Here is a 111,386-nt window from a genome sequence, read left to right on the forward strand (position 1 = left end):
ATTGAACCCATGTCTCTTGCATCTCCTGCATTAGCAGGCAAAATTTTTTACCACTGCACAACCTGGGAAGCCCTCCTTGGCAATATACCAGAACAGTCCTTTTTTCCCTTTCTTTTGATTTTACTTTTTTAATTGAAGTATTAATATAATTTATTTACAATTAGTGTGTTCAGCGGAACAGCAAAGTGATTCAGCTATACATTTGTGTATTTCCAGATTCTTTTCCCTTAGAGTAGGTTATTGTAAAATATTGTGTAGTTCTCTGTGCTATACAGTAGGTCCTTATTGGTCATCCATTTTAAATGTAGTAATGTGTATATGATGGGCTTCCTTGGTGGCTTAATAGTAAAGAATCCGCCTGCAATGCAGAAGACACAGGAGATGCAGGTTTGATCTCTGGGTCGGGAAGATCCCCTGGAGGAGGTCATGGCAACCCACTCTAGCATTCTCGCCGGGGTAATCGCATGGACAGAGGAGCCCGATGAGCTGCAGTCCATGGGGTCGCAAAGAGTCAGACATGACTGAAGCAACTGAGCATGCATGTACACAGTGTGTGTATGTTAATAGCAGCCTGTTAATTTATCTCTCCCCTCACCAGGACAATTCCTAATAGTAAATTGCATTTCCCAAGGTGAGGGGTGTTAGTCGATATTATGAGGGGAAAATAGGTCACTTGGTTTAATAGGTTTGGAAAATACCAGTTAGATAGAATTAACCTTTTTACTAATGTTTCTGTTTGTTTTGTGTGGTTTTTTTTTGTTGTTTTCTTTTTTTTCTAATAATAATGAAAGCTCTTGTGCACATTCAGGATCCCTAGCACTTTCCAGAGCTCATCCCACTGAATCCTCATGACACTCTCACGACGTAGGTCTTCATTGGAAATCTTTCTCTACAAAAGAGCAAACTAGGGTTTACAGAGCTATGTGATTTGCCCTCGAGCATGCAGCTAATGTCCAGAACTTTGAATGGTTCCAAAGATTGGAATCATAACTAGGATGCAGTTGCAGGACTTCTCAGGGCCTTTAGTAAGCTGCTGGACCCTGGGCTCTTTTGACCACAGAGCCCGTTCTTCACAGCAGATATGTCTATAGCAAGACTCCTTCAGGACAGGGTAGCGGGCACTCAATATCAGCCCATCTGCACCCCAGCCTACACCTACAACAGCTAGAGTGACCAACCGTCCAATTTGTTCAGGGTCGAGGTGGTCCTTGCCATGTAGAACTTTCAGGTTTAAAAAGTTGTTTTTTAATTATTATTCAGATGTAATTCACATGTCATGAAATTCATCATAGTAAAATGGATAACTCACTGATTTCCAGCATATTCAAAATGTGGTGCAAGCATCCCCTTTGTTTAATTCAAGAACGTTTCTGCCTGCCACCATGAAACCCGCACGGGGGGTGGGGGAGTGGGGGGGGTCTCAAGAGGGAGGGGATATGTGTATACATATAGTTGATGCATGATGTTCAGCAGAAACTCACAACATTGTAAAACAATTATACTCCAATAATTAAAAAATTAAACATTTTATTTTTTTGTGGAAAACAGAGCCTGTTTATTGGGGGCAGCATCACTCCTTGAGGGAGAAATGCATCTTGTCGTTGATCATCTTGCCCTCAGGGTTCAGGCGCTTCAGGATCTGAGCCAGCACATTCACTGTCTGCTCGCTGCTCAGCCCCGTCTTCTTGGTCTGGAACTTTTTCCGCAGGTCCTTGGTGGTCATGGGCTTCCGAGTCAGGTAGCGGCGCACAGCGTTTTCGGTCACTTGAACGTCGATGCTGCTGGGGGTTGACTTCCCAGACTGGGGCTGAGGAGTGGATTTCCCGGACAAGCTCTGGGGCCCAGTGTCCAGTCGTAGCCGCTTGGCTGCTGGTGTTTCGCTGGGGCGCTTCCCCTGCTCCAGCTTGCTGGCAGCTGCCCGGAGGGTGGAAGAAGCACTGCCCGCCTCAGTGCTGGGCGTGCCTGGTCGGCTGTTACCCCGGGAACTGCCCCCTGATGGCTTCCGCTCCCTTTTGGGGGGCGTCTTCTTTTTCTGTGGAGATTGGGGCTGAGCACGCATGTTGGGAGAGGGCCCCCACACCGTCCGCCCTGGCCGGCCCTGCCTCGGCGGGGCCTTACCCCCCTGAAGAGTGCCGAGGAGGCTTCGCTGTCAATGTCACTCTCCTCCGAGCTGTCGGACTCCTCGCTGCTGTCTGCAAGGGGCCAGAGGAGGGGGCGTCAGGACTGGAGACCCCTGAGCCAGCCCTCGGCCCTGTCCCAGACCAGGGGCTCAGAGGGGCCAACCCACCTTTCCTCCGCTTCTTCTCCTGCGGCCTGGGCGCCTTCTTCTCCTCCTCCTCCTCCTTGTCCTCCTCGGGCGGCTTTTCCTCCTCTCTCTCTTCACTGCTCTCACTCTGCTCCTCCACGCCCTTGGGACCCTCCTCCTGCTGGGTGACCTTGGGCTTGCCCTCCAGCTCATCCTGGGAGCTGCTGTAAGACAGAGAGCGGGCAGAGGGTGAGTGAGCGCGTCCGCAGGCCGGCCCAGGGTCTCACACCTGCCTCCCGCCTGCCTCACCTGGAGCCGTCGGACATGTAGTCCAGCTCCTGGCCCTCGAAGTCCCCGTCATCACTGTCCTCAAAGGCCTCATCATCTGAGCCCTTCTTCTTCTTCTTTTTCCGGCCCCCCTTGCTGGGCGGTGCCTTCTTCTTGGCCTTGGGGGCTCTGCCACCCTCCTCGCCGCTGGCCTCGCTGTCATCGGACGACATCTCCAGGTCGTCCTCCAGGTCGTGGATGCGCAGCTCGCTGGCCTTCTTGCGGCTGCGCTTCTCCTTCTCCTCATCCTCCTCATCCTGGTCCTGGTCTTTCAGTCGCCGCTGCTGCATGATGCTGAAGTGGTTCAGGACCTTGTTTCTCCTGTGGGGCGGGGGGCAGTGTTACAGCAGGGGCTGGCAGCGGGCCTGGCTCGGGAGACCCCCTCCGGGAGTGGGCCTCATCCACTGGTGCCTCCCTGCACTTCCACCACGTGTGCCCCGGAGGAGAGCCACAGACACAACTTAGGTGATGAGAGGGACGACCTGACCCTACACGTGGGGACACAGGCACGTGGCAGAAAGACCCTGAGCTCACACAGGGAGAGCTGGCCCTCCTTTGGTTCCCTGTCTTCCCAGAGTCCCTCAGGAGAAGGTCTCATGTGATGCTGACGCCCTAGCACTGGATCCACCTCCCTGCTGTCTCCAGTCCATCTGCCCCCTGGACTGGGTGCTCCTGAGCGGTGGAGAGATCTGGCTTGCTCACCGCTGAGTCCCCAGCTCCCAGCCAGGCACAACGTCAGGGGTTGCAGCCCTTTTCCAGGCATGGCCCCGTCACTCACCTCTCCCACTCCTCCTCGGCCTCCTCGGCCGTGAGCGTGCGGTGCTTGGCCAGCGGCGTGAAGTTATACCAGTTGTGCACAGGGAAGGCCTCAAAAGCCCCATCAGGGCACTGGGTAAAGATGTAGTAGGAGGTGTTTTCTGTCACGCCGCCCTTCTTTATGCCCTTGAACCTGCGGCCCGATTTGCCGTTGACCCGCAGCAGCCAGGGCTGGCCCTCTGGCCGGAACTCCTCGAGGACGATGCCATACTTCTTCCTCCGCGCCTCCTCCCGGAGCTTGCTGTTGAACTCGCTGCCGGCGCCCGACTCAGGCATCTCCTCCTCTTGGTAAATCTTCTTGTTGCTCAGGTCTCGTTCCAGCCGGGCCTGATTCCAAGTAGAAAAGAGGTTGACTTTATCGGCTGCATTGAAAGCCATGATATTGTATTTTTTGGTGGTATTTTTGGGAACTCGGACGACATACTCAGTGACATTCTGGCTGCTGGGGCCGAGGGCCGCCATGGGCGATGGGCGATGGGCGATGGGCGATTGACCCGGGTCCGGCCAGAGCCTCTTTCTTTACGCCTCCCACGGGGTGCGCGTCCCTTGGTCCCGCGGAGGCTGCCCTCGAAGTGTCGGGTCTCTGGCCTCGATCGCGGATCCTAAGCCCGGGATACAATCGATCCTGGGAAAAGCTATCCCGAGGCCGAGCTGGGTCGGCGATCAGCTTGAGACCGCCTGTGCCAAGTCTGCGCCTGCGCAGCCGCCTAAACCGGAATCGAAATCCTCCTGCAGGCCTAGTCGAAGTAACCTACTCCGAACTGAAGGCAGCGCCTTCTCATATATAGTGCCTGCTAGATATATATATATATATGGCACGATAATCCCATCAAGCCGATAACCCCATCATGTGGATAACCCAATCGGGTGGTGTGGGGACGCCCCCAGTGACCAAACTTAATTTATTTTAAAGGCTACGCATGAATCCTAGAGGAACCCTTCCAGGTTCATTGTTCAGTTGCTAAGTTGTGTCTGAGTCTTTGAGACCCCATGGACTGCAGCATGCAATGCTTCCCTGTCCTTCACCATCTCCCGACGTTTGTTCAAACTCATGTCCATTGAGTCAGTGATGCCATCCAACCATTTCATCCTCTGTGGCCCCCTTCTCCTCTTGCCCTCAATCTTTCCCAGCATCGGGGTCTTTTCCAATGAGTTGGTTCTTCGCAACAGGTGACCGAAGTATTGGAGCTTCAGCTTCAGCATCAGTCCTTCCAGTGAATATTCAAAGTTGATTTCCTTTAGGATTGACTGGTTTAATCTCCCTTCTATATCTTTCCTGGATTAGAATCAGAGGCTTAAACGCCTTCATACATGCACAGAATTGCATTCTTTTTTTCACCTGCGTTTTCCTAATGGAAGCATTCTGTGAGGTTTCTGCCCATCTTGCCTCAAGAGATTTCAGGCAACAAAGGAATTGAAAGCAGGGTCTTGATGAGATATTTGCACATCCTTGCTCATTAGCAGGCCTGAGTCATAGGTGGAAGACACTCAAGTGTTTGTTGATGGATGAAAGGATAAAATGTTCCACACAATGGAACATTATTCAGCCTTTAAAAGGAAGGAGATTCTGACACACACTGCAGCATGGATAAACCTCAAGGACATGATGCTCAGTGAAATGAGCCAGTTACCAAACGAGATATACTGTCTGATTCCACTTATGCGAGGTCCCTGAGGGAGTCAGATCCACAGAGACAGGAAGTAGATGAAGGTTCTTAAAGTTATGGAGATGGGTGGTGGAGAATTGCATAAAAATATGAACTTCATTCTTACAAGTGGTTTATGTATATTTTTTCTCAAACTAAAAAAAGAAAAATTTGAGATAGATTGGGCAAGAAATTGTCACCTATAGGCCTGGTATTCCACCATCCATGTATTCAACAGTGATTTACTGAGGAACAGCTGTGTTCCAAGCCCAATTCTAGACCAAGGTTTCTCAACCTCGGCGCTGCTGCCTTTGGGACCAGATCATTCTCTGTGGTGCCACCCTGCGCATTGTAGGGGTGCAGCTTGCCCTGCTTCTACCCGCCAAATGCCCGTCGCGCTCCCTCCCCCAGTTGTGACATCGTAAATGTCTCCAGTGTCCCATGGGGGGCAGAATCATCCCAGATGAGGACCCCTGGGTTAGGGAGTTCCATGGACCTTCCCCCACAAGATAATCTGTGTTCTGTGACCATCTGACCTCTGGATGTCCTAGAATGCTGCACGCATTTCAGTACACAAACTGAATGGAGAGGGAGAGAGGAGGTAATTCACAGATGCTGGGAGTGGGTGGTGGGTGGCACCCAGGTTTACAGGGTTTAACCCATTGAGAGTTCATTCTGCTGCACGGTGCAGACCAGGATCAGACTCAGTCCTTTCCCCTCGTACTTAATGGCAGGTTTCTTAGTCGGGCCGTTGATGGCATCTGAGGCCAGATAAATTCTCTCTTGTGGGGGCCTTTCTGCGCACTGTTTGGGTTGTTGAGCCGCCTTCCTCCTCTCTTCTCTATATACTCGATGCCAACGGCACCCCCTAGCGGTGACCGCCAAAATGTCCCCGGACATTGCCAAAAGTCCCCTGTGGGGCAGTCACTGTTGATTAAAAAAAAATCTATGCTTTAAAAAAATATATATATATATGTTTATTTACTTATCGGGTCTTATCTGAAGCACGCAGGATCTTTCATATTTTGGGGGGTGTGCCGGATCTTCGTTGCTGTGCACGAGCTTCCTCTAGTTGGAGCGCGCGGGCGCCACTCTCTAGCTGTGGAGTGCAGGCTTCTCCTGTTGCAGAGCACGGGCTCTAGGCGTGCGGGCTTCAGTAGTTGTGGCGCACCCAGTCGGTTACTCCGGGTCATGTGTTAGTTCATCGACCAGGGATGGAACCTGGGCCCCCTGCATTGGGAGCTCGTAGTCTTAGCCACTGGACCGCCAGGAAAGAGCCCCCACCCCCACCCCACCCCCCCCAAGCTCTGATTTAGAGGACAGGATTGAGAGTAGATAGAAGAGGTCCCTGATCTAAGGGAATTCATTTAGACTAGAGGACGCAGGGAGAGGCAACACATGGACAAGCAAATCAAACAGGGCTGGAAACTGCAGTTTCAGCTGCAGCCCCAAGACACGAAGGTTCTGGAATTCTCCAGGGAGGCGCCAGCCCAACGGGCATGTTTTCAGAGGAAATAACTGAGAAAGAGGATCCCAACTCTACAGGCTGGTCACCAACCCAGAGGGTACAGAAGGGCAAGAGCAGACGCTGGAAGAGAACTTTTATTTATTTTTAATTTCTATTTTATATTGGAGATCCCCTGGAGGAGGAAATGGCAGCCCGCTCCAGTATTCTTGCCTGAAAATTTCCATAGACAGAGGAGCCTGGCGGGCCACAGTCCATAGGGTCGCAAAGAATCAGACACAACCGGGGGGGCTGCGCACACACATACACAGAGGAGATTAACAATGTGATGACCGCTTCAGGGGTACAGCAAAGTGAGTCAGTGATACATACACATGCATCTATTCTTTTTCAAATTATTCTCCTATTTAGGTTATTACAGGATGTTGAGCAGAGTTCGCTGTGCTCTACAGTAGGTGGCAGAGGATAAGATGGTTAGGTAGCATCACTGATTCAATGGACGTGAATTTGAGCAAACTCGGGGAGATAGTGGAGGGCAGAGAAGCAGTCCCTGGAGTTGCAAAGAGTCGGACAAGGCTTAGCAACGGAACAACAGCCACAACAATAAGTCCTTGTTGGCTATTATTTCAAACGCAGTAGTGTGTACTTGACATCTGAAACTCCCAATCTGTCCCTCTCCCGCTTCACCCTTGGTAAGCATAAGTTCATTCTCTAAGTCTGAGTCTCTTTTTGTTTTGTAAATGAATTCATTTTTATCATTATTTTTAGATTCCACATATAAGGGATATCATACAATATTTGACTTGATTCCCTTAGTTTGACTCTTTCCAGGTCCATTGATGTTGCTGCAAATGGCATTACTTAACTTTTTAAAAGGATGTCTTGGGCAAAAAATATCCAGGTGCCGAGGGCTGGGTGCGCAGAGGGCTCTGGTTACCCCTCTCTGGTATGGAGAATGGTGGTCAGTGGGCGTGCTTGAAGGGCATGTCTGGGCTCCAGGGAGAACCCCTGGGAGCAGGGAGTGGGTGATGCTGCTCTGCCAGGGAGGCGTGCTGGACCGGTGTCCGCTTCCTGGCAGAAGCTGCAGGGCAAGAGGTGGGCTGGTTATTTTGGCAGCTGAGCCAAGGCAACTTGCTGCTAAATCAGGATGGGCTAGCAAACAGCGGGTTTGTTTGGGAAGAGGTGTGCATTTCTCAGGAACTAGATGAGCTCAAAGAGCTGGCATGGGGGAACGTTAGATCTTGTCCCGGAGGCTTCCCTCCACGGAGTTTCAGCAGGCTATGGGGCCTGAATTCCTAGGGACCAGGGAAAGAGGAAGGGGAGGTCAGTGTTGCGAGTTTGGTGGGGTAAAGGGAAAGATAGGTGGCAGCCCACCCACCAAGATGGGGCAGGGTCGGTGGCTTGTATCCAGGGGAACTTGACAAGATCTCTTGTACCTGATTTATTGCTGTGCTGTTGCCATCTTGAAGTTCGTAGTAACTTTCGAACAAGCAGCCTTTTACAGGCTGACAGGGGCTGGTGGAGCTCAGTTATTTTATCTCCAGAGACTTTAGACTTCTCCCAGGAGCTAATAAGCCAACCAGTGCCATTTGTTGGTGAGACCTATTCTTTCCCTATTAATCTTGGCATGCTTGTCAAAAGATCAATTGATCATAAGTGTGCAAGTTTATTTCTGGACTCTCAGTACAGTTCCACTTATCTACATGTTTAGCTTTATGCCAATACCACAACTGTAGCTTTGTAGTAAGTTTTAAAATTTGGAAGTGTAAGTCTTCTTTGTTCTTCTTTTTCAAGACTGTTTGGGTTATTCTGGGTTTCTTGCATTGCTTTATGAAATTTAGATGAGCTTCTAAATTTCTACAACAACAACAAAACCCAGCTGGATTTTGAGAGAGATTACATTCAGTGTGTAGATCAGTTTGGAGCATGGTACCATCTTAACATGAAATCTTCTGATCCATGAACATGGGATATCCTTTATGTGGTTCTTTAATTTCTTTCAATGCTGTTGTGTTTTTTGGATTTTGGTTTTTGTTTTGTTTTTAGTTATCATTGTATAAGTCTTGGCTTCTTTGGTTAAATTCATTCCTAAGTCTTTTGTTCTTTTTGGTGTTATTATAAATCAAATTCTTATGCAGGAGATGCGAATTCGATCCCTGGGTCAGAAAGATCCCCTGGAGGAGGGCACAGCAACCCACTCCAGTATTCTTGCTGGGAAATCCTATGGACGGAGGGGCCTGGCAGGCTACAGTCTGTAGGGTCACCAAGAGTCGGACAAACTGAAGCGACTGAGCATGCACACACAATGGGCTCCTGGGGATTTCTACATACAAGATTGTGTCATCTGCAAAAAGGGATAGTTTTCTTGCTTTGTTTCCAATCTGGGTGCCTTTTATATTTTTTTTTTCTTGCCTAATTTACCCTGGCTATCTCATCCAGCACAATGTTGAATAGAAATGTTGAGAGAAGATATCCTTGTCTTGTTCCTGATGTTATGGGGAAAGCATTTGACTTTTCACCATTAAGTATTATTATCTGTGGCATTTTTTGCATGTCTTTTATCAGCTTGAGGGTCTCCTCTATTTCTAGTTTGTCATGAAAAAGTGTTGGATTTTGTGAAATGCTTTTTCTGAAGCTGTTGGGATGATCATATCATTTTTGTCCTTTATTCTACTAAAATGAATGGTGTTTTTTTTTTTTTTTTTTAATATTAGGCCAACCAAGCTTGCATTCTTGGGGCAGATTCCACTTGATCATGGTATTATAAATCTTTTTAATATGTTGCCAGATTTGGTTTGCCAGTAGTTTGTTGGGGATTTTTGCATCTGTGTTCATAAGAAATCTTGGTCATGAGTTTTCTTTTCTTGTGGTGTCTTTGTCTGGTTTTGGTATCAGGATAATACTGGCCTCAGAGAATGTTAGAATGGCCTCATGGAGTTTTCTCTCCTCTCATAGTTTTAAGAAAAGTCTGTGAAGGTTAAATGTTTAAATCTTTAGACATTTCGTAGAATTCATCAGTGGAGCCATTGGGCCTGGGTTTTTCTTTGTTTTTGTTTTTTTATTACTAATTCAATTTCTTTACTTGTTCAAGATTCGTTCAGTCTTCTGTTTCTTCTTGAATCAGTTTGGGTAATTTGCATCTTTCTAAGAATATCCCCCATTTCATCCAGGGTATCTATAATTTGTTGACATGCAATTTTTTCATTTTTGTATTTCTGTAATGTTGCTTGTAATGTCCCCTTTTTCATTCCTGATTTTAGTAATTTGAATCTTCTTTTTATCTTGATCAGTCTAGTTAAAGTTTTATCAACCTATTTGATCTTTTCCAAGAAGCTACTTGTGGTTTTAATAATTCTGTCTTGATTTTCTATTCTCAACTTCATTTACTCCCACTCTAATCTTTATTATTTCATTCTTTTGGCTAGCTTTAGTTTCAATTTACTCTTATTTTCCAGTTTCTTAGGGTGGATAGCTAGATTATTGACTGAGGTCCTTCTCTCTCTCTTTTTTTTCTTTAGCATAGATGATTACAGCTATCAATTTTCCTCTACTTTAACTGGATCTCATAAATTTTTGTATGTTGTGTTTCATTTTCAGTCATCTCAAAGTATTTTCTAAGTTCCCTTATGATTTCTTCTTTGAGATAGCAGAGTTTTGCAGCTATTAATTGGGGGAAGAAATACATAAACAGTGCTATAAATATGGCGCCATGTTGAGACAAGTTCAAATTCCCAAAACAAGAGTTATAGCAGAATGAACTGTACAGTGTGTCTCCAGAGCACTGCTGTCCCACTCTAAAACCTTTCCCCTAACCTCCTCACATCCATCAGAATGTTCTCCAAAATGTACACTGAATCCACTGACCCATCTCCACCTCTGCTACCAGGTTCCTAATCCAAGCCACCATGCTTTTAAGTCCAGGGGGACGGTAACAGACCCCCAGGTTCTGTGTCTGTCTTGTCTCCTACAGTCTATTCCCCATGCAGTGAGGTTTTAAAATCACAAACCACAAATTGGAGTAGAGTTAAGTGCCCTGCATACAAACGCAGTCCATTCCAAAAGCGCATTTGCAAGTCCAGTTGTTTCCTATATCCAACAAAGTTAGCCTAGGTACCCAGCTAACACAATTGGCTACATAGTACTGTGCTGTCATAGATTTATAACACGTTTCACACAAATACATAAAAACAAACACAAAAAGTAAAGAAAATATTTTAAATCTTATGGTACAGTACCTTGAAAAGTACAGTCGTACAGTTCAACAGGCATTGAGTGAACAGGCAAGAAGAGTTACTGACTGGAGGAGGTGGGAGATGGGAGAGCTGAAGGATCGTCGTCAACAGGAGATGGAGGGCAGGCTGCGATTTCACGCTTGCCTGATGTTGATGACACAGGTTTTGGTTCCTTGTTGGTTCCACGTTTGCATCTCTGAAAGTTCACAATTTGAATGTTTGTATGTAGAGAACTGACTGTACATCTGCCCCACCCCCACTTAAAACCCTCTGATGGCTTCCAAGTCTGACGAGGGCCATTTTCCATATTCAAAGGTCCGTATAGTCAAAGTTATGATTTTCCAGTCATGTACTGATGTGAGAGTTGAACCATAAAGAAGGCTGAGCACCGAAGAACTGATATTTTCAAATTGTGGTGCTGGAGAAGACTCTTGAGAGTCCCTTGGACAAAGGAGATCAAACCAGCCAATTGTAAAGGAAATCAACCCTGAATATTCAGTGGAAGGACTAAAGCTGAAGCTCCAGTACTTTGGCTACCTGATGCAAAGAGCCGACTCATTGGAAAAGACCCTGATGCTGGGAAAGATGAAGGCAGGAGAATAAGGGACTGGCAGAGGATAAGATGGTTGGATGGCATCACTGACTTAATGGACATGAGTTTGAGCAAACTCTGGGAGATAGTGAAGCACAGGGAAGCCTGGTGTGCTACAGTCCATGGGGTGGCAAAGAGTAGGACACGACTTAGCAACTCAACAACAAAATGAAATCTTAAGTGAGGTGACCCCCTCCATCCCCTGACTCACCACTCCCACCCACTCGCACCCTCCCCATTTACCCTGCTCCAGCCACACCCAGGGACCTGCTTTTTGTTTCTTCCACCCAAGTTTCCATCCCAGGGATCTTGAATTCCTGAAATGTTCCTTTACTCTTCCTCATTATTCTGACCTGGGCTGAAATGTCACCCCCTCAGAGAGGCTGAGAGTGGCCAACTCTTTCCGCTTTGTCTGGGAATTCCCAAAATTTAGCACTGAAAGCCCCATGTTGTGGGAAACCCCGTAATCATACTATCCTGGTTTGGCCACACTTGAGAGGCCATCCCTGGCTGTTCCATCCAAAACAAGCCCCACCTACTCACCCTGCAAGCTACTACCCTATTGTTTTTTCTGTAAGTGTGGGACTTGTGTCCTTAGAACCTGTAGCCATGCCTGGCAAATAGTAAGCACTTAAGAAATATTTTTGATTAATCATTGAAGGACAGAAATTGATTCCTACAGTCTTAGGTTTAAAATTCCATCATATGGGCTTCCCTGGTGGTCCAGTGGTTAAGAATCTGCTTTGTAATGAAAGGGACACCAGTTTGATCTCTGGTCCGAGACAATCCCACATGCCTCAGAACAACTAAGCCTGTGCACCACAACTGCTGAGCCTGCGCTCTAGAGCCCACGAGCCACAACTACTGTGCTCACGTGCTGCAACTACTGAAGCCTGCGGACCTAGAGCCCATACTTCCCAACAAGAGAGGCCACCACAATGAGAAGCCTCTGCACTGCAAGTAGAGAAAGCCTGAATACAGCAATGAAGATGCAGCATAGCCAAAAAAAAAAAAAAAATTCCATCATATGAAACACTGCAAAGAGCAACCCATTAGAACTTGGCGAAATCATCTTATCAAGTCCCCACCAGCATTTTCATTAAAACAAAGTAGAAAAAAAATCAGCATTAACTAAAGCATCATGTCATGAAAATGTTGTTTTCATGATATATGTGTTGGTGTGGACTTGGCCTCTGAGTAAAATATATTTCCTGCTATGCTTTGTGGTCAAAAATGTTTGAAAACTACTCATCTAGTGGTCAAGACTGTGGGATTGGGCATCAGACTGCTGGCGTTGGAAGCTCTTATAAGCTGCTTCATGCAAATTTACTCATTTTTCCCCCGGCCTGTGTTCTCTGATCTGTAAAATGAAGACAGTGCAGTCTCTCTCTCAGGATGAGATTGTGAGTTTTAACTGATGATTGTTTTGTTGATTAGTCATGTCTTACTCTTTTCGACCCCACGGACTGCAGCACCCTAGGCCTCCCTGTCTTTCACTGTCTCCCAAAGTTTGTTCAAATTCATGTCCATTGAGTCAGTGATGCAATGCAACCACCTCATCCTCTGCCACCCTCTTCTCCTTTTGCCTTCAATCTTTCCTAGCATTAGGGTCTTTTCCAATGAGTCGACTCTTCATATCAGATGGCCAAAGTAGTGGAGCTTCAGCTTCAGCTTCAGCATCAGTCCTGCCAATGAATATTCAGGGTTGATTTCCTTTAAGGTTCACTGGTTTGATCTCCTTGCAGTCCAACAGACTCTCAAGATTCTTCTCCAGCACCACAACTTGAAAGCATTGATTTTTCTTTGTGGTCAAACTGTCACATCCATACATGACTCCTGGAAAAACCATAGCTTTGACTGTAGACTTTTGTTGGCAAAATGATGTCTCTGCTTTTTAATACACTGTCTTAACTGAGTTAGTATATGAACAATGCTTAAGGGTACTTTCTGGCATATAAGGACAGTTTAGTCAGTATTGACTAATATGATTGTCCAATGAATGAATGAAATCTAACCTTCCCTTAAATTGCCCTGCCTGCCTTTTCTCAAAACAAGCTTTTTCTCCTAGAATTCCAGCCCCTTCTTCCAAATAACTATTTATGTTTACCTTTTTTTAGTGTCAATCACCCCCCCAAAAAAAACCCGAAACTCTACCAGGGTGTCTTGTTTGTCCCATTCAAAAGTTGAACCTCCTGGGACTTCCTAGCAGTCCAGTGGTTAAGTTTTCGCACTCCCAAGGCGGGTGGGGGGCATGGGTTCAATCTGTGGTTGCGGATCTAGTATCTCTTATGCCAAGCAGCGATGCCAAAAAAAATTGAACCTACTACCTGGGGGTAGGGAGAAGGGGGAAAGGTTGGCAAACATTTTCTGTGAAGTTATCAAATAGCAAATATTTTAGACTTTGCTTATGTCATCCCATCTTAGTGCAAATACTCAAGTGTCTGGTACCCAACTCTGTGGGACAACTTTCCGTGTCCTGAGGACAGGTTTCATGGAAGACAATTTTTTCCTCAGACTGGGAGGGGAGGGATGGTTTCCGGATGATTCAAGCGCACTACATTCATGGTGCACTTTATTTCTATTATTATTAGGCCAGCTCCACCTCAGATCATCAGGGGATAGATCCCCAAGGTTGGGGACCCCTCGCTTAAGCAAATAGGGAAGCTGTGTACTGATAAAACTTTATAGACACGGGGCTGGTGGAGTTTGCCCTACAGGTCTTAATCTGTTAACCCTTAAAGGAGTTGAAAATACTGGATTCAGTAAAATAAAATAGACTTTCATATAGTTTCCACGTGCTACCAAAGATCCTTTTAATTTTTTTTACCACTTCAGTTCAGTCACTCAGTTGTGTCCGACTCTTTGCGACCCCATGAATCGCAGCACGCCAGGCCTCCCTGTCCATCACAAACTCCCGGAGTTTACTCAAACTCATGCCCATCGAGTCGGTGATGCCATCCAGCCATCTCATCCTCTGTCGTCCCCTTCACCTCCTGCCCCCAATCCCTCCCAGCATCAGGGTCTTTTCCAATGAGTCAACTCTTCGCATGAGGTGGCCAAAGTATTGGGAGTTTCAGCTTCAGCATCAGTCCTTCCAATGAACACCCAGGACTGATCTCCTTCAGGATGGACTGGTTGAATCTCCTTGCAGTCCAAGGGACTCTCAACAGTCTTCTCCAACACCATAGTTCAAAAGCATCAATTTTTCGGCGCTCAGCTTTCTTCACAGCCCAGCTCTCACATCCATACATGACCACTGGAAAAACCATAGTCTTGACCAGACGGACCTTTGTTGGCAAAGTAATGTCTCTGCTTTTTAATATGCTATCTAGGTTGGTCATAACTTTCCTTCCAAGGAGTAAGCGTCTTTTAATTTCATGGCTGCAGTCATCATCTGCAGTGATTTTTACCACTTAAATGTATATTAAAATTCCCAGCTCGTGGGCCATGAATATAAGTCATCTGGCTTGCGGATCGGATTCTGCTGACATACTGTACCAGGACGCCCGGCAGTAGGCGTCTGGGTCCCCAAAATTCGGCCTTCCGGGAGCTGCGCCACCAGCACCGCGCCCGCGCGCGCCTCCGGCTTTCCAACCCTCCTTCGCAGCGCGCGCCTCCCGCCAAGCCCCGCCCCTCTTCTCGGCGGTTGGTCGAGCTGCGCCCTCTTCATGCCCGCTGACAGGCACTGCACACAGCCAATGGTGAGCCTCAAAGTCTTGCGCCCCGCCCTCATTGCGCCCGTTGGAGGCGGCCGTGGGCGGGCCGTTGAGGGGGTGGGGCGCGGAGCCTGGTAACCGTTGCCGATAACAACGCCCCGCCCCGTCGCGGCAGGAGGGCAGGCGGCGCGAGGCAGGCAGGCGGGCGGGCGCCGGGAGCCGGAGGAGGAGCGGCCGCCGCCGCCACCGCCGCCGCCATAGAGACTGTAGCCGTGGAGACTGTTACTTACCAACGGGGACCAACACGCAGCAGCCGCCACCGCCGCCGCGGGAGCCGTTGCCCGAACTCCCGGCCCGAACTCCAGGTGACCGATGCGACCGCCCCGGGCTCTGCCCGGCCAGAGAGTGCGGGGGGCGGCGGGGATCCCGATCGGGGGTAGAGGGGCGGGCAGCGCAGTCCCTGCCGTTCACCCCAAACGTCCGAGATGGCGCGCCCGCGGGACCTCCCTCCTCACCCCCAATCCCGAAGTCGCAGCCGAGTTTGGGGTGCCTGGGGGGGTCCCCTTTTTCCTTTTAACCAAAGTCAGGGAGAGGTGAGGACCCATCGTCTCACTTTTTTCAAAACTTTCTGAGTTGGGGGCTCCAGGGGAGCTGTCTTTGACTGTCACCCTCAAACTCCCCGAGTTGGGGGCGCCCTGAGAACCCCTCTCAAACTTTTACCTTCAAACCCCCTGAATGTGGGACTCGTGGGGAACTCCTTCTCACTCTGACCCCAAATCTTTAAGCTGGGGAGGACCCTTGTCTCACTCTTTCCCTCAAACCCCGAATTGGGGGACGCCTCGGCAACGCCTGTCGAACTCTGACATTTAAACTCCTTGAACTGAAGGCGCCTGGGAGCTCTTCCTGTTAATTCCCCAAATTTTTGAAATTGGGGCGCCCGGAGTCACTTCTCTCACTCCTAAACTCAAATCGCTGAATTGAGAAGGTCTAAAGCATTCGTTCTCACCTCGTTTCGACCTCGCCTCCAAATTCTGAATTTGAGGGTTCTCTGTAACCCTATCCTCACTTTTAAAACCCGAAGTCGGTGCACTGGTCTAGAGGAAGGACCGCTCCCCTCTTCGCTTTTTGACCACAAACTCCCGAGAATCGGGCTTCCCGGAGACCCGTTTCTCACCTTTTCACCAGAAAGTTTCTCGGGTTTAGGGCTCCTCGGACACTTCTCGGCTCTCTCTCCTGGTAACCCCGCATTCCACAGTTTGGGGGATCCTGGATCCGCTGGTCCCTCCTCGCCCCTCAGGACACCCCTGTGCACAGCCGCAGCTCCCATGTTAGGACTGATCGAGAAGCAAGAAAAGTTTCACCGAAAGGATTGTTTTTTAAATAATTATTTTGTAAAGGGTTTGTGGCCCAAACTGCTCGGTGGCATTTTCTCCGGGGGTTGTTCGAGTGCTTGGGTGTGTGTGTGTGTCTGTGATAATCCATCCCCCACCCCGACCCCCCTCCCCCGAGTCTCTTCCCCAATCCCGACCTCCCAACCCCCGCCGCCAAATGCTCTTTGATTCTTTTTTCCTCCCCTCCGGGACATGCCAGCGGCGCTCCCTCCAGCTTCGTCCCCGTTGGTTTTTCTAGCTGCCGTGCTCGGAAAAGTTGGGTTTCCGATCCTAGTGGCTATTTACAGGGCCCCCGGGGCCCAACAGCCCCTGCCATTCTGGCGGCGGCGGCGGCGGCGGGGGTGGTTCATCGTCCTAATTTTAACCTCCTGGTTGCCCCGCAGGAATGAGGGAGAAGGGCAGCGTGCCGCACGCAAGTCCAGGGCTGCCTTTCCGCAGAGAGCTCATTCCTCGGCTTCTGGGTGTTTTAATTATGCGCCGCCCTCCGCCTCCCCGATCCCCCCCACCCCCACCCCGCAGTCCCCACCATACAGTTATTTTCTTACTCTATGCCTCTGTGCATTTAACTGTCAGTGCAGGCTGTCATGAGATTCCCCCCCTCCCAATCAGCTTTATCTCTGCAGATCCAAAATATCAAACCTTATGCAAGGCTCTCCATGTCAACGAAGACTTATCCAACATTATAGTCCAATAATAATAGTAATAACAACAACAGAAAACATTAGCAATAACAATTTTCTTTGTTGCCCACAGGTATTGGCAACACATTTTTATCTTGTTGCTTCATAATCTGAAACATTTATTTATTTGCTTATATGAAGACCCTTACCCTCTGTGCTTGGGAGTACCAGGGGCTGGTTACCTGTTCTCTCTCCCACTCCAGTTTAAAGTCTTGGACTGACTCTAAAATAATCTTAGAAATGGCTACTCATCTACTCTGGCCAGAGAAAAAGTGCATATGGGACCCCCACCCCAGGAAAGGAATTTGATTTCCTTAATTACTGCTGCTAATTTTGCCAACAGGCTAAGTAGAGTATGGGAGGGGACTGGGTAGTCTTTTTTTTTTTTTTTAATTTTCATAATATATGATGGAAAAGATAACTGATTCCCAGATCCTGTGATATTGCAACTGATTTGGGTCAGGAAATGAGTTCAGAAACACTTTGCCCCTGTGATCCAAGCCATGACTTATTTAACCCTGAAGGTATGTTCCTTTCATCTCAGATAAACCTCTGAGATGCTGAGAAGGAGAGTTCAGGAGGAGAGGGACAGAGTTACTGGTGACACCCAGTAAGAGAACAATTCCTTTGAAATTCAGCTGATACGTGCTTTCTGAGGGCTGGATACATATCACCTTAATATTTTTCTTTTAACCATGTTGATCACTGAAGCACTGCCAGGATGGAGCTAGTCACCAGAAATAACACACGCCAGGGTCTTATCTGGCTCTCATTCTTTAGATCTAATTTGTAAATTCAGATTTGAATTAAAATTAATTAATATGAATTTATATTTGATGAATTGAACTTTCATTAATCATAGAATTGAGTCAACATTTTAAATGTACAGTTTTGGTAGTCGCATGTGGTGGTTTTGCTCATAAAATTCCAGGGCCAGGAGGAACCATATCTTATGGTACATTTGGCTCTTTTTAGTTAATGCAGGTTGTTCACTGATTTATTTATTTTTAAAATATTTATTTATTTTTCTGGCTGTGTCAGGTCTTGGTTGTGGCATGCGGGATCTTAGTTCCCTGACCAGGGATCGAACCCAGGTGCCCTGCATTGGGAGTGTGAAGTCTTAGCCACCAGACTGCCAGGGAAGTCCCAACCACTTATTTAATCCCAACCACTTATTTAAATGACGTGCTGCCCGCTACACACCTACATATTTGTAAAATGTAAATGTTTTTTCAAAGCATGGGATGTTCTCAGAGAAACTCTCCCTCATCAGATCCTCACTGAACCCAAGATGAGCCAAGGAATTCTTATCAGAAAAGGCAAACAAAGAGGGAGAATTTGAGAGGAAGACCCAGAATTAAGGGGATAAGGAGTGGGGGCAGAGGATGACGGGAAGGGCTGGGGAGAGCCCACCAAGTGGGTTGGCTGCTAGGGCTGGTAAAATTGGCGACCCTGAGAGGCAGTTTAAGGGCAAGGGCTTATAGTCCCCCAATCTGTTCCTCTGAAGACTCCCAGCTCCCTTAGTGAGTATCAGCCAGCTTCTCCCGGCTGCTCAGGCTAATACTTAGAAGTCATCCTCCAGCCCTCTGTGTGTGTGTGTGTGTCTCTGTCTTTCTATCTCTCTCTCCCTCAAGCCATCAGCAAAAGACCTAAAATCTGACCCCGCCTTGCTACCTCCACCATCAGCCCCTGGTCTAAACCTCCAGCACCTCATGCCCAGATGCTTCCAGCCGTTCACCAAGGGTTGTAACATGTCCTGTTGTGTATTCCTCAGCTCAGAACCCACCCACGGCTCCAATCTCACTTGGAGCAAAAACAGAAGTCCATCCCCCAACTGGGGCCCCCAGCCCAGTCCCCCTTTAGACTAATCTCCAATCCCATGTGCCTGCCTTCAACGTCACTGGCCTTCCCAGAGTACCTCAAACCCTTTGCCTGGAAAGTTCTTGGTCCAGGCATCTGTGGACTTCCTCCCTCACAGCCTTCAAGCCTTTTCTCAAACTCACCTTCCTAGGCCATTGACTTGCAAGTGATGGTATCCTTGTCCCCTCCCTCCCGGACTTTCTCTCTCCTTCACATTTATCACTAACACCCCATATATTACATAGATTGATTTTATGATTGCTGTTCCCTCGTTAGAACGTCAGCTCCATGCCAAGATGCTCTGGGTGTTTTATGAACTTCTGTATCTCCCGGGCTGAGAATCATTCTGGCACTGAGTGGGCGCTTGATAAATATTTGTTAAGTGAATAAGTAAATGATCTCCCATGCACCTAATGGGAAAGCTGATGTGAAAATGAAGAGCTGCTCTGTAACTACTGTGTCTTGCCTTCTATGTGACTCAGTACAGCTCAGACTGGATGAATGAAGTTGGTGGGAAGAGGGAAGGAAAAGTATGAGTCCCAACCCTGGGTGCTGCACATGTGGGCTCTGGGCCTGGCAGAGAAGGGGGTTAGCATTTATTAGCTGAGTGACTTCAGGTAAGGTTTGGCATAGGTGAAAGAGGTAATCACTTACATATTTTTTAAAAATATTTTTGTAATGTAGACTGTTTTTAAAGTCTTTGTTGAATTTGTTACAAAATTGCTTCTGTTTTATGTTTTGGTCTTTTGACCCCGTGCAGCGTGTGGGATCTTAGCTCCCCAACCAGGAATCGAACCCACACCCCCTGTATTGCAAGGCAAAATCTCAACCACTGGTCCACCAGGGAAGTCCCCACTTTATGGTTTTGATATTAGAAATAATATAACTGTGTAGCCCAAGGCCTGGCACAGAATAGTGTATGACAGAGTAGCTATTATTATTGCTGTTGTTATTTTTATTATTAGAACAAAACAAAGAAGCAGTGTGGCCTGCCTGGGATGGATTTTTCAGTTTGGTTTCCTGACCACCAAGTGCTGAGGAGACATTCAGTAAATACATCTTGCTCTATTGAGTGGGTGAGCTTTACACGGTCTGTTTTAAGTTGGGAAATACCCTTCAATTGCGTAGAAATTCTCTGGTACAGATATGGCGTCTGCAAGCGTGAAGCTCTAGGCAAAACTAAATGTCACCAGAAAAGTAGCTCACATCTTGGTTGGGGTATCGGTTCATCTGAAATTACTCCCCAAACATCACACTTTTGGATGGGTTTTGCCAAGCAGCCAGCTCAGCCGGCAGAACCTCCAGATGAGAATGTTTAAAAACTGGTTTCCCCTCTCTGTTATCGCTGGCGCTTAGGTGCCAATCAGGTCGAAATCTGGAAATCAGCTGCTCAGTGGTAAGAACCGGCCTGGTGTTCGTGCCAGGACTTGAGTTGGGCCCTCAGGAGCAGACTGCCTGGCCTTACTCCTTGTTACGCCTTGCTTCTTTTTTTCCTGAAATGCATTCCTATTTTATGATACATAGGTTTTGTATGTTTCAAAGCAGGGTTTTGTGCCCTGGCAACCTCATTTTTAATTCTGGTCAATTCTATGACTTTCCAAGAAATATAGTTGACTTCCCAAGCCTATCGATGATATATATAGCAACTGGATTTCAGACCCTGTGAATTAGATTATACCTGCCACATGCCGTGTTTAAAAATGGAAAGAAAAAAAAAAAAAAACCTTATAAAGCCATTAAAAGCCTAGAACTTACTTGTTATGGCCAAATATAGTGATGATTTGTCATTTACTGTGTAATGAAGCCCAAAATATGCTATATAATGTGAGCCTGTTTCTACTAAGATCTCTGCAGTTACTTTGAGTAACTGAGTGAGTGAGTGTGTGTGTGTGTGTGTGCATGTGCATGTGTGTGTGTGTGTGTGTGTGTGTAAGAACTGGGCTATGGTATCCAGGGAAGCTCTTCAGGAGATGATGGTTGAGCTGAGACTGAACTATAAGAGGGAGCAGCCCTGTGCAGTTCACAGGGAGAGCCTTTGGGGGGGGAGCAGCAGGTGCAAAGGTCCTGTGGCAGGGGGAACGTGAGGGCAGAGAAACGTGGCTGTGTGGCTAATGACTGGTGAGCAAAAGGAGGAGACACAGAGGGCTTCAGGGGCCATAGGGAGCAGTCTGGCTGCTATTCTAAGTATAAATTAGGTCTCAGGAGATTTAACCTCCTCCTGTAGCTGTCAGAGCCTTGGTGTCTAGTCGTTCACTGGAAGACCTCCTTTCTAGACCTCTGCCATTTCTTCATCTCTCATTCATTTGTTGCATTTGTTCATTGCTCTCTGAGTCAAACACTATCCTGTGAGGTTACAGAGACTAAGACCAACTAGGAGAGGGCAACAGCTTCAGAGCAAGGATGGGCTGGAGGTCTCTCCAGGGCCCAGCAGGTACACAGAGGAGGCAGGCACTCACTTGGAGGGGCCACAAAAGGTGTCCAGGAGAAGGTGGGCTGGAGTGGAGCTTTAATGTGCAGGCAGACAGGTGGGGAGAGCTGTGGCGCAACTGTGTTTTCTGGGAGCTGAACACAGGGAATGGGGGAGACCAGGCTGGAGAGGAAAGCAGGTGTCGGCAACCATGGCCTGTTTCTGGAAGTGAAGGCTCGCTGCGACACGGCCACACTCATCCACCTACGTAGTCTCTGGTTGCCCTTTAGAGGCCACGGCGGGTTGGACTATTTGCGATGGGCACAGAATGTGAAACTCAAAGCCTAACATATTTACTGTCTGGGCTTTTACGGGACAATTTGCCTACTTCTGACTGGATGAGTGGGACTTGTCTGATGCCAGGCCGAGAGGTTTACTGGGGAAGCTCTTTGCGATCCATTGGGATTTTGGCAGGTGGAGTGGAAGGTGTGGCCTCTGGAGGCTGGTGATGGAGAATTATGGCCGGTGTGGTCCAAGCCCAGGGTGACAGGGGCCTGGCCGACTATACCAGCCAGGGATGCTTGGGGAGACAGGGGTGCAGGGTTCTGGGGGCTCCGAGGGCCCAGTGACTTCTTGTGGGACAAAGAACTGGGAGAAGTCCAGTCTGACTTTGGGGATCAGACAGAACAGCCCACTTCAGTGAGTCAGGGGTCCCAGGAAATGCTAGTGGGGAGGAGGGTAAGGAGTTGAGGCACGGGCGTGGCTGGCTTGAGACTCATGGGGCCATCGGAAAGCAGGCAGTTTTCCACCAGGCTACTGGATTTTGGGGTCCAGAGATGGAGAGGGAGGCAGTCCAGGCTGGAGGTCAGGATCTGGGTGCTGTCAGCACGTCACTGGTCATTTCAGTCATGAAAACAGATGTGCTTACTCAGGGAGAAGCCAGAGAGTGAGAAGAGAAGGCCAGAGGCAGAACCATCCAAATTCCATGAGCAGGAAACCAACCAAGAGTCAGAGGAAAGCAGTTTTTAAAAAATGATAGGAAAACACAATGACATAAAATTGATCATTTTAACCCATGTTATGTGCACAGCTCAGTGGCACTAGGCACATTCACATTGTTGGGCAACCATCCCCGCCACCCATCCCCAGAACTTTCTCATCTGCCAAACTGAAACTCCCCATGGAACACTGACTTCCCACCCCGTCCCCCAGCCCCAAGCCCCAGCATCTACTTCCTGTCTCTATGGCTTTGACTGCTTGAGAGACCTTCTATGGGTGGAATCAGACAGCATTTGTCCTTTTGTGTTGGTTTCTCTCTCAGAGTTTTATGTCCTCATGGTTCATCCAAGGTGTAGCAGGTGTCAGAGTCTCCTTCATCTTCAGGGCTGAATAATATTCCACTGTGTGGATGGACCACAATTTGTATATCCATTCGTCTGTCGATGGACACTTGGGCTGCTTCCACATTTGGCTCCTTGAATCATGCTGGACAGAGGAGGTTTGGCAGGCACAGGGGGAACCAGGCAAAGAGCTCTGAAGACAGAGGAGGAAGCAACTCAAGGTCTGAGCACCAGAGGGTGAGATTTGACAGAAACCAGAGAGATGATCCAACGGGGATAGCCCCCCAGCAAAAGGGGGAAGGATATGTCTCCAGAGAAGGACAAGAGGTTTGGCTCACGCGTGCCTGTCTCCTCGGCAAACTGTTGAAATCACACTAATGATATAGAAGCAGCCCATTCCTAAAGTCACAGCAACACTTAATTATGCTTGTATTTTTAAAATGTGAACTGTTTATCTTTTGGAGACAGCGCCATGTTTCCAGGATACATTTCTGTCCAAAGGGTGACCTGCAGGGTAAGGCCTGGGAAGCAATTTCCCCCCAAAATCAACAGCCCACAAAAATGTGTTCCAGCTCCACCCGTCTAGGAAGCACCCAAAGAAAACACCACGCGGAGGTTCCCCACCTCGCCTGTCCTTCTCAGAATACGCACAGATGGAGCCTGCTAGAGAAAAAATAAATTCGGAATTCCAGACCCACAGAAAAGAGCCTGAAGCATGTGCTTGGATTTTTAAAAGAATTATTCATCTTCTGGAAGAGTTCACCTTCCTGGGGACTTCTCTGTGTTTAGTGCTCTCTAGGGTCTCTACCTGTTCAGCCAGTACTATGGACCCCAAATATCAAACATCTGAGTCACTTATAGTCAAACACTTAAGTGTATTCACATATCATCATGTGGGGAGTTATAAGGGGGGAAGGTGATAGAGAAATTTTAAATTGCTAGCAGCCATTTGCCATTGACATTCTGACTAGAAGTTAAAACGTGAAGTGGGTATAATTCCAGAGCTCCTCAATTGTGTAAATCAAGGCATGGTGATAAGGCCGACTCTTAAAATGACAGGCAGGCATGAATAGGAGTTATTTCTGGAGACTTCCCTGGTAGTCCAGGGGCTAAGACTCTGAGCTCCCAATGAAGGGGTCCCAGGTTCCATCCCTGGTCAGGGAACTAGACCCCACAGGGCGCAGTAAGATCCCACCTGCATTCTGCAGCTAAGACCTGGGGCAGCCAAATAGAGTTTTTTGTTTTTTTTTTTTTTAAAGAAGAAGGTATTTCTGGAAGCCCTGTAAAAAACAAATTCATCGCTGGCCTTGGTCCATGCCTGACCGAGCCTTTATCACTGGAACTGGACCGTGCTCCTTGGGGAAACTGCAGGGACCGAAGGAGACTCACCAATGAGCGATTTTCTAGCTGAACAAACCGCAGGATGGCAAAGTAAGACGTGGAGACCCCGCCTAGATTCTGATTGGGAAGCTTCTCCCTCCCTCCAGCGTGTGGGGTCTGCAAGGCCTCGCTTCTCCGGGCCTTGTAGCTCTAATGACCACAGGAGCCCCACCTTCCTCTCCCCTCCTGTTCTGGAAGGAGGGTTTTTGTGGTCTTAGCTCTGCAGCAGTGAGCACACTCAGAATCACTCCCACATCCTGCACGTAGACTGTGTGCCTTGGGCTCCCAGGCCTCACCTACCTCCATCCCCTCGCAGTCCACCGCGCCGTGGCTCTCCTGGGCTCCGTCAGCAGGAGGGGTTGGGCACATTCTCTCTGCTTTCTGTAACCAAACAGATGGACTGGCCCCTCCCCGTCATTGTAACCACGTGGCACTTAGCTCGGTGTTCAAGGTTTGCCTCCATCCAATCCCGCTTCTCTTCATCACCCATCTTTCACGACTTCTCTGGATGGGCTTGCGATGCCTTAAAACAGGTCTTATACTTGGGTCTCCCCTGTCTCTGAAATGTCATTTCTGCTGATGAAAACTTACCTCTTCTCTGATGCGCTCTCGCCTGGGACCCTTGAGATGGTCATTGGTGAATTAAGTGGGAAAACAGAAGAGTAGGCCAGGTTTCTCCAACAGGTTTCTCACCATTGACTTTGGGGTCCGATTGTTCTTGGTGGGACAGTGGGGAGGCCATTCTGGGCCTCGTAGGATGTTGAAGAGCATTCCTGGCCTCCAGCTGACAAGAGCGCCCACCCCAGTCCCCAAATCCTGATGACAACTTTGTCCTCGGTACGTGGCAAATGCCTCCTGGGGGGTAGAACCAGTCCCTAGCTAGGTACCCCTGGATCGATCAGTCAGAAGTACCAGGGCATGTAGATTTCACATCCTGTGCTACATGAACGTGCCATCATGGCTTATGTGTCTCATTTCCTGTTCTCAGTTGTGAGCCCCCAGGGACAGGGACAGCTGTCCCTGCCACACTTCCCACACATCTTTGTACTTCACACGTGAGTGACTCAAACACTTGAGCCAGAGAGCTCTTCAGGCCTACATTGAGTAGCGAGCAAAAATCCTGAAATCCTTGCCTGCGATTTGGTAACCCTCAAAACTCCATGTTTTTCAGTTTGGCAATTCCTCAGAAAGTTAAACATAGAGCTACCATATGGCTCAGCATTTCCATTCCAAGTGTGTACCCCAAACAATCTATGTCTACACCAAAACGTGTACACAATGTTCATAACAACATTACTCATTATGGCCAAATGTGAAAATGACCCAAACATCTGTTTGTAGAAGAATGGATACACAAATGGCATGTACCCACATACTTGAATACTAGTTGCCAATTGAAGCAAATGAAATACTGATAATACTACAACATGAATGACTCTTGAAAACACTATGCTAATTGAAAGAGGCCAGACCAAAAAAAAGGTCACATATTATATGATTCCATTTATATGAACCATCCAGCATAGCAAATCCACAGAGACAAAAAGTCAGTTAGTGGTCACTGGAGGTTTTGAAGGTGGGGATGTGGAATGGGGAGTGATTTGTAATATATGAAAGGTTTCTTTGGGAGATGATAAAAATATTCAGGAATTAAATAATAGTGACGGTTTTACACATTTGAGAATCAGTAAACTTTATATTTAAAGAAATAACAACAACCTGTGTTTTAGATTCAGCTTAGATTGACATTCCAGCCCCTTCAGTATGTAGTTTTTTGTTTTGTTTTGTTTTGTACCAAATCCCCAGAGAAATTTTAATCAAAGACCCTTGCTGCTAACTGACTCTCCTTTTGGCCCAGCCAAAATCGCAGGTCCCGTTCTTCTCCAGAAAGCAGGGCTCTTCCTGGAGACACGAAGGCTTACCACCCAACTGCTGCTGGGTCCTAAAGCCGGGAGCCACGTACACAGTTGCTGCTGTTGTTGTTTAGTCGCTCAGCCGTGTCCGACTCTTTTGCGACCTTGTGGACTGTAGCCCACCAGGCTCCTCTGTCCATGGGATTCTCCAGGCAAGAACACTGGAGTGGGGTGCCATTTCCTCCCCCAGGGGATCTTCCCAACAGGAAATGAACCCGTGTCTCCTGCATTGCAGGCAGATTCTTCACCGCTGAGCCACCACGGAAGCCCATGCCATACACCATGGAGGATGTTTAAATGCCTAATTTTACATCAAGCCTACTGCAATGGCTTGATTCATATTTGTTTGCTTTGGAGCTTTTCAAAGATTTCACTCCATTAAAAAGTCGATTTGAAACAAACATACTTACATCAGTTAGATTTATTTCCTCCACAAGACATGGCACTCAAAATTTGTGAAAGAACTCTTCTTTCTGCAGTGGGATAGGGCCATTCATCACTGTTTGGAACCAGATTTTATTTATGGCGGTTCTGGTCATTTTCGAAGGATGCCAAGTGCCAATAAAACTTCACTTATGGGCGCTGAAATGTAAATTTCACGTCATTTCCATATGCCACAAAATATTTTGACTCTGACCTTTTTTTAAATTTTTTGGACCATTAAATAATGTAAAGGGACTTTACTCATGGTCCAGTGGTTAAGATTCTGGGCTCCCATTGCAGGGGTGACACAGGTTCAATCCTTGGTTGGAAAACTAAGATCCCACATCTCTCGATGCAGCCAAAAAGTAAACAATAAATTTAAAAAAATTTTTTTAAGTAAAAATCATTCTTAGTTTGTGGACTGTACAAAACTAGGCAGCCAACTGGACTGGACTTGGCCTTGGGCGTGAGCCATGGTTTTCTGACCTCTGCCCTGTGATAAAGGATGGAGTCCAAGTGCATTCACAGCCTGTTTTCCCCAATAGCCCCCAGCCCACATCCTCTGCTCCAACCAGCCCAGTCTCTCTGCCCTTTTCCTGGTCCCCACCCCCAGGACACACACACTTGCCTGCACAAGGTTCCTGCTCTTGAGCTGCCCCACCCTCCCCATCTCCCCCACCCTCACCCCGCCACCCGCATGGGAAGGTCCCACTAGTCCCGCAGCGTCTAGTATGGGACAGCTCAGGTTCCCCACCCCAGGGTTTATCGTCCCAAGTTCTGCCTGGAGTCAGCACCTGTCACCTTTGGCTCCGATGGAGTTATTTGTGTGTTTCCTTTTCTCTCTTCCCTGGTGTCTCAGATGGTAAAGAATCTGCCTGCAATGCAAGAGACCTTCAATCCCTGGGTCAGGAAGATCCCCTGGAGGAAGGAATGGAAACCCACTCTAGTATCTTTGCCCAGAGAATCCCGTGGACAGAGGAGCCTAGTGGGCTACAGTCTATGAGGTCCCAAAGAATCGGACACGGCTGAGCTGCTAACACTTTTCTCTCTCACACAGTATAAGAGCCCTGAGGACAGAGACCAGGTATGTCTCTGTGGAGCAGCAAATAATTCGTTGAATTGACTCTAGTTCTTACTAGATCAAAATCTATTTTCTGAAATCATTTTGCTTATTACTTTCTAGTAACATAGGGAGGGCCTGGTGAGAGATTTGTGATTTCACAGTTGGGTGACTTACCCCAGGAGTCCCCTGGATCACGATTGTCCAACAGAGACATAATGTGAGCTGTGTGTAATTTAAAATTTTCTAGTAGCCATGGTCTCAAAAGTAAAACCAGGTGAAATTAATTTGAATAACATTTTTTATTTAACCCAGTATCTCCAAAATATTATTTTTTAAACCACAGCATCTATATGAAACCATTTTTATTGAGGTAGTTCACATCCTTATTGGGGGGCTAAGCCTCAGAAATCCAGTGTGTGATTTACACCCAGCATGCGTCTCAGTTCAGGTGGGCCACACTTCAAGACCTCAGTAGTAACGTGTGGCCAGCATGGACATATTGGACAGTGTGGGTAAAAGTGTCAAATGAGGTCAGGCACAACCTTTAGGTCATCCCTACTCCTTTTATTTATTGATTGGCTGAGCAAGCTTCTCTAATTTTGGTGCGAGGGCTTGGTTGCCCCACAGCAGGTGGGATCTTAGGTCTCTGACCAGGGATCGAATACACGTTCTCTGTGTTGAATCTTAACCAGAATCTTAACCGTTGGATCACCAGGGAAGTCCCCATCCCAACTCTTTTTAAAAGACAACCACTAAAAGCGATAATAATAATGATAAAAGGTGACCAGTCTTTGAGCTCTTGACCGTCTTCAGTCCGTCCTAGTCTCTCAGTTTGAGGTCACTCACAAGATCTGAGAAGCACAGGTTCCCCCACATCAAATGTCTAAAGTGATCACGGTTGAACTTTGTGAACAGGTGTCCATGCCTGGCTTCTGGGCAGTTGGATCCCAGAATTCCCGAGGGACAATCTGGGGACTTTGGGATCCTTGTGGGCAGTTCCTGGAAATCTGTTTACTTCCCCTTTTCCATTATGGAAGTCATATCTTTTCACTGTAGAAAAAATCCAATTCATATTAAAAAATAAAGAGGGGAAAGAGAGCCTCTGGCTTCCTCCTCTTCTCTCCTCCTGCCGTTCCCACCAATGATAAGTTCAGTGTGGTTGCTTTCCAATTTTGTATGCAGATAAAACATCCTCACTGATACTTTCTTATTCTTTCATCGAAATGTAACTGATAAAAATTCACCCCTATGTAAAGTGTACAATTTCATGGCTTTTAGTATCATCGCAGGATTATGCAGTCATCACTGATATTTCTAGAACATTCCATCACCCCAAAAAGAAACCCCATGACCCTCCCCCAGCCCCTGGCAAACATTAGTCCACTCTGACTCAGTGGATTTGCCTGTCCTGCACGTTTCACATCAATGGAATCTTTTGTGACTGGCTTCTCTTACTGTCACGTTTTCAAGGTCCATCCACGTTGTGGCGTGTGTCAGCACTCCATTCCTTTTTCATAGGCATATTATGCCCACTTCTTTGCACGTGCTCTTTTCATCTGATATTTAGCCTGGGTCTTTCTTTATCACACTGTGTGTCTGCTGCATCTTTTTATGTTGACTGCCTGAGATTCCTCTGTACAGATGTGTCCTGAGGCATTTACTTAGCTCCTTATTAGGGGCATTTCATTCGTCCTTTTTCACTTTCATCAGCAATGTTGCAGTGAATGTCCTCATCCAAATATATTTATGCATTTGATGAGATGTTTGCAGAGTCCCAGAAGGGGAATCGCTGGGTGGAAGGGAACTGCCTTTCTTTTGCATTAGCTTGTTCTCATGTTCTCACTTCAGTCTTGGAGCGGTGGTCACTTTCGACCTTGTCCTTGCCTGAAACTACGCCCTCTTCTCCCACCCCACCCCCAGCACCATCACACTCCTTCACAATCTGCCTGTCCTTTACCCTTAACTTCCGGTCTCGTTCATAGCATAGCAGGTTACAGACCTCTGGACAATCAGGTGAACTTGTGTGTCCCTGCCTGACCACCAGGAAAATGCACAGTGATCGCCCCTCTTTGATCTGCCCGGGATTTCAAATATTCTGGGGCTCCTCGCCCCCTCTCCCTGGACCAGCCCATTTCACAGCCCACATGCGGCTGACTCAACCCCGTCCATCACCACCAGCTGCACCGCTGGTGCCTCTGGGGGAGGCCCAGCCATTCGGCAGGTTTGTGCTGACACACGTTCATGCTTGTTGCCTTGACTCTGAGCCGAGGCTTGCGTGGCAGCAGCACTTCCCCACTCCCATCCCTTCCAATTCCCTGTTGCTACGTGGTTTCCAGCTGTTGCCTCGAATCCCCATCAAAGCATTTGCTCAGCTGCGGGGAAACCAGATGACCAGTCCCTTGGGGTCATCATCCTCCAGTGCTGGATGGGGGACCCGCTCCTGCTGGGGTGTCTCCTCCCAAGTGGGACCCCGTTTCTCATGCAGCCTCTAGATGCTGCTCTCCAACCTGTCTCTCCACGTCATTTGACTTCTCATAGAATATACACTGTGACTCTACACAAATGACATGAAACCAGGGTCCAGACCAAGTGGAATAAAGTTCTTCACCCCTAATCAAAGCTGTCCCCCCACTGTAAACGTAACAGATCATATGTTTCTTTTTAACATCCTTGAAGACTTCTGAGACACCTAATTTGATTTCCCTTTATTAGTGTTTCATGAATATGAAATCTTCTAGAAACTGCCTGCCCCTTTATCCTCCAGTGGTGAGGTTCACTTGGAAGGAGGGGCACAGGGCAGGAAGTGTTCATTTCTCTCAACTCCCAAACTAGGACATATTCTCCTTTCAGAGTCCTGACGGTGGGAAGCCCGCCCTAGCTATCCCCTCCTCCCTCCTTTCCCGAAATCGGTTATGTTTACGGGACACATCTGACCAAACATTGTGGCATTTTAAAAGCAGCCTTTCTTACACCTTCCCCCACGTCACTGAGGTTTTCGAACAGAAGGTCTCTTAGGAATAGTGTGTGAGAAGGATTTTTGTCCCTTAACCAAGTTTACTTCTGAAAATGGTGCAAAGAATTCCAACTGAGTTAGCGCTCAGGCCTAACTTCATCACGGTTGGGAGTGGTGCTGTATTTCACTTCTTTCCAGGTAAAGAACAAAGGGACAGGAACTTCTCTGGGAGTCCAGTGGTTAAGACTCCACACTGCCAATGCACAAGGTTCAATCCCTGGTCAGTGAACTAAGATCCTGCATTCTGTGGAGCAGCCAAAAAACTAAAAATAAAAAAGAATATGGGAACAAGTTCGTTTATAGTGCATCTTTTTTGCTACTTGTCTGGCATCTGCCCATACCTGCTGGGTCATTTTCTTTGAATTGAGATAAATTCACCATGTTAAGGTACAATGCAGTGATTTTTAGGATATTTACAGTGTTGTGTATCCTTCATCACTATCTAATTCTGGAAGTTTTTCATCGCCCCCAAAACAAACCCTGTGCCTGTTACGAGCCCCTCCGTGTTCCCTCTCCCCCAACCCCTGGTAACCGCTAATCTACCTCCTGTCTCAGTGGATTGGCCTGTTCTGGATGTTTCCTATAGTGGCATCCTATAATCAGAGGCCCTTTGCGACTGACTTCTTCCACTGAGCATCATGTGCCGAAGTTAATGGACATTGAAGCAAGTGTCAGTGCTTCCGTCCCTTTTATGGCCGAATTATATTCCATTGTATGCATGGACCACAATTTGTTTATCCGTTCATCCGGAGATGGACATTTGGGTTGTTTCTGCCTTGGGGTTATTCCAAGTGATGCTGCTGTGAATGTTTGTGGACAAGTTTTTGCGTAAACATCGATTTCCATCTCTCCTGGGTGACTACCTAGGAGTGGAGTTGCTGGGTCATATGGTGACCAACTTCTAAAGGAGCTGCCAAATGTTTTCCACAGCAGCCACGCCATTTTCCATCCCCGCCAGCTGCGTAGGAGGGCTCCAATTTCTCCTCGTCCTCGCCAACACGGTCTTCTTTTCCCTTGTTTTTATTATAGCCAACCTAGTAGGTGTGAAGCAGTATCTTGTGGTTTTTAATTTCATTTTCCAAATGAGTGGTGATGTTTGAGCAAAATTTTTTCATTGCCCATTTGTATACCTCCTTTGGAGAAATGTCACCTCACAAGTGTGAGCTTCTACAATTTTCTTGCATCCACAAATTCTTTTCCTTTGTGAGATGCCCAAAGACCCTGAATCATGAAGATGGGGGAGATGCGCATCAGAGCCATGTGGAGGGGGTTGGGGGGGAGTGGGGGTCAGAGGCCACAGGGCAAGAGCGCTGTCCTCTCTCTCCCTCGTGACCCAGCTCTTGCTCCAGTTTGTGCGCACGTCCTTTTCAGAGACGTCCTGACATCCTGCATCCTCCTGCTTGAGGAGGGAAACTGGACGGGGATGTAGGCGATCTCCCTCAGAGTGTCCGTGATCTCTGGATGCTCAGATTTCCAACACGCAATTTGTCATGACAGGGCCTGTTGGACACCTATCCATTTATCTGCCCTCAGTTGTTTTAGGCTCTCTCTTAGAGATAAGCATCATGATGATGATGATGATTTTACATTTTAAAGGGGTAGGAAAAAACAAAACGAACAGTAATTTAGAAACACATGAAATCCCATGAAATTGACATTTCAGGGGCCATAAGTAAAGTTTTATTGGTGCATGGCCAGGCTCATCCATGTACATATCAACTGTGGCAGCTTCCACCCTACATCAGAGGGGCTGAGTAGTCTCCAAAATGAGCATCTAACCCTAAAACATTCACTGTGGGGCCTTTTACGGGAAAAGTTGGCCAAGGGTTGGCCACCCAGTTCTTCTGGTTATATTTGACCCGCATTGGGTTCAGCATCATGCGTGTATGAACATGATGCTGGCTTGGAGGTGTGTGAACATTTAGACATGCCAGCACTGTTTAACATTATTTTTCACTTCCTTTAAGACAAAAGGGATAATATTTACTGGACTATCTTCTCCCGGTTGCTATAATTAAAGCGTCTTGGTCTGGCCACACCCATGCCTGCAGGCCACGTCCCCTTTCTTCCTGTGTCTATGAGGCTGGGCCTTTCCCTGTCCCCAGCACCCTGGCCGTTCTCTCTGAGCAGCCTCCCCATCTTTCAGGCCCGGTGAGCCGGGCTGAGTTTAGACCAACACGTGGAGTGGGCAGGTCCTCTGCTGTCAGGAAGCTCCAGCTCTTCTTCCTTCGGATCTCCTGCTCACCAACACTCGGCCCTGGTGGCAGTCCTCCGTCAACAGGTCCCTCTCGGACGGTCACACTGCTCAGGAATTTGGTGCCCGAATCATGGCACCCAAGAGTGACTTCTGAAATGAATCACTGCTCATGTGGGAAATCCAGCATCTAGAACCATTATGTTCATGTTGGAACAGATGCGTAAGAAGTCAAAATGTGGGGACTTCCCTGGAGGTCCATCCATTGGTTGAGACTTCATCTTCCAGTGCAGAAGGTGGTGTTTGATGCCTGGTCGGAGATCTAAGATCCTGTCTGCCATTTGGGGCGGTCAAAAAAATGAAAGAAAGACAAGAAATAGACAAATATCTGAATAAACGTTTTTCCAAAGATGATATTTAAAGTGCTAGTAAGCACATGGAAAGATGCTTAATATTACTCATCATTAAGAAATATATGAATCAAAATAACAATGAGATACAACTTCACACCATTAGGATGACTAGTGCTGAAAAAAAAAATAACAACAACAGAAAATAACAAGTATTGGCAACAGGGTATAGGAGTTGGAAACCTTGTGCATAACCAGCAAAATGAAAAATTGTGCAGCTGCTGTGGAAAACAGTATGGTGGGTCCTAAAAAAATTGAACATGGAAATTACCCTATGGTCCTGCAGTTCCTCCTTCGGATAAATACCTAGAGACTTGGACAAATACTTGTACACCTGTGTTCACGGCAACACTAGTCACAGTAGCCCAAAGATGGAAGTAACCCAAGAGGTCATTGAAAGATGAATGGATAAACAAAATATAGTCCATCTGTACTATGGACTATTATTCAGATCTAAAAGAGAAGGAGATTCTGACACCTGCTACAACATGGATGAGCCTGGAGGACGTGATGCTCAGGGAGAGAAGCAGACACGGAAGGACACACACTGTCTGATCCCACTCACAGGAGGTCCCTGGAGGAGTCAGATCCACAGAGACAGGAAGTAGATGGTGGGGCCAGGGGCTGGGAAAGGGGAGGGGAGTGAGTGTTTCATGGGGACAGAGTTTCAGTTTGGGAAGTTGAGAAAGTTCTGGAGATGGATGGTAGGAATGGTTTCACAACGGTGTGAACGTGCTGAATGCCACAGAGCTGTGCACTCAAAATATGGTTAAACTGGTAAATTGTGTTATATATATTTACCACAATTTAAAAATAATAGTACATCTTTTACTCCACTTGCATTTTCCCATGTTGCGCTAGAGGAGGCATATTCTTTCATAGTTCAGATCTTGTTAAGTCCCACCTCTCCTGCCAAACCTTAGGATCACAGTTTTAGTAAGGGCCCTGAGAACTTATCTTGTAAGTGGTCATTTACTAGTTGAGTGATGTGTCATTAACTCACTTCACTTCCACACCCTCCTTGGGAAGTTTATACTTTTGGGTTGACGGTCCTTCCTAGATAGGAAAGCAGGGGCAGGAGGGGAGACTGAGGACCAGTCTGGGCGGGTGCCCTGCACTTGGGAACCTGGGTGCAAGAAGGAATATCACAAAGGAAAAAAAGTAGTATTGATGTGTTCAGAGTCATTTGAATGCCTGTATGATAGCAGGAATTTTTATGCCAGAGATTCCCTGGGAGCTCAGTCATAAAGAATCTGGTTGCCAAGCAGGAGATTTGAGTTTGATCCCTGAGTCTGAGAGATCCCCGGGAGAAGGAAATGGCAACCCATTCCAGTATTCTTTCCAGGGAAATCCCATGGATAGAGGAGCCTGGTGGGCTACAGCCTCTGAGATCACAAAAAAGTTGGACACAACTGAGTGACTAACACAAAATCATTTTTATGTGAATGTAAAGATGAGTAAAAATTTTTAAAAATTTTTTAATTAAACATTTAAAATTTTGTTACGTTGTTTAAGACATGAGTCTTAAATGAGCATCAGAAACAGTGCAGCATGCCACACGCAGGGGCCCAATCTGGCATGCCACCTGTTTTTCAACAGGTCCCACAAGCTGAGAATATTTTCTGTGTGTTCCAGTGGTTCAAAAAAGGAAATCAAAAGAATAATATTTTGTGACACGTGAAAATCATATGAAAAGCAAATTTCAATGTTCATAAATTAAGTTTATTAGAAGAGAGTCAGGAGTAGGGTGAGGCCAGTAAGACAGTCACCTTGGACACAAAATGTAAGGAGAGACCAAAGAAAACTCAGCCATCAGCACAAATTGTATCCTTTTTAAAAAATTTTATTTATTTTTTAATTGAAGGATAATCGCTTTACAGAATTTTGCTGTTTTCTGTCAAACCTCAATATGAATCAGCCACAGGTACACATATATCCCCTCCCTTTTGAACCTCCCTCCCGTCTCCCTCCCCATCCCGCCCCTCTAGAGTAGTTAATACAGGGCCCCTGTTTGAGTTTCCTGAGCTACACAGCAAATTCCCCTTGGCTATCTATTTTACATATGGTAGTGGAAGTTTCCATGTTACTCTTTCCGTAGATCTCACAGAAATTTTATCTTGATGCAGTATTGGAAAAAAAGCAAAATCACGGAATTCCCTGGTAGTCCAGTGGCTAAGGACCCGCTTTGCAATGCTGGGGACACTGGTTCAATCCCTGGTTGGAGAACGAAGATCCCACAAGCCATGGAGCAACTAAGCCTGCGCACTGCCCGCTTCTGGAGGCCGTGCACCGCAGTGAAGATCCTTCGGCCATAACTAAGACCCAATGCAACCAAAGAAATACATATAAATACATATTTTAAAAAATTAAAATCAATGCCAGAAAAATCCATGATGAGCACTATATCAAAATCTCAAAGACAGGATCAGTATCTCCAGTTTTTCTCATCTGCCCCAGGTTTGTTCCTTGTGGAAGGTCCTGGGCAGTTTTCTAGAGATAGTTACTGAATGGAGGAGCCTCAACAGAGAATTTGGGGCCCATGAAAGCAAAACCACTTATGCTCTGGCCCTTTATAGAAAGTTTGCCAACACTTGATTGAAATCAATTTATTCTGTTGATCCCAAATAGCAGATAACTATTAATATAACAAAAATTCAGATTCAACACTTTGTCCATTGCCTCTGTCTTGGGTGCTCTTTTTTTAAAAAAATGAGTGTACACTCGTATTTCATTTTTGGATAATGGTATTTATAAGTCAATAGGGACATTTAATACTGAGCTTATCAGCAAGTCAATGCTTGTGGGCTGTGATAATCTACCTGCATGAAAATAATACAGGTCACCACTTTATTTTTTTTTTAATATTTATTTATTTGGCCATGTTGGGTCTTAGCTGCAGCATGCAAACTCTAGTTCCCTGACCAGAGATTGAACCCAGGCCCCCTGCATTGGGATCAAGGAGTCTTAGCCACTGGACCGCCAGGGAAGTCCCCATCATTTACTTTCATGTTGACTAAATACTTAATGAGTTAACCCTTCATTCACTGGGGTGACTGTACCTTGGCTTCTTTATAAGATGGTATTGTTCCTGTCCATCTTCCATGTCTAGGTCTTCAGAAGCTCGATTAGGAACTTATGAAGCATTAATGATCAGTAAAATTTGAAATAGTAAATGCCACACAAGCTTCGTCCTCCCTGATTCTCCTGCTTTCACTCTTTATCCTGATAGTCTGAAAAGAGGGCTCTTCTAAGAACATGAAAAGTTGAAAGTAAAAGTCTCTCAGTCATGTCTGGCTGAATTCTCCAGGCCAGAATACTGGAGCGGGTAGCCTTTCCCTTTTCCAGGGGATCTTCCAAACCCAGGTCTCCCGCATTGCAGGATTCTTTACCAGCTGAGCTACCAGGGAAGCCTCTAAGAACATAAGTGAGATGATAGTGTAGCCCCCGGGGCTTCCCTCAAAAGTTAGAATAAAATCCTGACTTTTGGCTGTGCCCGTGGAGTCTCTGCTGGCATCTCTAACCCCCCGGCCCTCCTCTACCAAAAGGCCTTTGCACCTGCGACTCCCGGTGCTGGGAGTGTTCACTCCCACCTCCCTCCGGGTCTGCCTACTCTCAGGTCAGTGCCACCCTCCATGGCACCCCTAACTGGCCTGTCAAGGCCCCCTCCTCCCCCAGGACCCCAGACTCTGTCCCCCCCCCACCAGATCTCTGGAATCACCTTGTGTTTCTGGTGCCCCAGGCTGGGCTGTCATCACCTGTGAACCCTCAGAGCCTACAGCAGTGCCTGAACTTAGCAAATCATGCTGTTCCTTTGGTTCATTCATAGTGGACAGTTACACACACGCACTCCCAGATTCTTGGAACCACCACCCACCCAGAGGGCAGAGAGCGGTTCCAACACCCCAGTGGTCCTCTTGCGCTGCCCATCCACAGTCAGACCCTCAGCCACCCGCCCCCGCACCATCCCCTGGCCACCCTGCTCTGTCCCCGGCCTGCGGTTTCGCCTTCTCCACAAGGTCATGTAAGTGCAGGTGCACGGCATGTACCTGTACCTTTTTTTTTTTTCTTCAAAAATTGCCATTTTAACCACTTTTTTTTTTTTTAATTTTTTATTAGTTGGAGGCTAATTACTTCACAACATTTCAGTGGGTTTTGTCATACATTTAAGAAATAATTTTATTTATTTTTGGCTGTACTAGGTCTTCATTGCTGTGTGGGCTTTTCTCTAGTTGTGGTGAAAGGGGGCTACTCTCTAGTTGGGGTGCACAGGCTTATTACGGTGGCTTCTCTGGTTGCAGAACACAGGCTCTAGGGTACTCAGGCTTAGTAGTTACGGCTCCTGGGCTTTAGAGCACAGGCTCAATAGTTGTGATGCATGGACTTAGTTGCTCCGAGGCATGTGGGATCTTCCCAGATCAGGGATGGAACTGGTGTCCCCTGCGTTGGCAGGCAGACTGTTCACCAGAGTCACCGGGGAAGCCCGGCATGCAGCTTTTAAGACTGGCTTCCCAAAAAAAAAAAAAAAAGACTGGCTTCCCTCACTCACTGTGATGGCGTCTGAGACTCAGCAGGCTGATGGGTGTTTCAGGAGTTTGTTCTTTTTACCACAGAGTTGTATTCCATCGTGTGAATGTACCACAGTTGCTTTATTCAGTAAGGTTTCTTTTAATGTTCAGTGTCGAATTAATATCAATATTAAAGACGGTCATGAGAGTGGCGGCGTATTGTAGGCCAAGTAGGCTGAACAGTACTGGTAATCCCTGCTGAAACAGCATGCTGCTTTAGGTACAGCCTGCACATTTACAAGAACTGACTTGCCTTCAAAGGCTTACAAATGTATCACAATTTTTTAAATGATACGAAAGTGATACAAACGGGGCTTCCCTGATAGCTCAGCCGGTAAAGAATCCCCCTGCAATGCAGGAGACCTGGATTCGATCCCTGGGTTGGGAAGAGCTCCTGGAGAAAAGGAAGGTTACCCACTTCAGTATTCTGGCCTGGAGAATTCCAAGGGGTTACAAAGAGTCGGACACAACTGAGCGACTTTCACTTTCAAGTAATACAAATAACCCTACATAAAATTTTTTAAAAACCTATCAAAGGCCATCACCTGTAGAAGTCATTAATAAATGTAAGTTTCTCTCTCATCCTCCTGTCTCCCTCACCTCCTGTGACATAAGCATTGTTAATAGTATGTGTGTCCTTCTCGACCTTCTAAATAGATTTACCTATTTTATAGCATATATCTCTTATATGTGCTCAGTCGGGTCCAGCGCTTTTGCAACCCCATGGACTGTAGCCTGCGAGGCTCCTCTGTCCAGGGAATTTTCTAGGAAAGAACACTGGAGTGGGTTGCCATTTCCTCCTCCAGGGCATCTTCCCCACCCAGGGATCAAACCTGAGTCTCTTTCATCTCCTGCATTGACAGGTAGATTCTTTACCACTGCACCACCTGGGAAACCCTTATAACATATATATCTGCATTTTATATATATATATTTGGCTGCACCAGGTCTTATGTTGAGGCTTGTGGGATCTTTAGTAGTTGCAGTATGTGGAATCTTGTTCCCTGACCAGCAATGGAACCCGGGCCCCCTGCACTGGGAGCTCGGAGTCTTAGCCCCTGGACCACCAGGGAAGTCCTGATAGCTAAATTTTTTAAACATAGATTCTTTCTCAAATATTTGAAAATCTTCTGCCAAGGCACTGTAGATCTTGGAGATCTTTCTTGGAGAAATTCCCTCATTCTTTTCAATGACATCTTGGTATTACAGCAAGGATGTACCATAATTTATTGAATGATTTCCCTAAATGATGGACATTTAAGTTAGTTGCAGTGTTTTGTGACTTCAAATAATGCCACCCGGAATGTTGCCCATATGTCCTTTTTTTTTTTAGCAACTTTATTGAGATAAATTTCACATACCATCACTTTGGCCCATTTAGAGTGTGCAGTTCAGTGGGTTTTTGTATATCCAGGGAATGGAGCCATCACCACTAACTCCAGAACGTTCCATCATGCCAAAAAGAAACCCCATGCCCATAACAGTCACTCCCTAACCCTCCTTCTCCCTAGCCCCTGACAACCACTCACCCACTCTGTTTCTATGGATTGCCTCTTCTGGACATTTCTCACCAACGTAATCACACACTATCCAGCCTTTCATGTCTGGCTTCTCCTGGTAAGCATCATGCTTTCGAGGTCCATCTATGCTGTAGTGAGTGTCAGTGCCTCTCACCTCTTCGTGGCTGAGTAATATTCCAGCCATGGATGGAACCCACTTTGTTGAATCAGCTGACAGACAACTGAGGCTGTGAGGGGCCATGCTGTTGTGCACATTGGTGAACAGTGTCTGTGTGTCTGTGTACCTTTCAGGACACGTGTACTTCTGTAGGGTAATTTCTGAGAGTTGGGGAAGAGACACCACTCTGCCTAGCTCTTCATTCTCTGATGGTGCAGGCTCACACATACCCTTGGTCTTGAGAGATGCTCGGAGGTCATTTTCTGCAGAGGCCAACCGTGCTCCCGGGTGAGAACCGCCCCTCCTCTCTACCACCCAGGCTGCCCGATTCTCCTTCGCTCCCGGCACACGCTTATGGGGATACTGCAGGAGCCTTGTTTCATTGCAAACCCTAGGAGCTTGTGGTAAGGAAGGCAAAGCACCAAGATCTCCTTATGGGGTATTAAACTCCCCCAAAAGGATGATGTACTGCTTTGAGGTGTCAGGCAAGCACAAGGTTCTGAGAAGGGAAAGGGGACCGTGATCCAGTGTCATCTTCATAACAGCAGTGTGGCAGGGTTCACTTAGAAGAAAAGCTGCCACATTTGGCACGATGCTGGGAGAGAAACAAATGCAAAGTCTTGGGCCAAAATGACGAACCCCACAAGTATGCCCTGGAATGAATTACAGCACAGAGCACGAGGCACTCCCTGAAGGGTTGATCTGGCTCATCTGTTTTGAAATCCCAAATAGCAAAGTGCATAACTGCTTTGGGGGTTGCAGGTATTTAAATAGGTGAAAACCAGCCACTGATCTTGGTTGCCTTCGAATGGAGTGAGTTAGACACTAATGAACACCTACTGAACATCTACTGGGCCCTCTTTGTAGGCTTCATTTTACTGAATGAAGCAACCAGCCGAGGCAGACAGAGTTTGCTTTCTCTGTTTACAGAGAAAGAAATGGAAACTCAGCAGCGTTTAAGTCACTGGCTGAAGGTCTTCGCCCAGCCAGCAAATGAAGGGTCCAGGATTCAGACCCGAGTAGCTGCTCTCAGCCATCGCATTGTATTCCGGGGGCGGCACACTTTGCTGGTGCTGTGTGTCGGGTGGAGGGGGCGGTTCACATGTCCAGGACAGTTTCTCCCTCGTCCACTATGGGTACAAGCAGGACTCCACCGGCTCCACCTATGACCCTAATGGACAGATGCTCTGTTTTACTCATTTAGCAGGAATTGTACCAAACTTACAAAGCAACTGTTTGCATTATAGTTGGATTGGGTGCTTAATTTAAAATAGCTATACTTTGTAACTTTTATAATGTGTAAGCCAGATAAACTGTTAATGCTTTAGAACTCTCTAGTCTGTACGAAAGATGGCAATTTCTGTGTTATCCCTGATAAAGACCCCGCCCGTGCCACATCTGTCCCCTTGGTCACATCGCACAGGGCTACCCCTCACCCATCTTCTATCTTCCTGAGTGTTGACCTTAACCGGGGCACTGCGCAGAGCCCCTGCCACCCGGGGAAGGCCTGTCTAGAGGTTGTCAGGTGGTCCCCAAGTGCTTGTCCATGGTCATTCACAGGTAAGGGTGAAGCACACTTGCTGTTTGCTAGAGAATCAGAAACCTGGTGGATTTCTCTCGGTGTCCCACAGCCTCAGGGATGCCCTCTGAATCAGCAGGACTGAGCAGTAGGCCAGGGAGATGCTGAGGTTCCCAAAGAGGAGCGTTCAGTCCAAATTACTGAGCTCAGCCATCCATAGTTAATCTAACCTTCAGCACCACATTTGTCTTTGAAAAGAGGATTTCACTTACACAGAGATGCAGTTGTGTCTTCGTGATTCCAGCCCACAGTAAGCATTAGAGGGCTTTTTTTTTTTTTTTTTTTTCAGTTCAACCTTACTTTTTTCCTTATTCACATCATTTCTAATTCCACTTGAACAGAAATCTTTCAAATATTTATCTTTAAAAAAATATATGCCGAAATGGTGGTAAATGTTTTTCAAATGTCATAGTGGTCAAGCCACAGGGACTTCTAGAAACAAGAGGAGCTGGGACCAGTGTTGGGACATGCGAGGGTTCAAGAGGGAGTCTTTTTTCCCCAAGGCAGCATTTTGAGTGAGAGAAAAGAGGGAAGGAGGATGGGGAGGCTGGTCTGCCATTACTTAAGTTTCCTCATCTGTTTCTCTTTCCACCTTTCAAGCAGAGCTAGAACATTTTATTTCATTTCTTCCCCCGATTATCTTCCGCTCTGCTTTGGGAGCTGACTTAATATGGGGCTGGGAATGGAGACACCAGAAACAGAACCAGACAGAACTGGGCATTTGTCGGGGCCCTGAGGGCTATTGCTGGTTTCACACTCCTGGTCCTTCCCCACCCTGCACCCGTGGAAACCGTTTGCTGAGAAAAACGAAGACTCATCTCAAATCTTGATGGATAGTAACAGGATTGTCCTTGAAAGCACTTTCAGGGTCTTCTGGTGCCTTTTTCAATTTTGAAACTAACATTCCTCTCCCCCAAACTGGATGAAAATGCCTTTCTAGAATGGAATTCATTTGAACCAGCCCTAATGAGATGGATGAAACTGGAGCCCATTATACAGAGTGAAGTAAGCCAGAAAGATAAAGAACATTACAGCATACTAACACATATATATGGAATTTAGAAAGATGGTAACGATAACCCTATATGCAAAACAGAAAAAGAGACACAGAAATACAGAACAGACTTTTGAACTCTGTGGGAGAAGGTGAGGGTGGGATGTTTCAAAAGAACAGCATGTATACTATCTATGGTGAAACAGATCACCAGCCCAGGTGGGATGCATGAGACAAGTGCTCGGGCCTGGTACACTGGGAAGACCCAGAGGAATTGGGTGGAGAGGGAGGTGGGAGGGGGGATCGGGATGGGGAATAAGTGTAAATCTATGGCTGATTCATATCAATGTATGACAAAACCCACTGAAATGTTGTGAAGTAATTAGCCTCCAACTAATAAAAAAATTAAAAAAAAATAAAAAATAAAATGGGATCAGTTTGAGAGTATCTTCTTGGCATTAATTAGGCTTTTTGTTGTTTAGTTGCTAAGTCGTGTCCACTCTTTGCAACCCCACAGACTGTAGCCCCCCCAGGCTCCTCTGTCCATGGGATTTCCCAGGCAAGAATACTGGAGTGGGTTGCCATTTTCTTCTCAAGGGGATCTTCCCAACCCAGAGATTGAACCCACATCTCCTGCATTGCAGGCTGATTCTTTATTGTTGAGCCACCAGGAAAGCCCTTAATTAGTCTTACTAAGGCTAAAAACGTAAAATACTTCCATGATTTCTCTCCTTGGGTTTAATTAGAATAATGGATTTAACAACAATGACCACAAAACCTTGTTTTGCTCCATCTTGTCAGAGCACCCCGAGGTTTGATTCTGGGTTGAAACTTGCATGGGGCCATGAATAGAAGGTCCTTTTGTCCATGTGGGTTTGGATGGGGGTTTGTGATAGGGAGAGAGGAGCTGATGGATGAGATCGATATTCCTAATTTTGCCTTTGTCGCTTTATTTTCATTTCTTGAGAGATCCCTGGATGCTGTGGAAGGGATCTCAGACTAGATTTTTGGTCCTAGGCCAGTCGAGATAAAGCTGTAGCCCAGAGACCTGAGACTACTTCCAAGCCATGGAGGTCCTCCCCTCCCTAAGACAGGCGGGACTCTGGGAGCTGGCCCGCGTCCACACATTACCCAGAGCCACAGAGCTCCGCTCTTGAAATCCTCACAGCAAGATTCCTGGCCTCGCTCACTTATCTTACATTAAATTTCTCAGTAATCTCACATAGTTCAAGCATGACTTAGCAAGATATATGCTTTTATTTTTCTGTGCTACCCTAGAGCTTCTTCTTATTTAAGGTTGCGGGTTTGAATGTTGACCTGGCAAGAAAAATCGATGTCTAGAAATGAATTTCTGGTACTGCTTGGACATGGAAAGATCAGACATGTTGGTGGATTTCCAAAGAGGTGTCTAGCCACCATAAAGACCAATAAAAAGGGCAGATCATGTGTCAACATGGGGGACAGGACTTCTATTAGACTGTTGAGGGGGAGCCATGGGTTAGGGGGCAGCTCTTGGCCTGACTTGGCCCATTCAAGCTGCTGTTTCAGAGAATATCACAGACTGGGTGGCTTATAAACAACAGAAATTCATTGCTCACAGTTCTGGAAGCTGGAAGTCTGAGCTCAGGGCGCCAGTGTGATCAATGAGGGCCCGCTCTGAGTCACAACCTTCTCACTGTGTCCTTACATGGCATAGAAGGGGTGAGCTGGATCACTGGGGTCTCCTTTATAAGGGCACTAATCCCATTCATGAGGGCTCCACCCTCACGACCTTAGCACCTCCCCCAGGTCCTGCCTCCTTCCAAAGTCACATGGAGCGGTGGGGTCAGAGAGGCAGTCTGAGGGCTCCTTCCCAGCTACAGTCAGCCCCCAAGCCTGGGGGCTGCTGGAGGCTCTGCTGTGAGTCTGGAGACCTCATGAGTGGTCGTATGTGATGCCCGGCTCCCCCCAAACCCAAGTAGACTCCTGAGGGCCCTGGAATCATAACGAATGGATCCCATGGCTGAGAATGGGATTGGAGACTGGGAGCTCCCAGGAGGGACTTTCAGGTTTGGGGTAACCCATCTATGGCTTGGTGACACCTGCATCTGGGCCAAGGCTCTGCCTTCCATCCTGAGCTGGTAGACAGACATCCATGCACCTACCTCTGGCCAGTCCCTCCTCTCTCCTGCAGGACTTCTGTTCCTGCCCCATCTGTACATGGACAAGCCGCCAGCAATTCTCACCTCCCCCTCCCAAGTCAGTTCCCTCTTGTTTGGTCCTGCTCATCATGACACACACCTGCTGTTGCTTCTTCCATTTACAGAAACCCTCTCTCAGCTGCCACATCATCCCTCTCCTCCTTTTTCCAGCAGAGATTCCTCACAAATCTTGTCTGTTCCTGAGTCTCTGGTTCCATAACTGTTGGTCTCTCCTGAGCCTGGCCCAATCCCTGTGGCTTTTGCCCACACCACTCCCCTGAAGCTGCTCTGTCAGAGTCACAGTGGCCTCTGCCTCACTGAGCCCAGTGGTCATTTTCCAGCCTCCTGTCCCCTTGGTGCTCAGGATACCACTTGCTCATACTTCTATGTCCTCCTCTTTTCAGGCTCCTTTGCTGGAGTCCCTCTCTTTCAGGATCTCTAAGTGATGGAGAGCCTGGCCCTGGGTCTCTTCTCTGTTCTCCTTTGATGAGCTCAGCCAGTCTCGTGGCTTAAAATAGATCATCTATACACTGCTGGCTCCAGCCTATGTCATATATATACTCATGGCTCCAGCCCATGTCACCTATACATGATGATTCCAGCTTACTCTTGCCTTTCAAACCTTCACTTATATATCCACCTGAATATCTCAGTATTCCAACTCAGATGTCTGAGCCTCTCACCCCTCACACCTTTAAAAATGAAATCCTGGCTGTACCCCAGGCCTGCTTCTGTTTCAGTTTTCCTATTCTCATCCTTTTAATTGCAAAAAATCTTTAAGACACTCTTGACTTCTTTCTCCCACACTCTGCATCCAGTCTATAAGCAAATCCTGCTGACTCCACCCCCTGTATTTATACAGAGTCTGACTGGCACCCCTCTGATGATGTCATCCGGCCTGGGCCACATCGTTATCTCTCACCTGCATTACCACATTCACCTCTTAACTGCAGTCTCTGCCTCTACCCTTCTTCTTCTTCACCCACTCTCAATCCTGTAACCAGAGGAATCTGGTTAAAACACAAGTCAAATCAGGTCATTCCTGGGCTGAAACTCTTTGGTCGCCTGGATTTCACCCAAAGTGAAAACCAGAGCCCATGTAATGGTCTGTGTGGCTCTTTCCTGCTCATCTCCTGGTTCCCTCAGCACTAGTCACTGGGCAAGTATGATCCTACCTCAGGACCTTTGCACTGGCTGTTCCCTTCAAAGGAATGCTCTTCCCCGAAATACCTGAATGGCTCTGCCCCTCATGTTCCTCATCTCTGCAATGAGTCTTTTCAGGAAGGCATGTGACAGCCCTTTAAAAGCTGCAACCCCTCCTCCCCCAACCCCACAGCCCCAACTCTGCTCCATTTCCCCTTGGAATTGTCACCCCCTGACATAGTATATATTTATGTTGCTCATTTTGTTTACAGTCTCTCTCCCCTGTCCCCCCATTGCCTACTAGAATGTAAACTCCATGAAGGAAGGGAAATTGGTATGCTTTGATTCCTGGGCAATGTCTGCCCAGGCTGAGCAGTCGGTAAAAGGATTTTGGTTCAAAGCAATGAATAATGCAACTAGGATGCCCATGTCCATCCTCTTTCTGCAGAGGGAGTTTGGGGTCCTCACAGCTGCATGGCAGAGCTTCCCTCCAGATGAGGAGTCCAGGCAGACTGGGCAGTGTCCCCTGGCAACCCCAGAACTAGAGATCGGCCTGATGACCACTCCGCATCACCGCTTAGTCCTGAGTTAATGACTCAAAAGTTTGGCCTGGAATTCCTGGTCTCCCTGAAGCCCAGGTTCAGAGTCTTAACAACATGGGAATCCACCTTCCCTTCTTCTCAAGGACACGCATCCATCTATTCTAGGAGCGACTCCTGGATGCTGTCTTAAGACAAAAGGTTCTGTGTACCCCTGATATGTCATGTCAGGGGCCAGGCACCAAGCAAGAGCTTTAATTATGCACCAGTCTCTTAGTGTCATGTGCTTTGATCATCTGAAATGTTGACCCTTGTGGCTGGAGCCAGTGCTCCCCATTCAGTCAATGTGTTCGAAGATCCTTGGCCGCGCTCCTCCTAAAATCAGACCATAGCTTAGAACCCCACGATCCCTTTGTAAGACTGGGGGCTGCCCTCTCCCTTTCCCTGGTCCAGAGTCCCCGGGGACCCAGGCACAGCCGGCACTGCTCCACCAAGCTGGACCTTCTGACTTTGAGTTCAGCTGGCTTTCTTTTCTCTGTGGGTCAAGATTGGCCAACACTAGGGACCTCCCTCTGGCCTCTCCCTATGTGTCCCTGAGCTTCCTGCCATCTGGGGGCCCCAGTGTGGCTAGCTTCCTCTTCCGGGAGACTTCCGTCTCGGAGCAGGAGGCTGGGGGGGAGCAGACACCAGGTTGCCAGATGCGGTCAGTTTCTCCCCGCACTGTCGCAGGATGTGTTTCTAACGCCAAGTCCACCGTTTCCTTTGCACTTATTTCTTACGCACTTGACATCCTCAAAAGTCTTTTTAATTAGGTATCTACTTCTCTGTTCTTATGTGTTTTTCAAATAGCTGAATCTCCCGGTTGTTTCAGTTTGTATAATCACTGCCCAGAAAACCTGGGTGCAGTTATGAGCTACCCCACCTTGTTGGCTTGGTGATAAATAAATTCTTTCCTCTTGGAGAAAAAGGCACTTTCTCCTCCCAGCACTAGGAAGGCTTGAAGAAGTCCCTCCTCTGATGCTTTCCACGGAGAAAGTTGGTCCTTCTTAGGTTTTGTTATTTCAGAACAAATATGGTAAACTGTTTTCCCCTTGGTTACTATAGAGAGGAGATTATTTGCCTTTCTCTTTGGGCTTCTGAAAATAATAGATTACATATTTGGGAGGGTTTTTTTTTAGATCTGGTTAATGTGAGATAGAGGGGATTGCTCTGGGATGACATTGTTTGGTTTGGGAAGTATTCTCGCAGTTGCCCAGCAACAGGCTCTTGGAGACGGGAGTGGACGGCGTCGCCCCTGGCAACCGTTGTTACTCAGCAAACAATGAGGGCCGGCAAACAGTGCCAGGACTGCGGCCTCCAGGTTTTAATTGAACATCTGCATATATTTTTCCCTGGTGAAGCTGTTTGAGTTTGATCTGCCACCACAGGTAGACGTGGGTCCACCGAGGGTCAACTTAGAAGAAAGTGTATTGTCACAGTGGTATCTCATCCATGTAAACCAGGAGGAGCTGTTGGGAGAAAAAAACAAAAAAAACAAATGAACTTTCAGTCCCTTGAATATGTCCTAGACTTTTCTCAGCTGGAGACTTATTTCAGTCTTCAGTCAAATATTTTTTTTGATCTAATTTCTTATGTTTATAAAAATCTTTACCCATCTAGCCTACTTATCTTAGGTCTTTGATAAACTTCAACTCCTTGGTCATTTTTCAGCATAAAGTTTTTATTCCTGTTGCTCCAAAATATCAGAAAAGCCAGGCGTCGACCCCTGATAGCTCACTCGTAAAGACAGTCATGTGTCAGGGTGGCTGGTGATGGAAACTGAACCCTGAACCTTCTGGTTCTTCAATATTCCTCTTAAGAATTTGGAAATGCAGGTGACCCTCAGGGGAGTGTGTACATTATGCTTATGACATTGCTTATATGTGGAACCTAAAAAAAAATGGTACAAGTGAACTCACTTACAAAACAAATAGTCACAGATGTGGAAAACACACTTATGGTTACCAGGGAGGAAGAGTGGGAGGGAAATTAGGAGATTGAGGTTAACATATACACACTACCGTATATAAAATAGATAACTGATTAAGACCTGCTGTATAGCACAGGGAACTCTACTGAGTGCTCTGTAATGACCCATATGGGAAAAGAATCTAAAAAGGAGTGGGTACATGTGTATGTGTAACTGACTCACTTTGTGGTACAACATCAACTAACACAACGCTGTAAATCAACTATACGCCAAAAAAATTTTTTTAGAAAAAAAGAAGCAGGATGTTCCCACCAGATCCTCACCCTGTTGAGGGGCACTTTGCAGCCACTTTGCACAGGGTGGCTTTTGATCAAAACAGTGTCACTCCCCAGCAGAGAGAGCGCTTGTTTACTGGGCTCGGTTGCTGAGGTAAACACTGCCCATGAACTTCATTCAAAGCCAGTGACACATTTCTTTCCCTCCTCCCTGCACCACCGCCCGCCCACCAACCGGGGCTATAAATTGAGGAATGTTAGCCAGGGCAGGTTTTTGGTGGTGACCTGATCCTGCCTTGTTCGTCCGAGTGTGGGCCGTCTGACGAAGGCCGCCGCCACCCCACAACTGCCACCCGTGTGGGAACGCAGCAGGCCGGGGTCAGTAGAGCAGCCCTTGCGGGGAGACTGGCCGAGTTGCACAGATTCGTGTTTCTTTGTGTTGTTGTTGTTGTGTTTCTCTTTGGTGGGCTGTTCGCTCTGTGGCTGAAGCCCCCAGATCATGCTCTCTGCACCTTCATATCAGCATTTCAGCTCAGGTCTTAGGACAATGTAACGTATCTGAACACATTTCCCTATGTTGTTTTGCAGCCAAAACTTATCACGGGATGTCATTTGTGTTCTAAAACAAATAAAGCAAGCTGTTAAAAAAAATCTTGTTAGATGTCATCCCTATTAGATATAATCAATATCTAATTAAGAGACTTCCCTCATGGTTCAGTGGCTAAGACTCCTCTCTTAATGCAGGGGGCCCGAGTTCGATCCCTAGTCAGGGAACTAGATCCCACATGCCGCAACTAAGACTCAGCATAGCCAAATAAATTTAAAAAGATACATACATATCCAATTAGGTCAAACGTTGCTGGAATCAAGATGAGTAAGTTCTGACTTACATGAAGATTACCCCAAAGATTAATTAGAACCCGTAGTTCCTGCAGCAGGAGAATTATAGATTGTTACATACTGAGGAATTTTGAAATTCTTCCAAAAGAAATGCTGCTCTGCATTCCGGAAAATTGTTTCAGACCCGGTCCCAGTTGAGGAAGGTCATTTTTCAGGAGTTGTAGCCTGATCTGGGGGCTTCCCAGGTGGCACTAGTGGTAAAGAATCTGCCTGCAGGGCAGGAGACCCAGGTTAGATCCTTGGGTTGGGAAGATCCCCTGGAGAAGGGAATGGCAATCCACTCCAATATTCTTGCCTGGGAAATTCCCTGGAGAGAGGAGCCTGGCGGGCTACAGTCCATGGGGTTACAAAGAGTTGGATACGACTGAGTACTGCACAGCCTGATTTTATTTTATTTTTTAAGATTTGTTTTTATGTGGATCATTTATTTAAAGTCTTTATTGAATTTGTTACAATATCACCTCTGTTGCTTACATTCTGGTTTTTGGCCCAGAAGCATGTGGGATCTTAGCTTCCCCACGTGGGATCTTAGCGTCCCCACAAGGGATCGACCCTGCTCCTCCTGCATTGGAAGGCCGAGTCTTAATCATTGGACCACCAAGGAAGTCCCTAATTTTAAATTTTTCTTTAAAATTTTTCATTTAATAAAATTCCCATGGACATTCTCCCCACCCCACCCCTACATAGCAGGCCTGGCAGCTTGGGCACCTCACATCTTTGGGTGAAGTAGCCCTTCCTCCCTTGGGGGATAGAGTTGTTGTGCTTGGAGTTTTTAAGGGCTCCTCCCCTGCTCTCATGTCAAGGAGATAGTCTCCATTTTTAGGTAGGCCATTTCTCTGCTTCTAAATCCCAGAGTGAGGTGATGACCGGCGGGGAGGTGGGGGTGACTTGGAAGGTCCTGGGTGTGCTGTCATGGGGGTAAAGCCAGCCAGCCTCTCCTTTGGGCCCGAATCTGTCACAGAGGTGCTGCTCACCACCCATGGTCGCTGGCTGTCTCTGGGATGCTGAGGGGGACAGGAATTGCCCCGGCGCCAGGCAGCCCTATCCTGGGCTGGGTTGTCACCGGCTCAGACCCAGAAGATGCTGGTCGAGGAAGCAGTGCCTGGCCTGGACTTCATCATCCTCCCCCACAACCCCTCCTGCTCCCTCCTCTGTCTTGTGGGGGGCACTCAAGAAGGGGACAGGTTAACTCAGTGCCTTCCACACCTGCCCAAATACAAAAGCAGGACACCAGTAACACTGCGCCCTGGAACCCAGGGCCAGGACCCTGGCCAGTGGGAGGCAGAGCCGGTGGCCGGCTCAGCGGAGGCAGACAGGGCAGGCAGGCAGCCCCGAACAGCGGTGAGAGGGTCCCCGTGCACCCGCTCACTCCAAACCATGTCTGGGGGGTCATTCATCGTGGGCAACATGCTAGGGGCTGGGAGGGGTCCTCAAGGATGACTAAGACCCAGACTTTGTTTTCTAACATGCACAGCTGCATGATAGGAGGCAGAAGTGAGGCCCCCGGCACCCAGAAGGCTGTGTGGTGGGTGTGGAAACACCATGCTTAGCGAGGTTGTGGCCTCAGACCAGGGAGTCTCCTGGGGGATGACCCTGCCTCGAGGGGACACTGGGCGATGTCTAAGGACATCTGTGTTCATCACGACTGGGGGTGCTCCTGGCATCGAATGGGTGGGGACCAGGGAGGCTGCTCTACAGTGCCCAGGACTGTCCCCCATGGAGGATGTTGGGCCCCCAAAGTCACTAGTGCTGAGGCCGAGACACCCTCGCTTCAAGCAGCTCTTCTCAAACTTAAACGCGCAGACGAGGCTCCCGGGATTGTGTAGAAAATGAGGTTGTGATTTACGAACAGTTCCAGGAAACACGGGGCAGCTCCTCTCATCCCAGCTGGCTTCACCCCCCCACCCCCCACCCACGGGACCCTGGGGGGTGTCTCCACATTTATGGTTGTTGTGACTGGGGAGGTGTTCCTGGCCTCGAAGGGGGATGGGGCCTGGAGATGCTGCTCGGGACCCATAGGGCCCAGGACAGCCCCACTTCCAAGAGTGACCCAGCCCCATGGGCCAGAGTAAACACCTTGGAACTGGCCAGCAAGAGAGGGGTAGATACAGCAGGTTGGTATCCGGGCTGGATGGAGGAGGATGTGGGGGGTGGGTAGATGATGCAGTAGGGGCAGGGCCTAGATCTGGGATGGAGAGGTTGTGTCACCAAGTAGGGTGACAGAGGTACAGTTCAGAGCAGAACCCCAGGATGAGGAACTTCTCTGCAGAGAGAACTAACTGCAAGTGTGCAAACATGTACACATAAGAGTCCCCTCCTTTTACTATAAGGATCATTTGTTTCTCCCTCCTGAGCCCGGGGATCTAGTCAACCTTCAGTTTAGTAGAAACATCCAGAGTAAGAAAATGGCAAGTGTCTTATGAGTGTTTGCATCCAGTTTTCTCACGTTAACTTGGGGGAGTATATGTGTGTGTACACGTGTATATGTGTCTGTGTACCCGATGTGTTTCTGTGTGTGCATGTGTGTATACACAGGTATGTCAATGTGTGTTGGTTCCTGTGTATGGGTATGCGTGTGTGTGCGTGTGTGTGTGTGCGCATGTGTGCATGTGTGTGCGTGTGTGTGCGTGCATGTGTATTTTGGATGCATGTGTACCTGGGTGAGCAGATAACACTTCTCAGCAATCCCCCTCCTGGAACAGTTAAGTGGCTGATGTGCTGAATTCCCTGGAACCCAAGTCTCATGCACTTTAAGTGATTACTACTAGGGGATGGAATTAGAGTGATTTCCAGAAGCACATTTGCTGGGTGAGAATGTCAGGGCAGGCTGGTGTGGTTTTTTGTTTGTTTGTTTGTTCTTGGCCGTGCTAGATCTTAGCTGTGGCATATGGGGTCTTAGTTGCAGCATGTGGGATCTAGTTCCCTGACCAGGAATCAAGCCTGGGCCCCCTGCATTGGGAGCACGGAGTCTTAGACCTTGGACCACCAGGGAAGTTCCAGGCTGATGGTTTTTTGATTCACGTTTTCCCCTGACTCTGTAACATTGTCAGTGGCAACTAAAATCAGATCACATCCCAGATGAGGTAACCATACCTAAGTCTGGACAATTTTTACATTCATAGTCAAATCATGTCTCTTTAAGAGGGAAGTGACAGACTGTTGCCCCATTACAATGTGGGGGAAGGTCGTGGTCCTTGGAGTTCAGAGGGGCGTGTCCCACTCGACTCCAACCCATGGGACTGGCTGAGCACCTGCCTGCCTCCCACCCTGGCATCGCGCTTAGAGGCCTCCGATGGCCAATTTCAAGGGCTGGGGCCTGATCCTGTCTCTGCTGGAGAAGGAGGGATGGCTTGGCTCGCGTCACGAAAACAGCGACAGAAGCCCAGTTCTGACCAAAAGGAAAAGGAATTTGAATTCTGAAGATACTTCATTCCAGAGTGACTCAGAGCCAGTTCTGATCCCTCAGAGTCCATGGCTGCAAAAGGAAAAACAAAAAAAACTGAGAATTGACTGAGGAATGCCAGGGCATCCAAAAGGTTTAGGCCAATGATGGGTCTCCCTTGATGTGAGTTGAAATTTTGATGCTTAGAAAGAGTGGGTAGATTTTAAAGGGTCCAGTTGTTTTCCACCCACCCTCATTCTGCACCCGTCATCTGGCAGAATTTCAACCATTTGGGACCTGGGTCACCACAGGGCCCGCTCTGTCATTGTCCCTATTCTCAACCTGTCTTTGAGTCTGTCGTTCTCAAGCGCCATTTGTCTCATGTCCCAGAGGCTGCACAGTCCCTGAGGACACTGCTGCTCCAGTGGGGCAACCCTGTCCCCCACCTCAGGGATGCTCGGTAATGTCTAGAGACTCAGGGTGGGGGAGGTACTCCTGGCATCTGGTGGGTGGGGGCCAGAGGTGCCAGCAGCACCCACAGTGCCTGGGCCAGCCCTCACAGAGAATGACCTGCTGATTGTCCACAGAGGGGGGCCTGCATCAGTGCCTACTGAGCAGAGGGGGCTGGGAGTGCCAAAGATAGAAAGGATGTGATTTCCACCCTCATGGATGATTATGTTGTTGTTCAGTCACTAAATATTGTCCGACTCTTTTCGACCCCGTGAACTGCAGCACACCAGGTTTCCCTGTCTTTCACTATCTTCCCGGCGTTTGCTCAAACTCATGTCCGTTGAGTCAGTGATGCCATCCAGCCATCTCATCCTCTTTCGCCTCCTTCTCCTTTTGCTCTCAGTCTTTCTCAGAATCAGGGTCTTTTCCAGTGAGTCAGCTCTTCTCATCAGGTGGCCAAAGTATTGGAGCTTTAGCTTCAGCATCAATCCTTCCAATGAATATTCAGAGTTGATTCCCCTTAGGATTGACTGGTTTGATCTCCTTGATGGAGTGTTACAGGATCCACTTTTCAGCAAAAAGGAGATGGGCGTTTTGTTCTGCAAGCATACGGGTCTCCCCTGGGTAACCAGCCCACAGCAGGGGCCACACACCAGCAGGACCACTTGAGAATGTAGACCCCACGTGGCTTGCTCCCCAGACCTGGCCTCAGACTGGAGGGGACCCATGAGCAGCAAAGTGACCTGATTCTTCTGGTCCCCGTAACAACTCTGCGAATGTCAACACAAGTGTCAAGTCAGACCCCGGGGTGCAAGACAACCCGTGCTCTTGAGAACATTCTGGACTTGTGGCTTCTCGTCCGTAGGGAAGGCATGAATTGCTTGCTTGGGGACCAATGGACCCAGGTGCCATCAAATGCCCTCAAGTACCAGCAGAGGCCACGTGTCTCTCCCCAAAGTAAGAGTAAAAGGTCTGCAAATCCCCAGTGAAGTGAAAGTTACTCAGTCATGTCTGACTCTTTGCGACCCCATGGACTATACAGTCCATGGAATTCTCCAGGCCAGAATACTGAAGTGGGTAGCCTTTCCCTTCTCCAGGGGACCTTCCCAACCCAGGTATCAAACCCAGGTCTCCCACATTGTAGGTGGATTCTTTACCAGCTGAGCCACAAGGGAAGCCCCAGAATGGAAGTTAATTGGCCATTCAGAACAAAGGGAACCAAACCCCGGCGGGCTTGCTCTCCCCTAATTACCCAGAGATGACAAGCAGCTTGCTAAATGCCGAGAGACCCATGCAAGGCAGGTGATCCCGCCGCTTGGCTCGGGAAGGAGCAGGAATAGAAAGGCCATTGCTTCAGGTCGTGGTGAGTCAGCACCGGGCCAGGAACTGGGCCCAGAAATTGCCCTCAGCTTTTTCTACATTTCCTTTCCTGTCATTACTGGTTGCTAGGTAACCAGAGTATTTTTCTGTCAACAGAAGCCTCTTCCCTTTGTGCCCGGGCAGATTCATTCATCGAGGCCCTGATCCAGGGCTGCTGACGGTGGGTCTCTACTGGGTCCCCTCACAGATGCTCAGGAACCCTCGCCCCTGTTCCAACTGGTGGGTGTTTCTGGGCAGCGTCTCCAGCAGGTCAGACATGCATTCTAAATGCCAGGCCGGCCCAGGAGGGGAAAGCTGCACCCATGGCCCTGCGTGTTTCCACTTTCTCAAGCCTGCCCTTATCTTGGAGCACACGACAAAGGAACCATGCTCGGCTTATAAACAACACACTGGGCGTGTCTCTGAGCCACACAGAGCTCTGGGCCAACCTGGCCAGGCTGGGCCACAGGTCCTGTTCCAGGGAGCGGCCGAAGATGGAAAGCCGTCAGAGAAAGAAGGCTTGAGTCCTGTCCTGGGGAAGAACAGGAGAGAGGACGAGTGAGTGTGGTAGAACAAGCAGGAAGACGCAACGGAATGACTCCTAGTTCTGATCACAAGTTCAAGTTCAGAGCAGATGCTCAGCCGCCCAAGTTAATTGCAGTCACCCATGAGCCTGACCCAGGTGAGCAGGAAAATGGAAATACAGAAGACTTCACATTGTGTGTGATGTCTGCTGCCCTTGTCCTCGAGGCTGGCTACCTTCTCACAGCCCCCGGGGGTGTCAATCACCCTGATCTCGCCTCATACCTTCCAGAAGGACCCCTGAAACTTCTGGTCCCCTCTTTGCGGGCTGCTACCTCAGCACCAGTGCTGTGGAGAAAGGCAGGAGCCGGCACTCATTCTTTGTGGCTGAAAACTAATAGCAGGATGAGTTTTTCTGGTTTAACTTTCTGTTATGGAATTTTTAAGCATCAACAAAATCCACATGCAGGATCAGTTCAGTTCAGACGCTCAGTCGTGTCCGTGACCCCATGGACTGCAGCACACCAGGCTTCCCTGTCCATCACCAATTCCCAGAGCCTACTCAAACTCGTGTCCATTGTGTCAGTGATACCACCCAACCATCTCATCTTCTGTCGTCCCCTTCTCCTCCTGCCTTCAATCTTTCCCAGCATCAGGGTCTTTTCCAATGAGTCAGTTCTTCAAATCAGGTGGCCAAAGTATTGAAGTTTCAGCTTCAGCATCAGTCCTTCCAATGAATATTCAGGAAACTGATTTCCTTTAGGATTGACAGGTTGGATCTCCATACACAGATGATACCACCCTTATGGCAGAAAGCGAAGAAAAACTAAAGAGCTTCTTGATGAAAATGAAAAAGGAGAGTGAAAAAGTTGGTTTAAAGCTCAACATTCAGAAAACTAAGATCATGGCATCTGGTCCCATCACTTCATGGCAAATAGATGGAGAAACATGCAGGATAATGTACCCCAAGTAGCCACCACCAGTCTCGACAGTCATCAGCACGCTACATTTTGTGGCCCTGTGCAAACACCCCCTCCCCATCCTCCACTCGCTAGGAAAGCTTTTTATAGGTGAAGATTTACAGACAATAGGGACTTCCCTGGTGGTCCAGTAATTAAGACTTCACCTTCCAATTCAGGAAAGTGGGTTCAATCCCTGGTCAGGGAGCTACGATCCCACATCCCACATGCCTCGTGGCCAAAAAGACCAAAACATAAAACCCAAGCAATATTGTAACAAATCTAATAAAAACTTTAAAAACAGTCCACATCAAAAAAAATTACAGACAATAACTGTGGAAATCTTTAGCTGTCCAGTTTGGGCAGGTGGATTTTCCGTGTAATACACGCCCTGACGCGTAGAGACACGTCCACCCAGCCCTCTCAAGTGCCCCTGTCCCTTCTCAGCCCCGGCGCCCGCGCTCCTCTGAGTCTTCCTTAACCTTGTGTTAAGTAGCCAGTCTGTATTATGAACATACTCTTTCGGATCCATCTTCTTTCACTCCATGTAATGATTTTGAGATTCACCCACGTGTTATCAGCAGTTCATACTTTTCTATCAGTGAGTTGCTTTCCCCATCAGCTTTTTGGCTGTGTTTGTGTGTGTTCAGTGGTTGCTTGAGGGATTATGCTCTGCATCATTAACTTACCACAATCTGCAGTTTCTGATTCATTCTTCTGATGGACATTTGGGTTTTTTCTCCCTTTTGGCTAGAAAACTGCTATGAATGTGCTAGTACGCGTTTTTTGAAGACATATGTTTCCATTTCTCTTGGATAAACATCCAGGAGAGGAATTCTGGCTTAAAGGGTAGGTTGAACTTACTAGAAAACTGCCAAACCTTTCCCCCAATGTGGTGGTATCATTTGACATCCCCACAAGTGTATGAGAGTTGCAGTTTCTGCATGTACTCACAACATTGGTTGTCAAATTTTTCTTTTAGCCCTTCTAGTCATTGAGTGTTTCGTGACATCTCATTGTAGTTTTGATTTGCATTTCCCTAGTGACTATCGATGTTAAATACTATTTCATATGCTTATGGGGCATCTGTATACCTTTGTGAAGTGCCTATCCAAGTCTTTTGCCCGTTAGATTGTCTTCTTATTATTGAGTTATAGGGAACTTTTATATATTGTGAATAAAAGCCCTTTGTCAGATACAATTTTTGCAAATATTTTCTCCTAGACTGGGACTTAACAATTTTGGCTCTTGATGAAATCTTTAATGAGCAGAAGTTTTAAATTTTTGTGAAATTTAATGTATCATGTTTTAACTTTTATGTAAAAGTCTGTGATCTAACTCAAAATCACTTTAGTGTGTGGTGTGAGGCAGGGGTCGAAGTGCGTTTGTTTTCTTCTTCCCATGTGTATATATCATTTGTTAAGAGACGTCCTTTCTCTGTTGAATTGCCTTGACACCTTTGTCAAAAATCAACTGAGAAGGAAGAGAGCTGTGGCACCATTAGAAAAGTCAATCGACAATGTAAGTATGGGTTATATTAGTTATATATTTCTAGATTTGATTTATTATTTTTATTATGATTTTTGTAAGTGTGCTCATGAGCGATAATGGTCTAAATACTTTTCTTATTTTTTTTTTTATCAAATTTTTGTATCAGGACTTTGCTGACCTCATGAAATGAGTTGGGAAGTATTACTTTCTCTATTTTCCTGTGGAATTTGTGTATTAATTCCCTTTATGGTGTTGGATAGCATTCACACCAGACACTGTTTGTGCCTGGACTTTTCTTTGTAGGAAGATTTTCAATAATGTATTCAATTTCTTTGTATGACCATATATTTTCTTTTTTTTAAGAACTTATAGTTTATTTATTTTTAATTAATTTTTATTTTTTCTCTGTGCTGGGTCTTCACTGCTATGTGAGGGCTTTCTCTAGTTGAGGTGCATGAGCCTCTCATTGCTGTGGCTTCTCTTGTCATGGAGCACAGGCTCTATAGCGCACGGGCTTCAGTAATTGTGGAGCATGGGCTTCAGTTGTGTGGTACACAGGTTCAGTTGCCTTACAGCATGTGGGATCTTCCCGACAAGTGATCAAACTGGTTCTCCCCTGCATTGCAAGGCAGATTCTTAACCACAGGACCACCAGGGAAGCCCTGACTGCACATTTCCTATATCATCTTGTGTCAGTTTGGGTTTGTTGTGTTTTTCAAAAAAGTGTTTGTTTGATCTAATTTGTTAAATTTATTGGCCAAAGTTGTTCATCATAGTTCCCTTTTATCATTTTAATTTCTGTGAGATTTGTAGTGCTATATCTCATTCCATTCCTGGCATTGGCAATCTGTGTATTTTTTCCTTTTCTTTTCTCTTCCATTCTTGTCATGTCAATTTTTAAATAGAGGGTTGTCAGTCTTTTTATTCCTAGATTTTTAAAAGAGCAGTTTTAGGTTCACAGCAAAATTGAAAGGAAGGTACAGAAATCTGTAGGTCTGCTTTCGCACCTGCATAGCCTCCCCCATTATCAACATCCCTCACCAGATGGTACATTTGTTGCAACTGATAGTATACGTATACTAACACTTCGTTGGGGCTCAGACGGCAGTGAATCTGCCTGCAATGCCAGAGACCCAGGTTTGATCCCTAGTTTGAAATGATCCTCTGGAGAAGAGAATGGCCACTCACTCCAGTATTCTTGCCTGGAGAATCCCATGGACAGAGGAGCCTGGCAGGCTACAGTCCAGAATCAGACACGGCTGAGCAACTAAAACTAACATATCATTATTAACCAAAGTCCACACTTTGTACTAGGGTTCCCTCTTGGTGTTGTACTTTCAGTGGGTTTGGACAAATGTATAGTACCCTACAGAGTATTTCTGGTGGTGGTGTTTAGTCACTCAGTCATGCCCGATTCTTTTGTGACCCCATGGACTGTAGCCCACTCAGACTCCTAGTCTGACTGGGGCCACTCAGACTGTAGCCCCCAGACTCCTCTGTCCGTGCGATTTACCAGGCAAGAATACTGGAGTGGGTTTCCATTCCCTTCTCAAGGGGATCTTCCCAACCCAGGGATCGAACCTGTGTCTCCTGCACGGGCAGGCAGATTCTTTACTGCTGAGCCACAGAAGTATGTGGCCAAGGAAGCCACAGAGTATTTTCACTGCCCTGAAAACCCTCTCTCCTCCTATCCATTCCTCCTTCCACCAGCTCCTGGCAACCACTGATCTTTTACTGTCTCCATAGCTTTTCCTTTCCCACAATGTCATATCGCTGGAGTCACACAGTATGTATGCTTTATCGGCAACAGCAGGATTATCTTAGCTTGGTTGTAATTGATTTCTCTCTTTTTGTTTCTCTTGGGTATGAATCACAATTTCCTATTTTTTCTCATAGCTCATGGTCTTTATTGGGTCCTGGACACCATGAGTGATATGTTACAGAATCTCTGAATTCTGCCATGTCCCCCTGATGGCCTTTAACTTGGCTGGACTCAAACTGCCCTCCTGCCGTGAATAGCAGCTGAAATCTCCTCCTAGCATCTTCATCTTTGAACTGCTGGGTTTTCTCCAAGACCCCCAGGTCTCCTCCACATGTGTGGTGTTTAGCCAATTGACTAAAGGTTTTGGTGTACTCTGTAGTGAGATTTGGGGGTTCACCCTCTCTGTGGCTCTCTGTCTTCCAAGATTCCCCCCGACTTTGTGAACTCTCTCCTTTGACACTTCAAGATGCCCAGGCTGCTGCTTTCTGCCAAACAAGCATTCCTGGACAGGGGATTTACCCCCAGGTGAAAGTCAGAGTCCCCAGGCAGTCCAATCTGTGGCAGTGGTCTTCCAAGGGTGGGCTCCCTGGCAGGGTCCTCCTGCTCTGGTCACCCTCCAGTGTCTTAAATAGTTGCTTTAAAAAAATAATTTGCCCAGATTTTGTAGTTGTTTTCTGCAAAAGGTTTAATCCAGCCAATTTGCTGCTCCATTACTGAAAGCCAGTATTTCTTTTGCATGCCTTTGAAAAACCATGTTTTAAAAAATGCTAAAGTTTGATGTGCTAAGAGCCCTTGATTAATGGACCCAAATAAAACATTTTTGCAGGAAACTGGATGAGCTTATGTGCAACCTACAACCTTGGTGATCTTAGGTGGGGAAGGAAGGGTATCACACTCTACAGATGGGCATGTTGTGTCTTCATATACGGGAGCAGCCAGACTGACCCACACGGCATCTGTCATTCTGTCTCTGATTCCAGTGTCAAAGGATGAATTGGGGAGGCAGAGAATTTGGTCTCAAAGAGTCATTATCCTTCCCAGGAGAGTCCTAGGTACCCCTGACATAACCAAGTGGTTTGTACTTTTTCTGAAACCTCTATGAACTTCTTTGTATTTCCCAACTGTACTGTCTCTTGAAATAATAATTCCATGTATCATTATCTGTTTCATAAAGTGCCATCATAGACTCTCACTATCTGAAATACCATCTATAAGTTTTTATCATTAAGTGTCAGATGTAATACTGAGGCATTACTGGTGTTCATTCATTTGCTAAATGTGTATCAGCTACCTGATACAATGTGCCTGGGACTAAAGCAGGACCTCAGCACCTCCTGGGGTGGACCACAGGGAGACAGACCCCTGTGTGGGTTTCCCAGGGATGCCATTCAAAGTACCACACACTGGGTGGCTGGAAACAACCAAAAAACAATCCTCTTGCAGTTCCAGAGACCAGAAAGTGTCGACAGGGCCATGATCGCTCTAGGAGAAGCTCCTTCCTGCCTCCTCCAACTCTGAGGCCTCGGCATCCTCGGTTTGTGGCTGCATTACCCCCGTCTCTGCCTCCCACGTCCCATGGCCTTCTTCCCTGTGTGTGCTTTCCTAAGAACACGATCACTGGATTTAGGGCCCACCCTCATCCCCTGTGATCTCTCCATCCTTTCCTTCTGTACATCTGCAGAGACGCTGTTTCCAAATAAGGTCACATCCTGAGACTCCAAGGGGACATGAATTTGGGGGGACACCCTTCAACCCACTACAGCCCCCCAAAGTGAGCTGTGCCCAATTGCCCATCCTGAGTTTTCATGGCTACCCCTGGCTTTTGGGGTTCTGGGATTCAATGAATCGGCCTTCATTGTGGCTTCATAAACTTCAGGATAGCTGGCACAGTGGTAAAGAATTCCCCTGCCAGTGCAGGAGATGTGGGTTCAATCCCTGGGTCAGGAAGATCCCCTGGAGAAGGAAATGCCAACTCACTCCAGTATTCTTGCCTGGGAAATCCCATGGACAGAGGAGCCTGGCGGGCTATAGCTCATGGGGTGGTAAATAGTCGGACCTGACTGAGCATGCAGCATCATCATCAAGCTTCAGGAAGACCATGGTTGGCGTTTAAGACCAGTGTCTGATATTTCTGTTTGTCTTTAAATGTCAGAAACTTCACCGTTCTCCCAATTTGAGTCACCCTTTGGGGTCCCCCCAAGTCCTGTCATGTTGGTGAGATGGTGGCTTCAGGAATGAGGTGCTGGATGGAAGGCCTGTGGGCCTCAGGCTTCAAATCAAGACAGTGTAATTTTTCTATGTCTTCCAAAACCACACCACTTTATCAGACCCAAATTATGTGGACCAATACCCAACAACCATGGCCCATCGCCTGTTTTTATAAATAGTTTTATCAGAATCCTGCCAAGATCATTCATTCATGTGTCAGCCATGGTTGCTCCTGTGCTATGATGGCAAAGTCTAGTAGTTGTAACAGAGATCAGGCGGGCCCGTAAGTCCAACCTGGGACCTAAGTCTGCCAGCTCTGGTCTGAATGGCATTTGCTGCTGTTGTCCAGTCAGTCAGGTTGAACTCTCTGCGACCCCGAGGACTGCAGCACACTAGGCTTCCCTGTTCTTCACCATCTCTTGGAGCTTGTTCAAACTCATGTCCATTGAGTCAGTGATGCCATCCAACCATCTCATCATCTGTCATCCTCTTCTCCTGCCTTCAATCTTTCCTGGCATCAGGGTCTTTTCCCATGAGTCGGCTCTTTGCCAAATACTTTGGCTCAGGTGGCCAAAGTATTGGAGCTTCATCCTCAGCATCTATCCTTCCAATGAATATTCAGGATTGATTTTCTTTAGGATGGACTGGTTTGATCTCCTTGCTGTCCAACAGACTCTCAAGAGTCTCCAACACCACAGTTCAAAATCATCAGTTCTTTGACTCTCAGCTTTCTTTATGGTCCAACTCTCAAATCCATACATGACCACTGGAAAAACCATAGCTTTGACTATTTAGACCTTTGTCAGCAAAGTGATGTCTCTGCTTTTTAATACACCGTCTAGGTTTATCACAGCTTTTCTTCCAAGGAGCAAGCGTCTTTTAATTCCATAGCTGCAGTCACCATCTGCAGTGATCTTGGAGCCCAAGAAAATAAAGTCACTGTTTCCATTGTTTCCCCATCTATTTGCCGTGAAGTGTGATGGGACCAGGTGCCATGATCTTAGTTTTTTGAATGTTGAGTTTTAAGCCAACTTTTTCACTAAATGCCATACAGTGTGATAGACAGATACTGCATCCTTGTCAGGAGTGTGTTAGACTAACTCACATTCTGGAAGGTGCATTCTGGCCACAGTAAGCAGAGCATGGGCCCACCATCTATCCCAACTCACTCACAGCCTGTCCTTGTCTCCATAAGACTTTAACTATGGACTGAGGAACTGGTCTCAGTGAAGTCAGCCTCCTCACTTTCTCACTAGTAGATTCATTTCATGGAGAGTTTGACTCACTTTCCTCCTAGTGCCACTGAAGTTACCCACTTCCTGGCTTCAGATGGGAACAGAATGGTACAGAGTGGGTAACTGACTGGCTTAAATGGTCAGAGAAAACCATGAATATAAGACCACAAGTTAGGCAAATTCCAATGGAATAATTCCAAAAGTGAGTTTCATCAGGAAGGAGAGAAAGTTGGAGACCCAGCAAATACAGATTGAAAATTCACAGCCTCCTCCTCCTCGCCCTCCTCTTCCTCTTCCCCCTCTGTCCCTCTCCCTCCCGTCTTCTCCTCTTCCTCCTCCAAAAGAGGCAAAGAGCATATGAGGCAGCAGTCATTGCATGGATCTGGGGACCTCTGGTGGTGAGAACTGAGTCAAGGTCACAGGAAATAGAAAAATGCCACAGGCACGGCCACAGTCCATCAAGTGGTTCCTGTGGTACCAAAGGCATGGGGGTGGGGCGCGCGGGAGGGACCTGGGATAGTCAATAAAGATGGAATTTAGCCAGCACTCTCAGATCCAAACACACACACACACACATGCACATCTTTCTGCTTCCCTTAGGCAAATTGTTTAAATCTATTATCAGTTTTTCTTTGAATTTTTTAAAAAGGCTTTAAAAAAATTATCTACTTGTTATTGGAGGTGGGACTCTTGGGGCTACAGAGAAACTCAGACAGTTTCTGGCAGTGTGTCTTGGGCACCGTGGTGTGTGCCATGCTGTCCAGGTCTCCCCGGGAGTTGGGAGCCCAGACCCTCCACTCATGGGGGGACATGCTCAACGCTGTGGCCAGGAGGGGACAGGGCAGAGATGAGACAGCTGTGTGCAGCCACAAAGCCATCTCCTCTGTCTGCAGTTGCTGATTGAACTGCTTCTTGCAGCTTTATGGTAGCTAGTGTTTATTAAAAAGTAACGAGAGGGATTTCCCTGGCAGTCCAATGATTGAGACTCCATGCTTCCACTGCAGGGTGCATGGGTTCAATCCCTGGTTGGGGAGTCAAGATCCCACATGCCCTGCTACGTGGCCAAAAAAAAAATTTTTTTAATGTAGAGAGTTTGACTTTCAGCATTTTCCTGGAGTGAATCTCATCTGCCACTTTGTGCTGTGGTTACATGAATTTTTTGGTAGAGAACTTTTAAATGACCCATTTGAGAGATGTCTGCACCTGGATGCAGAGAAATATATCAATACTTTTACACTTTCTCATGGACAGAGGAACAGAAGGCACCTTTTCTTATTGCTGAAATGCCTGAGAATTTTTCTCCAGCCCAAAGGAAGGTGCCATTTCTTTCCTCTGCCATCACCTTTTTCTTGCTGGTGTTGAATCCGCCCCCAAAGAGACACTCGTATCTGGGGACATCTGTGGTGGTCATGACTTGGGGGATGGGTGCAGGGGTGCTATTCCATCCCTGACCTGGCCCAGGAGGTCCCACAGACCTCCTGCTCACTGGCCTGCTCGTTGACACCTGCTTGCTGGCCAAGGTGCCAAGAGGACACCCTGCCCTCAGAGGATGCACTTATAGTGGGGTGTGGTAGCTCCCCAGATGGCAAACATCCAACAAGAGCTTTTAATTTTCTCCATAAATGGCTTAAAAATTGCATGAACCCTTGAAAATAGTCGAGCTTGATGTGACTGGAAAGGGAAACGCCATTGTCCCACACCTGTCCTTCAGGAATTCCTGCTGGGCTATTTTTCAGGTTTCTATTGGGAAAAATACCTCCTGCCCCTCCCTTCTGTCTTCTTATGAAATAATTGCAAAGCCTCTTTCCCCCTGCCTCTTTCTTACCTAGTCTTGCCAGGATCCTTGCATTTGAACTTGGTCATTGCCACTCACTTACTTACCTTGTACATTGCCTCTACAGGCTTCATGATGGCAGCCCTGCCCCGCTCACTGTCTCTCTTCACCCTCCCCTCACTTTCTCTCCGCCTCTCTTTAGACCTGAGCATGCAGAACTCAGAGAGTGGATCGGATTCTCCGGCTTCCGTGGCTTTGTGTTCGTCGGCGGCTGCCCAGGCGTCCGTGGCCCAGCCAGTGACAGCCTCCCCACAGGTAACAGATCAGCCCGCCTGTTGCTTAGGCAGCCCCGGGAAAACCAGTGCAGCCAGGGGACACATCCACCACGGTTTCAAAAAGCATTTAAATCTTCAGAGCCTGGCATCTCTATTTTTCTGAATTGACTTCTCAGCTCCACGGCTGCTGCTGTTGAAATGCACCCTCATGTTCCTCCCTCTCCCCATGTTATCTGGCTTTTTCACCATTTGTTTTTAAAGGCCCCGCCAAGGAATCGGTGAAATGATCCAAACTCAGAGCCAAAGCCCTTCTCGGACTCTGATCGACTTCATTCTCATCTGCTAGCGGCAGTTTTCTTGTACCTTGGAAGTGAGCCTTCTGCGCAGAAATGAGAATTCTTAGGATTGGTTCATAATCAAATCTAGCATTAGAAGTGGCATATTCTTTCAAATTTGCAGAGAATTTTCACATCAAGTTTCTCCCAACTTCTAGATTTCCACAGTAGTTTGGAACACATCAGAAGGTAGACATAAACATAATTCCGCATGAAACTGAAGGTAATGGAGCAGACCAGAAATGGTAGACATGTGCAGAGGCCCACTATCCGTGATTTACAAATCTGAAAATTAGGAGTGGGACGGAGATAATTGGTACCAGCAAAAAAGAAAAATAAAACCCATAATTCAGCAAAAGCAAGTAGATAGACACCAACACCACTTATTCAGTTTGGAACACGTAGTCAGGCACGTGTGGCACTTACTTCTTAGAAGTGTGGCCACCCCAGCATGGGTACCTAGAGGCCGTGATCACTTGCGGCTGTGGCCTCACTGTTTCCTTGCCTACCACACCTGATGCATGGGCCCTCCACCCCCTGTTCCCTGGGGTCCCTCTCACCAGCCCCAGTCTCAGGTGGCCCAGGTCTGGGTGGTGGCCGCCTTCACTCTGGCGAGTGCAGGCAGACTGGTCCCAGCATTCTGCCATGAGCTCCATGTCCATCCCAGGCTCCCGTCCCTGGACCCTGGAGATGGGTCCAGCCCCCAAGCCCAGCATCAGTGGCTGCATCCCCCACCCCTTGGGCACCGTCTCGCCTGCAGGCTTCCTGAAGAGTGAGCACCCAGTGCCTCCCCAGTAAGGGGCTTTCTTGCTCCGTCCATCCCATGATGCACGCTTCCTACTTCTTGCAGTCCCGTGCCGTCCAGCAGAACTTGCCCGCACAGTGTGAGTGTCCTGCCGCCAGCCCTACCAGGCTCCAAGCACCAGCAGTGTAGCCAGTGCTGCAGAGCAACTGAAGTTTGCAATTCATTTAAATCAAAGTAAATGTCAATGGCCACAGAGATATACAGCTATTATCTTCCATACTGGATGCCTCAGCTTTGGAGTGTGTGCCTGTAAATCCTCAAAATTCTTATTTCTCTATTTGAGGTGAAATTCACATGACACAAGATTTGCCATTTTAAGGTGAACAATTTAGCAGTGTTTAAGACATTCACAGTGTTTTGCAGCCTCCACCTCTGGCTAGTTCAAGGACATCTTCATCCTACCAAACAGAAACCCCCTCCCCATTAGCAGTGACCCTCCATCCCTCACCCCCAGCCCCTGGCAACCAGGAATCCACTCTGTCCCTGTGGATCGGCCTGTTCTGGACATTTCACGTAGATAGAATCACACGCTGTGTGTCCTGTGCCTGCTTCTCTCACTGAGCATCATGTTCTCGGGGTCCATTCACATTGTGTTGAGAGTTGGGCTTCTCCCCTTTTTCTAGCTGAGGGGTGCGCCCCTGTGTGGATGGACACTTCGGGTTTGTCCGTCCATCCTGTTGATCTCTGTCCCATCTGTGTTCTCTGTGTCTTTGGGGGTGAGTTCACGGAGGGCTAAGTGTGTTGAATTCTTAGTTCAGTGGTGTTCATGAGGCCAAACCCTGCAGAATTACTGCGCCTGGTGATGCATAGGATCCACGAGGCCAATCACAGAATCCGAGTCCACGCCAAAGCCCCAGGCTCACAGAAACAAATCCCTCCTATTCCTACCTCCCCTCGGGAGTGCATTTGATCCTTCCCGCTTTCCTAGCTTTGTCCGTCCAACCAGTTCTCCAGCAACGTGAGAGAGCCATTCTGGGAAGACGGCCCGGGGGCCCAGAGAGCAGCCATGGAGCCCAGGAAGGGGCTGGCCTGAGTCTGGGTTAAAGAACTTCCAATACTGAGATGCTGGGACTGCGACCTAGCAGTGACCGCTCTGGGCTTCCTTTCTTCCTGTGTGTTAAGCGGGGGCAGGTCGAGGGTGAACTGACAGGGTGGGGTGTGACCCAGCTTGTCCAGGGGGAGGTGGTGCGGACGGCACCCAGTTCTCAGCCCACATCACCCTGATGACTACAGATCCCCAGGAGACAAAGCTGCTGGGGGCATGTGTGTGCCCTCCTTCTTACCGCCACCCGCCCCCACCTATGTTTCCATTAAGCAGCAGCAGGCACAGTCATGCCGGCTGTGAGCGGTATTTGTTTTCAGGACTCACGTATGATGAGCCTAAATGTCCTCTCTCCTTCCCTTGTAGAGGGTGTTGGTCCAGGCAGCGGGCTCAGCTCCCAAAGGGGCCCAGATGCAGCCACTCTCCCTCCCCAGAGGCCAGCAGGTGCCACAGCAGGTAACCGCAGCGCAGGGGACATGGGACACGGTTGGCACGGCATGCCTGGGGGCCCCCATCCGAACGACAGTACTTGCTTTCCTGTTTCGTTGTTTCCTTTTGTGTGGCATGTTTGGCTCCTTACCAGGAAGCTCTCTTTGGAAGCATTAAAAAAAAAAAAAAATCTGTCACTCCAGATAGTTTGCTACAAGCCAAGAAAGCTGATGATCTTTATTCATTCAGATCTTCAGCCTTTGGGGCACAAGTGAGCCGCTAGGTAGAGCTGGGTGCAGCTGTAGACACACAGGCAGACAGCAGAGGTTTCTGAATAGAAGGAACATGGAGCCTCCAGCAGAGGTAGACCCACCCACAGGCAAGTGCTGGACCCTCAGACAGGCGCCTCTTGAGCAGTTAAATGACTAGAGAACAGAGCTTGAACGTGTGGGCTCAGCAGCCAGATCGCAGCCCAGATGATCAGCTCAGAGAGGCAGCGTGATCTGAGCAGCGGTTGGCAGACCTTTTTTGGAAAAGGCCTCACAGTGCTTTTTGTTTGTTTGGTTGGTTTTGCAGGCCAGATGGTCTCAAGCACAACCATGCAACAACCATGGATGGGATGGTGTGGCCATGTGCCAATAAAACTTTATTTGTAAGACTAGGCGGGCCAGATGTGACCCAAGGACCAGAGTTTGCCGACTCCTGCTCTATGTGAGATGCTGAATTCAAATTTGTTCAGGCTCCCATGCAACAGGACCTAGGAGCATAGTTTGGAGATGGCGAGACCCCAGAGGACACGCCTCTCCCTTCAAGGGGCTCTGCTCAGATTAGCAGGGTGTTTAGAGAGGTTTGCCTGATGCTGTGTGATGTGGGGTTTCCTGTAGGAGGAGCGAGGAGAAGACACTGGCAACCCACTCCAGTGCTCTTGCCTGGAAAATCCCATGGACGGAGGAGCCTGGTAGGCTGCAGTCCATGGGGTCGCTACGAGTCAGACACAACTGAGAGACTTCACTTTCATTTTTCACTTTCATGTATTGGAGAAGGAAATGGCAACCCACTCCAGTGTTCTTGCCTGGAGAATCCCAGGGACGGGGGAGCCTGGTGGGCTGTCATCTATGGGGTCACACAGAGTCGGACACGACTGAAGTGACTTAGCAGCAGCAGCAGCAGCAGGAGGAGGAGCGAAGGCTCTGGGGGTGCCCAGCAGGGACCCTGCGTCTCTGCCTCACCTCCTTGAGGGAGGGGTGTGACCATGGCTCCGTGATTCCAGAAGCTTCCCCTGTTCCATGGGGCTGGGCATGTGTCCACCATTTCTCTCTGGGCTGACCTCTGCATCTTACCCACCCCCTACAGGCGAGAGGGGTTATGTGTGTGCACATGTCCCTGGGTTGTGTCCTCAGAGGTGGGAGTCGACCCAGTCCTGCCGCTGCACAAAGGTCTACAGAGAGGCCATGATGAGACCTGACCCTGATTTCCTCATCCCCAGTGAGCTTGAATCAGGCATCCACTAAGCCTCCCTCCACAGCGGAGTCCTGAAGTTCCCCACACAGAGCTCTGGGCTCCATCAGAGCGCCTGTATCCTCCAGGGGTCATCAGCTGAGGCTGTGGACTGACAGAGGAGGGAGGGGTCTTCCCACCGCCCCCGCCCTCCACCCCCAGCCCCCCACCCCCACTCCAGGCCCAGCACTCCTACTGATTCTGCTCAGACCTTCAGTCTCTCCCCGGGGGGTTCCCAAGGCCCCTCCCCCAACCCAGCTGCTGGCACGGGGGTGATAGAGCACGTGAGCCACTGAACCCCTGCCCTGCCGGAGGATGGGAGTAATGGGGATTGGGATCACACTCCAAGGTCCCAGTTCTGTCCGTATCTCTGGTGTCAGCCGTCAGGCAGGACCGGCCCCTCTGCCCAGTGGCCAGTAGACCCCAGTCACCATCACCACCACCAACGCCCCGCCCTACTCTGCATCTCGGCCCCCAGATGCCAGCTGGGCTCCCCTCCGCCTGGAATAGGGGCCCCAACCTGCTGCGGTAATCCCTGTCTGGGCTAATGCGGAACATGTGGCCTCGACGTGACTGTCTCTCCTAGTTTTTAGAAGTGCCGGCCAGGGGTAGGACAAGTATAACGCACTAAGTGTTCACAAAAGACGATAGGAGATATTTCCACCTGAATAATCTGGAAACCGCGTAACGCCAAGTGTCTGCTGTTGTTTCAGGTCCAGCCGGTGCAGCACGTGTACCCCCCCCAGGTGCAGTACGTGGAGGGCGGGGACGCCGTCTTCACCAACGGAGCCTTGTACGTGGGTGTCTTCTCCCCTCCCCAGGAAGGGGTTTGCAGGGAACCCACCTGGCCACCATGCCTACTGAGATCCCCTGGCAATGGGTTTGCCCACAATCTTCTCCCTTCACCTCCTGGTGGGGTGACCCAGCTATTACACCCCCATTAGGACATCACAGCCCAGTGGAGATATCAGAAAGCATAGGCCTTTGTAGTTTTACTTCAAGGAAAGGCAGTTTAAAAAACAGAAACTCCAATCCACCCTTGAAGTCTGGAGAGCCCACCTTCGAAACCCAGAAACCATTTCCATCTCTGCTTTTTCATTCTGGCCTCTGTTAGCCTCTGGCTTATCTTGATGTTTAGAGAACTTGATCTTCTACTTGTCAAGGACGTCCAGGGCTCTCTGCTTTTGAACTCTGTGATGCTTGGGGCAGAGTGATGTGGTTCCCAGAAGCTCGCTGCTCGGCATGCACCCGTGTGCCTGCTTCTGACTCTGGTTTCACGACTCCCCCTTTGGGGTCCTGGGAGGGTGCGGGGGCCTGACTGTGGTTAGAGATGTGACTGCTGGGATCCTGAGTGTCCACAGCTCAGCGCTGACACAGAGGAGCATGGGTGAACCCTGGGGCCTCTGGGCGGCACTCTGGTGGTAACGTCCTGGTTTGACTGCACTGCAGTCAGAGATGATGTCCCCCAGGATAGGAGGGATCGCCCTACCCCCCAAAGGGGCCTTCCCTCAGTCACCCCTGAGGAAAAACCCCTACTGACGGCCTTTCACTGCAGCAGGCTGGACATCAATGGACATGGTTAATGATTTGATCCAGATGTTAAAGGAACATCAGATGAATTCTTGGAATCCTTTAGATATTCTTTTTATTAAGCAATTACATTAAAAAAAAAAAAGACTGACTTTCCGGGTTGAAAGAACTAGATTCTCAGGAAGCTGCAAAATGAGCCCGGAGTCCCTTGTACCATTCACCCGGGCTCCCCGTCCCACTCCCTGCCGCCAGTGGTGACGGCATCTGTGACTGCAGGACACTGACATCGGGTGTATTCAGCTTCACAGCCCTTACACGCACTTGTGCCCCTGAGCCTCTGTGTGTGGGTGGCTGGGTGGGTGGGTGTGTCGGTGAGTGACTTTACATCATCTTATCCCCAGGGTAGCCCTCCCCGTTACCAGGGTCGGGTGCAGTCCCGCCCCATGCCCCCAGGGGGCCCCCGCGTGCAGTTCGCACCTGCGGTTTGTAAATGACCAGTTGTGTCAGCCGGGATTCCACATGCTTTCTGAGACCCAGGCTGTGACCTTGGCTGTGTTGACAGTCCGTGGCTGACTTACCCACGCGCTCGGTGCCCTGGGCCCTGGCTTTGACACGACGCCTCTTCTCTCTCCACCAGGCGGACGGCCTACGCCTACAACCCCGAGCCTCAGATGTACGCCCCCAGCAGCGCCGCGTCCTACTTTGAGGCCCCAGGCGGCGCCCAGGTGACGGTGGCAGGCTCCTCCCCGCCCGCAGTCCCCTCCCACAGCATGGTGGGCATCACCATGGATGTCGGGGGCAGCCCCATCGTCTCCAGCGCGGGAGCCTACCTTATCCACGGGGGGATGGACGGCAGCAGGCACTCCCTGGCCCACACGTCCCGCTCGTCGCCGGCTACGGTATGTACGTCCCGGGCTCTGGAGGGGGCAGGTTAAGCCCCCAGCAGCAGCAGGATGGTGAGTAGAAGGCAGCTGGGACCACGGGCGTTGGGCCCCATCGGCCTCAGGCAGGTGCCCCCTCTGTGAACCTGGGGCTCTCCCTCGGTAAAGACTGAGAGTGGTAGCCAGGCAGCTGCTGGGAGCGACGTTGCGTGCTGGTGGATGCTACTGGTGCTGGTGTTCCAGCATGATCAGGTCATCATTGTCAGCCTCTAGGAGGTGGAAATCAGCCCTTCCCTGCAGAACTGGGCTGAACCAACGCAGAGCTGTACCGGCACCCCTTGCCCCTGCCCCAAACCATGGCTCACCTGCTTTGGAAATGTATCTGCTTTGAAAACCCTATGTCCCATACTTACTCTTATTTTTCAAATTAGCACAGAATAGAGTGAACCCCTTGGGTGCACAGAGCGACAAGCTCTGATGCGCACAGACTCGGCTGCCTGTCCCTGCATCGGGATGCAGCACGGGACGTTGCCTCAGAACTCCCTGGGTATTTCTTGGTAGGAACACTGTCCTCTCACCCACGAGCCCTGCCACCCGTCAGTCTGTCCTCCAGCACCGCAGTTTTGCTTTGGTCGGGGGGGATCTTCCCCAAGATCCCCACTGTGGCCCCTTATTTCCCCAGTGTGGATCCTGGCGATCCCGGCCAGTTGTCGTGTGAGTCACTGGCTCCTTCCTGTTCCTCCGTCGTCTTCCTTTACCCAAAAGCTCATTCATCCATTCACCAGCTGAGGGCTGCCTGGGCTGTTTCCAGTTTTTCATGATTTTGAATAAAACAGCTAGAAGTACTCACATGTGTAGACACACGTTTTGCTTTCTCTGGGGTTAATCAGCGCCCATGAGTGGGATTGCTTGCTCCTATGGTAAGTACCTGTTTAACGTTATCCGAAACCACCCATGTTTTTCTGGGCAGTGTTGAATTCCTCCCCCAGCCCGGTGTGAGCGCCTCTCATCCACCTCGTCGCCAGCAGCTTTCATTCTCAGATGTCGTCAGCTTCTTTTATTTTAGCCATTTTCATCAGTGTGCAGTGACAGTGGTTGTAATTTGCATTTTCGTAATCACTAGTGATGGCAAGAACCTATTCATGGGCTTTGCATTTCATATATCTATTGTCTAGAGATGTGTCAGTTGAAGTTTATTGTTATTATTTTAACTGTGTTATCTATTTTCTTACTGTTAATTTTGAGAATTGTTTGTATATTCTGGATTCGAGTCCCCTGCCAGATTTGTGATTTGCAAATATTCTTTCCCAGTCTCTAAAGTGTTTTTTCATTCTCTTACAATTCTATATAAATTTTAGATCAGTTTATGTATATTTACAAAAAAATTCCTAGTGAGATTTTGATTAAATAGCCTTAAAGCTCTATATCATTTTGGAGATAATTGACATCTTTTAAGTATCTTTTGGTTTTGGAGCTATTGTAAGTGGTATTGATTTTTAATTTCTAACTCTTCATTGTTAATATATGAAAATATAGTTGATTTCTGGCTCTTGACTTTGCCTCCTGAGACTACCAAACTCACTTTTTTAGTTCTGAGAGTTTTCTGTGGTCTGCAAATAGGAACAGTTCTATTTCCCCCTTTCCAATCTGGATGACGTTTATTTCTTTTTCTTGCCTTACTGCACTGGCTAGAACATCCTGTGCGTGCTAATTCACTTCAGTCATGTCCCACTCTTTGCGACCCTATAGACTGTAGCCCACCAGGCTCCTCTGGCCATTGGATTCTCCAGGCAAGAATACTGGAGTGGGCTGCCGTGCCCTCCTCCAGGGGATCTTCCCAACCCAGGTATCAAACCCATGTCTCTTATGTCTCCTGCATTGGCAGATGGGTTCTTTACCACTATCGCCACCTGGGAAGCCCAGGACGTCCTGTACAATGTTGCATATGAGTAGTGAGAGTGGATATCCCTTAGGGAAAAGCTTCGGTCTTTCATCTCTAAGTGATGTTACCTGGAGGGTTTTCACAATGCCCTTTTTCAGTTTGAGGAAGTTTCCTTCTATTCCCAGTTTTCTGAGAGTCTTTATCATAATTGGATGTTGAGTTTTGTCAAATGCTTTCTTTTCATCGATACGATCGTGTGCTTTTTCTTCTTTAGACTATTGATATAATGGGTCAACTAAAAAATACCTTCCTGTTTTTGTGGAGGCCTAATCTTCAATAGAAGGGGGTGCTCTAGCCTCATCCCTGTTCTCTTGATCCTGATGTGTTTCAGGGTCACCCTGATATCAGAGGCCCCCCAAGTCTCGCTGGCCTCTCCTTTCTATGTCCAGAGTGTGGGCGCTGTCTGCCCCGCCACCCCTGGGGCACCCCCAGCCTGTGCCTCCCCACCTGCTCCCTGCAGGGCCCTCAGCACACACACCCTCAGAGGACTGGCTGGCAGACCTGAGCGTGGAGCTGCTGTCCAGTCGGGAGTGTTCCTCACAGACATGACGCCTCCGCATCAGCAAACTGCATCGACTCATACTAGTGAATAAACTAGGGTCACGGGTCACAGTCCAACTGCGGTCATCGGTCATGATGTTCTCTGTGGTCCATACCACCTCACCACAAACAAAGGCAGCTCAGACCCTGGGCTGCCCTGTCACTGTGGTCTGATATCTGGGTTTCAAGTTTTTTCATTGATTGAAAATCCATATACAGTCTGTATTTTGACACCCTACCCTGCTCTTCCAGGACAGATTTTATTTTCTTGAGTTCCAAAATCACTGTGGACAGTGACTGTAGCCATGAAATTAAAAGATTCTTGCTCCTTGGAAAGAAAACTGTGACAAACCTAGATAGTGTATTAAAAAGCATTATTCTGCCAACAAAGATCTGTCTAGTCAAAACTATGGTTTTCCCAGTAGTCATGTATGGATGTGAAAGTTGGACCATAAAGAAAGCTGAACACTGAAGAATTAATGCTTTTGAATTGTGGTGCTGGAGAAGACTCTTGAGAGTCCCTTGCTGCAAGGAGATCAAACAAGTCAATCCTAAAGGAAATCAACCCTGAATATTCATTGGAAGAACTGATGCTGAAGCTGAAGCTCCAAACCTTTGGTGACGTGATGCAAAGAGCCAACTCATTGGAAAAGACCCTGATGCTGGGAAAGATTGAGGGCAGGAGGAGAAAGGGGCAACAGAGGATGAAATGGTTGGATGACATCATCAACTCAATGGACATGAGTTCAAGAAAACTCAGAGAGATAGTGAAGGACAGAGAAGCCTGGTGTGCTGCAGTCCATGGGGTCACAAAGAGTTGGAAACAACTTAGCAACTGAACAACAATAGGTAGAATCTAAAATATGATACAAATGAATTTATTTACAAAACAGATTCACAGACACAGAAAACAAAGTTATGGTTACCAAAGGGGAAAGTGGGTGGGGGAGGGATAAATTGGGAGTTTGGGATTAGCAGATATAAACTACTATACATAAAATAGATAAACAGTAATGTCCTACTGTACAGCTCAGGGAACTATTTTTAGTATCCTTTGATAAACCCAAGTGGAAAAGAGTATGAGAAAGAATATATATATTTTAGTTGCAGTATTTGGGGCCTTGGGATGACAGATTCAAGTTCTGCAGTGTGCAGGCTACAGCAGACATCTCTGAGATATGCCACTTGAAATCCTAGGAGTTTCTTGTCTGAGTCATCGGAGACTCAGCTCCTGCTTTCAGGACCCCAGCAAACATCCTTGCTTTGACCACCTGCACTCGCGGGTATAGAGGAGCTACATCTCACATCCTCTGTCCAGCTCGCCGAGAAGACCATCACGTGATCACTCCAAAAAGATGTGTCTGTGAGGGACTAGCTTCCGTCTACGCTCAGTAAGACTGATGGAGAGCCCGTCCATGCCTCCTCTGGCCTGGCTTCCCACGCGGGCCCCTCCATTCTCATGGCACCCTTCCTGGTGGCCCACGGGGCTGGTGCACCATCCACGTGGCCTCACAGCTCACAATGGATCATCAGCCGCAAAACGGCTCTTCTCTGTAGCCTGTGTTTTCAGGGAAGATCAGGATATCTTGATGGCGAGCTCACATGCCTACTGGGCTTTTGCTAGAGGCTACCTTGCCCCCTGGACAGACCTTTGTCCAAATACCACAGGAAACATTTTGCCAGCAAAAGCACATCTATTTTTCTCTAAAATACTCATCATCAGACTTCCCTGGCAGTCCAGCGGTTAAGACTTAGTGCTTTCACTGCAAGTGAAGTGGGTTTGACCCCTGGTCAAGGAACTAAGATCGTGCAATCAACCAAAACAATAAATAAATGAATAAATAAATAATTCATCATCACTTTTTATCAGTTTAAGAGACATTTTAAAAGAATTTTAGGTTTATAGAAAAATCGAGCCTCAGATCAGTTCCTTTCAGTCATTCAGTCGTGTCCGACTCTTTGCGACCCCACGGACTGCAGGCAACCCAGGCTTCCCTGTCCATCACCAACTCCTGGACCATACTCAAACTCATGTCCATTGCGTCGGTGATGCCATCCAACTATCTCATCCTCTGTCATTCCCTTCTCCTCCTGCCTTCAATCTTTCCCAGTATCAGGGTCTTTTCCAATGAATCGATTCTTCACATCAGGTGGCCAAAGTATTGGAGTTTCAGCTTCAGCATCAGTCCTTCCAATGAATATTCAGGACTGATTTCCTTTAGGATGGACTGGTTGGATCTCCTTGCTGTCCAACGGACTCTCAAGAGTCTTCTCCAAAAAAGGCATCAATTCTTTGGCATTCAGCTTTCTTTATAGTCCAACTCTCACATCCATACATAACTACTGGAAAAACTATAGCTTTGACTAGATGGACCTTTGTTGGCAAAGTAACATCTCTCTGCTTTTTAATATGCTGTCTAGCTTGGTCATAACTTTCCTTCCAGGAGCAAGCATCTTTTAATTTCAGGGCTGCAGTCACCATCTGCAGTGGTTTTAGAGCCCCCCAAAAATAATGTCTCTCACTGTTTCCATTGTTTCCCTATCTATTTGCCATGAAGTGATGGGACCAAATGCCATGATCTTAGTTTTCTTAATGTTGAGTTTTAAGCCAACTTTTTCATTCTCTTCTTTCACTTTCATCAAGAGGCTTTTTAGTTCTTCGCTTTCTGCCATAAGGGTAGTGTCATCTGCATATCGGAGGTCATTGATATTTCCCTTGGCAATCTTGATTCCAGCTTGTGCTTCATCCAGCCCTGCATTTCTTTTTTTTTTTTTTTTATTTTTTTTTTCAGCCCTGCATTTCTTATCATGTACTCTGCATATAAGTTAAATAGGCAGGGTGACAATATACAGCCTTGATGTACTCCTTTCCCAATTTTGAACCAGTCTGTTGTTCCATGTCCGGTTCTAACTGTTGCTTCTTGACCTGCATACAGATTTCTCAGGAGGCAGGTCAGATGGTCTGGTATTCCCATCTCTTTCAGAATTTTTCACGGTTTGTTGTGATCCATACAGTCAAAGGCTTTGGCATAGTCAATAAAGCAAAAGTAGATGTTTTTCTGGAACCCTCTTGCTTTTTCGATCATCCAGCAGATGTTGGCAATTTGGTCTTTGGTTCCTGTACCTTTTCTAAATTCAGCTTGAACATCTGGAAGCTCAGGGTTCACGTACTGTTTAAGCCTGGCTTGGAGAATTTTGAACATTACTTTGTTAGCAAAATGGTTGTCTGAGGAGGCCTTACAAATAGCTGTGAAAAGAAGAGAAGCTAAAGGCAAAGGAGAAAAGGAAAGATATACCCATTTGAATGCAGAATTCCAAAGAATAGCAAGGAGAGATAAGAAAGACTTCCTCAGCGAGCAATGCTAAGAAACAGAGGAAAGTAATAGAATGGGAAAGACTAGAGATCTCTTCAAGAAAACTAGAGATACCAAGGGAACATTTCATGCAAAGATGAGTGTAATAAAGGACAGAAATGGTATGGACCTAACAGAAGCAGAGATATTAAGAAGAGGTGGCAAGAATACACAGAAGAACTATACAAAAAAGATCTTCATGACCCAGATAACCACAATGGTGTGATCACTCACCTAGAGCCAGACATCCTGGAATGACAAATCAAGTGGGTCTTAGGAAGCATCACTACAAACAAAGCTAGTGGAGGTGATGGAATTCTAATTGAGCTATTTCAAATCCTAAAAGATGATGCTGTGAAAGTGCTGCACTCAATATGCCAGCAAATCTGGAAAACTCAGCAGTGGCCACAGGACTGGAAAAGGTCAGTTTTCATTCCAATCCCAAAGAAAGGCAATGCCAAAGAATGTTTAAACTACCACACAATTGCGCTCATCTCACACACTAGCAAAGCAATGCTCAAAATTGAACCTAAACCAGAGAATTTCCATGATCCCCCACCCCATACCCACACAGAGCTCTCCTTATTCTTAACATCTTACCTAAGTTTGGTGCATTTGTTACGGTCACTAAACCAATAGTGACACCTTATTGCTATTAACTAAAGCTCTGGTTGACATTAGGGCTCCCTCTTTGTGTTGTACGTTCCATGGGTTTTGACAAACTTCTAATGATGTCATCACTTTTGAATTTGGTTTTTGCACATTTCTTTGCAAAGGGGGAAGCAGTGTCCCTTTGAAAGATCTATCTGAAATTTTTGTCTCTGTTCTGCTTTAAGTGACAGAATTAAAGAATGCTACTGGAAAGCACTCTGGCACTTATTCTAAAAAGTCTCAGTTAATTTTCCAGAGAAGTCATCATCCTATTTAGCGTGACACAAACCCAAGGGATACATGTGGTCATCATTCAATAAAAACTTCCTTCTAATTTCCTTCATCTTTTCTTTATGGTCTTGTTTACTTTCATGGCTCTGTATGCAAATACCCACAGTGTGTGACTCCTGATTGACTTCTGGTCCACAGATGGGACTTCTGATTGGTTAATAGGGTTGAGTGGGGATTGGTTTCCAGGTCTTGGGGAGGTCATTGGGTCAATGAGGTCAATGACCATTTGGGGAGGCTGGCTGAAGGACCTATAGGAAAGCTTTGTGCTCTTTTTGCAACTTTTTTTTTTTTTTTTGCAACTTTTTTGTAAGTCTGGATTTATTTCCAAACTAAAAATTTTTTTAAAATGTTTAATTGATGAATTAAGAAGTAGAACTACAATATTTTAAGTTCTGAGAACTACAAAAAGAGTGAAACATGTTTGTTAGCCTTTAAAAATGACTACTTGGACTTCCCTGGGGGTCCAGTGGCTGAGACTCTGCACTCCCAATGCGGGGGGTCTGGGTTCCATCCCTGGTCGGGGAACTGAGATCCCACATGCCGCAAGGCACAGCCAGATCCAGCCTTGAGATACAAGTTTGCTTCGATATTGGTCATTGCTGGCCCTTTGCAGGGGTGATCTTGGTCTGTCGGGTCATTTTAATGAGATTACTGTGTTATGGATGGAATGACCATTTGGACGGACACTAATGAACTCAGAGGAGAAGTAACTTTCACCCTCCCTTAGAAGACATGAATCTAGTCCTTATGTCAGGCAAAATCTTGCCAGGATTATACAAGAAAGAAAAGGAATTTTTAAAATTCCTTAAAAATTTTTAAATACTAGACCAATTTCAATATACATGTGCGTGCATGCTCAGTTGCTCAGTCATATCTGACTCTTTGCCACCCCATGAATTGTAGCTGTCCAGGCTCTTCTGTCCGTGGGATTCTCCAGGCAAGAATACTGGAGTGGCTTGCCATTTCCTTCTCCAGGGGGTCTTCCTGGCCTGGGGGTCAAGCCTGCGTCTCCTGCACTGGCAGGTGGACTCTTTACCACTGAGCCACCTGGGATACTTGAGAGCTATTAAAACTTATCTGCACTCTGCTATCACATTTAATTCTTGAGACACTGTATCTTTGATCATAAGTCCTTAAGCCTTGTCTCCCCACCTTTCTCCAGAGCCCCTAAAGCATGATATGTGTGTACCCTTTTTCACAGGCATTCTGCTAATAATTCATGCAGTGGAAGTCAGTGAAATTAAATTGCCAAGGAAAAGGAATAAGGGCTGCATTGCGTGCAATCAAAAATAAAGATGGAGGACTTCCCTGGTGGTCCAGTGATTTACACTTTGCCTTCCAATGTGGGGGGTGCAGGTTCAATCCCTGGTTGGGGAGCTAAGATTCCACATGCCTTTCGGCCAAGAAAACAACATAAAACAGAAGCAATATTGTAGCAAATACAATAAAAACTTTAAAAAAACAAAAAGGTCCACATCAAAAAAAAAAAATCTTAAAAGAAATAAAGATATAACTCCTGGTAAGTCAAGAAATATGTATGTGTGTATATATATATATATATATATATATATGTATGTATGTATGTATGTATGTATAACATGTATACATATGTTATATATGTATATTATATACATATACATAATATTATATACATATACATAATATACATATAATATATATGTATATAATATATATAATATATATATGTATAACATGCATCCATGTTATATATAATACCAAGATGTAAAGGAATCCTCAAAAAGTTGAGAAAACAGAAATGATTTTAGGGATGCCTGGCCCTGGGGTGGGAATGGGGCACCTCTACATCCATCCTTGGCTCTTCCTTACATGTTGGACATGTGCAGCTACCACTTTAATAAAAAAATCTTTTTAGTAATAAGAAACTCCAGTGGAGTATAAAATTAGTTTCCACTTTAAACACTAACTTTTCCAGCCCCTGAGAGGACTGAGCAAGCCTTTTGTACTTGTGCAGTTAGAATCCCTGGGTCAGGTTTGTAAGCAAGCCTCCCCTCCGACTCAACACCCAACTCCCACCCCCCATCCCCCCATCCCCCCCACCCCAACCCCTGCCCCGACTGACTTCAAGTTCCAGTGTGAGAGGCTCCTTTTCCAAGGATGCTGGCTGACTGGGCGCTGCTCGGGGCTGGGAGGCGGCGCCGCAGCGCCCTCTGCTGGATGCACTGCGCTGTGCCTTCCGTCCTAACTTCAGGGCACCAACCTCTCCGTCGGAACTTGGGGAACTAGGGATGTTTTCCTGAACTTCATCACCTTCAGAAGCGTCCCCGATGCCTTAATTTTAAAATGCAGTGAACACCTTGGGAGGTTCCACTTTGAATCAAGTTAATTTAATGTATAATATCAGTGGGCTTGTTCAGACCCTGTTTACTAGCTAGGGGGTTTTGAGGATGGCCTTACACAGCAAATGTTCATTTGTATTCTTTTCCACAATACTCAGAACTCCACGCCTTTTAGCAGTCAGTCTTACATATGTCTGGCACCCTCTCAGGAGCTCCATGAGATCAAAATTGTTTTCATGGGCTTCCCTGATGGCCCAGTGGTTAAGAATCCACCTGCCAATGCAGGGGACAGATTCGATCCCTGATCTGGGAAGATCCCACATGCTGTGGGGCAACTAAGCCTGTGTGCCACAACTGCTTACTGAGCCTGTACTCTAGAGCCCACAAGTAGAATCTGCTGAAGCCCGTGCACCTTAGAGCCTGTGCTCTGCAATAAGAAAAGCTACTGCAGTGAGAAGCCCTTGAACCACAACTGGAGAGTAGCTCTGGAGGCTCATTCGGTAAAGAATCTGCCTTCAGTGCGGGAGACCTGGGTTCAGTCCCCAGGTTGGGAAGATCTCCTGGAGTAGCACATGGCAACCCACTCCAGCATTCTTGCCTGGAGAATCCCCATGGACAGAGGAGCCTGGCGAGCTGCAGTCTATGAACACATGAAATGCTATTTTTCCTTGAAAGGATGACAGACAAATTATGATTATTCAGACTTGGAGATCTGGCCCACATTTTCTCAAAAATGAAAGGCTGTGAGCCTGACACATCCAGGGAAACAACTGACAGATTTTATTGCCAATATGTTCTACAAAAAAAAAAAAAGAAAAAATAGAACTTTGGAAAACTGGTATCTTGCTGAAATGGCTGGATGTTTTCGATATTGTATGATGAAATGTGTCAGTATTTGGAAGATCTGCAAACTTGGTGAACCAATATTTTCCAGGTGACCGGTGCACAGTGTTACAAAACCAGGCATGTGAGTAAAAAGATTCATTCAAATCATAAGTGAGACTAAAGTTTTTTTTAATTATATAGTTTTTATTGAGGTGAATTTCACAGAACATAAAAATGCACCATTTTAATTATGTAAAAGGGTACAAACCAGTGGTATTTGGTACATGTTCACAATGTTGTGTAACCATTACCCTACCGAGTTCCAGAACATTCTCATCACCCTGTACCAGTTAGTAGTCACCCTCCCCCGCCACCCCATTCCTTTCTCCTCCAGCCCCCGGCAACTAAACTAATCTGCTTTCTGTCTCCATGGATTCACCTGTTCTGGACAAATGGAACCCCTCACACATGAACCCCTCACATGTGGCCTTTTATGTCTGGCTTGTCTCACTGAGCATCATATTTTCAAGGCTCATTCACACTGTAACATGTGTCAGTGCTTCACTCCTTTGGGGGCATGAATAATATTATATTGTATGTGTGGACCATATCTTGTTTATCCATTCATCGGTGACTGACATTTGCATTTCTCTGCTTTCTTGTCATTATGAATAATGCTACTATGGACAAGTTTTTGTTAGAACACCTGTTTTCAATTATCTTGGGTCTAATGGCATTGTTGGGTCATGTGGCTTAACCGAATTTATATTTAACAAATGTTTACCACAGTGGCTGAACCATTTTGCATTTCCACCAGCAATGGACAAGGGTTCCCAATTCCTCCCCATCCTTGCCAACACTTGTCATTAATATTTTTCTTTTTTCTTTTACTAACCATCCTCATGGGTATAAAGTGGTACCTCATTGTGGTTTAGTTTGTATTTCCCTAATGACTAATGATGTTGAGCATCTTTTTATGTGCTTATTAGAGACATATCTATTCTAGACTTTTGCCCATTTTCTAATCAGGTCATTCTGTCATTTTGTTTTTGAGTTGTGAGAGTTCTTTATAATATTCTGGATATAGGCCCTGATTAGATATATGATTTGCAAAGATGTTCTCCCATTCCGTGGGTTGTCTTTTCACTGTCTTAATAGTGTTCTTCAATGTACAAAAGCTTTTAATTTTAATGAAATCCAATTTATCTTTTTAAAAGTTTTTACCTTTTTTTTTAAATTTTACTTTTGGTGTCATGTCTAAAATTCCCAAATCCAAGGTCATGGAAATAACCTTATTTTACCTGATCACTACAGGTTTTGTTCTCTAAGGGTTTTGTTCTTTTAGCTCTTACATGTAGTTCTTTGATCCATTTTGAATTGATTTTGGTATATGCTGTGAGGTGAGGGTCCCACTTCATTCTTTTGCATGAGGCTATCTATTTATCCCACCATCATTTGTTGAAAAGTGTCTTCTTTCTCCATTGACTGAACACCCTTGTTGAAAATCAATTGATCCTGGATGTATGGGTTTATCTCTGGACTCTCAATTCCATCCCATTGTTCTCTATGTCTATTCTATTCTGGTACTGCACTACTTTGGTTACTGACTTTGTAATCAATTTTGAAATGAGGACTTGTGAGTCTTCCAACTTGGTACTTCTTTTTCAAGATTGTTTTGATACTTGGGGTCCCCTGCAATGCCATATGAATTTTAAGATCAACTTATCCATTTGAGAAAGCACTTGGAAGCTGTGTAGGGAATTTTGATAGAGATTGCATTCTGCCTATAGATCAGTTAGGAGAGTATTACCCTCTTAATGGGCTTCCCTTGGCTCAGAGGTTAAAGCGTCTGCCTGCAATGCGGGAGACCTGGGTTCGATCCCTGGGTCGGGAAGATACCCTGGAGAAGGAAATGGCAACCCACTCCAGTATTCTTGCCTGGAGAATCCCATGGACAGAGGAGCCTGGTGGGCTACAGTCCACGGGGTCGCAAAGAGTCAGACACGACTGAGGGACTTCACTTTCACCCTCTTAATAGTAAGTCTTCCAGTCCATGAACATAGGATGTCTTTGTTTGTTCCGATCATCTTTAAGTTCTTGAAATGTTTCATAGCTTTTTCAGTGTACAATTATTTCACCTCCTTGATGAAACATATTCCTAGGTATTTTATTCTCTTTGATACTATTTCAAGTAGTTTGTTTTCTTCATTTCATTTTGCTATCATTCATTGTTTAAAATAACTGATTTTTGTATGTGCATCTGGTATCTTGCAACTCTGGTGCTGATGTTTTTTTGTGTGGATCCTTCAGAATTTTCCATATTTAAGATCATGCTATCTGTAAACGGAGGCAGTTTTGCGTCTTCTGCTTCCATGTGGATGCCTTTTATTTCCTATTTATTTCCTATTTCCTTTTATTCTATGACCCTGGCTAGAACTTCCAGTGCAATGTCAAATAGCAGTGGTGAGAATGGACATTCTCAGCCATGGTCAAAAGAGGTGGTGGGTGAAGCAGAATCCCCTTGTTCCTGAACACGGCTCCAGGAACTGGTCCATCTGTACTTTCTGAATGCTCTGGGCCTGCTTTTTACAGAAGCACCTCTGTGGTCTTTGCCTCCCCTGGGTGCTGAAGGGTCATTTCTTCCAACAGAGCTCACGTTTGCATTTTCCATGAAAGAGCTGGGCTCAGATATGGTGGTTGCCACACATGACCTTTGCACAGACCTGCCGTGGCCCCTCAGCCCTCACCACTGAGAGGCCTGAGGTTCTATCTCAGAAGCCCTCTCCCAGAAAGGGCCCCCTTGTAAGCTGCACATGACTCCCCGCCACTCGGTCCCATCTCTGTGGCCCCAGGAACCTGTGCCCCCTGATGGCAGGGCTGGGGTTGTAGCCTCATGGTGTTCTCCCACCCTGGGCGTTGCAACATGACAGGCTGACCTGGAAATCAGTGCCACAAACTGTCCCCACCATCAGTGGTCCTCTGGTTCTCCCAGCGCACATGACGGGTGTGGGGAGCAGCAGGCGGTTATTACGCTGACTTCACTTAAACTTGAACTTACGCAGCCACTAAGTCTTCTTGTGCATGCTCACATGCAGACTCGTTGAAACTTGGCTGCCCATGTGGACCGGCCCGTGTAGACAGGAGGACCCTCTGCTGCTGGTGTCCGACGGGCTCTGGGCGCCTCTGCATGTGATGAAGTAACTCTCGGGCTGAGGCTTCACTACCCCTCACAATCCATCCCTCACCTAACCACCCCCTGCCTATGTCCAGCCTGGCTTCTATTCCATAGGCACGCGGATCTTTGTTTGGATATTAATACAAACAAATCTTGGCTGATGCTAACTATCTGATTTCCTTTTTTTTTTTTTTTTTCCATTTTGTTTTGTTTCTGCGCACATTTTCTTTAGCTTGAAATGGCGATTGAAAACCTCCAAAAAAGCGAAGGGATCACCTCTCACAAAAGCGGTTTACTCAACAGCCATGTAAGTGTGCGTCGACCTGCTGGTCTGCTCTGCTCTGCCTGTCACCTTCATAGGCATTTTTAAATCAAACAGGGCATTCCCTGGTGGCCATGACCACAGGTTCAATCCCTGATCCCAGAACTGAGACCTGGCAAACTGTGCAGTGAGGCCAAAAAAAGAAAAAAGAAAACAATGAGTTGACACCTTTAAAGTGCCAAAAGGGGAAGGGGGAAGCCAACCTAGAATTCAGCAAAAATATCCTTCTAATTCGAAAGGAAATCAAGATAGACTCTTCCTTTGTGAGAGGAGAATAACGACGCCTCCCTCCTGGTGGGACAGGGATTAAACTGCTTAGTGCACCTAACATCCTGCCCACCAGGCCTGGCAGAGGATAGCACTGTAAATAAATTCACACTCAAACAAGCCACCACCAAAAAATGACACCGGATTTTATGGGGGCTGCCGTAAAAGTTCTTGGCTAATTCTGTGATTAGCTCTTTGGGAAAAAAAAAAAAATGGTAATTTGAAGGACTTCCCTGGTGGTCCAGTGGCTAAGACTCCAGGCTCCCAAGGTGTCATAGGTTTGATCCCTGGTCAGGGAAATAGATCTGACACAGTGTGGCAAAAAAAAAAAAAAAGTAATTTGAGAAAGGGCAAATCAACTAAATCCTACTGATTTTAGCCGCATAAGACCCTTCTCTGATGGGCACACTGTGATCACAGGTTCCAGGTCAGGATGGTGAAAATGGCCTTGCCTCCCACTGGCTTTTCGGGGCAGGATGGGGGCAGGAGGGGCTGACAGCACAGAGGCTCAGCTTCCAGGGACAGTTGAGGAGGGAAAGCGTCCATCTCCCCCACACTCCCCCCTGTTCCCGTTACCTAAACTCTCTGAATTCAACTTTAACATAACTGGAAATTGGTTCGGCATTTTGAAGGAGGGACAGGTGGCAGCAATCAAAACGTGCTTTTGGCATGTTTTCTCAGGCACTTGGCTTGGGATTGGACGTTCCTTGGAGAATTAAAACATCAAAGAGAAGAAATCCCCATTGGTCAAACCCGACCCCGAACATGACCCCACCAAGACTTTTATACCGGCTGAAGTTCAAAGTGAACTAACTGTTCCGGCCGGGGGTTGTTAGGGGGGCAGAAGCCCCACCCACTAGGGAAAGATCCAGAAACTTCTGGGTTTGTGGAGGGGCAGGGCACAGGCGTGGCCAGCAGCTGCAGCCTCCAGTCTGAACCTCAGAGGATAAGCAGTCTTAGACTCCAAGCTGAGCGAGTAGAAAGTCGGCAAGGCACATTCTCTGCTCTGGGACCAGGGCTCTTCAGCTCTGGAGCGGACAGCGCAGCAGCCGCACCGCCTGCGAGGCGCAGCACGAGGAAGGCCGGGTGGGCGTGGCCGCGGGCGGAGGGCGTGGCCGCGGGAAATCGACAAAGTACGCGAAACGCCGGCGCCGCTGCAGCCGCAGGGCTGTCTCTGACTTTCTGACGGTTCTTCTCTGGGAGGTGGGCTTGCCTTGGCTGCTTCCCCCAAACTAGCATCCATTCCTGAGTTTAAACTCCGAGCAGGAAGAACCTCTCTGTGTCCGTTTTCTCCCTGCTGGCTTGTTGAGTCGTTTTCTTCCATCGGGAGCTTGAGAAGTAGGATCTGGGGCTTGGCGGCTCAAAGAGGAGAGGAATAAGGTCTCTGGAAAGAGTGACCCTCGCGCTCGCACTGGTGGAAAACCGCCAGGAGCTTGTCTGGGCCGGGAGAACGAGGAGAGAGCTGGGGTGTGGCCTGGCGACCGGCGGCTGTGTGTCCTGCAGAAAGAGCCCTTCGTGGTCCTCGCCAGCCATGCTCACTGGAGACAGTTGAAATGGGCGCCACCAACCGCAGTCCCCATGCCCAGGCAGACGAGCGAGCCTGGTGCGGGGCAGCGAGATGCCCGGACCCCAGGAAGGCTGGCCTGTGCTTTCCAGACCCATTCCGACGTCAGGGTTACCTGAGCTCCCTAGACTGCCCTGGGGGCTCGGACAAGGGGGTGTGTGGGTTGAAGGGACCTTCTAGCCTGGTGTGGGAGCCCCTGAGAGAGAAAGTGGGCCCCAAGGCATCTCTGAAACGGGGAGGGGCGGTAATTTGATGGCAGGAAACGAACAACTGTTTTGGAGGAAGGAGGCGCTGGGGATGGAGACACCGTCACCGGCCCGGGTGTCTGCAGCCTCGGTGCAGTCACGCTGGCCAGGCACACACCACCCCCCAGGGCTGGTCCCCTGTGCTGTCCCCCGATCTGTCTGGAGAAGTCCCCCACTCCTGCTGACTCAGCGGCCCCTGTCGTGGGTCCCTGCAGAAGTGACCTTGGCCTACTGCATAATCTACTATTCCTCCCCTGGAAGAAGGACCTGCTTTTAGGTGAATCATTCAGATTATATGACTTTGTTTTTTTAATCAAGAAACACATATCTTAAAAAAATGATTTAGCTTTTAGTAGTGGTATCGTGACAGAGCCATGCCCTGCAGCCTGGGGTGGGCCTGGGCTGGAACTGGCAGCTCTGGGGGCTGGTCCTCTGCTCAGAAGCTGCTCCAGATCATGCGGCAAATGCCTCCAACGGTGGTCGAGGTTGGACTGCTGTGTTTTGGAGTCTCTGAAACCCCCTCGCCGCTCCCCTCAGCTGCATCCTCAAGTGTCCAAGGTGCCTGCCTGCCTGGAAGAGCAGCACCACGCAGGTGTCCAGGGCTGGGCCCCAACCCCCACCCCAAGCCCACAACTCCCTCACCTCCCGCCATCTTGCCGGCTCACCTAGGACAGCGAGGTCCTGCTGGGGGCTCTACCTTGCCTTCCCTCCTCCTGCTGCAGCCACACCCAATGCTCCAGGACTGTACCTTCAGAGCCACCCGGAATCGGACTACTCCTCCCACCCCTCCCACCACGGCCACAGACTGTCACCCTACCCCCAGCCCCCAAATCTCCCAGACATTGTAGCAGCTGCCTGCTAGCTAGCCCTTGCTCAGCTTCCAGGCCCTTCTCATGGCAGCTGCCAGAGTGGTCCTGCTAAAAACCTGAGTCAGGCCCTGCCCTTCCTGTGCGCACAGACCTCCAGGGCTCCCACCTCCTTGGAGTGAAAACCCGAGGCCTCCCCGTGGCCCAGAAGGCCCTGCCTGACCTGCCACATCCCCTCCCTGCCCTCCCTTTCTCTCTCCCCCTTACCCACTCTGCTTCAGCCACATGGGCCTCCCCACTGTTCCTCCAACACACCAGGCACAGTCCTGCCCCAGGGCCTTTGCATGTGCTGTACCGTCTGCCTGGGACACCTTCCCTCAACTCACTCCCTCAGCTCCTCCCCCTGTCCCATCCCTGGAGCTCCCAGCTCCCTCTCCTGGATTTTCCCCATAACAGCACCAGCTCTCATTCTGGGCATTTTACTTATTTTTTGTGGGTTGATCCCCCAACGAGAATGGGCGCTTCTGGAGGACAGGGGGCTTTTGTCTATTTTGTTCACAGTTGTATCCCCAGCACCCAGGGCAGGTGGGTGGATAAATGCGTGGGCTCAGTCACTTCAGTTGTGTCTGACTCTTTGTGACCCCATGAACTGTAGCTAGCCCGCCAGGCTCCTCTGTCCATGGAATTTTCCAGGCAAGAACACTGAAATGGGTTGCCATTTCCTATTCCTGAGGATCCTCCCAGTCCGGGGATCTAGCTGGCAAATCTTGCATCTTCTGCATTGACAGGCAGATTTTCTACCACTAGTGCCACCTTGAAAGCCTGGGTGGATAGAAGGTCAGATTCAAAGCTGAATTATATGAACAGAGTGAGGGTGGCTCAGGAGCCACAGTCAGGAGTGTTTGCTCCCAAGAGTGGAAAAAATACCCTGAAGGACAGAGGGGCTGGGTGGGTGGGCAAGTCTGGTCATCGAGCCCCCGCCCCCTGTTTACAGGTTAGAAGCACAAGTGTCCAAGGATCCTGCGCCACCAGGGAGCCCAGAGCCCCGGGGCTGTTGGGTTCTGTGGCTTTCCTCATTGAAAAAGGGATTTGACCATATCATCAAGAAGAGTGCAATCCGGACAGATCACAAATGTGGCTAAAAACATACTTTTTCCTGGAAAAGATTCTCTTTGTTTTATTTGCTACTGACATAGAAATTGTGCAAATATCGGCAGAGAAAATGGCAGCAGAATCACCCAGAACCAAAAGGTGATCCTCTCACCCTCTCCTTGTGCTTGCGTGAAGGTGCTGGGACCCTAGTGGTGGGTTTGCTGTGGGTGAGGCAGAGCTGTGTAGGGGTGAAACTGGGCCTCCTGGTCGTGTAGTGTCACTGACGAGTGATGCTCAGCAGGTGGCGATGACGCCAGGTTGCAGCATCCGGCAGTGAGCCTGCATAGACCCCGCGGTGCTTGCTCAGGCTGCAGGTGAGGCTCTGCCTTCATGGAGCCTCTAGGCCGTCCCCCAACCTGAGCACAAAACTTGGCCATTTGTCTTCATCTCTCTCTCTCTCTCTGGGTCATGAGTACAGGGACATTGGTGATGTTCCCTTACCCTGGGCGCCATGCTGATGGACCGTCGAGCGCTCCTTCATCCGTCTTTCTCTTGGCATCAGATGATCTCTGTCCCCATGGGTTTAGGAAATGTTTGGTGTGCGGGACTTGGGGGGCTTTCAGTGATGATGAAGACAGATCCTAAGGTTCTCCATCACGTTCAGGTTTCTATAAATTAAGTCAGGGAACCTGAAAGTCTGGCTAGAAATGGAGGGGATAAACAAATGAGTAAACAGAAGCTACTGATTGATGAGTGTGCCCCAGGTCTCTTGACCCTGAGTTGGTGACGGTAGCCGTGAGTCCCCGGTCATGTTTGAGGTGGGCCAGCGTGTGACGTGTGACGGTCCCGGTGGATGTGTGTCAGCATCGGGCATGTCTTCTCCATCCAGCTGCAGTGGCTCCTGGACAATTACGAGACCGCGGAGGGCGTGAGTCTCCCCCGAAGTTCACTCTACAACCACTACCTGCGGCACTGTCAGGAGCACAAGCTGGACCCAGTGAACGCCGCCTCCTTTGGGAAGCTAATCCGCTCCGTGTTCATGGGCCTGCGGACGCGGCGGCTGGGCACCAGGTGGGTCCCTGGGGGAGGCTGGCAGCCCCTGACCTGCCTGCCCACCCCCTTCCCTTATCCAGACACCCAGCTTTCAGAGAATGCGAGGCACCCTCCTCTCCACACCTCCCGATGTCCATGGCTCCAGGTGCACCTGGACTTGGTCTAAATGGGCAGCAGCCAGGCCACCCCCAGTGGGGAGGGCCAGTGGTCACTCACCTCCTGGGGACAGGACACAGGCTTCCCCCCAGCTCTCTCTCTTCATTGGAAATTTTTCATGGTAACCAACTTTTTAAACAGCAGCCTCCAGGTTGTCTAGCAGAGTGGGATTCACCGTGTCTTGATGCTTTTTGCTGAGCCTGGACTGGCCCACTGAGGGCTGCCCTTGGGTGACAGCAGCCAGGGACCGTCACGGGCAGGAAACTTACCCCGCAAGAGAAATCGGGTCCTCCTGCTAGAAAAAGACAGCCACGCTGTGCTCAAAGCAGGGGCTTGGCCTATGTGTGAGGCCACCCTGCGTGGCCCTGGCCTGCGGCCTGCGGCCTGCCAGGTTGGGTGAAGGAACATGTATGTGGGTGTCAGGGTTCACCTGCACCCTCTGTGAAACTGGCATCCTGGAGAGTTCTCTGCCACCCTGGGATCCTTGACAGAGGAGATTCTTACAAGCCATGAATGGGTGGCGGGAGGGGCAGTTGGGCCCTGGTTTCAGGGACATGACCACCCCTGCCCCGGGCCTTTCTGGAAGGCCTCCCGGGGCCTCCACCTTCCCAGGGTCCTGGATGCTGCCTCAAGACTGGGGCTCTGTCCCCCTGCTCCCCACCTCTCAGCACTGGAAGCAGGGTGTTTGCAAGGCCGTGTGTCTGTTCTTCCCTCCCAGGAGTTCCTTCTGACCTGTCTCCTTAAATTGTTTAAAACCCTTCAATCATCATTTCCCCTATAGTAAACTAAGGTAGAATCTCCCAGAGAGCAAAGGCTTTACAGAATTTCCTGAACCTCTCTGACCGCGGACCAGTCTGTGAACACTCCCCACACGGTCCGTGGAACACAGGCCCCGAGAGCCCTCCCCGAGAGGGAGGAGGCCGGGGCAGAGCCCTAGTCTCACGGTTCAGGACATGTGCGAAGAGAGCTGACCCAGATGTTCGGTTCCCAGGGGCAACTCCAAGTATCATTACTACGGGATCCGCCTGAAGCCAGACTCGCCCCTGAACCGGCTGCAGGAGGACACGCAGTACATGGCCATGCGGCAGCAGCCGGTGCATCAGAAGCCCAGGTGGGTGAGCTGTCCCAGGCCGGCCTGAGGACCAGCCAGCCTGCCTGCGAGTTTTCACTAGGGGGAATGGAGGGAGGGGGTTTCTGGGGCATTGACCACATCCAGGAGGTGGGTGAAGGTCAGCCTTTCACTTCCACTTGGCTTGGAGTGAGGCCAGCAGGACACCTCTGATGCTGGGCCTTTGTACGGCTGGTGAACCCACACAGATCTATCTTTGCCACCCCAGGTCCATAGCTGTCATTAGGGTTCACTCTGTGTGTACGTTCTGTGAGTTTGGACAGAGCTGTAATGACACGTATCCACTACCATAGGATCACACAGAATAGTTTCACTGCCCGAAAGGCTCGCCTCGCTCCTCCTGCTGGTCACCCCTCCCCGTCAGCCTCCAGCAACAACTGCTCTTTGTTTTACTTGCTCCTTTGTTTTTGCCTTTTGCATAGTGCATAGAGTTAGAATCACAATCTTGCATTTTTCCTCCCTGTCTACAAAGAAAGAAAGAACATTGAACACAGCCCCAGAAGCAGGAAAAAGAGGCTTGTACACTGAAGTGGCTGCTTCTTCCTGACCTCTGGGTCTGATGGCTGGAAAGGCCTGGTCATTTTCTGGAATGTTCCCTGTGCATCACACACCTACTCGCCTCTTAAAGCAGGAATCAGCACAGTTTTTCTGTAAAGGGCCAGAGAGTACATACCCACAGCTTTGCAGGCAGACACTGTCTATGAAGTGTCTTCAGCTCTGCCTGTGTAGCACGACACTCATTACAGACCAGGTGTGAAGGAACGGGTGTGGCCAGGTGGGGATCAAACTATATTTTCAAAATAGGTGGCAGAAATGGCCCTCTCACCGCCCTAGGTGGAGATACCTGGTTCAGAGCCCCCTGGAATGTCACCTCCCTGGCCCCTTCCAGTCACCCCTCTGCCCCGCTGTGTCCCAAGCCCCTTTCCAGAATCTACTCAGCTCCAGGGCAGGGGCGCACCCCACTCACCTCCACTTGGCACTATCGTGCCTTCGTTGAGCTGCATGGCTGACACCCCATTTTAGCTGCTTAAGGGGTCCAGGTGACTCCCAACCACATGGCCAATTACAGGAATTGGAGGTCACAGGGGGGAGTCCGGAATGTTCTCTGGAACCAGCAGTCCCTCCTGTTCCTGGCTTTCCCCAGACAAGGGGTGCAGCTTCCGTTGTGGGGTTCAGGCCCCTGAGAGCACCTGGAGAATTTAGATGCATGTTTCACAGTGACAGGCTTGTGCCATTGGCACGGGGAGCCCATCCCCCAGTCAGGAGGTCCACGCACATCTGAGCCACGTCCTCCCACCTCCCAGCGAGCCTGGCCCCATGTTCCACAAGGAAAGGAACTCCTACCTCAAGCTGGATCCCCTTGCCCATCTGGGCTCCAGACAGTTACCCCGGGAAGCCCTTCTCTGTTAGTTTCTCAGTTTGCTGCCTAGACAGGCTGTCCACTGCTTTCTGGCTGAGGGCAAAACAAAGTCTCAGAATTTGCTTTGAGATCATATAATAGACATTTGGGGGACCCTATGTAAAGAAGTTCACTTGTCTTCTAAGAGAGAACTATTAGAATATATACACATAAAAGCAACCCAGGGGTCCATCAACAGATGATGGCTGAACAAATGTGGTCCAATCACATGGTGGAGTAGTATGCAGCCCTAAAAAGGGAGGGGATTCTGAGCCCTGATACAGCATTGATGAACCCCGAGGATGTGATGCTCAGGAAGAGAAGCCAGACACAGAAGGACAAACACTGTCTTTTCCACCCGCAGGAGGTCCCTAGAGTCAGATCCACAGAGACAAGCGGTAGATGGGGCCAGGGGCTGGGGGAGGCGATGGGGAGTGAGTGTTTAAAGTAGACAGAGTTTCAGTCTGAGGAGATGAGAAACTTCTGGAGGTGGATGGTGGGGATGGTTGCCCGACAGTGTGAATGAACTTAATGCCACTGAGTTGTGCACGTGAAAGTGGTTCCAGTGCTAAATTTTGTGTTTTCTATTTGACCACAAGTTTTAAAAAATCACACACCCTCCCAAACCAAATCCTGTCCAGCCCTCCAGCCCCTTCTGGGGAGTGCCGCTGGGGCCTCACGGTGGCTCGTGTGTTCCCTGCCAGGTACCGGCCAGCCCAGAAGACGGACAGCCTTGGGGAGAGCGGCTCGCATGGCAGCCTGCACAGCACGCCCGAGCAGGCCATGGCTGCCCAGAGCCAGCACCACCAGCAGTACATCGGTGAGCCACCCCCACCCCGGCCCAGGGCCTGCTGGGAAGGCTCCAGGGCCTCTCAGCACCTCGGGGGTGGGTTTCAGCACCAGCAGCATCTAAAGGGCTATTTCAGACAGTTTTCTTTCCTACCACCTTTTCAAGTTCTAGTAGACCTTCTTTGTGGGATTCCTGAGGTTTTTGAATTATCAGCATGTGCCTCCCATATTAATGGATATTAATCCCCCGAAAATGGAGTAAAGTGACCATCAGAAAAAAATAAGTAAATAAAATGAAATGCCCATTGGAAAGAAGACTAGATGTACTTTGAGTCTAACCCCTCTGAGCCTGGCCCCTCCCGGGGGCCCCAACACAGGGCAGCCTGGCCTTCTTCCCTGGGATGGTGCTTCCCCAGCCCAAACCGTCACTGCTCCGGAGCAACAAGAAAGCATCTTTACTCAGCCCACTTCCCAGGGCAGCTGGGGGAGGTGCACACACATCTGAAGACACGGGGGACTCTGTGCACTTCAGTATATATTTGAGCCCCACCAAACCCCCCCCGAGTTAGGGCCTCCTGGAGAGGCTCTCACCCCATCCCACCGGCCGCCCCCTTGCTGGTGGGAATGGAGAGCCTGCTGTGTGCTAGGCCCTCTCCCCTCCTTTGTGTGTGTGTGTGTGTGTGTGTGTGGTATGCATGTGTCCTTAACATCACCAGGAGCTGACGAAGTCATCCCCACCCTGAATCTGAGAAAACCGAAGCTTAAAGGTTGTGTGGCGGAGAGGGGAGCCAGGACTCCACCCTTGGGGCTGCGGGGGGGCCATTAGCGCATCCCACCAGTATCCCCAGCCTGCCGGCTTGCCAGCGGCTCCTGCACGCCGTCCTCGGCCCTGCTGACCCCACCTTCCTCCCCCAGATGTGTCCCATGTCTTCCCCGAGTTCCCGGCTCCCGACCTGGGCAGCGTCCTGCTGCAGGAGAGCATCACGCTGCATGACGTCAAGGCCCTCCAGCTGGCCTACCGGCGGCACTGCGAGGTGACTGCCCCAAGCCCGGCCCCGGGGCTCCAGTGGGTGCTTCGCTCAGCTGCATGGGGCCAGCGCCAGAGTATCCCTGGGTGTCTCTGGTGGGCGACAGGGAGCAGACAGCACCAGCCTCCCTCCCTGTGGCCGAGGAGTAGATGGACTCTCCCTTTGTTCACCCCATCCCTTCTCATGGTCTCTCTGGGTTTGGAAAGACCCCACTGCAGCCCGGCTGCTTGCCCCTATGTTCTGACGACAGACACCTGCGCACGTGGGTGTGTTTAACCAGCGCGTTTACTCCTAGGCCACTTTAGACGTCGTCATGAACCTCCAGTTCCACTACATTGAGAAGCTGTGGCTCTCCTTCTGGAATTCTAAATCCTCTAGCGATGGTCCCACCTCTCTACCCGCCAGGTACTGCCTGCCCCTTGGCCCCCAGACGTGGCTTTCTTCACCAGCCCGGGTTTACCCTGCAGACCGCCCCCAGACACACGCTCTAGCTTTTCAAGAACTGGCGCTCAGACACCCTCGTGTGCGTGTGGTCTCAGGGTGACGACGGGACAGGGAGCTGGCCTGCACAGGGCAGTCCTGCAGCCTCACCCGGCTCATCTATCCCAGGAGAGCCGCCCCTGAGCCGACGGCTGACCCGTGTCCCCTGGTGTCCCCCATCCCCTGCAGTGACGAGGAGCCAGAAGGCGCCGTCCTCCCCAAGGACAAGCTGGTGTCTCTGTGCAAGTGCGACCCTGTCCTCCGGTGGATGAGGACCTGCGACCACATCCTGTACCAGGCGCTGGTGGAGATCCTCATCCCGGACGTGCTGCGGCCCGTGCCTAGTGAGCGCCCTGCCCCGACTAGCGCACCCAGTGAATGCTCCGCCCCCCCCCGGCCCCGCACCCCCCCGCGCCCCCACTCATCTGGTCCCATTGCTACCCTGGGGACCTCCCAGGGCCTCTGTCCCCACTGGCCCCCATGGCCTTCGGAGGCGGTGACACACCCACCACTAGGAGGCGCCCGCCTGCTGGCTCCCTAGGGTGGGGTCCCCACCCCGTGAGAGTGAGGGGGCCGGGCTCTGAGCCTCACTTTCCCAAGGCCTCTCTGTAAACACCCATGCCTGTTAGCGCTGGGGAACCTCCGTCTTTTTGATAAGCTGGCCTGTGCTTTTTATGCCAGTAAAAGGAAAATAGCAAAACCATTGCACTTGTCCTTTGGCCTTGCCTTCCTGGAAACTGTTCAGTGCAGTGTTCATTCAGAGTCTCTGTGTTAAGGTTTGAAATTGGGGTATCTTTCTTTTTATAACACTTGGAGGGTTTTTTTGGTTTTTCAAAAAAATGTGTTTCATTTATTGCAAGCTGTCCTAAATTTGGAAGTCGGTAGAATACATTTACACACATTTGTGTGTATCAGGGGCTCTCCCCCTCAGCACTGTGGAGTGTGGAGCAGCGTCCCCTCCCCACTGGCTGCCAGAAGCCCTCTGGTCGTGGTAGCCACAGATGTACCCAGACGTGGTCTTATGTCATCTAGGGCAGGGTCGCCGGGGTGAGAACCGCCAGTGTAGATGGGTAGATGAGCAAAGATGAACGATGCAGGGCCAGCACAGTGTCAGTGTCTGCTTGGTGTTCCCACTCAGTGTCTCCCTCATAAGAGCCCTAAATTCTCAATCTCTTCTCGTCTGTGTTACTTGTTCTCGGTGGGGGTGATTTCCATGATTTCCATCTCTTGCACTTGAGCTGATCCTGACGGGTGAGGCTGCCTTTCTCACAATTAACACCATGGCTTGTGTCCCCAGGTACCCTGACACAAGCCATCCGCAACTTTGCCAAGAGCTTGGAAGGCTGGTTGACCAATGCCATGAGCGACTTCCCACAGCAGGTCATCCAGACCAAGGTAATGGTCAGGGTCTGGGCCTCCAGACCACACTGGCCACCCCCGGGGCAATTTGTGCTGTGAAGGGAGGGGACTCCGCTCTGTCCCGGGGGAACTTGAGGGCCCCTGGGCTCCAGAGAAAGCAGGCTGGTCCCAAGTGTCCTGAAGATAGGGGGTCCTTCCTGAAGGGCCAGGGATGCCTCTGTTGGAGGCCGGTGCTGGGAGTTGCTGGCCTGACAGAAGGTGTCTTTGCTGAGAGACTTTTGGACTGAATTGGAACAAATTGAATATTTCTCTGCTCATTGTAGGAGGGGGATTCAATCTCTTTGTGGTCGCCCTTTTTGCTATAGTCTTGACCACAGATGAGATTGTAAAATGTGGAGATGAGGCCTCCTTATGGAGAAGAGGTGATCATATTCCTATCTCAAGCATTCCTACAGCCTCACACAGGTGGGGCTAGATCTGGGCAATCCGGTCTGCCCATCCCACCCTCAACCTGGAATTGATCCCTGAGGCCAGTGAGTCTCAAACTTCAGGATGCACATGAATTGCCTGGGAAGCTGTTGAAAATTGCAGATTTGAGTAATTCCCTAGAGTCCAGTGGTTAGGACTTTGCAGTCTCATTGCTGAGGACCCAGTTTCAGTCCCTGGTAGGGGAACTAAGATCCTACAAGCCACGTGGTGTGGCAAAAAAATAATAATTAAAATGTTTTTAAAATAAAATTGAAGATTTCCATGCCACACCCCCAGAGTGGCTGGTCCAGTGGCGCCCTGGAATCAGTATTTTTACCATCCGCCCCAGAGAGCTGCTGTCCTGAATTCTGCCTCGCCCGTGCTCGGCATCCACGCTAGATGCCACTCGATGTGTGTCCCTCATGATCTTCAGTTTTGGGGCCTTCGGGCCTGTCCAGAGGGTGGGTCCCTGCCAGAACCACCCTTGCCCGCCCCTCCCCCTGCGCCCTCCCGGGGCAGACAGGGCTCACCCCGGGCCTCCCCCCAGGTCGGCGTGGTGAGCGCCTTCGCGCAGACCCTGCGGAGGTACACGTCGCTCAACCACCTGGCGCAGGCGGCCCGGGCAGTGCTGCAGAACACCTCCCAGATCAACCAGATGCTCAGCGACCTCAACCGCGTGGACTTCGCCAATGTGCAGGTGACTCCTCCCGCACGCAGGCGACTTCTCCCAGGCGCCTCCCCAACAGGGGCGGGCATGGGAACCCACTGGCCGAGCTCCCACCCGCTAGAAAAATGCAGAGACCCACCAATCTTAGCCCACAGCAAACTGGGCACCTCACCGGGGCCCACATTTGTGTTGCATGGGAACGGTTGGGGTTGAAGCCCTCCACAGCCAGTCTGGGACCCCTAGGTTCTACTCTGTGATCATTCCCCTGGCCTCCAGGCGCTGGGACCAAGACCTTAATCTGTTTTCTTTAAGTTTGCCTTCCCCATGCCATGTTCATGGCTCTGTTCTGGTCTTAGAAAAGTACAGGCCGCCGTCAGATGGGTCCTGCTGCCATATCTATGTCTAGTTCAGGCCCTGAGCTGATCCATGGAATGAACACACATACCCACAGAGGAGCGGCCACTTAGAAATAACCCAACGGGGACTTCCCTAGTGGTCCTATGGTTAGGACTCTGAGCTTCCAGTGAGAGAGGCACAGGTTCCATCCCTGGTCTGGGAGTTAAGATTCCACATGCTGCTCCAGGCAGCCCCCCCACAAAAAAAACAGAAGGCAATGATGAGGTACAGACTGGGCTTCGATGCAAGAAACCTGGATGTAGGCCCTCAAAGCCTGGCAGGTCCCCTCCTAATGCCCTTCCGTCTCCACCCCATGGAGCGGGTGTCGTGCTGGAAAAGGCTGAGGCAGTGGGCATCTGTGCTCACGTGCATCCAGCCGTGGGCCATGCTCAGGACGTGTCGCTGACCCAGCACCACCCACGCCCACAGGAGCAGGCCTCGTGGGTGTGCCAGTGTGAGGAGGGTGTGGTACAGCGGCTGGAGCAGGACTTCAAGCTGACCCTGCAGCAGCAGAGCTCCCTGGACCAGTGGGCCAGCTGGCTAGACAATGTGGTCACCCAGGTCCTGAAGCAGCATGCGGGCAGCCCCAGCTTCCCCAAGGCCGCCCGGCAGTTCTTGCTGAAATGGTCCTTTTACAGGTGAGTGTGCACGTCATCTCTCAGAGAGCTGGGGAGGTGGAGGGGGCCGAGGCCCACAGACGAAGGCCAGCCTTCGGGACTCATTCCTGGGGGCTCCCAGGGGCAGCCCTCCTGGGACCTCAAACTGGGTTACAGACGTTTCTTTTTTTTTAATTAACTTTTTTCGTTTAATTCACCATTACTTTTTAAATTAATTCACATTTATTTATTTGTCTGTGCTGGGTCTTAGTTGTGGGGTGTGGGCTCCAACTCCTTGACCAGGGATTGAACCCAGGCCCCCTGCATTGGGAGCACCAAGTCGTAGCCACTGGACCACCAGGGAAGGCCCAGGTTACAAAGGCTCCTGCAGACAGAAGCCTCCACTTCGGGCCTCCCTGCTGGGAAGAACACAGCACAAGCCTTTATTTCTGCCGCTAGAGTGTCCCCACAGGGTGAGGTAAAGGAACGGTCTAGAGAGAACGGGAGGCGCAGATGGTGGTGGGTGAGAACCAGATAGAGAATCGTAGTGAGAGGGGCCAGTGAGGACGGTGACCAACAAAATAGGATGTGACATGAGTCTCTATCCCCTCACTGCCAAGTGCAGGCAAGAGGCAGAGACAGGTGTCAACTCCCCACAGAGTAGTCCTGGGTCAGGGTTAGGTGGACCTATTTATTTATTTATGGCCATGCCACAGCTTGTAGGATCTTAGTTCCCCAACCAAGGATCAAACCCAGCCCCTTGCAGTGGAAAGGCAGAGTCTTCACCACTGGACCACTAGGGAAGTCCCTATGTAGACCTGTTTTAAAATGATGTATGTAACTGTATTACAGGCTTCCCAGATGGCTCGGTGGTAGAGAATCCACCTGCAATGCAGGAGATGAGGGTTCGATCCCTAGGTTGGGAAGATCCTCTGGAGGGGGGCATGGCAACCCACTCCAGTATTCTTGCCTGGAAAATCCTATGGATAGAGGAGTGTGGCAGGCTATAGTCTATGGGGTTGCAAGAGTTGGGCATGACTGAGCAACTACATACAACAAAACTGTATTAGGATTAATTAGGCATGTGTGTGCGTGAATGTAAGGAGATTCATTTCTGGGAATGGGCTGGCGTGATCGCAGGGCCAAGATATCCCACTTATGTGGGAGCAGACACCACCGTCCTCAGGTGGGACTCCTTCCTCCTCAGGGAAACTTCACTTTTGCTCCCAAGGCCCCTCAGCTGACCAGGTGAGGCCCAGCCCTGGTGTGGAGGCTGAGCTTCTCCACCTCTAGTCGAGAGATGCTGGACAGGATCCACGGCGACTCCGACTCACACTGAACTGAATCACTGCCCATCACTGACACAGAAAACTAACCGCCACAGAAAGTAAATGTGAGAGAGAAAACAGAGGGAGGAAGAAAGAAGAATGTGAGAAAGAGAACCCATGAAAGAAAAAAGAGAAAGAAAAAAGACATGGAAGGATCAATTCATGCAGTTTACTATCCAGTTGATAGGAATTTTTTTTTAAAGAGAGAAATTGGAGGGAAAGAGAATAATAAAAACATAATCAAGAAAACATCTCAGGAACTTCCCTGGTGGTCCAGTGGTTAAAGCACTTGCAAGGCAGGGGATGCAGGTTCGATCCCTGGTTGAGGAACTAAGATCCCACATGCTTCAGAGCAACTAAGGCCATGCCAGAAGTACTGAGCCCATGAACCACAATGAAGACCCTGTGAAGCCAAAATTTAAAGAAAGAAAAGAAGACATCTCAGAACTAAGGGCTCAAGTTTCCAAGAGCTGCTGGGTTCCCCGCCCAGTGAAGGAGCCCGAGCCTCCCTGTGACGTTCAGACACTGAGAAGAGCCGATCATGACGGTTTTCAGAGAAAAGACAGCAGATCATATGTAGGCCAGGAGCCAGAGCAGTGTCCAGCCCAGGGCGCCGGGGGACAGTGTTGTCAGGATACCCAGGGAAAACTATTCCTACCCTGCAGTTCTCACCTGAGCAGACAGAAGCAGGAAACTCAGGCTGAGGAGGACCAGCCCAAAGGGGCCCTGAAGGGCATTCCGGTCCCAGGCAGTGATAAACACAGGGAAATGGATCGCTTTGTCACAGTTGAGCACAGGAAGACCACCAGCTGTTCTAGGCACTGGACAGCCCGTCAGCCCACCACAGCTGAGGGTTCAGACCCCTGTCCTCCTGGCAGTCCACCAGGCCCGCTCGTCTGCAAACTCAGCAGAGCTGAGCAGAGGGGACAGAAGGCCATTTACTATCCGACTCTCATCAGTATTCTGACCCCTCAGGTGGCTATGCTGGCCCGTCACTCCCAGCCCCCAGCTCCATCCTCATGTGCTGCCATCCTCAGGTCCTTCGCACTGCCCTCCCCTGCCCGGAACGTGCTTTCCCCAGGGAGCCGTGTGGCCCGATTGTCCTCAGAGAAGCCTGCAGGCCTCTCGTGTGGAGTAGCACACCCCTCCTCAGCCTCCGTCCCCTGCACCCGATTTTCTTCCACTGCCTGTCACCTTGTCCTTTGTGTGATTGTCTGTTGCCTGTCTCCTCGATGATCAGGAGTGTCCCCTCAAGAGCCAGGATGTTTACTCTTGTTCACTCCTGCATCCTCAGCATCTGAATGTTGAATGAACAAATGAATGAACCAGAAAGGGACTGTGAGCCTGATTGGCAGTGTGGCTCAGTTACACAGCCTTTGCATTCGTGAAAGTTCTTCAAGTGACCTTTGCTTCCTACAGTGCTCATTTGGGACCTCCCTGGTGGTCCAGAGCTTAACAATCTGCCTGCCAATGCAGGGGACACTTGTTTGATCCCTGGTCTGGGAAGATTCCACATGCCTCGGAGCAACCAAGCCTGTGTGCCACAACTACTGAAGGCCCCGTGCCTAGAGCCCATGGTCTGCAGCATGAGAGGCCACCGCACACCACAAGCAGAGAGCAATCCCTGCTTGCTGCCAACTGGAGAAAGCCCATGAGGAGCAACAAAGACCTAGCACAGCCAAAAGTAATAATAAATTTTTAAAAAATCACGTGCTCCTCTGGACGCAGGCACTCACCACCTGGTGCCTCATAGGGCATCTTGAAGCCACAGCCAGCTGGAGCCAGCTCTCCATTTCCACTGCTGAACCCACCTGCCTTCAGAGTGTGTCTGTCTACACACTGGCCCCAGAAGATGCAAAAAGAATTAAGTAAAACTGATTTGTTGTCAGTTGTCTTTACTGACTCGGAAGTAACAACAGTTTCAACCTGTTAAAAGATAAACTGAGGCTTGTTAGCTTTTCAAAAGAGTCTCTGAGCAAACATCACTTTGAACTGAGCAGCGCCAAAGCCAAGATGGTGAGGAGCCTCCTCAGCCGGGAGCAAGGGGAGAGGTGTCCACACAGAAGGAAATGATCTGGGGCTGCGGCTGGCACACACTGACTGGTCTGATTGGGTTGTGGATGCTTGGACTCCAGGGTGACGCCCTTGGAACCCAGGGTAATGCCCCTTGAGTTCCATTACTGTCACGGGTGGTATTCACCTTGTGGGTCCCCTCCTGTCTCGTCCCTTCCTGCTTCTTTTCTCGTTCTTATAGCAATTAGACATCACCAAGGGTAGGTGGGCTCTGAGATGGCGCATCTGGGTGTTGGGGGCCACATGGCCGATGTGTGTGTAGGCCAGAGTGTGTGGTTGGGCACCACATTAAAAAAATCCCTTTAGCCTTCGCTATAAAGAATGAGATAGAAGAGCTCTTTGAGCAACAAAGTTTTCCAGGCAGATGGTACACAGCACATCAAAACAGACATGACTAATAAAACTTTATTTATGGACACTGAAATGTGATTTCAGATACTTCTCACATGTCGTGAAATAGAATTCTTTTATTTATGTATTTATTTTGAAGTATAGTTAATTTGCATTACTGTACAAATTAGAATTTTTTTGACACTTTTTCCCCCAACCATTCAAAACTGTGAAAACTGTTCTTGGTATGCGGGCCATTCCAGACCAGTGACGGGCTGGATCCAGTCTGGATCGGCACAGTTTGCCAGCCCCTGCTTTGGGATGAAAGCAGCGAAGCCACCGTGAACTTGAGCCTTGTTTTTAGACGCGGACACGGGCACGGCAGGGGAGGTGGGTGGTCCAGGCGGCTGGCTGGCGCCCTGTGGGCCGGCTTGGGGCTGGAGGGGAGCCTGGTGTCCCGGAGGTGCCAGCCCGTGTCTGCCACTCCAGCTCCATGGTGATCCGAGACCTGACCCTGCGCAGCGCCGCCAGCTTCGGCTCCTTCCACCTCATCCGGCTGCTCTACGACGAGTACATGTTCTACCTGGTGGAGCACCGGGTCGCCGAGGCCACTGGGGAGACGCCCATTGCTGTGATGGGAGAGGTGAGCGCTCCCCCGACCCCGGGACAGGAGGGCAGGCCTCGGGGTCCAAGAGGACGCACTCGAGGGGCTCGGGTGTGGGGGGTCAGCGGGTGGGAGAGAGCTCGCCTGCGCCAGTCGGGTGACACAGGCAGGCCCTGGCTCCTCTGTCACCTTATGAGACCCCGGGCAGGATGTCCTGCCTGCAGGTGGCAGAATACACAGAACGTAACAGTTACCTCTTTAATCATCTCACAGTAAACAATCAAATGGCATTTAGTACATTCACAACGTTGTGAAACCCCCACCTACCTTGTTCTAGAACATTCCACCACCCCAAAAGAAAACCCCATTCCCACTGGCAGTCCCCCATGTGCCCCTTCCTCCAGTCCCTGGCAGCCCCTCGCTGTCTCTGTGGATCTGCCTGTTCAGGAGCTTTCCCAGCCGTGGAGTCACACCCTGCGTCCCCCTGTGTCTGCCGCTCTTCCCGAGCCTCGTTTGCTCAGGCTCTGTCCCTGTGGAGTGTCAGGGCTTCTCTCCTTACGGCAGAGGACTCTCTGCCTGGCTCTTCACCACTTTGCTGAGCCATCACCTGTTGCTGGAGGGGCTGTTTTCAGCTTCTGCTGGTGGGGGTCATGCGGCTGTGAGCATTTCTGTACACGTTTTGTTTGAACATCTGCTTGAATTTTTTGGTGTATGTACCTGGGAGTGTATTTCTGGGTCATGATGGGTTTGTTTTGCAGAAGAAACAAGGTGATTTTAGTGCACTAAAATCTTAAAATCTTACAGAGATTTTAGTGCATGATAAGCGGTGAGAAACAGCGGCCGTTCCTTCCCTGAGCACTCAGAGGTCACAGCCTCTGTGCCCTTGCTGGCCTGGGCAGTCGGCACCCCCTCTGCCCTCCAGCCACTCCCAGGCAGGGCCCAGAGAGTGTCAGAGGGGACAGCCCAGGCCCCCGCAGCTTCAGGGCCGTTTCTCAGGGCATAAGCCCCCTCAACTTACAAAGCCAGAACCGGCTTCCACTGGAGACACGGCTCACCTTCCCCGGGTCGGCTCTGCGGAGCCCCTGACTCTGAGCCTCTTTCTTGCAGTTCAACGACCTGGCCTCCCTGTCGCTGACACTGCTGGACAAAGGTGGGTGTCTGGGCGTTCCCGCCCATCCTGGGCACAATTGGGTGGGGGGGGTGGCCCCTAAGGCGGCCCTGGGCAGCAGTCCGCAGGCAGAAGCCCCACCCCCTCCGCTCCTCCTAGATGACTGTCCTGCTCCCCTGGCCGTCCACTCCAGGCCCGAAGGAGCAGGGCCACGGACGGGACTGGGGCAGCTAAGGGGCTCCTCCCTCCACGTCTGGAGAGGGAGTGGGCAGGTGGGGCAGTGAGCACCCCCGGGGCCCATTCCCTGCCCCACGGGGATGGGAGGCCCAGCGCCCAAGGGGGACCCTACCAGGCACATGACCCAGGCGCGTGGGCGCTGGTCGAGGGTGGTCGCGAGGAGGAAGACCCCCAGTCAGCCCAGACCCGAGCCAAGGCAGGGCCCTCACCTGGCCTGTTCGTGCCCCCTACCCCATCCAATCCCACAGATGACATCAGCGAGGCCCACTCGGAGAGCCGAGGACGGGGCGAGCCCCTGGTGAAGCGGGAGCGCAGCGACCCCAACCACCCCCTGCAGGGCGTCTAGCTGGCCCCCCAGCTCCAGGCCCGAGCTCTGCCACAATAGTGCCTCTTAGACAAGTGACCTTTACTCCGAGTCCAGGGGCCCTGGGCCAGGGTGCCCGTAAAGGACACCCTCCTCTTCCTCAAGACGGAAACTGCTGTGACCCTGGAGGAATTGTGCGCCGGGCGCCCAGGGCCTGAGCTGCACTCTGGGCACCCAGCCCACCCTCTCCTCCTCCTGAATCTCCTCCCCCTTCCGCATACACCCAGCTCAGAGCTGGAAGGGGCCGGGCCATGTTGGCCAGTCGCTGCCTCCCCTCCCAGCTGGGAACTCCAGTGGCCCTGGGGAGGAAGGGGGTGTCCCGCAGCCCGCCTCGTGCCCTGCGGAGCGCAGGGGCCGTCTTGATCCTTGCCTCGTGGCTGCCCAGCTGGTCCCTGAGAGCCTGGTCTCTAGATGCCAAAGGGTTCAGAAGCAGCTGCCAAATGATCCCTGGACGGGGCTCAGCCCACAGCCCCACATGGCTCAAGAACCAGTCACCAAAACAGACTCCCTGGTGCCAAGACCCAGTGGGACCTTTCCGTCAAACCCAGAAGCTTGATCCACAACTGCAAGGATTGGGATTCTGCCCAGGTTCACAGCCAACATCAAGCTCAACAGTGAAGTCTGGAATGAGTTTGTTCCAAGGAGTTCAGGAGATCAGTGTCCCCTCGGCGCCTTCAGAGGGCAGCCTGTCCAGCCAAGCCTGTGCATGAACAGCTGTGTCTTAAGCCCCGCTTCACAGAACCTTTCAGATTGCCTGCCTTTGAAGAAGCGATCCCTGAGTGCTGTGACTCCGGCAGGTCCCATCTTGAACTGCTCAGAGTCCAAATTCTTCTCTGGGGACAAGCGAACCCCAAGACCCGGCCCAGCCCCGAACTCTACACACTCCGTGTCTGTGTTCCTCATCATTTAACCCGTTGCACCAACGGGCCTGGGCCAGAGGGCTGCCCCCGCGGCAGCTGCAGAGAAGACGACCAGCCTCTGGTCTGGGAAGGCCTGGCTTCGTGTCTCTTTTTGAAAATATGTTCATACCGATAGTTTTGTGCTCGAATTGTTATTAGAACGTTCCTTATGGATGTGTATATGACAGTATATCCGGTCCCGAATGTTGTTCTCTCATGCGTGCAGAAGGTACTAATAGAAACTCACGTGGCCTTGAAAACCCTACTTCTCGACAAGCAGCGCTGTGCATCCATGTCCTCGAGTGCACTCGGCGGGGAGCTGAGAGGAAAGATGAGAAATCTCATTCTAAGAAACCAGCGGCCTGTCGTGGTGATCACCAAGTGCATCTTCTCTCAAGACTGCAGACTCAGATGAACTCAGACAAAAAGAATGTCTTTAAAGATACATCTGCTTTCCTGGGAGACGGTCAAGTTCATGGTTCCTAGATGGTGACGCCTGCCTCTTCCTCCACGTTTCTGCCTTACACCCTGTCTAGTCCTTTGCCGGATTCCATGAGAAGGAATATAAACGACATAAAGACATCAGACTTTCGAGCCCATCCTCGTTTTTTGTTGCAATAAACACACTGAATGTACCCACTGAGGGTCACGGTCCACACTCCCCCCCTGCCCCGCCCCCCAGTGGCCCTGGAAGATACAGCACCCCTTCCCGCAGGCCCCTAGTCCTGGGACGGCGGGGCGGCCCAGGTCGAGCCTGGGAAGGGGGAAGAAGGAAATGGCGCTTTCCTCCGGCTCCCTGGGGAATGTTCCAGAAGGGGCAGTTTCCCCAGGCCGAGAGGACAACAAAGCAGCTCAGCCCAGGATAGGCGACACGGTGTGTCCAGACTAGAGTCATTCAGAGGTGCAGAATAAACCCAGGGTCCAGCTGCTGATGCAGCCCATTGGGTGTTTACCGGGTGTATCTGGTAAAGTGCGGGGGAGGGGCGTGGGGTGGACCTCAGAAGCCCCTAAGAATCAATGCTTGAGCCTCTTCCAGAATCACCAGGCCCCAGCCCCAGAGAGCCCGGCTTGTGGCATTAAGGTGGGGGCTGGGCATTCATAACTGTTGCCACCACCCTCTCTGCAGGGCGTGGGGGTGGGCATGGGGGGACCCAACACAGGGGGTTGTGGGACTTTGGAGAAACCCTGCAGAGAAGAACAATGCGCTCAGGAACCGGGAAGGACCCAGGGGCAGGAGGATGTTCTAGAAACCTGGACGCAGTTCTCAGTTGCCCGTAAAAGCTGCTTCTAGGGGGGAAGGCAGGTGCCCCACACGCCGCCGGAGTTGCTCAGCCTCAGCCCCAGCCCAGGCCCCTTTGTCCCAAGTGGTGGCCCGGGCGACTCCAGGCGACATGAAAACTATCCCGAGCTGGGAACCCCAGGGCCTGCGCTTGGCTTAATGCCTCTGCAGTCACCATCTTGAAATTCCTAAGAATTTTCCACCAAAGTGCCAGTGCTTTCATTTCACACTGGGCCACGCAAATGCTGTGGCCAGTCCTGGGGAGGAGCTCCCAGGACCCCAGCACACAGCCTGCCCCTCAGCCAGTGGCCAGGCCCCAACCCCGTGCAATGCCCTGCCAGGCTCTGAAAACCCAGCGGAGCCCAGAAGCGTCCCCACCCTCTTGTGGTTCAGGATTTCAGCCCATGGCCCCTGAGCAGCATCAGCCCTTGCACAGAGCAGGAGCCACACCTCCAACCTTCCCCTCAGAGATCCCAGCCGGGGCCAGGCAGTAGGGTCCCTGGTAGGAGAGGGCACCTTAGGGCCTGGGTGGCTGGTGAGGCTCATGAGCACAGGTGATGCCCACACGATTCCTGCCCCAGGAGGCAGAGAAGAGAGAGAAGGAGGGGAGCCCACTGCAGGCTCCTGGGTCATTAAGTCCCTTGATGGCCCACTGGGTGGTGCACACGAGGGACCCAGTCCTACCAAGAGCCTCCGGGAGGTCCTGACCAATCACAGTGGCTTCTCTATAGATGCCCTGGTCCATTCTTTTTGACAATCTTCCAAGGTAGGCATTAACCACCCCCATCATCCACTGTCATACCCATGGGAAAATTGAAAGTTACTGGCTGGAAAGCAAGCAGGATGGCTGGAGCCCCAGCAGCCATACTGGACCTCGAGGTGGACGTCATGCAATAAGGGTGGCAAAGCAATGAGACAGAAGGAGCCTGGGTTCCCAGTGACCCCTCCGGTCAGAGTTCAGTAAACCACCATTTGGGAGGGTTGCAGGGGGACCCACTGATGTTCCTGCTTCTAAGAACTCTCTGGTGGCAAGAACTCTGACGCAGAGCATGGGGTGCGCCTGCATGTGACACACACGAGTGCTGAGTGCTAAGAGAGTCTCCCTGGCTGGGAGTGGCTCCCCCGCACCAGTTTTCCTCCCACTTCCCTGGCTGGCCCTCTGTCCCCACTCCCTATACCTGGGTCCCGCTCCTTCCACACCCTCTGTGACCTCGTCCACAAGCTGCTGACTTGCTCAGCCTCTGACAATCCAGACCTGCCCAAATCCCCATCCCACTGCCCGAGAGCCCCCGTTTTAATTTTTATTGGAACATCACCGACTCGATGGACATGAGTTTGGGCAAGCTCCGGGAGTTGGTGATGGACAGGGAAGCCTGGCGTGCTGCAGTCCACGGGGTGGCAGAGTCGGACACGACTGAGCGGCTGAGCTGATGGTTGCTTTACTGTGTGGCATTCCTTTCCACTGGTAAAGTGAATCAGCTACACATAGATCCTTTTTTTATTTCCTTCCCATTTAGGTCACCACAGAGCATTAACTAGAGTTCCCTGTGCTATACAGTAGATCCTCAGCAGTTATCTATTTTATACAGAGTATCAGTAGCGTAGAGTGTCAATCCCAGTCTCCAAATTCACACAACCCCAAGAGCCCGTTTTAGACATGGCACACCCCTAATGCTGCGAGTGCAATCAGAGCAGTCTGCGCCTACTTCATCTGGTTCCAAGAAGATGCCCGACCTCAACTAGTACAGAGCCTTTGAGTCTCCACAGATTTATTCATTTAGGAGCTCAACTACTTTCTACCTGGAACCCAGTTTTTATTTCATCCCAGTCCTCTGCCGCCCCCCTGTGGTCAGTTTGTGACACCGCCTCTTCCTTTACACTGGGGAAACCAGCCAACTCTGATTTTGCCTACAGGGGAGGCTGTTTTGTTTACACTGAATTGCAATCATGCCTGGAAAGACCAGAGCTAGCTGTCTCTCTCTCACATCCCAGCTCTCCTCCTCTTTCTCAAATATTTCCTGTTTATTTATCTCCCTACAAGATATTCAGTAACTGTTAATACAAAGAGAAAAACAGTAACCTGACCAACACCAAGTGATCTGAGTTGTCATCAGTAATGATACAAATCGCCATCAGGTGCCCTCCGAATAGGTTATTCTGTGTTATTCCCACCCAGAAATCATCACCCGAATTTAATTAGGAGGAAACATCCAACACCCAAAATGAAGGCGTATTCTACAAAACAGCTGGGAGTATTCCTGACTAGGGGCTTCGCTGGTGACTCAGTGGTAAAGAATCTGCCTGCAATGCACGCAGCACAGGTTCGATCCCTGGCCCGGGGAGATCCCTGGAGACGGAAATGTCAACCCACTTCAGTATTCTTGCCTGGGAGATCCCGTCGACAGAGGAGCCTGGTGGGCTACAGTCCCTGGGGTCCCAAAAGAGTCAAACACGACTTAACAACTAAACAATAACAATTCCTCACTAAGGTCATGATGAAGGAAAAATAAGACAGGGGAATTAATCCAGACTAAAGGAAACCCAAGGAGAAATGACATCTAAATGCAACAAGGGGGACTTCCCTAGCAGTCCAGTGGTTAAGACACTGCATTTCCATTGCAGGGGGCACAGGTTCCATCCCCTGGTCTGGGAACTAAGATCCCACATGCCGTGCAAAGCCAAAAGACAGAAAATGAAAACTAAACAAGGAATCCTGGACTGGATCCTGGGATAGGAACAAGACACTGGCAGTCAGCAGATGAGGCCTGAATAGGTTTGTAATCACTAGTGTACTGATCATGTATTGATCAGTGTGAATGTCCTGGTTGTGATCATTGTGCTGTTTAAATACTTGGGGAAGCTGGATGAAGGCCACATGGAATTTCTCAGTAGTTTTTTCAACTTCTCTGTAAGTTTGAATCTTTTTGTTTGTTTTTTTTTTTTCGAGTTAGGTTAAGCCTAAATTTATTTTTAATTGAAGGTTAAATCCTTTTAATTACAGGGACTTCCCTGGTGGTCTCGTGATTAGGACTCCAGGTTCAATCCCTAGTCAGGGAACTAAGATCTTGCATGATGCACAGAGTGACCTTAAAAAAAAAAAAAAAAAAAACCTATTAAATTACAAATAGAGTAAGATCAGTGCATGCGTGCTCAGTCATGTCTGACTCTTTGCAACCTCATGCACTGTAGCCTGCCAGGCTCCTCTGTCCATGGGATTATCCAAGCAAGAATACTGGAATGGTTGCCATTTCCAACTCCCCCAGGGATCGAACTTGAGTCTCCTGCAACTCCTGCAAGGGCAGGCAGATTGTTTACCACTGAGCCACTTGGGAAGCTTTAAGATCAGTATTTCCTCCTAGATCCATACCACATTTAGTTGCTACAAAACACGGGAGTGAAGGAAGCCGATGCACCCAGACTGGATCAGGAGTCCCCCTCTTGGCCTCTGCACTGGCCACACCTTGCTGGCAAGAACCTGACCCAGTGGACTACAGTGGGAGAACAGGTGCTGAGCAGAAGAGGCCAGGAACTCTAGCTGATTAACCTCTGGGTCCTCACCCTCCACGTGGGGCTGGGCAGAGCAGCTACTTCCCACGCCGGCTCCCTGCCCACAGTGGGTAGATGAGAACTGAACTACAGGTGTGAAGGCCCTTTTCCTGGGGTCTAATTACAGAAGCCATTTTCCAACTTGGCTGTAGAGAAGGAAGTTCTGGTCCTCAGGGCTCAGCCCAGACTCGGGGTCGGGGGAGACCCTCGGCCTTCCCTCCAGGTGAGCCGGGGAGGAAGCAGGCAGCAGAGAGGCTGGTCAGCAGCTTAAGGGAAACCACTGGGGTCCCTCCATTTCCCACTTCCGACCCTTGTCTTGGAGAAAAATCACAAACCCTTCCAAGAACTCCATGGCCTCCCAGGCCCTGTGGGGCTCCTTGCTCACTCAGCCTCAGCCAAACTGAGCTCCTCACTCTTCATCAAACTGGTTTCTGCCTCAGGACCTTTGCACTCACTGCTGTCTAGAGTGCTTCTCCTGCAGGTCTTCCACTAGAATGTCACCTCCTCAGATCCCCAGAGGGGACTCCTGTGAACAATCTTTTTTTTTTTTTTTTAATATTTGTTTTTGGCAGTGTCGGATCTTAGTTGCCCTGCAGCACATGCGATCTTAGTTCCCCAACCAGGGATCAAACCCACGACCCCTGCACTGGAAGGTGGATTCTCAACCACTGGATCACCAGGGAAGTCCCGGAACAGCCAACCTAAAGTACCCCGTCTGTCACTTGATGCTTTATTATTTTTTCTGTAGCACTGGGTCACTATCTCAAATTATTTCACTTCCCTGTCTATTCAGTCTCCCTACAGAAGAATGCGAAGCTTCATGACGGCAGGGTCTGTCTTGTTCCTGGGCCCCCAAGTGTAGAACGGTATCTGAGACATAGTAGTTGCAGTGAATATATGCTGCTGTGTAACAAGAATTCCTAAACTTAGTGGTTTGGTTTGTAACAGAAGTTACCTTTCATGGAGGTGAGGAATGGAAAGCGCCAGGCTGGGCAGGTCTCTCTCAGGGCTTTGCCTTTTGGTCTCTTTTTAATGTGTTTGGCTACGTCAGGTCTTAGATGCAGCATGTGGGATCTAGTTCCCTGACCAGGGATTGAACCCAGGCCCCCTGCATTGGGAGCACAGAGTCTTGGCCACTGGATGACCAGGAAGTCCCTGCCTTTGGGTCTCATTTTCAGCACCTTTATAGCATAGGAGCCTCAGGGCAGGCGGACTGCTTACAGGACAGCTAAAGGCTTCTAGAACAACAGTGCCAGCAACGCAGGCAGAAGTTGTATCCTAAGCCTTGTGAGTCACATGGTATCACTTCCACTTCTATAAACGGACCAGGAACCAGCCTGCCCCCATTCATGGAACATGGAGCCCTCATGTTTTTTTAAATTGAAGAATAGTTGATTTACAATGTTGTTAACTTCTGCTATACAACAGTGATTCAGTTGTACATCTACATATTCTTTTCCATTATGGTTTACCATGGGATATGGAATATAGTTGTGTTGTACAGGAGGACCTTGTTTATCCGTTCTGTGTATAATAGTCTGCATCTGTGAACTCCAAATTCCCAGTCCATCCCTCCCCCACCTCCATCCCCCTTGGCAACCACAAGCCTGTTCTGTCTGTTGCTGTTTTGTGAGATAAGTTCCTTTGTGACATATTTTAGATTCCACATGTAAGTGGTATCAGGTGGCATTTGAGACCTGACCTTTTGATGGGAAGAAGGTCAGAGAATTTGGGGCCATGCTTTAAAACCATCAGAGGAGGCAATCAACAAATATTTATTGCATAAATAAATGTTGACTGAGTGAATGGGTTACAGGAGACCAGATAAAGAAAGCAGAGGAAGGTCTAAGGGACGTGACAAAGGCAGCCATGGCCACTGGGATGAAAACTGTGAAAT

The 111,386-nt window shown here is 49.1% G+C and overlaps 2 protein-coding genes across 9 annotated transcripts; one reads left to right on the top strand and one right to left on the bottom strand.

The window, feature by feature from the left end:
* Nucleotides 1–1,530: 1,530 nt before the first annotated feature.
* Nucleotides 1,531–16,637, bottom strand: LOC122699638 (general transcription factor IIF subunit 1-like). Of its 2 annotated transcripts, XM_043911827.1 has the most exons (8): nt 16,508–16,637; nt 16,154–16,313; nt 10,735–10,927; nt 3,351–3,715; nt 2,555–2,893; nt 2,288–2,469; nt 2,119–2,192; nt 1,531–2,032 (listed from the first exon to the last, which is right to left on the bottom strand). In XM_043911827.1, the coding sequence occupies exons 2-8, from the start codon at nt 16,225–16,227 to the stop codon at nt 1,571–1,573; spliced, it is 1,689 nt and encodes a 562-aa protein (XP_043767762.1). In that variant the 5' UTR covers nt 16,228–16,313; nt 16,508–16,637; the 3' UTR covers nt 1,531–1,570. The 2 variants fall into 2 exon arrangements, with proteins under 2 accessions (XP_043767762.1, XP_043767763.1); XM_043911828.1 differs by lacking the exons at nt 10,735–10,927; nt 16,154–16,313; nt 16,508–16,637 and having other exon boundaries at nt 3,351–4,146.
* On the top strand, nt 15,213–105,299 carry RFX2 (regulatory factor X2). 7 transcript variants are annotated; one of them, XM_043911811.1, is made up of 18 exons: nt 15,218–15,344; nt 64,219–64,331; nt 66,840–66,929; nt 69,113–69,192; nt 70,567–70,828; nt 84,138–84,212; nt 89,091–89,272; nt 90,402–90,521; nt 92,643–92,758; nt 93,643–93,761; nt 94,051–94,160; nt 94,425–94,579; nt 95,533–95,630; nt 96,610–96,759; nt 97,555–97,763; nt 101,942–102,095; nt 103,164–103,206; nt 103,650–105,299. In XM_043911811.1, the coding sequence occupies exons 2-18, from the start codon at nt 64,227–64,229 to the stop codon at nt 103,745–103,747; spliced, it is 2,166 nt and encodes a 721-aa protein (XP_043767746.1). In that variant the 5' UTR covers nt 15,218–15,344; nt 64,219–64,226; the 3' UTR covers nt 103,748–105,299. The 7 variants fall into 7 exon arrangements, with proteins under 7 accessions (XP_043767751.1, XP_043767746.1, XP_043767747.1 ...); XM_043911812.1 differs by having other exon boundaries at nt 101,975–102,095; XM_043911809.1 differs by having other exon boundaries at nt 103,164–105,299.
* The last annotated feature ends 6,087 nt before the right edge of the window (nt 105,300–111,386 follow it).

The sequence above is a fragment of the Cervus elaphus genome, chromosome 9 (assembly GCF_910594005.1).
Source record: "Cervus elaphus chromosome 9, mCerEla1.1, whole genome shotgun sequence".
Classification (NCBI taxonomy): domain Eukaryota; kingdom Metazoa; phylum Chordata; class Mammalia; order Artiodactyla; family Cervidae; genus Cervus; species Cervus elaphus.

Excerpts from the sequence above, each read along its gene's own strand:
- LOC122699638 (XM_043911827.1), bottom strand. The coding sequence starts at position 16,227 with ATGCGGGGTTACCAGGAGAGAGAGCCGAGAAGTGTCCGAGGAGCCCTA. Across the intron at positions 3,716-10,734 it reads GTACGACTGTACTTTTCAAG|GCCCGGCTGGAACGAGACCT; the intron begins GTACTGTACCAT and ends ACTTGGAATCAG. Across the intron at positions 2,894-3,350 it reads GCCGAGGAGGAGTGGGAGAG|GAGAAACAAGGTCCTGAACC; the intron begins GTGAGTGACGGG and ends CCCGCCCCACAG.
- RFX2 (XM_043911809.1), top strand. The coding sequence starts at position 64,227 with ATGCAGAACTCAGAGAGTGGATCGGATTCTCCGGCTTCCGTGGCTTTG. Across the intron at positions 66,930-69,112 it reads GCCAGCAGGTGCCACAGCAG|GTCCAGCCGGTGCAGCACGT; the intron begins GTAACCGCAGCG and ends CTGTTGTTTCAG. Across the intron at positions 94,580-95,532 it reads CGTGCTGCGGCCCGTGCCTA|GTACCCTGACACAAGCCATC; the intron begins GTGAGCGCCCTG and ends TTGTGTCCCCAG.